General features: G+C 47.1%; 6 protein-coding genes, 1 non-coding gene and 1 pseudogene across 12 annotated transcripts; 6 read left to right on the top strand and 2 right to left on the bottom strand.

Moving 5' to 3' along the window:
* The first annotated feature begins 3,048 nt into the window (after positions 1-3,048).
* On the top strand, positions 3,049-3,970 carry LOC142433386 (small ribosomal subunit protein uS13-like; annotated as a pseudogene).
* Positions 3,971-21,131: 17,161 nt separating this feature from the next.
* Positions 21,132-35,379, top strand: UXT (ubiquitously expressed prefoldin like chaperone). Of its 2 annotated transcripts, XM_075539113.1 has the most exons (7): positions 21,132-21,259; positions 21,421-21,527; positions 22,454-22,535; positions 22,654-22,730; positions 22,995-23,102; positions 35,012-35,075; positions 35,280-35,379. In XM_075539113.1, the coding sequence occupies exons 1-7, from the start codon at positions 21,257-21,259 to the stop codon at positions 35,331-35,333; spliced, it is 495 nt and encodes a 164-aa protein (XP_075395228.1). In that variant the 5' UTR covers positions 21,132-21,256; the 3' UTR covers positions 35,334-35,379. The 2 variants fall into 2 exon arrangements, with proteins under 2 accessions (XP_075395228.1, XP_075395227.1); XM_075539112.1 differs by lacking the exon at positions 21,132-21,259 and having other exon boundaries at positions 21,267-21,527.
* A 1,252-nt stretch (positions 35,380-36,631) lies between these two features.
* On the top strand, positions 36,632-52,348 carry ELK1 (ETS transcription factor ELK1). The gene is made up of 6 exons (XM_075539181.1): positions 36,632-36,827; positions 45,540-45,811; positions 48,495-48,932; positions 49,706-50,119; positions 50,645-50,746; positions 50,836-52,348. Exons 2-6 carry the CDS (start codon positions 45,602-45,604, stop codon positions 50,932-50,934), a joined length of 1,263 nt encoding a protein of 420 aa, XP_075395296.1. The 5' UTR covers positions 36,632-36,827; positions 45,540-45,601; the 3' UTR covers positions 50,935-52,348.
* Positions 52,349-59,271: 6,923 nt separating this feature from the next.
* On the top strand, positions 59,272-67,685 carry CFP (complement factor properdin). Its single transcript, XM_075539182.1, has 9 exons — positions 59,272-59,350; positions 59,435-59,585; positions 63,556-63,731; positions 64,280-64,450; positions 64,579-64,770; positions 64,983-65,156; positions 65,415-65,606; positions 65,799-65,910; positions 67,468-67,685. Exons 1-9 carry the CDS (start codon positions 59,272-59,274, stop codon positions 67,631-67,633), a joined length of 1,413 nt encoding a protein of 470 aa, XP_075395297.1. The 3' UTR covers positions 67,634-67,685.
* Positions 67,686-71,013: 3,328 nt separating this feature from the next.
* SYN1 (synapsin I) lies at positions 71,014-125,129 on the top strand. 2 transcript variants are annotated; one of them, XM_075538270.1, is made up of 13 exons: positions 71,014-71,390; positions 81,215-81,272; positions 81,375-81,466; positions 82,573-82,729; positions 82,903-82,992; positions 119,072-119,134; positions 119,849-119,991; positions 120,076-120,150; positions 120,248-120,350; positions 121,868-122,008; positions 122,282-122,369; positions 122,461-123,046; positions 124,117-125,129. In XM_075538270.1, exons 1-13 carry the CDS (start codon positions 71,014-71,016, stop codon positions 124,142-124,144), a joined length of 2,001 nt encoding a protein of 666 aa, XP_075394385.1. In that variant the 3' UTR covers positions 124,145-125,129. The 2 variants fall into 2 exon arrangements, with proteins under 2 accessions (XP_075394385.1, XP_075394384.1); XM_075538269.1 differs by having other exon boundaries at positions 124,079-125,129.
* Positions 94,979-95,122, top strand: LOC142435473 (small nucleolar RNA SNORA48). The gene has a single exon (XR_012781523.1). It is a non-coding gene; the product is annotated as a small nucleolar RNA SNORA48 (small nucleolar RNA).
* TIMP1 (TIMP metallopeptidase inhibitor 1) lies at positions 109,534-113,545 on the bottom strand. The gene is made up of 6 exons (XM_075538974.1): positions 113,386-113,545; positions 112,468-112,596; positions 111,261-111,340; positions 110,960-111,086; positions 110,585-110,709; positions 109,534-109,803 (listed from the first exon to the last, which is right to left on the bottom strand). Exons 1-6 carry the CDS (start codon positions 113,522-113,524, stop codon positions 109,633-109,635), a joined length of 771 nt encoding a protein of 256 aa, XP_075395089.1. The 5' UTR covers positions 113,525-113,545; the 3' UTR covers positions 109,534-109,632.
* Position 125,130: 1 nt separating the features above from the next.
* Positions 125,131-138,238, bottom strand: ARAF (A-Raf proto-oncogene, serine/threonine kinase). Of its 4 annotated transcripts, none has more exons than XM_075538271.1 (16): positions 138,171-138,238; positions 136,404-136,558; positions 136,130-136,233; positions 135,189-135,291; positions 134,947-135,101; positions 134,743-134,841; positions 130,981-131,137; positions 130,869-130,896; positions 130,627-130,778; positions 130,338-130,540; positions 128,107-128,283; positions 127,950-127,996; positions 127,276-127,394; positions 126,919-127,050; positions 125,882-126,016; positions 125,131-125,679 (listed from the first exon to the last, which is right to left on the bottom strand). In XM_075538271.1, the coding sequence occupies exons 2-16, from the start codon at positions 136,497-136,499 to the stop codon at positions 125,545-125,547; spliced, it is 1,842 nt and encodes a 613-aa protein (XP_075394386.1). In that variant the 5' UTR covers positions 136,500-136,558; positions 138,171-138,238; the 3' UTR covers positions 125,131-125,544. The 4 variants fall into 4 exon arrangements, with proteins under 4 accessions (XP_075394386.1, XP_075394388.1, XP_075394387.1 ...); XM_075538273.1 differs by having other exon boundaries at positions 130,981-131,122; XM_075538272.1 differs by lacking the exon at positions 138,171-138,238 and adding an exon at positions 137,589-137,887.
* Positions 138,239-141,561: the final 3,323 nt, after the last annotated feature.

Raw genomic sequence — 141,561 nt, 5'->3', positions numbered from 1 at the left:
CTAACCCACCAGCTGATATGTGGGAGAAAAAGAGTAGGCTTTCTACTCCCATAAAGAGTCACAGTCTCAGAAACCCACAGGAACAGTTCTACTCGGTCCTACAGAGTGACTAGGAGTTGGGATTGACTTGATGACAGTGCGTTTGGGTTTGGTTTGTTCAACACTTAAGAAGCCGTGGTGTTGTAGTGGTTAGGTACTTGGCTGTTAATCAAAAGGTCAGTGGTTTGAAGTCCCAGCTGCTCCATGGGAAAAAGATGCGGTGGTTACCTTCCATGAAGATTTACAATCATAGAAAACCTATGGGGTAGATCTACTCTGCCACATGGGGTCGCAGTGAGGCAGAATTGACGCAATGGCAATGGGTGTTCATGGGTATTTAATGCTTACCTTACAGGTATCATCTCATGCACTTTTCATCACTCTTTAAGGGAGAAATATTCACACATATTTGGAAACCTATACCCAAAAGTAACTTCATTTCTCCCTGGCAAAATCTTAAAGATCTGGGGCTCCTATCTGCACTAATTTTAGTCCAAACATTGTCATCACTTCCCCACCCCTCTGTAACTATTAACTAGAGTTAGTTGTTTGTTTTTTCTGTTTGGTTTGAAGTTGTTTGATCCAGCGTAGCGAGCTGCCCTTTGTGCCTCCAGGAAGTGATTTGTGGGGTGAATGTGGCATGATCAATCACGTGGACACTGTCTTTTCAGGGTTTCCTAGGTGCCTCTGCACCTAGAATCCCTGGGCCAGACTCCTGAGCAGCCACTGCAGGATCTTCTGTCCCACCCCAGCCTGCCTCATCCCAGCAGTTCCAATTGAGTCCACAGGGCCAGCCTGGTTCAGTCTCCTGAGAAGAGGAAGCTGTCAGCAAGAGAGCCCTAGGGCCGAGGCCCTGCATGCCCATGTCAGCTAATAGGAACGCTCCCCAGTGCCTCTGGCCCTGGCCGAGGAGGGCCACTGTAACTTGTGTGAGGTGAGGCAGAGAGAACTTCAGGGACATTCAACTCTTCAGTATGGGGTTGCTGTGAGTCAGAATTAGCTAGACAGGGGGAAAAACTCACTGCCATTGAGTTGATTCCAACTTATATGGACCCTTTAAGACAGAGTAGAACTGCCCCTGTGGGTTTCCTGGACTGTAACTCTTTCTTTCTCCTGCAGAGTGGCTGGTGATTTTGAACTGCTGACCTTGCAGTTATCAGCCAACATGTAACTTGCTATGCCACCAGAGCACCTCTCTTCTAGGATCAGGGAAATATGGACAGACTGGACGGAGTCAACAACAGACCATAATTCATACCATGATGAATGAATTTTAGTAACATACTTATAAAAATTGAGTAGCAAATTTATATATTTCCTGGTCGATACAAAAAGGAAGAAATATAAGCAGTTACATTGTCTACCAGAACAGGGCAACAATTCCTCTGTGATAAAGGTTCCTTGGAATGGAATTTTAAAAGATTTTTGATGGATCTTCACGATATGCTGGACAACTGGTATCTTTAAAAAAAGACACCTTGTCACTTGATCTCCCTTTTGATGCAGAGTAATTTATTCCAGCTTTTATATTTGTTTGATTCTGTCATGGTTGTTGGGTTGGTTTTGTGTTTTTATTTGGTACGCTTTCCTGTGTATGAAGTCCTGGATAAGTGAATCTGTAGAGACGGCAAGTGGATAAATAGTTTCTAAGGGACATGCAGGGGAGGGTAGTGGGGGTGGAGGGAGGAGATGGAGAACTAACAATAATGAGTACAAGGAGAAAGAAATAGCCTAAAATTATTCATTAATGATTGTACAACTATTTTGCATATAACAGAATTACTGAAATGTATGCTGTGAATTATATCAATAAAACCTTTTAAATGCTTCATAAGTGATGGTTTGTACCTCCTCTTGAATCTCGTATGTGCATGATTGCTAAATATTTTTATTAATGTTTTACTAAGATTTATCAGATTTAGGTGGAGTGAACTTGATCCAGAGATTATAAAATTCACTGCAATCTTTTCACTTAATTTTTTAAATGTTTAGTGTTTATTGATTACTGTCTAAATCACTTATTTCACTGTTGTTCTTGTTGTTAGGTGCTGTCGAGTCAGTTCCACTTCATTGTGACCCTATGAACAACAGAATGTAACACTGGCCAGTCCCACACTAGCCTCACAATGGTTCTGCTGTTTGAGTCCATCGATGCAGCCACTGTGTCCGTCCATCTCACTGAGAGCCTTCCTTTTTTACAGCCCTGCTACTTTACCAAACAGTATGTCCTTTTTCAGGGACTAGTCTCTTCTGACAACATGTCTAAGGTACATGAGATGAAGTCTCACCATCTTTGCCTCGAAGGCTGTACATTATTTCATTATGGTTGGCAAAATAGATTTATTTGTGATATGATTTTTCTTTTCTTTACAAAATTATGAATAAAAATAAGAAGAGTCAACCTGGAAGCGTCTAAAGAACATTCTGGTAGGTACCAACAAGGGTGCTCCTTCTCTTAAAGGATGTCCACGTTACTCATCAGGATGCTAAAAAATGAGATCCAGTTAAAATCACGGAACAATTAAAACAAAGAGTGAAGCTGTTATGGATCTGTATGTTTTAGATGCACTGATACACTTTCTGTAAAATAATAATGTACAGAGAGTAAATATTTATTTTCATATAAAGCTCAAAGTGAGTTGACAGAAGACTAGTGCTGGCTGCTTTTTAAAAATATAGTAATAGTCTATTTTGTACAAGGAAGAACATTCAGACAAGTAAGGCTGTGAGCAATTAATCACTGGAAGTGTTAAAGCAAATGTTTAATCTCCATTCTGTTCAGGATATTTTAGAAAGTATTTCTGTATAGGTTGGGTTGCTGGAGTCAGTGGTTTCCAATGCCACAATGTCAATAAGTTACCGTGTGTCTGTGGTACAAGCTAGACTTTATTCTGCATCTCTGTGAAAAGAAGTAGGCAGTAGGAACTGGACAGAACATCTTCCTCATTGTGTTATTCCCCACTGATGTCACACACACACACACACACACACAACCATAGGGAAGAATATATGCCCATTCCTTCTGAATATTACACCCACAAGAGAGGTAATGAATGAATTGGAATGGATAAGAAATCATTTAGCAACACTAGCCCATTCTCATAAGGTCTTGAAAAAAGGAGATACTGAACATAATAGAGGGTTGGTCTGGAGAATGAGCAATACATTTGGTAATAAAGGAGGTAAAGAACAAACTTTGCTTGGATTAAGTTGTGGGTGACTAGGACATTCACTTTTCTTTGAGTGCTAAATTAAAGTGAGAAGCGGGTGCTATTAAGATTATTTTTTAGGACTTAGGATATATATATACATATCTATATACATATACATATATATGGTGGTGTAACAAAGAATTATGAAGGAGTTCATGAACAAAGAAATAAAAAAGAAACCCAAAAACCAAATAGTTGCGCTTTTCCACCGGAGGCCTACACGCTGCCACCACTGCTGCCACCACGTCTCTAGTGATCCCGGAGAAGTTCCAGCACATCTTGCGAGTCCTCAACACCAACATTGATGCGCGGCAGAAAATAACCTTTGCCATCATGGCCATTAAGGGTGTGGGGCGAAGATACGCTCACGTGGTGTTGAGAAAAGCAGACATGGACCTCACCAAGAGAGCAGGAGCGCTCACGGAAGATGAGGTGGAGCGCGTGATCACCATCATGCAGAACCCACGGTAGTACCAGATTCCAGACTGGTTCCTGAGCCAACAGAAAGGCATGACCAACGGTCTGGACAACAAGTTCCGCGAAGACCTGGAGCGGCTGAAAAAGATCCGTGCCCACAGAGGCTGCGCCACTTCTGGGGCCTTCGAGTTCGAGGCCAGCACACCAAGACCACTGGCCGCCGTGGCCGAACTGTTGGTGTGTCCAAGAAGAAATAAAGACTATCAACATTGTCTGTTAATAAATAGTTTATACACAAAAAATAGTTGCCATTGAGTTAACTATGACTCATGGAAACCCTATGTATATCAGAATAAAACTGTGTTCCATAGGGTTTTTAAAATTTAGTTCGTTTATCTGTAAGAGTTTCACCGATGTACAACTCACACGTCGTCTAGTCCAGTAGTTCAGTCACAGTCATGAGGTTGTGCAACCATCGCCACCGTCAAGTCCAGGACGTTTCTTCTTCCTTGTACTTGCTGTTGTTAGTTCCCCCTTGCCACCAGCCTCCCCGGCCATGCCCCTCAGAATCTACCAATCCAGCTGTTGTCGCTATAGATTTGCCTTATCTTTGTTTCATATGCAGAAAACCAACAAAACCAAGACAAAATACAACATACTAAAACTCTTGGGACACAGTAAAGGCAGTACTCAGAGAGCAACTGATAATAACAAATGCGTGTATCAAAAAGTTTAAAATATTTTCTCCTTTGTTTTCAATTGAGCTTTTTCTTTGTCTCATTCTGTCATTGTTGCTGGGACCTTTGTTTTTATATTCTTTCTTGATTTTGTATGATTTTCTGTATATGAAACCCTGGTGGAGTCTTGGTGGCATATGGTTATGCACTGGGCTGCAATCTGAAAAGTCAGCAGTTCAAAACCACCAGCCTCTCTTGGGAAAAAGATTAGATCAGCAATCAATGTTTAATACAAGAACAGCCATCAAACATTACATAAATAAAACAAAAAGAAGCACATGATCACATAAATTGACATGGAAAGACTTGACAAAATCCAACAACATGCCTGATAAAAACATACTCAACAAAATAGTAAGAGAAGTGAAAATCCTCAATATAATAAAAGGTATATATTCAAAACCAACAGATAACATTCTCCACAGAAAGAAACTGAAAGCATTCCCTTTATTGAATGGAACCCAGACAAAGATGCCCTCCTATTCAATAGTGTGCTGGAAATCTTCATCAAGCTATCAGGCAAGAAGGAAAATGAAACACATCCCTGGGCAAGGAAGAAGTAAAAGCCTCCATCGACAGATGATAGAATCCTATACATAGAAAATTTCAAAGGCGTAGAAGAAAATAAAACTAAAAAGCTCACTGCCATCGAGTCCACGCTGACTCATAGCACCCTCCAGTGGGGGTCTGAGGCTGGAACTGTTTATAGGAGTAGGAAGTCCAGTCTTGCTCCTGTAGAGCTGCTGCTGGTTTCAAACTGCTGACCATTTGGATCACAGCCCAACGTGTAACCACTACACCACCAGCAGTGTGGCATGGTACAAGATCAACACACAAAAATCAATTGGATTCCTTTATACTAACAAAGATACCTCTGAAAAGGAAACCAGGACAGCAATATCATTTATAATCATCATCCAAAGGCTTTGTTAGGAATAAATCCAACCATAGTGTAGTGGGGTGAAATTTCCTAATATGTTTCTTCTACCTAAGTCTATGTAACTCCTACCAAATGATTGGGTGGGGCTATGCAAACAGGGTGTGTATAACACTAATAGAAGAGATTGGTCAGTTTTCATTACCAGCTCCTTGGTTGTAAGGATGAGACATCTTGGAAGGAGCAGTACAGAAGGGAGAAACCTCGAGGATCTTGGAAAAGCATGTTCAATATCTCTGTCTGAAGTGGCAGGGCCGCTGAGACCAGATACATCAGAGACGTTGGCACGAAGACACAGAAACGAAACATGGAGACTATGGGGCACCTTCTCCTCATCTGGCCTGAGTCTATGGAACTGTGGGACAGAGCCCATCTGTTGGGCTGCCTTCTTGGCCTATGGAATCAAAGGGAAAGGACTACATGGCTGAGAGATTGAACACTGGAGAGATACGTGGCTACCTGTATTAGTCTGGGTTAACTAGAGAAACAAATCCAGAGACTCTCATCTATGTGAAAGAGAGAACTTCATATCAAACAGTAATTGTATATTGAGAAAACATCCCAGCCCAGTCCAGATCAAGTCCATAAGTCTGATATGTCTGATACTAATCTATAAATTCCTCTTTAGACTCACACAGCACATGCAGTGATGTCGAATACAAGATCATAGGCCAGTGGGCAGAAAGTCTTGTGGATCCAGTGGCAGCAGAAGCATCTCAACGCTGGCACGGGTTTCCATGTGTCTCCTTCAGCTCTCAGAGTGTCTCAACAGCAGGAAAGGGAAGGCCGAGAGAGTGGGTCTGGCCTTTAGTGAGCTATTTATCTCTGCTGTACCTCCAAATGAGGTCATCAAACTGTGACCTGATTGACAGGCTTGACTCTACCCTTTTGCTCAAGTTGACAGGAACTTATGTAACTGACACACTACCACAAGGCAGAGAGGCTGAGAACTGGAGAGAGAGGGAGTTCGCTGCTGGTTAAGGAGACCGATGACTGTATCCTATCCTTAGTTTTTACTGATCCTGACTTATTCACTTCCCTAATAAACTATCCTACTTGTGATTGTTGTCTATGAGTTCTGTGTAGCCATTGCAACTCCCAAACCCAGCATAGATGTAGTGTGGTGTGGGAGGAAGAGTTGGTGTCAAAATAAGTAAAGAAAGATGGATCATGGAGACTTTTCTGACTCTTGCCTGGTGTCAATAAGGAAGTTAAAGGAGGTCAGACATGTCCACTTCTATTGCCTGTAATACATATAGATAAAAAGAGACTTTTACAAAGGAACAACAAAATACTAATATAAGAAACTCAAAGAGACCCACATAAATGGAAGAATATATAATATTTGTGGACAAGAAGATTTAATAATGTGAAAATGTCAATACCACTCAATGTGTTCTACAGGTAAAATACAATTCAGATCTAGATTCCAACACCCTTCTTGAAAGGGGTGGAAAAAATAATCACCAACTTTACATGAAAAGAAAAGAGACGTCTGGTGAGCAAAGTACTACTAAAGAACAAAGTAAAAAAAAAAAAAAGAAGAAGAAAGTAGGAGGCCTCTCACTTCCTGATCTCAAAACACAGCTGCAGTAGTCAAAACAACCTGGTACTAGGACAATGATAGCTACATAGACCAAAGGAAGAGAATTAAGAACCCAGCGATAAATTCATCCACCTACAGAAGCTCGTCTTTGACAAAGGACCAAAATACATGACATTGGCAAGAATTGGGTATCCAAGTATAGAAGAATGAAAAAGGGCCTACCGTATATACACATGTATAAGCCGAGTTTTTCAGTACAAAAAAAAGTGCTGAAAACCGGGTTCGGCTTATACATGGGTCAGTGGCACCCAAGTGAGGTGTAACATCTCACTGGGCCCCCCCCCCCGCGAGGTAAAGGGATGAGTGCCCGTTATCCTGCGGGTGATTGCCGTTTCTCTGCTGTTCATTCAAAGCCCCGCTGACACTGCAGGGCTTTGAATGTTTGTTTACTCACATCTAACCAATCAGAGCTGTCCTATGACGTGTAGCTTTGAATAAGCCTTTTAAAGACTGTGTGTGAAGGATGTGGCATGAATGGATGTCATCTGGTCAAGCCCAACTAACAAAAGGAGGGAATCTCATGAAGCCTGACATAGAGTTAATAGCAAAGTGGGTTCGAGATGCATGGGAAGACATTCCAGAAGACATGGTGCTATGCGCCTTCCAGAAATGTAGTATTAGTAATGCTATGGATGGCAGTGAAGACTGCGCTTTGTATGAAAAGGACAGCAGTGATGGTGATGACAGCGATCTCAGTGAGGACAGGGTCTATGATGACCTCACACCAGCTGAAGCTCTGCATTGGGATACGGATGATGATGATGAAGAATCCAGTTTTGAAGGATTTTAGCTCTTTACATTTTAGCTTGGTTGCTGATTGAGCTCAGGGAATAGTACTCTTAAGGTATCATTGTTGATACCTTATTGTTTTTGTTGAACCTATTTTCCACCTACTGTGCTGGTTTACTAATGTTAAATGACTTGTCCTTTTATTTATGGTTTGTATTTAAAATAAATATTTAAATACATTACCCCACTGATGTCTCAATTTTTAGTAATTTTATTTTCATTTGTTTTGATTATTGAAACTCACCAATAGCTTCTGCATTTCCCACCTTAGGCTTATACTCGAGTCAATCCATTTTTCTGGTTTCCCAGGTAATAATTAGATACCTCTGTTTATACTCGGGTCGGCTTATATTCAAGTATGTACGGTATCGCCAACACCATATACAAAAGTGAACTCAAGATGGATCAAATAACTCACTACAAAACCTAAAACTATAAAGATTATTTTAAAAATAGGCTCAAACTAAAGGTCCCTAATCTGAAGCAAAATACACTAGCAAACATAACTGAAAACACACAAATAGCAGAAGACAATCTGAATAGCAGTTATTAAGTGCCATCAAGTCTAGGGCCTCTGAAAAAGTAGACACATCTGTGTATCACAAGATTTCACCAAGAGTGAAAAGAGAACTCATAGGCTGGGGTAACTGATTGGCAATGACGTATAAAACAAGGGCCTAATTTATAAACTTTATTAAAAACTTCACCAATAAAAAACAAACAAACAATCCAATGAAGGAACAATCCCTCTTCAACAAAGGCATGAGAAGACAGATAAAAGAAAAACCGAAACCCTGAATATCTCAAGAAAAAAACATAGTGAACTGAACACCAACAACAGGGGAGGCTGTCTTAGGGGAGACTGAATCACCCCCAATGTACTGCCCCTCGCTGGTTCAAGGAGGGGTCTCATGCCCAAATTCAAATACTAGGTAGGGGCTGCAAAACCATATGTGGCTTGGGTGGGGGTGGAAGAGCAGCTTGCAGAACAGCTGTGAACGCACCCTCAAAGGTTCTGCAGCCATAGAAGAGATCCTGCTGCCTTCGGGGCTGTTTTTGGACAGGCAGAGATGGGAGGGACACACATGCAAGGGCTCAGAGGCCCCGGACTTGGCCATCCTGGTTTTGACTATTTCGGGAACTGGCTAAGCAGTGCCGGAAGGGGCATGACACACACTGACCACCCAGTGGCAGCAGCCACAGCAAACCGCCAACTCAGTGCCCAGGGAGGCTGTCAGGGCTCTGGTTACCACCGTTGGCGCGGAGTTTGTTTTTTGGGTTTCTCTTCTTTTTTTAAATCCCTTTTTCCTTTTTACTCTTCTCTTTGTTTTGCTTGATAAATTGCCAGAGAGTCACAGAATGCAAGAGGGACAGAGTCATTCCTAACCCGCGGTATCCAGAAAAGTCACTGCACTCCCCACCCCCACTCTCACACACTTCTATGGTGCACACCAGAGCAGGACCCGAATAAGTGCATACTAGTGACTGAAAACCAGCAAACTGAGGAGTCCAGCTTGGGTCTTCTTTAAAAATTTAATCTGTTATTTTTCATTTTTACTTGTTATTATTTAATTGGGGATATTTTTGCTTTTGGATTTTTGCTTGGTTTCCCCCCCCCCTTGCTGTGTTTGTTTGTTGGCTGTTCTGTTTGCCTGTTCTTGCCGTTGTAGTTCTTTGTGATAATCAGTCCTCCTGATGGAGACACCACCAACAGCTACATCAGTCAACACAAAGATACAAGAAAGAAACACAAACAAGTGATCAATACACAGGGCCAAAAGGCTTTCTGCGGCTGTAAAGGCACTGAAACCACTGGGAAAGGAATTCAGAAGAACAATTCTCAGGTACTTTCAATGGATGGAGAAAACAATCAAGAGAGCTACAGAAATGGAAGGGGGGAGGAACTATTGAGAGACTCAAGAAAACACTCTAAGAGCAATCTAAAAAAATTAAAATTACAAGCCATACAAAAAACTCCAAATAGAACATGCAATCAACTATAATGATCAACGTATAACACCCCCCCCCCAAACCCGAACAACAGAAACATGGGTGAAGGAAGACAAGAGATACTGTAAGATATGAAAATAATAATTTATAACTTATCAATGGTCTATGAGGATGGGAGTGGGGGGGAGGGAGGGAAAAAAGAGGAGATGATACCATGGGCTCAAGCAAAAAGAAAATGTTTTGAAAATGATTAAGGCAACATATATACAAATGTGTTTGAGACAATTGATGTATGGATTGTTACAAGAGCTGTAAGAACCCCCAATAAAGTGATCTATTAATAATAAAAAGAGTAAGATAGGACAGAATAATAATAATTTATTAACTATCAAGGTTTCATGAGGGAGTGGGGAGGGAGGGGAAAATGAGGAGCTGATATCAAGGGCTCAAGTGGAAAGCAAATATTTTGAGATTGATGATGGCAACAAATATACAAATATGCTTGACACAATGAATGTATGTGTGGATTGTGATAAGAGTTGTATGAGTAGCCAATAAAATGATTTTTTAAAATAATAAAAAGAAATAACATTAAAATTTCAAAACTCCAAATAGAAGTACAAAGGATTAATACTAAAATATTAGAAATAGACAACACTTAGAAAGAGCAAACAGTAAACTGAAAAAAAAGAAAGAGCAAACAATAAACTGAAGCAAAAGAAGGCTAAATTAGTGAGTTTTAGACAAATATCTCAATAGCAATATATGAGAAGAACAATCAATTTTTACAAAAAAACTTGAGCCGTCAGGATGGCCGAGCGGTCTAAGGCGCTGCGTTCAGGTCGCAGTCTCCTCTGGAAGCGTGGATTCGAAACCCATAACAAAAAAACTTGAAGAAGTCAAAGAATTATGTGGGACCCTGTCAAGTGGAATAACTTATTCCTCATTGGCATTCCAGAAAGGAAGAAACAAAAGATCCAAAGAGAATATAGTACAATAAAATGGTGCGAGGATTACAGCCACCAGTCTGGATAACAACTCAATGCAAAGAAAACCAAAATCCTTACAACTGGACCAGTAGGTAACACCATGATAAACAGAGAAAAGATGGAAGTTGTCAAGGATTTCATCTTGCTTGGATCCCTTATCAATGTTCATGGAAGCAGCAGTCAAGAGATCAAACAATACACCGTATTGTGTAAATCTGCTGCACCAGACCTCTTTAAAGTGTTAGAAAGCAAGGATATTACTTGGAGGACTAAGGTGCACCTGACCCAAGTCATGGTGTGGTAGTTACATAATTTCATGTCAACTTTTTAAATAGGTTATAGGGGTGGAGTCTAGCCTGTCAATCAGGACACAGCCAATAAGGCCTTATGTGGACACAGCCTTCTCCTGGGAATTCTGGGAACTCCTCTCTTCCTCCCTGGAGGCAGGACACAGACTCTCTCTGCTTCGTCTTCCTGCTGGCAAGCCACATGGAAGTATGCTGATAGAGCCAGAACCCTGGAGTTGGAGGAGCAAGGTGGAGACCTACAACAGTGCCGAGACACTTCCCCTGCCACTGAATCTACAAGACTTGCCATTCACTGACCTGTGATCTTCCTGCATTTGGCGTTATTGAATGTACTGCATGAGTCTGAAGAGGAATTTATAGATAGGTATCAGACATATGGGCTACTATTGGACTTATGGATTTGATCTGGACTGGGACAGGATGTTTTCTTAATATACAATTGCTCTGGGATATAACGCTCTCCCCTATGCACATGAGTGTCTATGAATTTGTTTCTTTAGTCAACACAGACTAACACACATGGCATTATTTTCAATCACCTCACCTGCTTGTGAAAGTTGTATACTGCATAAGGAAGACTGAAGAAGGATGGATGCATTTGAATTACGGGGCACTCAAAGAAAACTGATAGTACTATGGACGGCTCAAAGGACAAACAAATCTGTCTTCGAAGCAAGGTTTCACCTGACAGTTTTTCTCAGGAGAGACCTGTCCCTGGAAAAGGACATCAAAAGTAGGGGGGGGGGGAATCATGCTAAGTGAAGTAAGTCAGGCACAAAAGGACAAGTACAACATGAGTCCGCTGAGGTAAGAATTTAAAAAAATTTTTTAAAAAGCAAAAGTGGCATAGGGAAAAAAGCTGCTGTATACAAACATTTTAGGGGTGAAGACGGTGTAGTATGGAAGAGACCAGACCAAAACCAGGGATGTACATGGTAGACAATGGTGGAGGAGGTGGGGAAAGGAAAACAAAAGGATGAATATAAGGAAGAAAAGGGTAGTGGGGTCATGGGGCATTAATCCACCCAAGGGGAGGGTATTGTTTATATCTCCACAGGGAAAGTGGGACCAGACTTCAACCCAGTGTCGCAAGGTGTGAATGCAATATCCCGGCGTGGAGGATGGAACCAGTGGAGAGGTCTGGGAGGCTGGCCCCAGCACCATAAATTAAGCGGATTCCTGCCCCTCCCCCGAAAAGAATTTGTTCCAAAGGATGACATTGACTCTGTAGCTCCAGGAGATGGACATATCTGATCAGAGCACACGGGAGCAGACGAAGGGGCAGGAGAAGAGTGGAGCACAGCCTGGCCCACCAGGCCGTGATGATGATGTTCCTGAGTAGAGCAGCCAGTCCACAGAGAGAACAACATGGCTGGCCCTACTATGAGAAATGATGCCCCTCAGTGACTAAGGGCGATACAGGGGACAGCACCGGAGACACAGTGTGGGAATTGCACCTGACCTGATCCCACCACACCGAGGCAAAGCACTGGGGGAGTGCAGCGGAACAGCAAGGGAATGGAGTGGCAAGGTCCCCAGGGAATGCTGAAAGTGGACTTTGGGGCCAGGGCATGGTGCCCCAACAGACTGGACTGGAAAATGCTCTTAAGGGCCAGCAAACGATCCCTGAACTAACTACAAGCTTTTCTCTTGTGAACTGTTTTGTTCTGTTCTTTGTCAGTGGTTTGTTTTTGTTGTTTTGTTGTCTGGTTGTATACTATTGCTTTGTTTTCCTCTGTCTTGTTTTCGTGCATGTTAGTGACTCCACAGGTCTGTCTGAATAGGACAGGCTGGATGAACTATCTGGAGGAAAAACAACGGGACCGACAGTTCCGGGGGGACTTGGGGTGGGGGGGTAGGGGTGTAAGGAAGTGGTGTTAACAAACCCAGGGACAAGGGAAAAACATGGGACCCCAAAGGGTAGAGAAGGCGGAGTGGCAGGCATAGTGGGAAATGATCAAGGGTAAGGTTGCGTAGAGAAGAGGTATACTCTAGCCCAGGTGGCGTTGAAGCATGGTAGTAGGGCAGGAGGAAAGTCAAGGGAGATGGAGGAAAGAGCTAGGAGTCAAAGGGCATTCATGGAGGTCTAGACAAAGACATGTACATGCAAATATATATAGGAGGATGGGGAAATAGATCTATGTGTCTATATTTATAGGTCAAGTATTAAGGTGGCGGAAGGACCTTGGGCCTCTACTCAAACACTCCCTCAATGCATGAATACCTTCTTTTATTAAATTGGAACTCTATGATGCTCACTCTCCCGACACAACGGCTGGAGCCAAAGTGGATGAACAAGTAAATGTGGTGAAGAAAGCTGATGGTGCCCGGCTATCAAAAGAGATAGTGACTGGGGTCTTAAAGGCTTGAAGATGAACAAGCGGCCATCTAGCTCAGAAGCAACAAAGTCCACATGGAAGAACACACCAGCCTGTGTGATCGAGTGGTCCCAAAGGGATCAGTTACTAGGCATCAAAGAACAAAAAATCATATCATTGACTGCACACCTCCATGATAGGATGGCTGAAGACAAATGGGTGCATAAGCAAATGTGGTGAAGAAAGCTGATGGTGCCCGGCTATCAAAAGAGATAGTGTCTGGGGTCTTAAAGGCTTGAAGGTGAACAAGCGGCCATCAAGCTCAGAAGCAAAAAAGCCCACATGGAAGAAGCACACCAGCCAGTGTGATCACGAGGTGCCAAGGGACCAGGTATAAGGCATCATGCAAAAAACAAAAAACAACGATATAAGTGTGTGTATGTATGTGTATATATGTGTATATGTATATATATACCATATTAAATGAAGGGGGAAGTGGAGTGGAGACCCAAGGCCCAAGTGTCGGCCAATGGAGATCCCCTCATAGAGGCGTTTAGGAGAGGAGATGGGTTAATTAGGGTGCGAGGTAGTACCGATGAAGAACACAGCTTTCCCCCAGATCCTGGATGCTTCCTCCCCCCAACTACCATGATCCGAATTCTACCTTGCAGGCCTGGATAGGACAGAGTCTGTACACTGGTACATATGAGGACTGGAGGTACAGGGAATCCAGGGTGGATGATACCTTCAGGACCAAGGGTGTGAGGGGCGATGCTGGGAGAGTGGAGGGTGAGTGGGTTGGAAAGGGGGAACTGATTACAAGGATCCACATGTGACCTCTTCCCTGGGAGAGGAACAGCAGAGAAGGGGGGAAGGGAGACTCCGGATAGGGCAAGATATGACAAAATAACGAGGTATAAATTACCAAGGGCACATGAGGGAGGGGGGAATGGGGAGGGAGGGGAAAAAAAAAAGAGGACCTGATGCAAGGGGCTTAAGTGGAGAGCAAATGCCTTGAGAATGATTGGGGCAGGGAATGTATGGATGTGCTTTATACAATTGATGTATGTATATGTATGGATGGTGATAAGAGTTGTATGAGTCCCTAATAAAATGTAAAAAAAGAAAAGAGGAGAAAAAAATGATTAGGGCAAAGACCGTACAGATGTGCTTTATACAATTGATGTATGTATATGTATGAACTGTGATAAGAATTGTATGAGCCCCAATAAATTGTTAAAATTAAAAAATAAATAAATAAAATAAAATGTAAAAAAAAACGAAAGAAAGAAAAATAAAGAGCAGATTTCATCACGATTCTGAAAAAAAAAAAGAAAAAGAGGAAGATCCTGAACAATATGGATTGACCCACAGGTTGCAACACTGGGCTCCAATATAACCATTGTGAGGATGGAGGAGGAGTGGACAGTGTTTCGTTCTGTTGTTCATGGGGTTGATTTCTGAGTCAGACACACCTAACAACAACATCTTAATTTTTATGTATGCAAGTGGATCTATTTTCTGGGGACTTTAGAATTTTTTTCACGATTAGAAAGTACTTCAGCCTAACAGAACAAAATTTAAAATATCTTCTAATGTTTTTCTTATAGCTGCATTTTGGCATTTTAGGCTGGAATATATTTTAATATAACAAGTGAGGGAGAGATCTAATTTCTCAGGTAAGTGGTATCAAATATTTCCATCTGCTTATGAACTTGTATGATTTTTCATTATAAAAAGGAAACTCACTCCTATGATTCTGACTCATAGCAAAACTATGGAACAGGGTAGAACTGCCCCCTGTGTGTTTCTGAGCCTGTAATTGGTTATGGGGGTAGAAAGCCTCATCTTTCCCCGTAAAGCAGCTGATGGCTTCAAACGGCTAAGCGTATGGTTAGGAGTCCAGCTTATAACCCATATGACACCCGAGCAACACAAAACTCAAACTGTCATCAAGTTCATTCGGACTCATAATGACACTGTAGGACATGGTAGAACTGCCTCTCTGGATTTCCAAGACTGTAATCTTTATGGGGGTAGAAAGCCTCATATTTCTCCCTTGGAGCAGCTAGAGACTTTGAACTGCTGACTTTGTGGTTAACAGCCTACAGTGTAACAATACTACACCACCAAGGGTCCTTCATAAACAATATAAATAATCAATTTTCTATTTCTGGTTTTGCTATTGCTCTAGGAAGATCATAGACAAATTCATAGAACGCACCGAAATAAATTTTACAAGGGGTTACCCCCCCGCCAAATGTATTTTTTTCAAAGCTATGTATCTAAATCTTTTTACCAAAAACCTGATCATCTTCAAAGTACTCTCCATTACACTTAATACATGAGTCAAATCTGTGATTCCATTATTGCAAACATTTTTCAAACTCATCTGTTTGGATGGCTGGCAGCATCTCCCTTGTTTTCTTCACCTCTTCTACAGTGTCAAATCGCTGTCCTTTAATGTCCCTCTTCACTCACGGAAACAAACAAAAAAAAGTCACACAGAGTGAGGCCAGGTGAGTCAGGTGCATGGGACAAGAGAGACATGCTATGTTTTGCCAGAAGCTGGCACACTGAGATTGCTGCGTGAGCAGGTGCATTGTCGTGGTAGCAAAGCCAGTTCTCCACCTGCCACATATCAGGCCTTTTTTGTCATACACAGTTACACTATCATATCATAACCTCTAAGCAGAAAGCTTGATTAACAGTCTGACCTGGTGCAACGAACTCCAAATACACTACCGAGTTCAACATTTTCATCCATTCAGGAAGTTAATGGACATCCAGAATGAGGTTTGTCATCAACTGACATTTCACCTTTTTTGAAATGAGAAAAAACACTCATACACTTGAATTTTTCCCATAGTACTGTCCTTGTAAGCTGTGTACATCACAACAGTTTCTGCAACATTTTTCCCAAGCAGGAAACAAAATTCACAGCTGTACACTGTTCTCTTAAATCAGCCATCACAAAAAATCTAGGTTTGAGCAAAACTGCTTTTATGAAAAAATTTACTGTGACCAGAGAGAACCTTTCCAGGTGACGCCACTAGGTGTACTAACTCAGAGTGAGTTGTTCCATGCTCTCCTAAAAGGGAAAATGTGTACTACAAAAGTTCCGCTCAGTTGAGCTTTATCAGTTTTTTTCCCCCTTGGTTCCCTTTGTATATCTATACGTCAGTTTTACAATGATTTTACTTAATCTACAATTTCTTTATAGTTTTGGCAATTCATCCATTTTATGGATTATATTCTTATCAGGCTTCAAATATCCAGAAGAAATTTAAGTAGCAGTGAATGCACAAATAAGCTATAACTCACTTGGGTCTCAGGAATTCTTTTTTTTTTTTTAAGGCAAAGTCAAGATCTGTATGTCAGTGCTGTGGGAGGATTAGAGGTGAAGAGATTAGATGAGAGAATTTATAAATGGAGGGACATGTTCTACCTAATATCTCACGGAAGCACTAGCTTAATAATGCCTACCCATTATCCAGGTAAGTGGTCTCTAGTGGAAGCTAGGAAAGTCCTGTGGTTAAAGCCCCAAATTGTATATTGATGACTGCCATAGTTGTATAGTGCAAGGGTTGGCTTCTTTCTGTACAGTATTGGATAGTAAATATTTTAGTATTTTCAGATTGTATGATCACTTTAGTAACTACTTACCTCTGTCATTGTAATGGGCAAACAGCTACAGACCATATATAAATATGAACACTGACCTTTCAATTTCATGTCCCAAAATATTATTTCTCCTTTTTTCCACCATTTAAAAATATGTCTTCTTGGTCTGAGGGGCCAGCGCCAATCCCAACAACGTGGACCCCTGCCCCTCCCCCCCCCGAAGAATTTATTACAGAGGACAGCACTGAATCTGCAGCTCCGGGAGAGGGACACATCCTGGTCCACCAGGCCTTGAGGACGATGTTCTCACTCAGAGCAGCCAGTCGACAGAGAGGATCACATGGCCGGCCCCACTATGAAACACGACATCCCACACTGACCCCATAGCCCTACAGGAGACAACACTGGAGACACAGAGTGGGAATTTCGCCGATTCTGTTCCCACCACACTGAGGCAAAACACTAAGGGAATGCAACAGAACAGCAAGATAAGGGAGCGGCGAGGTCCCCAGGGAATGCCGAAGGTGGACCTTGGGGCCAGGGCTTGGTACCCCAACAGACTGGGCTGGAAACACTCCTAAAGGCCAGCAAACAGTCCTTGAACTAACTACAAGCTTTTCTTTGTTGTGTGTTTTTGGTTTTCGTCATTGGTTTGTTGTTATTTTGTTTTATATTGTTGCTTGGTTTTGCTCTGTCTTGTTTTTGTGCATGTTATTATCCTTGCAGGTCTGTCTAAATAAGATAGTCTTGACGAACAATCTGGAGGAGAAAACAACGGGACCGACAGTTCCAGGAGGACATGGGAGAGGGGAAGGTGGGGGGAAAGGTAGTGGTGTTAAAAAATCCAGGGACAAGGGAACAAAAAGTGATCCAAATCAGTGGTGAGGAGGGCGTATGAGGCCTGGCAGGGCATAATCAAGGGTAATGTATCCAAGAGAAATTGCTGTAACCCAAATGAAGACTGAGCATAATAGTGGGACAAGAGGAAAGTAAAGGAAATAGAGGAAAGAGCTAGGAGGCAATGGGCATTTATAGAGGTCTAAATAAAGGCATGTACATATGTAAATATATTTATATATGAGGATGGGGAAATCGATCTATGTGCATATATTTATAGGTTTAGTATTAAGGTAGCAGATGGACATTGGGCCTCTACTCAAGTACTTCCTCAATGCAAGAATATTTTGTTCTATTAAACAGGCATTCTAAGATGCTCACCTTCCTGACACAATTGCTGAAGACAAAGTGGGTACATAAGCAAATGTGGTGAAGAAAGCTGATGGTGCCTGGCTATATCAAAAGATATAGCGTCTGGGGTCGTAAAGGCTTGAAGGTAAACAGCGGCTATCTAGCTCAGAAGCAACAAAGGTCACATGGAAGAAGCACACCAGCCTGTGCGATCATGAGTTGTCGAAGGGATCAGGTATCAGGCATCAAAAAATAAAAAAATCATGTCATTGTGAATGAGCGGGGGCATGCGGAGTAGAGACCCAAAGCCCATTTGTAGGCCACTGGACATCCCCTTACAGAAGAGTCTCGGGGAGGAGATGAACCAGTCAGGGTGCAGTGTAGCAACGATGAAACATACAACTTTCCTCTAGTTCCTAAATGCTTCCTCCTCCCCCACTATCATGATCCCAAGTCTACCTTACAAATATGGCTAGACCAGAGGATATACATTGGTACAGATAGGAAGTGGAAATACAGGGAATTCAAGGTGGATGATCCCTTCAGGACCAGTGGTGTGAGTGGCGATACTGGGAGGGTAGAGGGATGGTGGGTTGGAAAGGAGGAACCGATTACAAGGATCTACATATAACCTCCTCCCTGGGTGAAGTGAAACGTCCGACAGTGCAAGATATGACAAAATAATTGATAAATTATTAAGGGTTCATGAGGGAAGGTTTAGTGGGGAGGGGAAAAATGAGGAGCTGATGCCAGGGGCTTAGGTGGAAAGCAAATGTTTTGAGGATGATGAGGGCAATGAATGTACAAATGTGCTTTACACTAATGATGTATGCATGGATTGTGATAAGAGTTGTATGAGCCCCTAATAAAATTATTTATATATGTGTCTATATGTATGTGTATATATAAATAATGTTTTCTTAACTTGCAGACCATAGGGGAGATAAGGGGGAGGGCAGGGGAAGACAGGGATCAGCAAACCACAAGCCATAATTTGCTGTCTCCTGGTGTGGAGGTCATATGAGGAGGTTTGTTACTATGGGTATGTGTATAATTGTCACCTAAACTTTGACTATTAATTCAACTTCTAGACTGTATCATAAGGAAATAATCATGATTGTGCACAAAATTGGAAAGCAAAGACTGTTCTCTCATCCTGAATTATAATGAAAGAGTGGACACATTAATACGTCCACTATCACGAGACGTAGCTAAAATATGCGAGGCCATCTAAATGTCCTAGGCAAAAAGAAATCAAGTGTGGTCAAATATTAACAAATTGGTCAATCTAAGTTCAAAGCTAATGGTTGTTCACTATCAACGTTTTTACAAGCTTGTAATATAATAATGGGAAACATTCTAAACTTAATTTTTATTGTGGTAAATGCATACATAGCAAAACGATAGCCATTTCTACAATCTTAACATTAGTCAACCACTGTCATCATGCTGCCCAAACCACACAACTCCTCCCAAATTTAAATAGTCGGTTTTGTATGTGTACAATGTACTGTACTGAACTGTAAAATGAGACTTGCACAGGCCCATTACCACCAGAAGTCTTTCATTGCTCTATTGGATAAAAGCCCGAACTCACTGCCATAGAAGCAATACCGAGCCACAGCGACCCTATAGGACAGAGTAGAACTGCCCCTGTGTGTTTTTGAGATTGTAACTGTTGACGGCAGTAGACAGCCTCATCTTTCTTCCCTGAAGCGGCTGGTGGTTTTGAACTGTTGAACTTAAGGATCACAGCCCAATTGGATACAGATAATAAATACCTTCTATTCATAAGACAAGGGGTCCTGGTGAAACAGTTGTTAAAGAGCTTACCTGCTAAGTGAAAGGGCGTATGTTGAAACATACTAGCAGCTCCCCTAGAGAAAGATGTGACAGTCTTTTTCCAATAAGATTTGTAACTCTGGGAATCCTACGGGACAGCTGTACTCTGTCTTTAGGGTCATTATGAGTCAGAATCAACTCCATGGTTGTGGACTTGAGTTTCATGAAACAGTGGTATAGAGTAACTAGGTAATATTCGTCTGTCTAATGTGTTTCAACCACACACATGTAATTTTAATTATTTTTAACAGATTTTATTTTTTTAAACATTTTTTACTCTCATCATTTCCTTTCTTCTTAAGTGGGCAAAGAGAAACTAGATTTACTTAGGTTTTGAGCACTAGAAAAATGAACCTCGCTTTTATAAACACTCACAGGTTTTTCCGGAAAGCCTTCTCTAGTAGGAGTGAGAGCTTAAGCTCCTATAGATTAGAATGGTACTTGAGGGATTTCACTTTCTGGGTTCTTCCAGAAGCAGATTAGGCCTGGATTTGGTTGGTTTAGATGGCTGTTTACAAATCTGACAAGGGAAGTAATTTTAGCCTGTCATTTGAAAATACAAAGAGCTTACACATCTCCACAAACCAAACTGGAAATTAATTCTAACCACAGGACAGCTGATCTTGAACATAGGGCTTCAGCGATCCTCCATTTGACCCCCCTATGAAATGAGATCATGAAGCCTGCTTCATCAGTCTGTTTTAACCAAGTGCCCCACCCCGCCCCGCCCATTATGAACTGCAGACCTTGGAAGTGGAGTCCTAACAGATGAATTTTAGAAGAGCTATCTGTTTAAAAACCATTCCCTTTACCAGGAGTCACCGTAGATCTACCAGGTGGAAAGTCAGAATCGAGATATTGATCAAATATGGATCTTCTTTTCGGCAAGTAGCCTGAACCAAAACTCTTGGCCATGTGCTTCAGCGGCGCTGGGATTTAAAGACTAAAACCCTTCACTCCCAGGCGCTTCCGGCATCCCCTAGAACCCGCCAAATCCCATTAGACTCCACCTCCCCCGCCCCCAGCCACGCGCGCACGGGCCCCACGCGGCTTCTGCAGCGCCACTGGCTTGGTGACAGCCCAGTGCCTACTCCCCGGCTCGGCCTCTGCACTGACCCGGGCTCGCCGGAGGCCGGGCGGCCGTCGCCCAAGTCTTTCCTTCGGCCGGCCTTTCCCCGTTCAGGACCGCCCCTTCCTCCACGGATTGGATGGGCCAGACTGCTTTCCTGTGCGTCATGTAGCCGCGCCACCCGGAAGCCGCGGTTCATACCAACTAGCTGTTCTCATTCCAGGTGGCGCTATGGTAAGGGCTGTATTTGCATGTCTGTGTGGCAGGGTCCCGGCGTCGGGAGGGGCGAAAGGGGACACTCCCAGCGCAGCTCAGACGAGCCTGTTCTTAACTTTGGGACGGCGGACCGACAAAGTGGCGTGGTCAGCATGGCCTTCCCCCTCCCTACTCCTCAGGAGCTCACCATGACGACGCCCCCTAAACGGAGGGCGGTAGAGACCACGAGCGAGAAAGTGCTGCGCTATGAGGCCTTCATCAGTGACGTGCTTCAGCGGGACCTGCGGTGAGCGAGCGCGCACGGGGAGGGGGTTTGTTACCCGCCACGTGGTGGGCGGGAGGGTTGCAGTCAGGGCCCAGCCTTCTGATTGGTGGGTGGAGCGTTCCCGCGTCCTTTTCGATCCGGAAGGCGGAGCAACACCGGGGTGCGTTTTCACTGGGAAGCGGCTGGCGGGAAGACGTGTGTGCGCATGCGCACTCTGCAGGGCCCCTAACCGGCGCTAGGTTGGTTCCCTGAGCCAGACTTTTTTTTTTTTTTTCTGGTTCAAATTCGTGTTTCACTACTGGTCACCTATGTAAACAAACACCTTGCCTCTTCTCTCTGTTTCATTTCCCCCATCCTATGATAAGGGGACGTCATACGGTGTTTTTGAGTTTCAGTGTATTCAATACGTGTAAAACATGTAGCTGTCAGGAACAGTAGAGGCTCAATACATATGCAGAATAATCACTGTCATTCCTAATAGGAGTGAGAAGTAGGGCGTGCAGAACTAGGACTATGAACTATAAAAGGTCTGGAGGGGTTTTCTTGGTTGCGAATAGGACATTCTGATTGGAAAGGAGTATTGAGAGTAGAGTGCAATATTAATCATACAAAATAGCTAACATTTAAGAGTAAGCTCATATGGTTTACTATTTGGTAGAGACTAATCTAGGCACTTTACTCAATCCTAATGACTCCGGGGTCATGTTGTCATATCCCTATTTTACCGATGGGAAACTGAGTCCCAGAGAGGTTACTTATTTGCCAAGGCCATATGGCTAATAAAGGAGAGAGCCTAGATTCAGAAGCAGGTAGTCTGATTATGGAGTCTAAAAATCTTAACTTCGCTATGAAAAAGCTTCTTCAGGGCATGGTGACATATGAGGGCCTCACTGGGTCACAAGGGACAGGCTTACCTATTGGTCACCATTGGACTTTCACTCCATCAGAAAGGTGCTGGACCATCGTGACAAGGTATATGAGCAGCTGGCCAAATACCTTCAACTGAGAAACATCATTGAGCGGCTCCAGGTAAAAACACCAGGTTGGGTGTTGGTTTGGTGGGCAAGGGAGGAAGATGAGAAGAAACCCCGACTAAAACCTGTTACCAGACTTAAATTCTGAGCACTGATCCACCTCTTTCTCCCAGGCCCCACAGGAAGCTAAGCACTCGGAGTTATATATGCAGGTGGATTTGGGCTGTAACTTCTTCGTTGACACAGTGGTGTGAGTGCCCCCTGAACCCACACGATTCAGCTTCCCCCTTCTGTTCTTCACCACGTATCTTGAGCATCTACTGTATACCAGACACCGCTGGGTGCTGGGGATGTGACAGTAAATAAAAGAGGACAAGGCCCCTGCCTTTCCTAGGGTCTCAATTTGAAGAAAATGGGCAGGGGGAGGAGCTAAAAAACACTGGAAATAAGACTTATGGTATGCTACTTGGTGATGAGATTTATCCCTGACTTCCTTGAACTGTTCTTTCTGCAGCCCAGACACTTCCAGGATCTACGTGGCCCTTGGGTATGGTTTTTTCCTGGAGCTGACACTGACAGAAGCTCTCAAGTTTATTGATCGGAAGAGCTGTCTCCTCACAGAGTAAGTGATTCCATGAGGATCATGTTTAAATCACCACCTTTATCATTTCCCTTCTTCCTCTCCCCATGGCTGCCTGCGATGAGACTCGGGGGCCCATCGGCCTTCCTCCTCAGCCCCAGCCGCAGCACAATGAGTAGTCTTTTTATCATGCATCAGAAAGCCTTTAGTGGTCATGTACTGTATCCCAGACACTTCAGCAGTGATCAAGAGAGAAGCGTTCTATGGGATGTCACAGCTACAAATTAGATTGTTACGTGGATATTACGTGGTATTATGTACACCGTGCGGTCTCATTAGCTTGTGAGTGAGTTACAGTAAAACAAGTTACCTCTGACTTTGCCTCCTGCTCATTCACTATGTTCTCATCACAGTGATGAGATCGCACTTTGAGATTGCCTGACTGTTCTCTGCGTGCATTGTTCTTTGCCCACGTACCTGTGTCTTGTTTATGTGTCACTTCCTCAACGAGGCCTTCCTTAACCTCACTTTAGAATCAAAACTGCTGGCACTCATGATTCCTCTCCTTGTTCCCCCCTCCTGCCAGCATTGACCACTTGTATGTAATTTACTCTTTTCAGTGTTCATTGGCTCTTCCTGTGAAGATATAAGCTCTACAAAGGCTACCCCAGGTTCTTAGAATACCTTCCTTCTTCCATCAATAAGATTCCAGCTCCTAGGGACCCTATGGGACAGCATAGAACTGCCCCTCTGGGTTTCCGAGACTGGCGGTCTTTACAGGAGCAGACAGCCTCGCCATTATCCCATGGAGTGACTGGTGGACTTGAACCTCTAACTTCAGTTAGCAGTTCAGTGAGTAAGCCACTCTGCTACCATGGGTTCAGTGCATAGCATATAATAGGCACTGAGTGTTTGTTGAGTAAATTACAAATGGTATGCTGGAAGCAGATTGAAGCGAGATTCTAGGTCGGTGGTGATGGGAAGAAAATGTCGACTCCAGTGAGTTTGTTTGGTGTGGGGTCAAAGAGGAAACGGCATGGGGCAATTAGATAAAGTGTTGGTGGGGAGAAAACAACTACCAAGGAGTTCTTAGAAATGGATTCAAATGGATACAAAGGCTAGAAATGGAATGCTGTCCTTGAACTCTTGTCCAATCCTTCCGTCGCCAAGGTTCTTTCACCCTATTTTATAGATGAGAGAACTGAGGCACGAGATGCTATGCTAAAAAGTTCGTGAAGTGATATAACCAGGATTTGAACCTAGACAATTTAATTCCAACATCTATGCCCGTCTCCACTGCATTGTCTTGGTGTTGTATTTATATCTAACTGCTTAGACATGGTGACTTCCTTCTGGACTTTGGCTACTTCTGAGCATCACCATTACTTTGGAATTTACGCTATAAATAGCAATCTTAGAATGTGATATTTTTTTTCTTAAAAACATCCCCCCCCTACCACCAATATACCATGAAGCAAGTATTCAAGAGTTCAGACAAAAAAAAAGTGTTGGTGGGGACATGCATATTTGGGAGTGCAGGTGAGGTTTAAATCTGCAGCAATAGATGAACTTGCCTCTGAAGAGAACGTAGTGAGGGGCAAGGAATAAGACCTGGGATTTTCTCCAATGTGAAAGTGAGCCAAAAATACTGAAAAGTTCCGGCAGCATGGAAAGAGGAGTCAACAGCCTTTAATTCTCTTGAGAAGCCAATAAAGAAGGGCACCAGCTGTGCGATCTGGGTAAGTGACTGAGCTTCTGTAGGTCTGTTTTCTGGCTTGGAAAGCAGGGATAACAGCCCACTTCGCAGGGATATTACGAGGATTAAGTGAGTTAATACAAGTAAAGTGCTTAAGACCGTGCCTGACACATGGTAAAAGTTAAATATGAACACATGCTAGGGTGGTTTTTTTGGGGGGGGGTGTTGTTTTTAAGTGACAGGGAGGTAGGCCATTATTGAATCTAGAAGCTAGAGTTTTTTTTAACGTATGGGAAAATTTTCAAGAGTACAAAAGAAAATACTAAACTAAACCCCAAGCACCCATCACCCAAGAAGACCCTGGAGACACAATGGTTAAAGTGCTCAGCTGCCAACTGAAAAGTAGGTGATAGGGACCCCCCAGCTGGTCTGCAGGAAAAAGATGGACAGCCAGTGTCTGAAGCTTGACAATGTCCGAGACCCTGTGTGGGCAGTTCTACTCTGTCCTGGGGGGTTGCTCTGAGTCAGTCAACTCAATGGCAGTGGGTACTGATCAGGCACGTTAAACAGTAGTCCACATTCTCTCATTCTTTTAGCCAAAAAGAAAGTGTTTTCTCTTTGTTGCAATATTTCCAGACCTTACCATTTTACCTGTAAATATTTCAGCAGACAGATACAGATGGGTTTTTTTGTTTGTTTTTAACAAGCACAGTATTATTATCACAACCAATAAAATGCCTTAATGCCATCTACTACCCAGGCTCAGGTCATATTTCACTGTCTTGTTTTACAGTGCAAAGTATGAACTTGTTTGGGTCCTGAGCGTAGGGAAGTGGTGGAAAAGGTATGCAAGATATTTAAGGACATTTTAAGATGGTCTGTATGTCATTTGATAGTGAATTATCTTGGGTGTACTAGTGGCATTTTGCCCATGTAGGAGAATGAACTTATATTTAGCAAGTGTACACAGGAGTAAAGCCATGCGTGTATGCATGCATGGTAAAGTGTCATAATACCTGCACCTTTCAAATGGTCCAGCACCAAATGTGTATTTGGAGAAAAGAGAAAAAGCAAAATGCTAACAATCTGTGAATCCGGGCAAAGGGTTTACAGGTGTTCGTTGTACCGTGATTTCATCTTTGCCATAAGATTGAAATTTTTCAAATTAAGCCAAGATTTAAGACTTCTTTTTAGAGTTGCGTTGTTCAAATCAAGATCCAGGCAAGGTTCCTACAAGGTTGATATGTCTCTCAAGTCTCTCGATCTATTTCCATCTCCAGAGGTAAGAACTGTTGTGATGGCTTTATAAACCAGATGGAGCAGAGATAGGCTTTTATTGCCCCAGAAGTTTAACTGTGAATTGAAAGACACAAAGATATATAGTAGGGGGAGAATTGAGCAAGGGAAGTGTTCATTTTTCAAATAGGAGACATTTCTGTATTTTTTTGATGTTGAAAATGATTTGATAATGATAAAAATAAAGATAGCAAATGCGTACAGAGCTTTTACCCTGTACCCGGCACTGTTCTAATCATGTATTTAAATGCGTGTATTTTCACTCATTTAATCCTCACAAAAACCCTCTGAAGAAGATACTTTCGTTGCCCCATTTTACAGATGAGGAAACTGAGGCCCAGAAAGGTTAGTGGTGGAGGTAGGATTTGAACCTAGGCAGTCTAGCTTTAGAATTTGTTCGTGAGTGAATTGATGACTTTTTTCTTTAATGTCTGAGATTCCTTGTGCTTGGAATGAAATACTTAGCATTGTTTGTGTTTTGTGCTGTTACTTTTGAAGCTTGGGGATTTATTAATCATTCAATCTGCTACTGTATGGTATCATTTGTAACAAAAATATTTTTAAAACAAAGGAAATAGAGGAAAGAACTAGGAGGCAAAGGGCATTTATAGAGGTCTAAATACAGGCATGTACATATGTAAATATATATATATATGACAATGGGGAAATAGATCTATGTGCATATATTTATAGGTTTAGTAGTATTAAGGTAGCAGAAGGACATTGGGCCTCCACTCAAGTACTCCCTCAATGCAAGAACACTTTGTTCTATTAAACTGGCATTCCATGATACTCACCTTCCCGACATGATCGCCGAAGACAAATGGGTGCATAAGCAAATATGGTGAAGAAAACTGATGGTGCCCAGTTATCAAAAGATAATAGCGTCTGGGGTCTTAAAGGCTTGAAGATAAACAAGTGGCCATTTAGCTCAGAAGCAACAAAGCCCATATAGAAGAAGCACACCAGCCTGTGTGATAACGAGGTGTCAAAGGGATCAGGTATTAGGCATCAAAGGACAAAAAATCATATTGTGAAGGGGGGTACAGATTGGGGACCCCAGACCCATTTGTAGGCAACTGGACATCCCCTTACAGAAGGGTCACGGGGAGGAGACGAGCTAGTCAGGATGCAGTGTAGCAACGATGAAACATACAACTTTCCTCTAGTTCTTAAATGCTTCCAACTCACCCCCACTATCATGATCCCAATTCTACCTTACAAATCCAGTTAGACCAGAGCATGTACATGGGTACAGGTAAGAGCTGGAAACACAGGGAATCTAGGATAGATAAACCCCTTAGGACCAATATTGAGAGCAGTGATACTGGGAAGGTGGGGGAAAAAAGGGGGAACCAATCACAATGATCTACATATAACCTCCTGGGAGTGGACGGACAACAGAAAAGTGGGTGAAGGGAAACATTGGTCAGTGTAAGACATGAAAAATAATGATTTATAAATTATCAAGGGAGGTGAGGGAGGGAGGGGGGGAATAGGAGCTGATACCAAGGGCTCAAGTAGAAAGAAAATGTTTTGAAAATGATGCTGGCAAAAAATGTACAAATGTGCTCGATACAATGGATATATGTATGGATTGTGGTAAGAGTTGTACAAACCCCCAATAAAATTATTAAAAAAACAATAAAAGGGGAAAAAAGGCTACAATGTTCCCATTTAACATTTAGTGGTTTAATTAACTCAAATACTGTTAAGTATTTACTGGGAATCCTGTGTAGCATCCAGTTCAACCTTTGAAAAGCAAACAGTGTTCCATTACTTGAAGATTAATTCATTTATTATTTAAATATATGAATATTCAAGGGCTCAGAACTACCTTAAAGCAAAACAAAAAACCCTTTCCTTGTGGAACCTATATTCTAGTAGCGGAAAAAGACTATAGACAAGATACTCCAGTAGACTTAAAGCCTGTCAGGTGGTGCAAGTGCTAAGGAGAAAGTCAAGCAGGGGTGGGGGAAATTCAAAGTGTGGATGTGGGTTTGAAATGTAGCTTGGAAGACACCTCCTGGAGACAGTGATCTTCAAGTCACTTGACTGGACAAGCCATGGGGCTCTCTAGAGAAGAGAATTCCTGCCAGGAGGAACAATATACCTGGCATGTTAGAGAAACTACCAAAGAGGCTGGCAAGCCTGGGATGGCGTGACTAAGAGGACACTGACCAGTGACAGTTGGGTAAGCATTGGACTGATAACGACAAGGTTGGCAGTTCAAACCTACCTGTAGCTCTGTGGGGCAAACCTGAGGCTATCTGCTCCCATATGATCTACAGACTTGGAAGCCCTATCCGAGTCACTACCCTTCAAGTTTAAGGCTTAAAGGATTTGCCAGGGGTTGTAATCAATTTGATAGCAATGTGTTTGCTTATTTGTTTGGTTTTTTTTTTAATGGTGCACTAGTTCGAGTACTTGGCTGCTAATTTGAGCCCACCAGCTGCTCTGAGGGAGAAAGATGTGAGAGGCTGCTCCTATAGAGATGACAGCTTATGAAACCATATGGGATGAGTTCCACTCCATCCTGTAGAATTGCTGTGAGTCAACAGACTTGTGTGGCTTTGGACCAGAACACGCAGATGAGCACATTTTCACAAATGATCTAAAATCCCTCCCTGGTTATGTTTATTCCTACGTTCATGTCTTCTAGAGTTGTCATGCTCAGGATTTAAATGATTTTTCTTTCTTCAAACCTTTCTAGGTTTTCGTTTTCAGTCTAAAAGAACCTGAGGCCCACTCAGGTTTTTCACCCTCAGTGATAGACCAGTTACGGACTCGTTTGGGCAAGGAGCCTGCTTGTGTGGACCAACACAGTTATAAATTCGCGGTCCAGCCTTTTGTATAACAAAATTGTCCTTGTTCTACCAAAAGATTCTCAAGCCTTTCCAATGTTTTTGGATCTAATGTTCCCTCCCATCCCCCTCCAAAATGATGTATTTAAGTTGTCAGTACCTGGCTTCTTTTCCTGGTCTTTTTTGTATACTGACTGGGTGGGTCACTTTTAACTTTCTTTTGATTGGTAGGACTACCTAGAATCTTAATCTTTCTAGTTGTCTCAAATAGAAACGAGGAGATAATTATGTAGATAAGCTCAATCATTGTCTCACATAGATATCTCAAATAGGACTTATCACAAATAGTTATCTCCCCGTTTCTAGGATTTATTAAAGCATTGTAGTTGTCTCCTTGCTTCTAGGAGTAATCTTCTAGTTTCTAAGAGATAGCTATTTGAATCTATGTAGCTGGATCTCCCTTTTAAAATACTTGGTTAATTTGTTATATTGGTGTACCTGCTGTAAACTATAAATTAACGGTTATTTCATGTAACCCTCGCTGCTTATCAGTCCTTCTTGTCTCAGTATATTTATTTGTTTGGTGGGTGGAGGGGGATCAGAGTTCCTTGTATATTGTTTTCTAATTACACAGAAAGAAGTGAGTCCATGTTCCCATCTAGACAGACACAATAATTACCAGAAGAAAGAGAACAGCCTGGCTTTGTTGTCTTTTGATGGTCAAATTGTTCCCGGGAAATGATCAAGTCCCTCCTTTGCATGCTACCCCGTATTCTTCAAAGCAGGTTTGCCCTCTGGCAACGTCATCGTGCTCCATTTATTTTCTGGCTCTAAACATAGGTTCAACCATCTTTTGAGGACTTTAGATTCTTTTGATGTATTAATCATTCACTTGTTATTAATTCAACAAATCTTGGTGCCTGTGATTGTACTATATACCATGCAGTATTCCAGTTCCTAGTCGGGGAAGACAGACAATAAGCAAATACATGCACAGGGGCTTCAAAAAGTTCATTGAAAAGATGAAAAGAAAAAAAAAGAAAAGATGAAAAGATAATGGGATTTTTTCCCCCATGAACTTCTTGAAGCCCCCTCATAGTAAGCCAGATATTGGCAATGCAATAGAGAATGAGCATGGGCTGCATGTAGGAAGTGTTACATGGGGTGGTAGAGATGATGGATGTGGAGTGGGAGAGAGAGGAAGAAGTCAAAGTTTGGGTCTTAGCAACTGGAAGGATGGAGCTGCTGGTATCTGAGATAGAGGAGGAGCAGATTTGCAGCAGAAGATCAGGAGTTCAATTTGGGAGGAGTTAAGGATGAAATAATTATGAAATACTGCTGTGGATATTTTGAAGATGAGCTATAACTCCCAGGTCTAGAGTTCAGAAAAGAGGTAAGGGCTAGAAATAGAAATTTAGGAGATGTTGGCATATAGATGCATTCATATTATTTTCTCTGATTTAATTGTTGCTATATTGTTGCTCTCTACTTATTTTGTTTGCTTTGATTTACCTAGATCTCTGACTCCTCCCTTGACAGATCTCAAAAGAAGGACTCATTGCCATCAAATAGTGCCCCTATAGGACAGGGTAGAACTGCCCCTGTGGGTACTGAGACTGCAACTATCTTCTTTTTTTTTAAACATTTTATTAGAAGTTTTTACATATATAACTACAATCCATAGTTCTATTAGATCAAGCATAGTTGTACAATTGCTGCCATCATCATTTTCAATAAATTTTCTTCCTTCTTGAACTCCTTGGGATCAGCTCCCCTTATCCCCACTCTCCCCCACCTACCCCCCCAACCCTTAATATATTATTATTACAGTGTTTTTGCCCTAACTTACACCTTCCAATGTATCCATTCACCTAAAATCCTGATGTTTGTTCCCCTTGAGTAGGAGGGGTCCTTAAACTTTTCAAAAAGGGGGCCAGTTCACTGTCCCTCAGACCCGTTGGAGGGCCAGCTATAGTTTAAAAAAAAGACTATGAACAAATTCCTGTGCATACTGCACATATCTTATTTTGAAGTAAAAAACAAAATGGGGCAAAAATACCCGGTGGGCCGGATAAATGGCCTCTGCGGGCCACATGTGGCCCGTGGGCCGTAGTTTGAGGACCCCTGGTTTATACAGTCATTGTTGCTATCAGTTCCCCCTTCCTGTGCCCTCAGGGAATCATCACTATTGTTCAGACTGCCACTCTTTAGGGTACTAGGCTTCATCTTGTTCCCTCCTAGCTGCTGTTGGCTTCAAACTGTTGACCTTGCCACCAGAACTTCTGGACAAATAGGGCAATGAAATCTAATTTCCCTATGATATCAATACCCTGGGAGATAATAGTGCCTCCCTAGCACTTGGATCTTTTTCTTTTCATCTTTCCCTTAATTCCCTTAAATCCTTAATTCCTGCAAAGTGCACCTCAAACAGATCTTTCCTGACCGTTGGCCTTTTTGTAGAAAAGACTACCAACTGCTTAACTCTTACTTAACGTATTCTTCATTTTTCAGAAAGACCTTCACTGACGTATTATATACATGAGAATTCTTTTAGGTGAGCCCTGATCCAACCTGGTGAAATGTCCTGGCTTATGTAACTCACCTGTGTAGGGCCAGAGTAATTTCAGGTACTCCGTGATCCAGGCCTCAAACGGTTTGACCAGAACTGTTTTTATGCTTTTTCCAACTGCAGTCTGTGTGAGGTCCCTGCTGTTTTCTCTCGCTCAAGGGACCAGGCAATCTTTTAGTCCTAGCACTTAATGATACTCATTCAGTTGTTTATTCTCTCTCTCTCCCAGGAGACTGCCAAGTCTTAACAGACACTTTCTCTGTTGCAGTCACTCTTGTATGTCCACGTGCACTTTTCTTTCCTGGTTCTAACTAGGTTCCTAGTGTGTTTTTGGTGATTTTTTAAAAAGGCTCTGAAATAGTGCCAATCAACTCAGCCAGAGAGGGGAAGAAATTATATGGAGCAGCAGGGGGCCCATGTAAATTGGTGAATTTAGAATGCATTGCTTCTCAAATTTGGGGGCCTCTGGGAGTGGAAGTGTACTGGCACAAGCTCCCAGGTGATTTTAATATAAATATTTCTTCAACCACAATCTTTGCTCTCCCTGCATTCGAGTCAATGCCAACTCATAGTGACCCTCTGAGGGGTTCTGAGACTGTTCCAGTCTTTCTTCTTGGAGCTGCTAGTGGTTTTGAACTGCTGACCATGTGGATCGCAGTCCAATGCCTAACCACTACACCACCAGGGCTCCAGAGACAGTACTAAAGTGATAGCCATCTATAGTTCTGTAGTTTGGGTTTGCGTTTCTAATGGCACTCTGCTGACCGTGCTACTTGTCAGGGGAAGCCGGCCCCTAACACATCATTACGGTCTGGTAGGTGCAATTGTACAGCGATAATAAGTAAAGATCATAGCAAAGTTATAGAGAGAGCATGAGAGATAGAAGAGAAGTATTGAAATAAATGGAGTCAGACACAATTCATGGTAACATGCTCACCTCAGCCCTGCTTGGTGGTCCACGTGGAGGGAGAGAGAGTCTTTAATGCTAGCCCAGGCTTTTATATTCTCCGGGGACATGCAAGCCCCCTAATTACAGGTGAGGACATACGTCACAGGGAGGGCTTGTGCCATAGGTAATACAGTAATGAGGGGCTGGTCTAGGGACATACATGCAATACATGTCAGAGAGTCAGTTTGGCCTGTTCCCTGACTCAGCTGATAGAGATCATTATTGGTAGGGTGAGAACGCTTGGTCACAGGCCTCAGGCAGGAATCGTTTATTGTCCCCAGTAGCAGGGAGTGAGGCCTGCCATATAGTCTGGTGACTAACTGCGCTCGGGGAAGATGTCTGTAAGCGCCTGACCTCCCCCCACAGCTACTAGCGCATAGGTGGTCAATAATTGGATTCATTCGGTACTGGACAGAGAGGGATGTTAACTGGAAGTGTTGCCAAGGTGTTGATAATGTAATAATCATGGACTCAGCTGAACACAGAAATGCCAGCAAGGGAGTGTGGAAGGCTAATGAAGTGGAAGGGCGGAGGTATAAGAGTTGCCAGAACAAGTTGGCTATGTAGCTTCTTTGACCTGACTGCCAGGATAAGTAACGTTAGAAATTAGACTGTTGAGTGCATTCTTTGGAAGTAGGACAGTTTTGTTCAGGATAATGCTTTTATTAATCATCAATTTGAAGTCGTTAATAAATACTCAACACCCACTGCCATGGGGTTAGTTCTGACTCAGCAACCGTGTAGGACAGAGGACCAACTGCCTCCTAGGGTTCCCGAAGCTGTAATCCGTGCAGAAGCAGACTGCCGCATCTTTGTCCCGTGGGATGGCTGTTGGCTTCAAAACACGGGCCTTTCGGTCAGCCGCGGAGCACTTAACTGCCACCGGGGTTCCTTCAAGGCCTTTAATGTTGCTCCGTGCTGTTGAGGCCGTTCCAACTCATACAGGCCTTATACAGAACCAAACAAGGCCAAGTCCCATGCTGTCCTTAGAATGCACAGCCTGTTGTTGCAGTCACCCTCTACTCCACCAAGAATGCTGCCCTTTGCCAGGGGACTGGGCTCTCTCAATAGCTTGTCTAAAGTATGTGAGACAAAGTCCTGCCATCCTCAATGCTAAGGAGCATTCTGGCTGTACTTCTTCCAAGACTGATTTGTTCTCTGTACTTACAATATTCTTTACCAAGACCACAGTTCAAAAAAGTTCTGTAGTAGACATCTCAAATTGCCTAGGTCCAAATGAATTCCTGATCTCCCCCACCCACTGCCTACACCCCCCCAAACCTATGTACTCGCAGTCTTCCACTTCTCATAGTTGGCAATTCCAACGCACCAGTTACATAAGCCTGGGTGTCATCCTTGACTCTTCTCTGTCATCCTCAACATCTGAGCCTTTGGTAAATCCCATTGGTTTGACTTCAAAATCGCCAATCCAGTCACTGTTCATCCCCTCCATCATCGCTCGCCTGGACTATTCCAGGAGCCATTACAATAGCTAGAACACTAGCCATTACATTGGACTTCCTGCTTCCACACTCTCAGAAACTCAAACTCACTGCCATCGAGTCAAGTCTGACCCAGAGAACTACCCCTGTGAGATTCTGAGAACATACCTGTTTATGGGAGTAGAAAGCCCTTTCTCCTTTGGAGTGGCTGGTGGTTTTGAACTTCTGACCTTGCAGTTATCATCCCAACCCGTAACCACTATGTCACCAGAGCTCCCTATTCCCACTTAAATTCTTCACTTAATCAGATAGGTCCTCTTAAAACCTAAGTCAGCTGCCTCTGCTCCAAACCTTAGAAGCTGAACCCAGCTGATGGCCCCCTCCCTTTACCTCTCAGACCATACCTTTTCCTGCATCCCCCCTTCTCTTCTCAGCCACACTGGCCTGTGTGCCTCTGACATGTCAGGTCCACTCCACCCTCAGCACTCATGTCCACATGCTTCACTTCCTCACGTGTCTAAGTCTTTGCTCAAACGCTTCTTAATGAAGCCATCCCGAGCACTCTAAATGTATAGTCCCCGCTTATTCTCTTCCCCTGCACTCATCTTCCCTGGTTATCTAATTGTTTTCACTGCCCCCAGAACTGCACACGGTATAGTTTGCTCCCATCATTTATTTGCCCATCTCATAACATGACTGTCAACTCCACAAGGCTGGGAATTGTATTTTGTTCACTGCTCTGTCCTGCGCCTATACCTGCCTGGCATACAGTAGGCATTCAATCAGTGGTTTTTAGATCCATGAGATCCAGGTGGTGGCCAGGCATCTTTCAGAGGAGCAGACCAGGTAGTAGGACTTAGATGGCAATAGGTCACATAGGTCCCACCACTTGGCCTGTGAGACTCATCTATTGTGTCAAACAAAACCTCAGACTCACTACCATGGAGTCAATTCTGACACATGGCAAACCCTATAAGGCAGGGTAGAACTGCCTCTGTGGGTTTCCTAGACTGTCTTTCTCCCACCCATCACCTGGTGATTAACTGCAAACCTTGTGGATCACAGCCCAACGCATATCCACTACACTACAAGGGCTTCGCATCCAAGATGTAGATACTTCGTAGGGTGTTGAGAGAGGATTGTTGTCATCATTTATGTGGGGTCCACCTTGCCCTTTCTTGTTTCTCTTCTCCAGGCTCAGTGACAGCCTTACCAAGGACTCCATGAATATCAAGGCCCACATTCACATGTTACTAGAGGTGAGAACAGCTTATCCCGCTCTCAGGTTCAATCTTCTCACTGTGTGGGGGGACAAATTAAGGGAAAGCAGAGAAGGGAAGAACCCCCCTTTCCCACTAAACTGCAGCCAAATGAGCTGGGCCAACTCTGAGGGGAGGTCGGAGTAAGCCTAGGGTGGGGGCTTGGGACTGCCTCTGTTCCAACTCTCCTGTCCTCTTTTTTAGGGCCTTAGAGAACTACAAGGCCTGCAAAATCCCCCAGAGACGCCTCTTCACTGACTGCCTGCTGCCCACCCCCCACATTAAAGAACCTGAATGCCTTTGAGTCCGATAGCCCTTCCTTTACACCTTAAGCCGTCTAGTTGCCAAGGGGGCCCTGTTCCTAGAGCACACAATTAATTATCCAGAGGCCCAGAGCTCCAAACTCCTCTACAGGGCCCGGAAATCCCGCCTCCAGCCTGTTGCCTGGCAGCATTTACCACTTGCCTTTAAGCTCTGCCCGCTCTTCTGTCTCCTTGGCAACCCAGCCCTCCACTTCACCCTTCTTTCCATCCCCCTTCCTGTACATCACCCTTCCCATTTCTATAGAGAATGGGCCAGTTCCGGGTGGAGATTTGTTCTCAGGGCAAGCGACGTTCCTCTCACAGGCTTACCGGTTCCCCACAGCCCAAGCCTTTCTCGGGTGCCTTAATTATTCCCATGCCCCATCCCACCCAGCCGGGGCCACCTAACAGGCTTCCACCAGTGCCAGGTTCTGCCCCATCACCACTGACTGCACCTCCAGTTGCCCTTTTCGTAGGCCTTTGTTTACTGCCGTTTGCTACGTGTTGGGCTGTCCACCCCACAGCAAGCAGTTCAAAGGCAGCAGTTCCTGGGCTGGAACAAGGGAGGTGGTCTGTTTTGGGGAGCCATAAGGCGCCGTTCTGCTCTGCCCCCATCGGGTCATTCTGGGTCTGAAGCAACGGCACTGGGTTGGGTTCTGGTTGGGTTTTGAGTTTCTGCCCCTCAGCGATCCTTCAAGTGTCCACCAGCCGTCCTACCCTCCTACTTCCGTCCTGTCCTAAATTACTCTTCTCCGCCAATCATCATAGAGCTAGCCTGCCCGCCCACGCAGAGCCAGGGCCCCACCCTCTAGCGGGCTGCTCCTCCCACTTCCATACAAGTCCTGTTTCCGCTCAGCAGCGTGGAGTGCGGCACCACCCCCTTGGTGTTTTGGCAGCTGTCTAGGAGTCCCTCATGCGCCAATCAGCACAAAGCAGGGCCCACCCACCGCATCCTAGGAGGCCGGCTGTGTGCCATCAATCCCATTCAGGCCAATCAGTGCCTGGCGCCTCCAGAATTTTGTCAACTGCCCACGGTCTAGCAGGCCTTGCACGAATCAGAGCGGAGCCCCAGCGAGCCAAGCACACCCCTGGGGACCCAGGCAGTCTGCGGGCCATCAGTTCTCTTTGGGCCAATCACAGTAGGCCTTTGCGGGGCAAGGCTCGCCTCCTCATTCCCGATGCCTCGCGTCCTGCGCTGCTTGTGCCAATCAGGGAGCGGTGGGGCACAGCTCCGCCTTTATGGGCCCACGTGAGCCGTGGAGACACACAGGGGCGGCTTCTAGGTGCTGCCGCCCGCCGCCGCCGCTGCTGCCGCTGCCGCTGCCGCCACCGCCGCACCACCGCCACTGCCGCCTCGAAGCTGGGGCCTGGGGGGCGGTGGGGCCACGCATGGAGCCCCCGCCCCCCGGAGCTGCCAACCGCGCCAGCGCCGCTATCACACTGCGCACAGGTGAGCCCCGGGCCTGAAGGTTGGGGAGGGCTCTTCATGACCCCACGTATTCTTCCCACCCCCGCGCGGGGCAGGGTGGTGGGGGGAATATGGCTTGGCCCGTGGCCCGATGGTGTTCGGCCCCTCACTGCCACCACTACCACCACCACCATAGCTGGTGGATGTACCCCCTCCCTTCGCCCCATGTAGTGGATCTGACTGTGGCCTAACACCACCACCCCCCTCACCAGTCTTATAATGGATCAGTCTGCGTGCTTATATTTCTCCCCACCCGAACTTACAGTGGACCCATCTATGGTCTTGCACCCACCCCAACTTATAGAGGACCAGTCTGTGGTATTGTCCAATCCCCATTTATAATAAGTGAGTTTGAGTGCTTGTATTTTACCGGTGCAACTTTCGGGGGACCTGTCTGTGGCCATGTTTATTCCACCCCGCCAGTTCCTTGTACTGAATTAGTCCCTAGTGTTGTGGACACCACCGGCCCTCTAGAGTGAGTCAGTCGGTGGGTTTATGTCCCTGCTTCTCCAGTCCTCCAGTGCATCAGCCATGACTTCATCCTCGCTCTTCATTTTGTGGTCTGTATGCTGGTATCCGTCCGTTACCCTCTCTCCTCTCTCGTTTGCAGACCGAGCTGTTGCGGGGCTTCTCCCTTCCTTTTAACAGTAGGTCAGTCTAGTATTTTGTATCTGCAAGGGGATCTCCCATAGGTTTGGTGCTTTGTAACCACTCTCCCAGAGGATCCCTGTTCCTTGTGGTGGATCAATCTGTGCCCTTGCCTGCCCATTCCTCCCCCCATCCTCCAGTAGTACATGATTCTCTTTGCTTCTTGGACTCAGGTCATTTTTACTGCCAACGAATTCCGTATTAGTGATAATAATACCAATACCACCACCACCACCACCACCCCCGCAAATAAGCCCCTACTGCTGTCCAGTCAATTCCAATTCATCGCAACCCTGTAGGTTCCAAGACTACATCCTTATGAGAGCACATAGCTTCATCTTTCTCCCACAGATCAGCTGATGGCTTTGAACCGCTAACCTGGCAATAGCAGTCCAACTCATAATCCACTATAGCACCAGAGCACCTCGAAAATACCAGTGTGAGCCAATATTTATTGAGCACATATTATATGTCAGGTGATGTGATGCGTTTTAAGTGCTTTTTTAATGAACTCGGGCATAAATACCTTATTTAAAAGTTGCCCAATATGTACCAGGCTAGGCTGCCCCTCAGGGGACAAATGCACGTCTGACACCCCCCACTGTCACTTCATCCCACTCTATGGAGCCCACTTCACAAAAGCCAAATGAGCTTGCAGCTCCAAGTTTTTGTTCTTGCTGGTCCCTCTGCCAGCAGAGCTGTCTCTGTCCTCCACCCTCCCACCCCCAGCAGCTCTGAGTGATTGAATCCCTCTTCCACTGTGTCTTCCTCGTTCCCATCTGTAAGATGAGGGGCTCCTCTGGAATAAAGGATCCCTGTGAGTTAATGACAATAAAACAAGTTGCCTCTCTGGGATCACCTCATGTACCTCTTCCATCTCTCTAGCTTGCCCTCACTGGTCTTCACAGACTCCAGACCTCTGCATTAGCTGTTTTCTTAGCTGGGGCCCCACTTCCCTGAGATATATGCATGGTTTCCTTCAGGCCTCTATTCATATGTCAACCTTTCAGGTCAACCTCCCTGACTACCTTGTTTAAAACGGATACCCTGGACCCACACATACACAGCTTGACTCAGACTACTTTTCTGCTTTATTTGTTCCTTTTCCCTTTATAAGGGCCCCTGGTTAAGAGTCGAGCTGCAAATTGAAAGGTTGGCAGTTCAAACCTACCATCTGTTCCTTGGGAGAACGATGAGACAATCTACTCTCATAAAGATTTCCAGTCTCAGAAACCTTCGCTTTGAGTCAGAATCAACTCAATGACAGGGGGTTGGGTTTGGGATTTGGGGCCCCTTATCCCTAATGCACTGGAGGATGTTCCCGTTTGTTAGGCTTATTGTCTATGTTTCCCCATCAGAATGGGAGCACCCGTGGCCTTAAATTGTCCGTATATGGACTCACAGCAGCATCCCTAGCACCCAAAAACCTGCCTCCTGTGGAAGTTTGTTTTACCACTTACGTTGTAGGTATTTAATGCAAATTCGTTACATGAATGAACGGAAAAACAGAAAGTTCAGGGTAGGGGGTAGAAATGAAGAGATACGAGAGGTGATATTTAAGTGATTCTGCGGGGGGGGGGGCAGAGCAGGCCTCATTTGAAAGGTGCTGGGAGATGGGGAAAGATCACTGTTGGAAAGGAAAAGAATGAAAGACGCTATAATTCCCCCATTTGTTTGAGTGCCTGCCATGTGCCAGAGAAGCATTTCGAAGTCCTTCATCTCTAGCAACCCCTTCAGTCCTCACGAAAGCCCTGGAGAGTAAAATTGTTCCATTTAACAGAAACAGAGAGGTTAAGCAAGCTGCCCAAGGACACACAGCTAGCACAGGTGAGAGGACTATGGGGCTGAAGACTCAAGAGAAGCAGCTCTACAAAGGCCAATTAGTGAATTGACATACTGGACCATGCAGAGGAAGCGTTCATTCTGCAGCCGGGGTGGGGGGTGGGGGGAGCCACACCTTGATGGTGTAATAAAGGGTCCGTCCGGTACAGAAATGGGAGAGGGCACTTCTGGCAAGAACAGCACATGTGTATCCTCAGAGATGGGGACTCTTCTGGTGCATTAAGGGAACTGTGGGCATTTCAGGGTGGCCACAATGTAGCTTGCCAAGCAGGGACCCACCTCAGAGCCTTTACACATACTGTTCCCTCTACCGGGAGCTCTTTTCCTACAGCCATTGGCCCCGCGTGGTACCTCCTTCAGTCTCCTCAGGAAAGCCCTCAGTGAGCCCCCTAGTCTCCCTGTCACCCTCTAGCTCTTGCCTCTCTGTGTGTCTCGCAATTTTGAGCTGGTGTTATAAGGGGTTAAGATTGCTGACAGGAGCCAAACTGCTTGACTTTGATTATGGCCTCTTCCAGCTCCAGCTCTGTGACCTTGAGCAAGCTATTTTTCTGTGCCTCCATTCCTACCTGGAAGACGAGAATAATGACAATAATATCTACCCTGTATTGGGGGCTTGAGAATTAAAGGAGTTAAATGAGTAAAACATTGTACAGTCTGTCTTAAGGACTGTGTGTCTGATGACTTTTTTAATTAAATTTTTCATAGCATGCACATAGGTGTCTAAGAAGCATCTGAAACTGGCTGGCTCCAAAACTGACCTCCTCATCTCCCCACAATACCTGCTCTCCATAGTGCTCCCCATCTCAGTTGTCACAACTCTGCCTTTCCAGATGATCAGACCCAAAGCCTGGAGTCATCCCGGACTCCCCTCTTGTCAACCATTCACTCTGCTACCTGTCAGCAGAGCCTCTCGGCCCTACAGCGTTTAATCAGGATGCAGCCCCTGCTCGCTCACCAAGTTCACTGGCTCTCACTTGCCCTGGTGCAGTAGAGCCCCTACCATCTGTTCTCATGTGAAGGGGGCACCTATTAAATGCCAAGTCACAGCATATCACTGTATGTCACCTGTCCCTTTGTTCCCAGTCCTCTCAAGGCTCACTCAGTTAAAGCCAAATTCCATGTAATATGTGAAAAAAGTCATAGTCTGACCTCTTGCTCCCTCTGTCTTCATCACCTTACTTCTTTCCGCCTTACTCATTCCTCTCCCGCCTAGAGGAGCTTCTTGTAGTGGCTCCGGCACTTCCAGCTGTGAGCCCTTTTACACTGGCTCTTCCCCACGCCTGAAGTGCTGCTCCCCCAGATGTTCCCAAGCTGGAGTCCAAGATACTCTTTCCCGACTTTGCACAAATGTCACTTCCTCAGTGACGACCCAGCCCGAATTACCCTTTTAAAAATGACTCCTTTCCGGCTTTCTTTGGCTCTGTGGCTCCTACTGCCGTCTATAGTGCTTTGACGTGTTCATCTTGGTTTGCGTCAGGCTTCTCGAACTGATGGAGGCCACCAGAGCAGGGGTTTTTGTCTGTTCTCTTCGCTTGATGAATTCCCCTGGCCCCCCGGGAACCCATTGCAGTTGAATCATTTATGACTCACGTAGACCCTGTAGGACAAAGTAGAACTGCCTCACGGGGTTTCTGAGGCCGTATTCTTACAGAAAGCAATAGACACTCGGTAAATATTTACTAAATGAACGAGGTAAGAGAACTAAACACATTGGAATTAGTCAAATCACTAGATCTCTTATTAGGGGTCAGATGAGAAAGGTACAAATAAATGGGATCCAAAATCCTGTTTGTGAATGCGGCCTGAAGTAAATCATAGGTTCTGTTGCAGCCAAAAGGAACTGGTACAGTTGCCTGTTGTGGCCACCAGGGGTCACATTGAACTCTGCACCTCTGAAACAAGTGGGCTTTGAAATAGAGTGAGATCTTGGGCTCCTTCTAGGCATAGTGCATGGATGTAGAACTTGCATAGCGGGCTAAAACTGTATCCTGAATGCTCTTTGAAAGAACTTGGACATAAGAGGAATACACGGATGAACAATTGGAGAAGAAAACAACCGGACCAGTAGTTCCGTGGGGACATGGGAGACGGGGAGGTGGGGGAAAGGAAGTGGTGTTAATAAACCCAGGGACAAGGGGAAAACAAGCGATCCAAATCGGTGCTGAGGAAGGTGTGGGAGGCCTGGTTGGGCATGATCAAGGGTAATGTAACCAAGAAGAATTGCTGAAACCCTGGTGGGGACTGAGCATGATAGTGGGACAGGAGGGAAGTCAAAGGAAATAGAGGAAAGAGCTGGGAGGCAGAGGGCATTTATAGAGGTCTAGATAAAGACATGTACATATGCAAATATGCTTATACTTGAGGATGGGGAAGTAGATCTATGTGCATATATTTATAAGGTTAGTATTAAGGTAGCAGAGGGACATTGGACCTCCAATCAAGTACTCCCTCAATGCAAGAATATTTTCTTCTGTTAAATTGGCATTCTATGATGCTCACCATCCCGACACAACCGCTGAAGACAAAGTGGGTGAACATCTAAATGTGGTGAAGAAAGATGATGGTGCCTGGCTATCAAAAGCTATAGTGCCTGGGGTCTTAAAGGCTTGAAGGGAAACAAGCAGCCATCTGGCTCAGAAGCAACAAAGCCCACATGGAAGAAGCACACCAGCCTGTGTGATCACAAGGGATCAGGTATCAGGCATCATCAGAACAAAAAAATCTTACCATAGTGAATGAGCGGGGAGATGTGGAGTGAAGACCCAAAGCCCTTTTGTAGGCCACTGGACATCCCCTTACAGAAGGGTCTTGGGGAGGACATGAGACAGTCAGGGTGCGATGTAGCAACGATGAAAAATACGACTTTCCTCTAGTTCCTAAATGATTCCTCCCCCCACCCCCCCCACTCCCACTGTCATGATCTGAATCCTACCTTGCAAGTCTGACTAGACCAGAGGATGTACACTGGTACAGGTGGGAACTGGAAACACAGAGAAGCCAGGGCAGATGATCTCCTCAGGCAATACTGGGATGGCATAGGGAGGGTGGGTTGGAAAGGGGGAACCTATTTCAAGGATCTACCTGTGACCTCCTCCCTGGGGGACATACAACAGAAAAGTGGGTGAAGGGAGACGTGGGACAGAGCAAGATATGACAAAATAATAATTTATAAATTATCAAGGGTTCATGGGAGAGGGGTAAAATGGAGGACCTGATGCCAGGGGCTTGGGTGGAGAGCAAAAGTTTTGAGAATGATGAGGGCAACAAATGTACAAATGTGCTTTACACAATTGATGTATGTATGGATTGTGATAGGAGTTGTATGAGCCCCTAATAAAATTATTCTTTTAAAAAGAGGAATACATACAGACATTTATAGATTGAAGATTCCATCGGTAAATAATACAGGGAGATTCTCCCAAACTGTCTGATGTGGAAAGCTTTATTCCTTACCCAGTGATTCTAGCCATCTGAAAAATGGATTGATTAAAGCTCATTTCCCTAAGGAATAGGAAGCCTATTTGTGTTTTTTACCCATTTGCTCTCAGGAAAGAGAGCAGGTAGAGCGGGTACGGGGAAGTTCCTGTTCTCTGTGGACAGGATCACAGGGAGCAGTCAGTGTGAGAAGCAGAGTAGCCTCATGGTGAAGACCTTAGACAACTAGAACCTGGCAACCTGGCTTGAAATCCTGCCACTGCCACTTAAAGCTGTGTGATCTTGTGCAGGTCACTGAGACTGACAGTGCCAATTCTCTAAATTCCCATTCAAAACTCACTGGCCCCGAGTCAGTTCTGACCCATAGTAACCCTTGAAGACAGAGTAGAATTGCCCCTGTGAGTCCCCTATAAATCTTTTGTGTGTGTGTGTGTGTTTATATTATTTTTTATCATTTTATTGGGGGCTCATACAATTCTCATCACAATCCATACATACATCCATTGTGTCAAGAACATATGTATATTTGTTGCCATCATCATTCTCAAAACATTTGCCTTCTACTTGAGTCCTTAATATCTGCTGCTCATTTTCCCCCTACCTCCCCACTCCCCCTACCTCATGAACCCTTCATCATTCATAAATTATTATTTTGTCACATATTACACTGTCCAATGTCTCCTCCCGCCTTCTTCTTTGCTGTCCCTCCACCAGGGAGGAGACTATGTGTAGATTCCTGTAATCAGTTCCCCCTTTCTACCCCACATTCCCTCCACCCTCCAGGCATCGCCACTCTTACCACTGGTCCTGAAGGAGTCATCTGTACTGGGTTCCCTGTGTTTCCTGTTGCTCTCTGTACCTATGTACATCCTCTGGTCCAGTCAGATTTGTACGGTAGAATTGGGATCATGATAGTGGGGGGGGGGGAGGAAGCACTTAAGAACTAGAGGAAAGTTATATGTTTCATTGTTGCTACCCTGCACCCTGCCTGGTTCATCTCCTCCCCACAACCCTTCAGTAAGGGGTGTCTGGTTGGCTACCATTGGGCTTTGAGTCTTCACTCTGCACTCACCCACATTTTCAATGATACGATTTTTTGCCCTATAAATCTTTATAGGAGGAGAAAGCCTTATCGGTATCCCTCAGAGCAGCTGGTGGTTCCGAACTGCTGACCTTGCAGTTAACTGCCCAACATGTAACCCACTGGGGAGAAAGATGAGGCTTTCTAGTCCTATAAAGATTTCGTCTCAGCAACCCCCGGGGCCAGTTCTGTGCTGTCCTGTAGGATGGCTATGGTGTGGAATGGACTTGATGGCAGTGAGGATCTGTCAGGGAGGAGGAGCCGCTGGTAGATTTGAACCACCGACCTAGCTGTTAGCAGCCCGACACTTCCCTGACAGCACCACCAAGGCGTCTGTTCCTAAAGGGATGAGCCTTGAAAAGAACTTGAAAGATGGAGAAGACTTTGAGCTGAGCAAGGAAACCCGAACCTGACCAAATGAGCTTTCTGAGACACTTGAAATGGTGTGCTGGGATCGAAAAGAAAATGGTAAAGTTCATTTAGAGCGCTGATTCATTTTCTATTCCTGCTATAACCAATTGTCATGCACTTAGCTTCTCAAGACCAAGGCTTTGTTTGAACCAGTTCAAACAGTTCGGGGATTGCTGTAGTAAGGGCCGTGGCTACGCTGCACAGCAAACATCTGCCCATTCGGGCTAGGCGCTGGACCGCCAACCACGAGGGCGGTCGGGGCTCAAACCCCCCAGGCCATCTGCTCCTGTGAAGAACTCAGCTCAATTCCCAGGGAGCTTTCTGTTGTTTTGAAGAAGCAAACAGCTGTGCCCTAATCAACGATGGTGGCCGACAGCCCAGCTTTGAATGTACGTTGTTCTCCTCCTTGCTTAGGTTGTTAGCAAAATTCCGTTCTTGCACTTGTAGGCCTTTCAAGGGACCTGTTTTCTCGTGGGCTGTCAGCTAAAAGTCTTTACCAGCTTTCAGTGGTTCCCGGTTTGACTGCTGCCTGTAATCCTGGACTCATAGCCTCCTTTTTCCACCTTCCAAGCCAGCATCAGCAGGTCAGGTCCTCTTCATGCTTTGAATCTCTTCTGTGTCTTCAGCCTGAGCTACCTTTCCACCACTCTCTTCCACTTGTAAGAGATCATGCCATTAGATTGGGCCCATGCAGATAATCCAAGAGAATCTCGTTATTTAAAAATCCATCTCCCTTCCCCGCTGCTCATCTTAATTCCATCTGCCAAATTCCTTTTGCCATACAAGGTAGCATCCAAGTTCCAAGGACTAAGACATGGATATCTTTGAGAAGCCATTATTCTGCCCACCCTGGTCTACCCTCTAGCCCTGCCCCACCCCAGAGATTCACATTTATCCCATATGCAAAACACATTCTTACCATCCCGGAGTCTCCAGAAATCTAGTCCTATGACAGGAATCATCCCAACCCAGCTCGATCCAATTCCAGCTCACTGCCAGCGAGTGGACGCCGACTCCGAGCGACCCCGTTAGGACAGGCTAGAACAGAACTGACCCGTGGGTCATGGAGACTGGAGCTCTTTATGGGAGGAGAAATCCTCCTCTTTCTCCCACAGAGAGGCTGGTGGTTTTGAACTGCCAACCTTCACCAGTTATGCCACCAGGACTCCCAGGCTAAGGGTGTAGGAAATGGTAGTGAGGTTTGGGCCAGAGGTGGAGGTAAGATGCAAGAAAGAAACCCTTTTCCTACTGACCTCTACCCCCTCCTGTGTCCACAGCCTCTCGGCTTTGAGCTGTCTCTCCTCCAGACCCCTAGGATGGCGTAAGCGCTCCCCCAGCGATGGACCCATCTGTGACGCTGTGGCAGTTTCTGCTGCAGCTGCTGAGAGAGCAAGGCAATGGCCACATCATCGCCTGGACCTCACGGGATGGGGGGGAGTTCAAGCTGGTCGATGCAGAGGAGGTGGCCCGGCTCTGGGGATTGCGTAAGAACAAGACCAACATGAATTACGACAAGCTCAGCCGGGCCTTGCGGTACTACTATGACAAGGTAAGGCCAGGGCTCGGAACCCTCGGTGTATCTAGCCGTCATTTCAGTTTCTTGGCACACATTTCTGGAGCTAGAACTTGGGAACTAGTCTTAACGTTTGCCATTTCATACCCCACCCTTTGCTACCCTCAGACTGATGTTGGGCCCCCAGACCTTTGTGTTAGTTTGCTCCTTGTCTTGCAGCATTAATAATGACCTCTTCACCCCATCCTCTGAGATCTCCACAGCAGGGCTGGCCTGCCACACCCTGTACAGCATCTCCTGCTCCGTTACCGCAGCCAAAATGATCTGTGTTCATCTGGGTGGACTAGAGAAACACATCCCAAGACACTCATCTGTGTGTAAGGGTTTTATATCCAAGAGTAATTGCATTTGAAGAGAACATCTCAGCCCAGTCCCAATCAAGTCCATAAGTTCAATATAAATTCCTCTTCAGACTTACACAATACATGCAATGATGCCGAATGTAGGAAGCTCACAGGCCAGTGGATGGGAAGTCTTGTGGATCCAGTGGTGGAGGAAGCATCTCAGGGCTGGCAGGGGTCTCCGTGTGGCTGCTCCAGCTCCAGGGCTCTGGCTGCCATCATCAGCATAGCTCCATGTGACTTTTCTTTCTTCTTTTTTTAAAATTAAATTTATTTATTTATTTTGATCCATGTGACTCTTCAATAGGAATGTCAAGCAGAGAGAGAGAGTGGGTCCAGCCTCCAGTGAACTATTTATTGGTTGCACCTCCAAATGAGGTTGGTCATCAAGCTGTGATCTGATTGACAGGCTAAACCCCACCCCTCCACTCAAGTTGGCAGATTACGTAACTGCCACACTATTTAATGCCAGCTCAATCCCCCAACACTCTTGAATCCCGAGTAGCACTGGTTTTCTCCAATATTTGTATCAGTAATTTTTATCAGTTATTTTATCATCTTTTTATAGCTAAATTTAAAAAAATATTTGTCACCCTATCTCTTAGATTCTCAAACCAGTGCTGTCAATATTTATGCCAATTATTGCATTTTTGTATTTCTCTAGCTGAAGCCTCTAAAATGAGTATCCCCTACTGTCCTTCTTCCATTCGAGAAATGCATGCACGCACACATCAGCCTTACGACCCCACCCCAGAGTGCTTCCAGGTCTCCCCGGTTCCTCTCGCCCCTCCCCAGCCAGCCCTAGACATCTGTGAACAGCCTTTCCTATTTATAGCGTGTATTCACTTTCATATTTCATTCCTCTAACTTAAACTTCCCATCCCATACACCAGCCCTCACTTGTTAGCGATCCCGTTATCTGACATTTCACATTTATGATCACACTAAAAAAAATCCAAGTATTCTGCACATTGACTATGTAGTCTGTCGCTAACAAAACACTAAGGCATGAGGTGACGGTCATGCTGGCTGTGATGGTTCAGGTGACGTCTCAACCTGGCTGGGCATTGGTTCTCAGTGGCTTGTCACGTATGTGATGCTTTCATTGGGCAGGTCTGTCATGATGCAGTCATCCTCCATTTTTGCATAATGTCGACTTTTACATCATGATCTGGTCTTTGGAACTTAACCATGTTGCTGAGTGGTGATAACATGTTGATAAACGATAACAGTGAGGCTTTGTGGGACCACTAGGACATCATGAGCACCTCCAGACCTGTCCTGAAGTACCCCAAACCTGCTCTGAATTCACCTCTAGGCCAGCTTTGAGATTCCCCCCCTCGAATATCTATACCAGGATTTACATCTTCTATTGCTGTCAGTTATTTAATATTCTCATTGCTCCAGGTAAACACTCCATGAGAGTAATAATAAGGCCTTCTCAGCATGTTCTCTGTACTGGCCTTTTCCTGTGCCACTTCTGTGTCCACATTGGTCAGAGTTCAAACCCACCAGCAACTCTGCACGAGCAAGATGAAGCTGTCTTTTCCCATAACAATTTGCAGACTGAGAAACCCCAGAGAGTGTCCTTTCGTGTCTCTATGAGTCAAAACCAACTCGGTGGCAGTTGGTTTAACTTTGTATTAATTATAAGTCATCACCCCATTCTTCTACCTTAATCTGCCCACTTCCAGCATTTATATACCAGTTATTGCCTTCTCCTGTCTTAGCTCATCTCCCAAACTGGGTCCTGACAGCTGCTCCCAAGGCCTGACCCTTCAGCCCACAAACACTCTCTGGTTTTTGGAGCCGAGAAGAAATCCTGCTAGTGTGTCTGCGACCTCAGATGGGCCCTGTGACGGGAGGAACCAGTGTGTGTGAGAGCGGTGGATGTAGTCAGACAGACGGAGGCGAGCAGCGACAGATGAGACTTGGAGAGAAGCAGGTGGGGAGGAAAAATGCAAGGGAGCCGTGGGAAGGAGAAAGGGGTAGTAGGCTTAACGGAATCATTGTAAAGGGAGACTAGAGAAGGGCGAGGCAGGAGGGACCCTGTACGGGAATCTGGGGAAGAAGTAAGAGACAGCAGAGGGCATAGGAGGAGCTGACGATTTGAGAGAGATGGGTGAGCTGGGGAACATACGGGCAGGCAGTCTCAGAGACGGTAGGGCGGGTACATGAAAAGCCGAGAGAGGGACCAGTGGGAAGGAAAATCCTAGGAGAAGAGATGCACCCCTATACCTCCTCCTCCTCCATCCACACTTTCTCTTCACCCTGCCCCTTTCCTCTAAGTCCCTCTGTCCCCTCTCCTCCCTTCCCAGAACATCATCCGCAAAGTGAGCGGCCAGAAGTTTGTCTACAAGTTTGTGTCCTACCCTGAGGTCGCAGGGTGCTCCAGTGAGGACTGCCCACCCCAGCCTGAGGTGTCTGTTGCCTCCTCCATGACAAATGTGACCTCTGCTGCTGTACACGTTGCCCCCGGGGACTCCGCCTTGGGCAAGCCAGGCACACCCAAAGGCGCAGGAATGGCAGGCCCAGGTGGATTGTCACGCAGCAGCCGGAACGAGTACATGCGCTCAGGCCTCTATTCTACCTTCACCATCCAGTCCCTGCAGCCACAGCCCCCGCCTCAGCCACCCTCTCACCCTCGGCCTGCCTCAGCACTCCCCAGCACCACCTCTGCAGGAGCAGCAGCACCCCCCTCAGGGAGCACTGGCGCCAGTCCAAGTCCCTTGGAGGCTTGCCTGGAGGCAGAGGAGGTGAGGACTGGGCCCTGAAAATTCTGCCAGAAGAGTTGGTACAAATCCTCAACAAGTCCCAGCGGGTCAGATGCCAGGAGAGGATGGCCCCCTGGAGAGAGTGGTGGGAGCAGAGCTGGGAACGGCCTGATGGGGAAGGAGGAGATAAAGTGTGGGAACACGTTGGGCTGAAAACCACCAAGTCAGCAGTTTGAAACCACCAGCAGCTTTATGGGAGAAAGACAAAGCTTTCTACTCCCGTAGAGAATTCCAGTCTTGGAAACCCCCTATAGGGTGACCATGCGTCAGAATCCACGTGATGGCAGTGGGTCTTTGACAGTAGCGACCCAGCATAGAGTAAGTCAGTAACCCTGAGCGTATTTGTGTAATGCATGGATTCTCAATGTTAGCGCTTTGCAGACTCACCTGGGGCCTTGTTAAACACCCCCAGAATTTATGATTAATTTGGAGTCTTGAAAGGGGCCTGAGAATTCCCATTTTTAACAAGTTTTCAAATGAGGTGAATGTTGTACTTCCCTCAAGCAAAGTTTTGAGAACCACTTTTAATGTAGGAGGAAGGTAGCCCCAGGAGTCCCCCCATCAATGTGATTGTCTTGCCCCAGGTGCCTCGAGTCCAGTGTGAGGCCTTACCCCAGTGCCCTCCCCGTGCCAGTCCCTTGTCCCTCAAACTAAGCCCCACCTTCCCAGGGGAATGGATGGCTGGCCGACTGGAGACAGCTTCATTAACCCTAAGAGCTCTGATTTCGTCCCTTGCGCACCCATGCCTCTTCCAGGTTCTGCTGACCCCTCCCGAGGCCCCGAAATCTGAAGAGATGGATGTGGAGCCGGGGCTGGGTCGGCCACTGCCCCCAGAAGTGAAAGTGGACGGACCCAAAGAAGAGGTGGAAGCTTCCAGCGGTGCGGTGGTGGGGTTTGTGCCCGAAGCTACCAAGGTTCGATCCGAAATCCTTCCTGCAGTCGTCATGGAGACAGCCAGCCCAGAAGTGAGCCGAGCATCTTCCACCGTTTCCAGCACGGAGATTGCCCAGCCGCAGAAGGGTCGGAAGCCCCGGGACTTGGAGCTTCCAGTCAGCCCAAGCCTGTTGGGTGGGCCGGGACCCGAACGGACTCCAGGATCGGGGCCTGGCTCCGGCCTGCAGGCTCCAGGGCCAGCACTGACGCCATCCTTGCTGCCAACACATACATTGGTGAGTGCCCGCGAAGGGGTGGACAGCTGAGGAATGGGGTGGATGGCTAAGGTAGTTGGGCTGGCCTGTGAGGGGCCAGGACCCAGGGAGCAGGCCAGGAGGGGGCTTGATGAATTGAAGGGCCCAGGAGACCCCAGTACAAGGGGATGGGCTTCTATGGGAACCTCTGGAGTGGGGGGGGGGGAGTTCCGGTCAGAGAGACTGCAGGTCGGACAAGCAAGTTCGCAGTTGAGCCCACGCTGTTGGGTGGGTGAATTGTGAGGTTTGAGATCAGTGATGTGGAGGGAGTTGGGTGGGTGAAGGCCTTGCCCAGCGAGGCCTCAGGATCTGAGAGGGGGCTCTTGGGAGTCGCAGGTGTGAGGCCATGGCTGGGTCAAGTTTGAGGGATGCCTGCAGGCCGGGCCATAGTGGTTATGGTCTAGGCCCGTGGAGTGGTGGGGCGCGCCCTCGGGAGTCTGAGGGGGGAAATCCATGGGAGGGGCTGGAACCCAGTGCCTCCCGTCTTCCCACGCCCCTTCCTTGCAGACCCCGGTGCTGCTGACGCCCAGCTCGCTGCCCCCCAGCATTCATTTCTGGAGCACCCTAAGCCCCATTGCACCCCGAAGCCCAGCCAAGCTCTCCTTCCAGGTAGGCTGCCCTCCCCTCACCCCCATCCTAGGGCGGTGAGTGACCCTAGCATGACCCTAATCTGGCCTCTCCCTATTTCTGCCCCTCAGTTTCCCTCCAGTGGCAGCGCCCAGGTGCACATTCCTTCCATCAGCGTGGATGGCCTCTCGACCCCCGTGGTGCTCTCCCCAGGGCCCCAGAAGCCATGACTTCCACCGCCAGCCCCTACCGGGGTCACTCAGTCTTCTCTGCAGCCAGCAATCCAATGGATAGACTCATGTTCTCGTCTGCTGGGGTGGGGACTCTTGGGAAGAAGAATCGCACAGTACCCCCACCCCTCTGCGTGCCTGCGCGCACGCATGTGCACACACACGCACACACACATACATGCACACAGAAAATACAACTTCTTTCTTTACCAGCCTCTCCAGTGGCCGCTCTTACTCGTCACCTGCCTCAGTGGTAGGGACGGTTTATTTATTTATTTTTTGAAGGCCGCTGGGAGGAGCCTGGCTCTCCCTTTTAGGGGGTTGGTGAGGATATCTCCCCCATCTATCTCTACATCCCTCCCCCCCGCCCCCAAGATGAGACAATCAGGGTCTGGCATGAGAAGAACATTTCTTTATTTATTTCTCAGCCGGCCCTCGGGGAGCTACAGGAGCCCGGTCTCCTTTTTAGATGGGCGGTCTCTTTTATTCCTGGATAGGCCCAGGAGTCTTGGAAGAACTGTGCACCGTTGAAAGGTTTGGGAGTCTTGGCCAAGGCAGAGCTACGCCCTTGGGATAGGAACTTGCACCTCGCCAACCTTTTTTTAGCCAGCTGTTTGGTGAGGGAGGAATGTCCCCTTTTCTCTTCTCCCCCCTGAGAAGCCATCCTTTGTCTGCCAAACTCCCTGGGGTCCTGCCTGTTACCTCCCAATGAAGGGGTTTTATGGGGGGTGGTCCCCGTCTGGGGGGCTCCTCTAGCCAGTACTCCAGGTCTCCCTGTGCCCCTTGCCCCATCCATTTTGATAGTATAATCTATTTTTAAACAGGGCTTTTCAATAAGGGAGAGGGGGCATCTCTTCCTGTATCTGAGATGGGGGTGAGTGGGAAGGAAGGGATTTGGGGGATCTTCCTGCCACCCCCAAGTGTTTATTTTTGATACCAAATGTGTATTTTCAGTTCCCTCCCTCCCAGCCCCCCAACTTCCTGCGGGCGGGTACAAAGGACCCTTTAAGCGTCCCTGGAGTTGGGAGGGAGGAACGGGGCACATAAAGCCTGTCCTGTATCAATTCACAGCTATAGTCGGTGGAGTCAAGACTTCTGCACTCACCTCTTATCAGCAAAGGCCCAGCCCAGGCCTGGGGACCTGGGAGATGGTGACTTGGGGACGGTGCTGTAACTGTCTCCACTGTTTATTTTACTTCCCCAAAATGGATCTTTTTTTTTTCTAAGAGTCCCAGAGAATGGGGAATTGTTCCTGTAAATATATATTTTTAAAGGTGATGCTAGAGGCTGTTGGTGTTTTTCCTCCCACTGAGCATGTGAGTGGAGAGGACTGTGTGGTGCGAGGGTGAGGCAGGCATCATTGTGAGACATGGACCGTGACGGCAAAATGGTAATAGATGTAGCAAATTGGCCGCTGTGTGTGTGTGTTTGTGGGTGCAAAGCTGTGATTGTGTATGTATGTATATGAAACTGTGCACGAGACAGTAGAATTTGGCACCACAACATTGTGATTTTGTGTCTGAGAAATGTTGGCTATGTGTCAGCTGTACTTTATAACTAAATGAATAAGATACGGCCCAAGACAGCATGATGGAGTCTATGAAACCTTATTTCTGAGAAGGTAATGCCGACTGCAGAACAGTTACTTTTGACAAGCTGGTCAGGAACAAGATAGAGCGACTGAACCCAAGTGTGGGAGACGGTGGGCGTGACTGTAGGGAGTTGTGTGAAAGTGAGAAACCTCACTGGAAGTACTAAGTCCACGTAATGTCTAGAGATGGAACGTGTATGAAAACCCGTCATGCAGCAACTGCATCAGCCAAAGCAACAGGAGTGTGTGGGAAGTCGATTCCATGCGAAAAAATAGCTGTAAGGCCGATGGGTGACCAAGACATAAGAGACTAACCATGTGCATGTAAAACTGGAGGACTGGAGCCAAGCAGTCTACACCCCGGGTCTCCCCGCGGCTTTAGTGCTTCTGCAGAGGGGAGAAGGGGGACAGCAGGTAGAGCAGCTGAGACGTGCAAGCGACCACATCATTTGTGTGCAAGCAGAAGTCGGCAGCTACACGGATGCGTGCACATGTGAGCAGCCAACTCCATGACTGAGACGGTGTCTTGAGATTGTGGTGTGGATGAAACATTTCAGAAGAGACTAAACCTTGGGCTGGATGTTTGCAGGAAACAAAGAAACAAAACGGAGTGGCTTCGACTCAGAGTGACAGCATGTGTCTGAGGAATTTCCTGAGAGGACAGTGGGGACAGCAATCGGTAATGGATTTTGTAGAAGGGAGAAGCAAAATGCCTCGGACTGAATGAACGGTTGAAGGGGCGGATGAGACTTAAGAGAGGACAGGAAGCAGACTGCATGCGAGAAACGCCTGTGTGCGTGAGACGGCCCGTGCGATACAATTTAAAATTGTGTACATTCGAAGCTAAGGTAGATGACTGAATGGGATTGTGTGAGTCTGTTGGGTAGACGGGAGTAGTAGTTGGTGGTGTTGGTTCCTGTTGCGTCAACCCGCAGCTCATGGCAGCACCCCCCCCCCCAGTAGTACAAAACGCTGCCCAGCGGGTAGCATCCCGTGATGGCAGACCAGGTGATTGGGGCCAATAGGCTTTTCGTTGGCGGGTTTTCAGGAGCTTGCCAGCTTCTAGTCCTTTTGAGTCCAGAAGCTCCACCAAATCCTGTACCGCATCGTAGCGACACATGTTTCCTCCGACCGGTGGGTGGTAGCTGAGCAGGAGGAGGGACTTCGGAATGAAGCCTGGAGGTAAGAATTAAGTCACTGCCCTCTAGAAACCACCCCACTCCCTGTGTGTCAGTAGACCTGAGCTCCGGGGAGTGTTCGATGGCTGAGTCTCCTGAAGTACATCACCAGGCCTGTCTGCCAAGGTCCTCAAGGTGGCCTCCGCCCGCCCCTTTACATTCACAGTGGGACACTTGAGTCATTGGTGTCATGCAGGCGGCCCAGGCTGTATGTAGTGGGAGCTAGAGAGCAACTAAGTAGGGGAGAAGATGAATTGCAGGGGACAATGACTGAAAGACTGGGTAATGAGACAGGGTCTGAGAGATAATTAACTGGGTGAGGATGTGAGGAAGTCATGAGACGTTAAATGTGGTTGTAGAAACGGGGAAACAGAAAGGCTGGAACTAAGTGGTTCAAACCACTTGCTCAGCTGTTTGCATGAATGTGATCAGCTGACTGGAGAAAATGGAGTGTGAGAGATTGTGTGTGTGTGTGAGAGAGAGAGAGAGAGAGAGAGAGAGAGAGAGAGAGAGAGAGAGAGAGAGTGACTAATTGAGAGAGAAGTTGTGATTGTGAATTAGTGAATCAGGAGCGGACTGAGTAAAGTGAGAGAATGAGAAATTGGTTGTGTGAGCCTGTATAAAACCTTGCTAGAGACTAGTGAAGGCTAGAAAGCAAGGGCTGGGAGTGTTGGGAACTGGTTGAGACGGCTGGGAGACTGGGGACTAGAGTTTGATACTATGATTGCGTGGGGGGGTGATCTGGGAGAGGTTGTGGGTAGGGTGGGGGTGGAACAGTGACTTGCGAGAGAAGGTGATTGGGTGCGTGAGAATCTTCATGAAAGGCAAGTGGTAACCATAAATCAAGACTGTGTGCCTACTCCTTCTCAACTTTAGCCAAGTCTGCATTTCTGACATAGTAAAAATCTGTCCAACGACTTTGTGCAGGAACGACCCATGTCTGGCAGTAAGAGGCGAGCACACTGATTGTGATGTCAACTTGACTGAGCCAAGTCTCCCAGGGGGTCGACAGTTGTATAATGGTGCGTGAGTCATCATCGGTTTTTTGATCCGCGGTGGTCACAGTCTCCTTAGATAATAGCAATTTTTGCTTAACAACCTGGTGTTTGGAAGCTGACCATGTGGATACATGAGGAGTAGGTACATTTGTGTGTGTGACCATGGTTGTGTATGTGTGAAAACTGGTGTGGTGAATTGAATGAGACAAGATAAGAACTGCCACAACTGTGTCTGTGAAACTGTGAGTGGCAGATTGTAACAAGACTTTGAGTCAGTGACAGAAAGATACTGACTGAAAGAGTGTCTGGGGAAATGTGGTTTTATGTTTGGAAAGCTGTTTTTGAGCGACAACGACAGATGAGGCTGTGAATTTGAAATTGGGTTTGTGTAGGTAAAATTGTGGGAGAAAAATGACTGAGACCATGGATGAGAGACCACCAATGGAATGTGCCCAGCCCAGGACAAAACCTCTCTCCTGTTTGTCCTCTTTCTTCCCTGACCCCTCCTCCCCAGGCCTCGGGCTGCTTTTACCCAGTTCTCCAAAACTTCAGTGCTGGGGTTCCCCGGGAGCTTTTTCTCAGGCCCTCTCCAAGTGACCTCTTCCAGTTCCTGAACTTAAGACAATACTTATCCCCCACTGATGCCTCTGGTTCTTACCGCCAAGCCCAGACTATTAGCACGTACCAGAATCGCTACAGGTCCATTTATTCATTCCGAAGGCATTTATTAGTCGGAATCAACTCCCTGGCAGCAAGATGGGTATTGTATACTGGTGCCAGTCTTGGCCCTGCAAAGCAGTCAATCATCTGTGTCCCAGGAGAGCTGATGTTTTCGGGAGAAAGACAAGGCACACATCATCTCAGCGGAGTAACACAATCGTTGCAGAATGCCTGGTGCGGCACAAAGGCTTGACTCTTGGTCCAAAGGTTGGCCATTCAAGTCCACCCACAGTTCCTCAAAAGAAAGGCCGGTGAGTCTAGTGACTAGTCATCCGTCTCTGAAAACCCCCCAGGAGCTCAGATCTTCTCGGACACATGGGCTCCCCATGAGTTGGAATGAACGCAGCGGAAAGCGGTTTGCTTTGGCTTGTTGCAGTCATTAAATAGGAGTCTGCAGCCATTTTATTGACCAAATAACAGAGAAAATGAAAATGCCAGCAGTCTTTTGCAAGGAAGCCTTTGAATATCTATACAGTTTGGGAATAGGAATTATCAATGATAATGTTATCGGGGCAACAGGCGATTCAACAAAGCAGCCAACCAGAATTACAGGTTTCTTTGGAAGGCTGTTTTCACAAGATTAGCACAGCACTGATATCTGAAGTCTTCGGGCCTGAACAAGACCCCTTTTGTTCTTTTGAGTGAACAGGGATATAAGAGATGGCGATTTTGTGTGTGAGAGAGAAACTTACCCTTTCAAAAACAAACTTAAATTACTGGAAAACCTAGTACATCTGTCACAAATAGGAATACCACCACCAACACATCTTATTGCCCATAAAAGAAGACTGGTATTCTTGAGAAAACTGTGCCCAAGTACAATGCTTCTTGCTGTCTGTTTTAATCTGCAGAATGCCATTTCTCCCTTGATGAAAATCAAGAGGAAATGAGACATTGCCTTCACATCTTTCTTAGCCTCCTTTATGTTAAGGAAAAAGAGTTCTGTTTTTAAAGTGGGCTCTAGAGTTTCACTAATTTAAGAAACCAAACCTGTTGGCATGGAGTAAGTTCGGACTCAGGGGTTCTATAGGACAGAATAGAACTGCAACCTTGACTGAAGCCCACTGCCACATCTCTCACCTGCACAGCCATTGGTGGGTTTTAACCACCCGCCTTTCAGTTCACAGTTAAGTGCTTTAACCACTGTGAAACCAGAGCTGCTTTTGCGCTCATTGCAGTTTGTTCTTGTTTTTAAAATGGCAAGTCTGGGGAGTTTTGCCTGCATGAAAAATGGGCCGAAGAGGAATTTATGATTAACAGTCAAACATGAAACCTATGGAGCCGTTTGCTCAAAAATGAGCCCCACAAGAAAGAAAAAGTCTGAGTCTAGAACAGTGGTTTTCAAAATGTAGTCCCCAGACCAGCAGCATCAGAAATGCAAATTCTCAAGCCCCACTTCAGAAACTCAAAGGTGAGTCCTGGAGACCTATGATTCAATAAACTGTCCGGTGAGTTGGAACGCTACTGAGCTAGAGCCTGGCAGCTTCCATATAGCATAGGTGGGTGCTTATTTGAAGACAAGCCTTTAAAAGACCCCAGATCCTATGCTTTCTTATGCCTGGGCACCATCTAGTTTCATCACCACACTTTGCTGTAGCACCCATATTTTCAGTGATCTCTTCATGAGGTCAAGCATCAAGCAGGACCGTGTAATAAGAATTAATTGTTCTCAGATTGGGACTAAAATTAAGTACAAGCCCCAAATCCATCCCTGTATCTATCGTTTAGGTATGTCTCTCTATAGAAACCTTAGAGATATCATTGACATTTTATTTTAGAGAACTTTATTAATCATCCCCCTCAGGCGATCACATCTGCCATCAAGTCAATGCTGACTTTCAGTGACCCTATAGGGCAGGGTAGAACTGCCTCTGCAAGTCTCTGAGCCTGCAAATCTTCACAGGCATACAAAGCCTCATTCTTCCCCTGCGGAGCTGGCTGATGGTTTCACACTGCTGACCTTTCGGTTTGTAGTCCAGTGCATAGCTCGTATGTATTGATGGTGTCATTAGTTTAGCCAATGGTGTAGAATTTAAAACACTGTTGAGAAAGGGAAATTATATAAGTATAGGCCAGCTATAAACCACAAGTACAAGTCAACGATTCATGATTCTGAGTTTTGTTACACATCCCCCACCCTTTCCAAGACCACCTAATGTGAGCCTTTTCGGAGCATTTAGTAGTGGTAGCCGGGCACGATCTAATTCTGGCCTTTGAGTCGTGGGGATATATTGATGTGATCCGGTGGACTAGTTATTTCCACGGGTCGCCGATTTTCAGCACTCCTCTTTCCTCCACAGTTACACCTTACGTGGCTGCTCATGACTTTTTAAGCCTCAGTTCCCAGAGTAGGCTATAGAGCATGCTCTTTGTGGATTATTTTATGTCAGTTGCCCTTAGTGTCCCTGAGACTGTGCTCCTGATCTCTCAGACCTAGTGACTCATTCCCTCGCCTAAGATGTTTTTATAACGTCCCCTGTGTGCTCCAGCACATTCATGGATATTCTTCCAACGAAGGTAAATACCCATGTACATATACCCTCTGTCAGACCTGTATGTATGTGTGGCATATTCCCACTCCCACACTTGCTTGCCCGGCATGCACATCCATGCATCATAGATCGTCATGATTACATGATTGTGTGTAAAACAGTATTTACCTCTTATTGCCTTTAACCCTTCCACCCCTGTCAATGTCTCCCTTGTCGCCATAATTTTTTGCCAACCTGAGAGATGACATTTATTATTTGTCCCCCTTTTTTGGAACGTTAAGTTCTTCTAGGACGAGGATTTTTGTCTCTCTTGTTCTCTGCACTGTCCAGTGTCCAGAATAGCATCCAACGCCTAACAGGTATACAGTCAGTGTTTTCAGGATTAATTTATTTGACAAAACTGTCAGGATGCCTGCATTATATGCCAGGCACTTCTGTAAGCACTTTTTAAAATCTAAACGCTCAATCTATCGAGGAGATGGACGGACACCGTGGCTGCACCCATGGGCTCAAGCACAGGAACCATTGTGAGGACGGCGCAGGGCCGGGCAGTGTTTCCTTCTGCTGTGCATAGGGTCGCTATGGGTCAGTACGGACTCGATAGCACCTAACAACCACCACCCTTGCAGCAAACCCTATGGTGTAGGTGGTAGTGGTGTGCACATTCTACTGAGGAGCAAACCGGCTCCGCTGGATAAGTCCATTTGCTGATGGAACACGGGAGAACTGCCCCTAACCGCCTAAGCCCACCTTCCCCAGGCCCTGAAGGGTGGGCCTCTAGAGCAGTAGCTATCCCCAATTCACTTTCTGTATCCCTTTCCCCATAGTCCTGTTACTTCCCTTTCTCAGTTCCCTTGCCATGACCTTCCTCACCACAACTGTTGCATCAGAAAATAGGAGGGCCAGAGGTTAAATCAGCATGGAGGATGAAGCAATGACCTCCATGCCCTCCCCCCACTGAGGAATATTCAGCCGTGTTCAGCCACCTATGAGGCCCAGCCTGTGATTGTAGTAGAGAATCAGCCTTTTACAAATAGGAAAAGAGAGATCTCTGAAGTTTAACTGATCTGCCCAAGGTAACACGCTTCGGAAGTTTGTCTTGCTCCAAATTCCAATGCTTCATGTCTACCCAGTAAGAAGGTGTGCAGGAAGCAATGACTGGGCATAGAAGGGTTGTTACGCAGGGGGAGGTGCTGGGGAAACAGTGACAAACAAAACAAGACTGAGCGGAAGAGAAGGAACGGGAAAAGAGGTCTGCACAACAGCCTACCCTTTGCCCTCCCAGTTCCTCCAACAGCCTGCTTCCCCTTTCCCTGCTGATAAAGGCAGGTCTCCTCTGGTGGGACACAGTGCTCGACATGACGGCGCAAGCGCAGGCTTCTGGGTGGCTACTGCCGCCGCCGCTGCTGCTGCTGTTGCTCACCTTGCCAGCCACAGGTAAGTGGGTGAGGACTCGGCTGGCCCCCAAGGTTTGCCTGGACCCACTGCCCCCTGACCATGCCCTACTCTCTGGCCTTGTAGGCGCTGACCCTGTCCTCTGCTTTACCCAGTACGAGGAGTCCTCCGGCAAGTGCAAGAATCTCCTGGGGGGAGGTGTCAGTGTTGAAGACTGCTGTCTCAATGCTGGGTATGCCTTCCAGGAGCCAGGCAGTACCCTGTGCCAGGCATGCAGGTTAGGAGGGACCCGGGGCAGGGGACATGGGGCAATGGAGCCGACGGTTGGAAGTGGGGACCCAGGCCCACGTTCTGTGCTTCTCTGGGCTTGCCAGGAGTCACTCAAGCTCAGAGGAGGATCAGAGCCTAGGGTTTCGCAATTTGGCACCGTGACGGTTTGCAGCAGGAAATTTCTTTGGGGGTGGGGTGCCAGCGTGTGTGGTAGGGCAGTGTAGGGTGTTTAATAGCATCCCTGAGGAGTGCACGCGTGAAAGGCAGCAGAGGTCAATGCTGTTGTGTATACAGGCCTGCAGTAACTGTGATCCCGGAGCGGGTGTGTGGCTATAGGAAGGAGAGTGGAAGTAGTCCCACAGATAGAGGGAGGGTTGGCCGATGATATTTGCACATAGGATTTGCCTTTGCTGCAAACAGATCCCTGAATGTGAGGGAGCACACTGGAGACAAAGATATGAAGACAACTGTGCCTGGAGGACACCACAATCAGTTAGGCTACATAGCAGCCCCCGCCCCCCGCAAGCCAGTATTCTATAGCTACTTTGTGAGTAACAGCTGGCCTCCTAAGGTAGCACCATCATTGGTCCCTGCCTGTCTGAACCAGTTAAAAAAAGTTGAAGAACCATAGAAACGACTAGTCCAGTGAACTAATAAACCAGGCAAACTTGACCCTCCATGATGCCGAGACCAGAACTACCACTGCCAACCGTTCTGAAATGGATCACCTTAGAAGGCTTGCCTAGAGCGCAAGAAAAATATGAAACAGAACTCAAAATTAGAAGAGACCAGGTTTCCTATCTGAACTGAGGCTGGTAGAATCCCTTGAGAATATAGCTCTTGAACTGGACTCAGCCTCACGGCTCAGTTTTCAGCCACACAATAGGCAGGTCTATAAGGGGAACAATAACAGGAGGGAGGTAGAAGAATCAACCATCTAAGATGAAAGGGCAGTATTAACCCAAGGACGAAGTTGAGAAGGGTTAGGAAAGAAGGCATGGAAACAGGAGACACGGGGAGGAAGTGGGAGAGTGATGTTACCTTGTGGGGCTTGCAATCCCATGAGTTGAAACAAGATGTCTATGAGCTATTGAATGGAAAATGAGCGACTCTGTACACCGTCATCTAATCTACAATCAAAAGTACAGCATGGATCTAGAGTAGCGGTTCTCAACCTGTGAGTCGTGACCCCTTTGAGAGTCAAACGACCCTTTTATAAGGGTCGCCCAATTCATCACAGTAGCAAAATGCCAGTTATGAAGTAGCAACGAAAATAATTTTATGGTGGAGGGGATCTCCACAACACGAGGAGCTGTATGAAAGGGTCGTGGCATTAGGGAGGTTGAGAACCACTGATCTAGATCAATAGATAGCTAAGTTACATGCATGGAAGCATGCGTACATACATAAGTATACAGCATTCCTGGCCTTGCCCACTAGATGTCAGTAACCACCCCTGCCCAGCAGGGCCGTGACAACCCAAACTGTCTCCAGCCAGCCAGGAAAGTCCCTTGGGAGCAGGGGAAGGAAGTGCCCTCAGGTTGAGAGCCACGGTCATAGCTCATGTCTGTTGAGCGCTTCCTATATACATCCGGGTAGCATTGCAGAGTGGCTCCAGTTCCCTTGTTGGGAGGATAGCCTTACTCTGTGTGGCTACTTCGTGGAGGCGGGAGAATTTGGAGAATTTTTGCTGTTTGTTTGGTTTTTAAATTTGGAGAACTCCTAGGACAACTTCAAAAACTCCAAACTCACGGCCATCGAATGAATTCTGACTCTCAGTGACCCTATTGGACAAGGTAGAGCTTCCCCTGTGGGTTTCCTAGACTGTTTACAGGAATAGACAGCGCCGTCTTTCTCCCTTGGAGCAGCTGGTTGCTTTGAACTGCTGACCTTGCAGTTAGCAGCCTAATGTGTAACCACTGTGCCACCGGGGCAACTTCAGGCCCCTAATTTTGCTGACACTTCGTGTTCTTTGAGTGCTTCCTGTGTACCAGATGCAGGGCTGGGGTGTGGGGCAGCTTGTTTTCTGAGGTAGGTCTAGTCACCTAATTATGATGGCAACTTACATTTATTGAGCCCTTACAGGTGTCCGAGGAGTTAATCTTGACATTTTTCTCAAAGGACAGGGCGTAATCACAGGGACTTAATTGGAAGAAGTTTTCAGAAAATGGAAAACTGCATTGGTGAGAGAAAAAAAAAGCCAACGAAGTTGCACCAAGGAACAGTTTTCGACGTCATGACTACACACACACACACACACCCCACACATACACACCCACCCACCCCCGTTTATTCTTTGAGGGTATGAAGGGCTGTCCTCAGAATTACACCGGAAAGCTTTGTCCCATCCCTCCTACAGTCCTGATCTTGTCCCTTGAGACTTCTTTTTCCCCAAACTCCACATTTCAAAGAAGCAGTATTTGAGTGCCCCAAACTGCCATTTTGATGGGGCGGCAGTGGACAGGCACAGCATTCTTTGGGGAAGGATTAGATGGAAATGCTACCTCCAGAAATGTCTGGACCTAGGTGGAGGGTACAACTTCACATGTTGATACTTTTGTGTAATAAAGGTTTCTATGATTTTGTCACAGGAATTCATAACTTTCCCATCTTCTTTAGTGTTAATAGCATAGACCTGCGGTTCTCAACCTGTGGGCCGTGACCCCTTTGGGGGTCAAACGACCCTTTCACAGGGGTCGCGGGATTCATAAAAGTAGGAAAATGACAGTGATGAAGTAACAATGAAAATAATGTTAGAGTAGGCGGGGGGGTGTCAGCACAACATGAGGACCTGTATGAAAGGGTCGCGGCGTGAGGAAGGTGGAGAAACCCAGCCATAGACAGTGCTGTACAGTGTGTAGTTGTGGGGAGGTCTGAGGCATTTCTGAAGGATTTTAAAAATCGTTTTATTAGGGGCTTGTACAACTCTTATCACAATCCATACATACATCAATTGTGTCAAGCACATTTGTACATTCATTGCCCTCATCATTCTCAAAACATTTGCTCTCCACTTAAGCCCCTGGCATCAGGTCCTCATTTTTCTCCTCCCTCCCCGCTCTCCCCTCCCTCATAAACCCTTGATAATTTATAAATTATTATTTTGTTATATCTTGTCCTGTCCGACGTCTCCCTTCACCCCCTTTTCTGTTGTCCGTCCCCCACGGAGGAGGTCACATGTAGATCCTTGTAATCGGTTCCCCCTTTCCAACTCACTCCCCCTTAACCCTCCCAGTATCGCCACTCACACCACTGGTCCTGAAGGGATCATCCACCCTGGATTACAGTGGAATTTTTCCATAAACATTTTGAAGCTCCCTCATACAGGTATCAATTTTTTTATTAATAAATCTTTTTATTGGGGCTCTCTGAAGGATTTTTTGAGTTTCTAATCAGAATGATAGCTCCTGTTTATTAAGTACTTACGGTTTACCTGCCACTATGCAGGGTGGTGGCTTGGAGGGTTTCTGACGGCAGTTCCAGACACCCAGGCCTTACAGTAGGATCCTAGTGGTGTCATGGTTACACGTTGGGCTGCTAACTGCAGGGTTGGCAGTTGGAAACCACCAGCCGCTCTTAGGGAGACAGATGGGCCTTTCAACTCCTATAACCAGTTACAGCTTCAGAAATTCACGGAGGCCATTCTGCCCTGTTCTATCAGGTCACTGAGTCGGCCTCAACTCAATGGCAGTGAGTGGCCTTACATCTGCTTACTGCATGCTTGGCACTGTCCTTAGGGATTTCCAAGAGTGCATTGATTCCTATATTTCCATGTAGGTCCCGGATGATAAATATAAATTACATTTATTAATTACATACTGTATGCCCACCTCTTCCTATACAGTGCCCCCATAGCCCTAAGAAGCGGCTGTTCTTCTCCACCTGTGCCTACCCACACTCTGCAATCCGACAGGCCGCCCTTGCCACCATCTGCACCGGCTCACACCAAGATGGGACATGTGTGCTCCTCTCCACAGGTCTGCACGATGGTCACCGTGGTCTGGGTGGAGCCCCTGCTCAATGAGCTGCTCGGAGGGCTCCCAGCTGCGGCACCGACGCTGTGTCGGTCAGGGCAGGCAGTGCTCGGAGCAGGTGGGACCTGGGATGCTTGAGTGGCAGCTTCAGGCCTGTGAGGACCATCAGTGCTGTCCTGGTGAGTAGGGTCAGCAAGGTGGGGGAGCGTGCAGCCCCTGTTCCCCACGTAGAATCGGGAGAATGGGATTGTGCTGGATGATTGTAAGGAGCGGTAAGGAGGAGAACATGGAGGAACAGAGGGGGTGGGTCCCGATCGGAGGTGAGGTCCGAGACATGCCAGGGGTCTGTTGATGTAGGACCTCAGGGCCACAGTGAGGACTTTGGCTTTTCCTCTGACAGGGCTTTCTACTCCCGTAAAGTTACAATCTCAGATTCTTGGGGGCAGTGAGAGTGGAAGAGTTGTGGACAGAGGGCTGCCGTCTGCTTTGAGCTGTGATGGACTCTATCTCACTTTTGTGAGGGGACCAGACTGCAAGTGATAAGCAGAAGCAGAGGGGCCAGTGCAAAATCTACTTCAGCCGTCAGTGAGGCTGGGCCACATGTGGGGCAGAGGATGTGGAGATGAGATTTGCTACAGACCATATGTGGGGCACTGGTGAAGTGAGATGCCCTGAATGACTCCCCTGCCCCATCCTGCCCTCCCTCTCTCTCTTTTGTCCCCTACAGAGATGGGTGGCTGGTCTAATTGGGGACCCTGGGGGCCCTGCTCTGTCACCTGCTCCAAAGGCATCCGGACACGCCAACGAGCTTGTAATTCTCCTGCCCCCAAGTGTGGGGGCCAGTGTCCAGGAGAAGCACATGAATCAGAAGCTTGTGACACCCAACAGGTCTGCCCGAGTAAGTAGGGACAGCTACAAGGCACTGAGGGGCCACCCAGGGTAGGCCGTTGGGGTTACAGTACCCAGGGTGGGTAGACTTTAACACATATGACCATTTTTGGCATTTCCCACCCCCACCCATCACAGCACATGGAGCGTGGGCCCCGTGGGGCTCCTGGGGTCCCTGTCCAGGCTCCTGCCAGGGTAAAGGTCATATGCCTATGGAGACACGAAGCCGCACTTGTACCTCACCCGAGCCTTCCACGAAGCCTCCAGGGAAGCCTTGCCCAGGCCTAGCCTATGAGCGACGCGCCTGTACCAGCCTGCCACCCTGTCCAGGTACGTAGGGATGCCGCCTTTGATACTCTGCCAATGGGTGCCTTGATTCAAGCCAGAGATATTCTGCCACTTCCAAGGCTGACTGTCTCAGATGCTGTGACTCTGGAGCTCCTCATTTGGGGCCATTCGGACCTTGAGAGGCCAGGGTTTGAGGGTGGGCTGGTGGTTTGAGGTACCTTTCCAACTCACTCTTTCCCCCCCTCCCCCGACAGTGGCTGGAGGCTGGGGGCCATGGAGTTCCATTAGCCCCTGCTCGGTGACCTGCGGCCTGGGCCAGACTCTAGAGAATCGGGTCTGTAACCAGCCCCTGCCCCAGCATGGAGGTGCTGTCTGTGCTGGCGACTCCACCCGGACCCACATCTGCAACATGGCCGTGCCCTGCCCTGGTCAGCACCTTAGGACGGACAGGTCCCGCGCTTAAGCCCCGCTGCTCCTCTCTGGGTCCTGCTGCTGCTCCCTTGTTCCTCTCCAGTTCCTCCACTCCTGGCCCTCTTCCCTCATTGGAACACACACACACACACACACACACACACACACACCTGTATCCGCCCCCCCAATTGCCCCCAGCCCTCATTCCTTGCTCCACATTTCCTGGCTGGCTCCCTGTTGTGGCTGAGCCCTCCCTGTTGCCCCTATCTCTTCAGTGGATGGAGAGTGGGAGCCCTGGGGGGAATGGACCACCTGCGGCCGTGGGAATGTGAAAATTCCCAGCTGCGAGGAAATCCCAGGACAGCAGACCCGCTCGAGAGATTGCAAGGGCCGCAAGTTTAATGGTCAGCGCTGTGCCGGGAAGCAGCAGGAGATCCGCCACTGCTACAACATCCATCGCTGCCGTTGTGAGTGCCTCCACAGACGGTGCTGTGCGGGCAGGGCAGTGTCCGCAGGGCCAGGGGCTCTCGGAATCGCTGACTGGAGTTCCGTGTCCCTGAGTCTCTCCTCTCACCGAACCCCCCAACTCTGACTGTGTGCCCATCTCCCTTCATTCCAAACCCCCAACTCTGACGCATGCCCATCTCCCTTCATTCCAGTGGAAGGCTCGTGGTCAGAGTGGAGTGCTTGGGGCCTGTGCACCCCTCCTTGTGGACCCAATCCTACCCGTGCCCGCCAGCGCCGCTGTACAGCTCCTTTCCCCAAGTTCTCGTGAGTGGGGTGCAGAGTGTGGCAAGGAGGGGGCTGGGAAATGTCAGCAGTCAGAGCAGGGTTATCAGCTGCCCCCTCCCCTGCCACACACACACACACACACACACACATTGTCTTGGCGGATGCCATCTTCCAGCTGCAGGGAGGGGGCAGAAAGCGAAGAAAATGAAGAGGAAAAGATACGGGGGAAGAGTAAGTCATCTCTGTCCCCCTCAGTCACTCAGCCAGACATGTGTTCCCGACGTCCTTCGTGTGTGCTTATCCTGTTCTCTCTCAGCTACCTGGCCTTTGATTTACTCAGTCCGTCACACCGGCCTCACTCTGAGGCCACTTAGGCCTCACGCATACTACCAGATCCTGTGGGGAACACCCCCCAAAGGGATCCCAGGCGGGTCCTGTCCTGACAAATAGCATGTGAAAAGCAGCTGATGTGTGGGAAAGGGACTGTCACCCCAACTTGGCTCCAGGGAGCTGATTGGGCCGTCTCCAGCAGGCAAGAGTCAACAGCGATATTCCCAGCATCGAAACTGGATGAGTATAGTTCTGGACACAGGTGGCCCGTCAACCGAAGTGCTTCCGGGTGACCAGAGTGGCCCAGGTGTTTGAGAGGATCAAAACACTCAATTCCTTCATGTGTCCCTTATTTCTACACACATCAAGTGTCTAGATTAAGTGCACTGTTCCCAACTTGTGGGTGCTCCACCTGGAAGGCAGGAACCTGGCTGTGGGATGTAGATGAGTTGAGAGACCTGATGGTGTAGTGGTTATGAATTGAGCTGTGATTCCACAAAGTCTGCGATTAGAAACCACCAGCCGCTGCAAGGGAGAAAGATGGGACTTTCTACTCCGTAAACAGGTACAGTCCCAGAAACCCACAGGAGTAGTTCTACCCTGTCCTATTGGACTGCCATGAGTCGGCATTGACTTGATGCCAGTGAATTTGGAGGGGGTGGATGAGTTGTGCGTGTTACACAGACAGAGGCATAGAGGATTTGATCAAGTGAAGGAATGAATGGGGGAAGGATTGATTAAGAGAATGAGGGTACAAATGAATGGAGGGCCTGCCATCTGGGAGAAAACCCAAGCAAGGACCCGTCTAGATATGAGAATGAGTTTGGATAAAGGGAAGGAGAGGTAGAGATCATGGTCAGGGCCCAGTCTTTGGATCCTAACAAGACCTCAAATGCCAGAACAAGGCATTTAGTTTGTTTAATTTTCCCCAGGGGGCAGTCGGAGAAATATCAAGGGTTTGGGAGGTACACGATGGTATTTCATTTCAACACGTACTAATGCCTGGCATTTATTGAACACTCACTGTGTGCCAGACACTGCCCCGAGCATTTTACCCAGCCTGATGATATAGGTGGTATTGCTGTTATGCCCATTTTGCTGATGAGAAATGGGAATAACACTGAGGCACAGACAGGATAAATTGCCTAAAATTTCACAGCTGAAAATGTAGTCGTAGACACACAACAAACTCAACAAGAGTCTGTTGAACGCATGTTTGCCTTGCCTTACCTTCTCCCATCTGTCTCTCCTCCCCCAATACCCCAGGCCCACTTTTTCCATCGTGGAAGGGCAAGGCATGAAGAATGTGACCTTCTGGGGGACAATGTGGCCACAGTGTATGGAGTTGCAGGGGCAGAAACTGGTGGTGGAGGAGAAGAAGCCATGTCTACACGCACCTGCCTGCCAAGACCCTAAGGACAGGAAACCCTAACATCTCTCCCTTCATCTCAGACCCCTTGCCCTCCCAGACCTCAATAAACTAGCTACTTTGGGCTCTTCCTTGAAGGAGGAAAATAATTCCCACCCCCTTCCTCAGGAGTGGGGCAGTAGCACCTTTCAGGGCAAAATCGTGGTGACTTGTTGTGAAAAACAGGATTTTCTGGTAGAGCTGCAGTTTGGCAGGAGCAAAAGCAAGTGGCCAGCCCTGCTTGACTATTGCTGCTGCCCAATGTCTGTGCCCCAGTGCCCCAGGCCACCCAGCACGTCCCTCTGCAGAGCACCGAGCTGGGAGCTTTCTGATTGGTTGCTCACCCAGGCAGGCACTTTCTGATTGTCTGATGTGTTCTTTAGTTGCTGTCTCCCCACCTCCTGGAGCAAACCCTTGGTTGCCACCCACTGGTGTCTGGGGTGGCTGATTCTGAGCCAATCCGGCCTGAAATATCAGTAGCTCGAGGATAGCTGAGGTTCATTCCCCATTGCTGGAGCACTTGCACCCATCCCCCTCACCCCCCCCCCCAACAACAGCCCAGCTTCAGTGCCACCATTAGCAGCAGCACTAGCTTTGTGCAACGGGAGTGGGGGTGAGGATAGGGAGGCGGACCCAGGAAGTGTTTATGATGTGCTCTGAGCTGGAGAGGAAGCAAAGGGAAGGTTGAGTCCGCATCGGCCTGGAGGAGCACCCCCCCCCCAAGCAAACCCAAAGACAATCGCTAGGCGTTTGTTTATTCATTCAACACTTAATAGCTCTAAGTCCCCTCTGTAGGGCATTCTTGCTGGAGAAGATGAAGGCAGTGCAGAGTTGTCTCACCTCTGCCTCAGGAAGTTGGGACACATCTGGGAAGCACCTTCCTTCGTCTGCAAAACAATCTATGAAACATTAACTTCTGGAAGCTAAACCACCTGGAAAGGCGGGATGGGCCTGGGGGCCATGAGTACTGGAAATGGATCCCCTGGGAAGTGGCCTAGTCAAGACAGATTCTTGAGGAGTTTGGACCCAGAGGAGCCAGGAAGGCCTGCAGGCCAACAGTTGCTGCTGTCCCCTGAGGCACTGTGGGGCCAAAACAGTTGGTTTACCTCAGTTACTGAGGGAAAAAAAACCACACAAAACAAACACCTTGGGAACACATATTTCAGAGTGTTGGAAAATGCCTAAATTGACGGGGAGTTCCCCATCTGGGGAATGCGAGCATGAGGAATGCTAGAGAGGACATCCTACCTCCGGGGAAGGAATGGCCAAGTGAAAGCCCTGGAGGTGGGGCTGGAGCCGCTTCAAATGGAGGAGGGATGTGGAGGACGGCTGGGCAGCGCTTGACATGGGGTCTGTGGCAGCCAAGGGGAAGAGACATGGAATCTGGTTGCGGTGGGCCCGGTATGGAATGTTTCCGGGACATGGTGAGCAAAGGTGGTCATCAAAAGGCAGGAAAGGGGCCTTCCTTCCCCCACACAGGCAAAGCGAATGCCCCCTCCTCTCCCTGGTGGAGAGTCAGGTGATCACCCATTTTTTAATAGATGAGGAAGCCAAATCTGAGAGCTGTCGCTTCCCCAAGGATATAGTAGAGGTCTGATTTGAACTCAGATACCCTTCCAGACCCCACACTATCATTGCCTTGTTTAAATTGAACAAGTGGATGATTTCTCTCAAAATCCTGCAGGTGAAAGAAATCTAAAATCTGACGCCATCTCACTGTCTTCTGCCACCTTCTCTGGTCCACCATCGTTGCTCATTATGGTCCAGGAGGTCACACTACATGTGGTCCTGGTTAATCTGACCTTGTGTCCTGCCATCAGTACTTTATTCCAATTAGACAGGCACCAGCTATTATTCCCTCTTCTTTGCGCATTCTTCGCAACTGTATGAATCACAAAGTGAATATGGCCTTTTGGAAACATTTGAACTCTCTGTTTCCCTCATCTGCAAAATGGAAATTAGATTACCTACTCCAGAGGATTGTGGTGAGGGTTGACTGAAACAATGCATTTAAATGGTGGGGTTCCGTGGTGGGAACAGATGTTAATAAATGATTTTTTGAAACCGAATCGTGCTTTCATTGTAATAGTTAACAGGATGGTTTCCACAGCTCACGGCAGCCCTGACTATAAAGGTCATTTGCTCATTTGGCAAATTTTACGTGGTACCGACTATGTGCATACTCTCGGCTTGGTGTGCCTCTCTGTGGACGTTCTGGAGTTCAGGGTGAGGTAACCATGGGGATTGGCCACATTGGATGGTTAGCATGGTCTTTGGCTAGGTCTAAGAAGGATGAAGGGGACAGATTGATCAGCATCAGGACTAGAGCTACAGAGCATCCGTCCGTGCTACAGATCTGTGGCTGTAACTGTTCTGTGAGTGGGTGTATATCTGGGTTTGCGTGATCATGTGAATTTCCCTGAGTTTCTGTGCTGTTTGTGTGCAGCGTGCGCCTGTATTTGTTACCCTGGGTTTGTGCATATGCATGAATCTGGGTGTGTTCTGTGTACATGCCCCCATGTAGTTCCTTAATCTGCATGTGGATATATCTCCACGTGTGTGTTATTCCCTGTGCACCTCCAGAACCGTCTCCATGCACAGCAAGAGTGCATACCCCGCCTAAGTGTCCACCTCCGCACGTCTGATGCTGTTTACGCCGCCCCTGCACCCATCTCTGCCTGGCTGAGCCCGAGGATGGAGGAGACTGATCTCCCCGCAAGGCACTGTGTATATGACCCCACATCTCACTGTGAGGGAGTTACTCACTTTTTGTGTCTCCGACGTACCTTCTATCCCCTCCCCCAAATGCCTTCTGCAGTGAATATCAACACTGGAAACCGAGTAACTGTCTGCACCTGAGGGTCCTACGTGACCAAGTTGGTGTGAGAACCAGGATGAGGCGAGGTGGGGGACCCGCCTGAGCACCGGTCACGACCCTCACGGAAAAAAACACCCACCCTACCCCCACTCAAATTGCGCATCCCCAATCGCAAGGGGGGGGAGGGGAAACAGGATGCGGCGCTACGCGTGCGCACTGCCGCCTTCAGCACCGCGGACAGCGCCTTCGCCCCCGCCTGTCAGCGCGCTCCACCGCGGCCCCAGCACCGAAGGCGCACTGACGTCACTCACCGTTCCTCAGCAAACTCCCCTTCAGGGCCACTTTGGTCGCGTCCGCACCGCCGTCGGTCCAGCCGGACTGCACCACTCGGCGCGCGAGATAGGGAGTCACGGGCGCGACCAAACGCGCTGCGGCGGCGGCGACTCAGCGCTGCCTCAGTCTGCGGCGGGCAGCGGAGGAGTCGCGTCGTGCCTGAGAGCGCAGCTGTGCTCCCGGGCCTCGCGCGGTCCGCCCCCGCGGCTCCTGGTCCGACTGCCCCCAGGACCCCCTGCCCATCGCCGCAGCCATGAACTACCTGCGGCGCCGCCTGTCGGACAGCAACTTCATGGCCAATCTGCCAAATGGGTACATGACAGACCTGCAGCGCCCGCAGCCGCCCCCGCCGCCGCCCGCTGCCTCCAGCCCCGGGGTCACGCCCGTTCCCGCAACTGCCACTGCCGAGAGGGCTTCCTCGGCCACCCCTGTGGCCTCTCCAGCTGCCCCTAGCCCGGGGTCCTCGGGGGGCGGTGGCTTCTTCTCCTCGCTGTCCAACGCAGTCAAGCAGACCACAGCAGCGGCCGCCGCCACCTTCAGCGAGCAGGTGGGCGGTGGCTCCGGGAGCGCAGGCCGCGGGGGCGCCGCCGCCAGGGTGCTGCTGGTCATCGATGAGCCGCACACCGACTGGTAAGCCACTGCTGCGGACTTCTCCCCGCGGACGTGGGTCCCAAGATCGTCCTGTCTCGAGCAATTATCCAGCACCGTTTGGGTGCGCAGCACCCGTCCCCCTCCCCCAGAGCCTTTGCCTTTAAATATTACGCTGGACGCCTCCTGTGTGCCCCACCCTAGCCCCTCCCAATTGCCTTCTGGACGGATCCAGGGAGCAGTTATCCAGTGCCTGCTGTGTACCTGTTCCTTAATCCTTCTCCCCAATCCCCCTCCCTAAAAGCTTTTGGCTTCCATCCCTCCTGTGAGCATTTGAGAGCTTAATATGTGCGGTGCCCTGCCCCTGCCCCCGCTCCTGCCCTCGCCCTCAAAGGTCTTGTCATCAAGTGGATCTTATGAACATTTATTAAGTTCCTGACGCGTGCCTCGTCGAGAAGCCTTTCCCCAAGACCTTTGGCTTCAATTGATTTTTAAAATATATTTATTGAGAGCTTGCTATGTGGCCTGTCTCCCACAATCATTGCCCTAAGGCCTTCTCGCTAATGGATCTTGTGAACACTGTTTGCGTGATGTGTCTTTCTTACCCTGTAGCCCCTTTTCAAAGGCCTTTTAAACTATTCATTGCCCACTGATTGAGTGCCTGCTGTGTATTACACGTCAGATTCTCGCTTAAAGCTTTGCTTTTAATGACCTCTGTAAGCCTTTATTGAATGCTTTCTGTGTGCCTCCAATGGATTTGGGAAGCATTTATTAAGTGCCTTCTGTATACTCTATCTCCAAGCCCCAGCTAATTCTTTTCCTCCAATTAGTTCCCTGAGAATTTGGAACCTTCGGAGTATGACTCATCTGCAGACTCTCCTCCCCCCCACCCCTAAAGACCTTTTCCTATAGTGGATGTAGAAGGCATTTGTTGAGTATCCCCTTCATTCCTTGCTCACAAGCTACTTCTTAAAAGACCTTCCCTCTAGCATTTATCAACTGCTTGCTGTGTGAACCTTCCCTAAAGGCTCTTTCCTCCAATATCTTTAGCAAGCATGTATTGAGTGCCTGCTGTCTACCCCATCCCTAAGCTCTTTCCCCAATGCCTTGTCTTCCAATGAATGCTACCTGCATGTACTGAGCACTTTCGGCATGACCCAACCTTTCAACTCTTTCCACAAAGGCTGTTGCCTCTCTCATTAACCCCCTGATCAGATAGCTAACACTTGCTGTGTATCCCGTTTCAATCCTTCTTTCTAAAGACTTTATCATGTAATTGCTCCATAAGCATTTATGGGGTACCTGCTGTTCACCTTCTCCATAAAAACCCTCCCTCCCAGTCAAGCTGACATAGATCAAGTTTCTGCATCCCCATTCCCCTTTCCCAGGGGACATTTCCTCCAATGGATCCAGTGAGCGCTTATTAAATGATTGTATGATCAATCCCTACCCCTCCCCCATTCCCCAAAGGCCTTTTCTTTTAATGGATCCAGTGGACATTTATTCATCGTCTGCTAGGTGCTCCATTCAAATACGTTTCCCCAAAGGCATTTTCTCCTGTGGCTCTTAGGAGCTTTTATAGAGTGTGGTTTCTGTGTGCCCTCTGTTCGCACCCCCTTCACACAATCCTTTTCTGCCAGGCAATCCAGTGGGCACCGTTGCAGTGTCTGTTGTAGATTGGGAATGCATTCCCTTTTATTGCCCCTGGGAGAACCTGCCCCAATCATAAAATCTCTTCCCAGAGCCCCTCCCTGCCTTTGATAAATTCACTGCCCAGTACCTCTCTCTCTCAATCTGGAATCATCCATGAAAACACCTTCGAAATGAGTCATCCTTATCTTCCTCTTTCCATATCTGTAGAAGTTCCTGCCCTGCCTCAAGTGATCCTCTCCAAGGATTAACTGCAACCTAAATTTACTGAATACCAGCTGTTTATTGGTTAGTTCACCTCTACTCCCATGAGCCCTTACCCAGCATTTTTCCTTCCATTCAAAGCTGCTTATTCATTCTACAGATTATGTATTTCATATTTTCTATGCATAAGGGTATGGAAAGCATTTGGTAAGCATGTGGGCACATTCACACATATTAGGAAAAACCCTCCTGTAGCTATTCTTCCTTTTAATCTCAACCACCATCTGACCATCTGACTTCCCTCCACCTTTTCCTCTATTCAACCTCAAAATAATTTATTGAGCTCTTAGTGTATACGAAAAACCTCATCTTCAATGCTTCTCTTCTGCCTCTTACACTCATCGTGTCTATAATATACCCATAAATACCACAATGTCCCCCTTCAACAGCCTCCATACTGCTTTCCCATCTGCAAAGCTCATAATGTGCACCTAGTCATCTTCCCAACTTCCCTTTCCCCCAATTAATACAGAAAGCATTTTATTAGTCTCCTATTTACACTGCTCAGGAGCCCCTGGGTGGCACATGCTCTTCTATTAACTGAAAAGAAATCGGTAATTTAAGTCAACCCCGAGGCTTCTCAGAAGAAAGGTCTAGAGGCGGCTTGGGGAAAGTCAACCTTGTGGTGCACAGTTCTACTCTGACACACACGGGTCGTCAGGAGTCAGCATCCCCTGCACGGTAAACGGGATGCTATCCAAAGAACCACATTCCAACACCGTCATTAGACTCCTCCACTTTTTTTCCCATCAACCTATACAGTATTGGCACACTGACTATAATTTCTTCACCAACACCCACTCACACAGGTGCCATCTTTCTGGTTACATTTGCTCCATTGAAGCCTGCAAACCTTAATGAGATTCCTGCTGTTGAGTGATAACCCCCTACCTTAGACGTCTCTTTTCCACTCTCCCCTTCCAGGCAGATATGATGGATTGCTTCTGCTGCCTTCATCCCAGCAGGGACTTGTGAATCCTCTACTAAATACTGATTAGTCTCTGTTCATTTCCCATCATTGCACCTTCCGTGTTTTCTCTTTTTTTTCTTTTCTTACTTGTTCAACAAACATTTATTTATTGGATGCCTGTTGGCTTCAGCAAAAGATCTTTTCCTTCCCCATAAGCCTCCCTTTCTCCTAGCAGTGCCTTCAGTTTTGTCTTGTAGCCAGTCTAATGTTTACCTAATGCCTCCTGGGCATGAATTGGGCAAAGGGAGAGAGTCGATGCACTCTAGACCACTAGCGTGGACAACAGAGACCACTGCATCACCGCTGTGCAGACACTGAGAACCATGAAAGCTCGAAGAATCTCAGCCTGGAGGAAAGGAAGGGTGTGCAAACTCTGTAATGGCGTGAGGTCCAGTTTGAGGCCTTTCCCATCAAGCATCACGATTCTGATTCCTCCCAAGGGAGGTGGATTGGCCAGGCTGTTGTGGCCCTCCATCAGTCAAGCATTGGCTATAAGCTCTCGCTGGGGAGAAGGCATCATTTTGGGTGAGGAATGTTCCAAATTCCTGCAGAAGGCAATCCTCAGTATGAACAGAACAGTGAACCTTCAGCACAAATATTCCCAGAAACTGGGGGATGGATATGAAGGCAAGAAGAAGATAAGAAAATTAGGATTTGAGGGCAGCACACAGTTCAATGCTTACATTGCTCAAATCCACTAGCTCCTTACGGTAAGTTCACAGCATCTGGGAACAGCTTCCCCACTATTCTTCTTGCTCTTGTTTTCTGGGGGAAACATCAAAGAGCAAGTCTCGTGGGATAAATTAAAGCCTCTGCTGCTGCTGTTGATTTCAAGGCCACAAATATTGTCTGTTTAGTTCCTCTCCTGCACATTCTAGATTCCCTTCACTCTCAGGTAGCATCCTTGTTGGTCTCAGTGGCTTATCTGTATGGTAATCTATACCCTCATCCTTGAGAGGTGTGGCGCGCTGACCACTGTGCCATTCTCGGGCTGTGACAGCTACACTAGCCCATTTATCATTCCATTTTGAACAAGTAGCACACAGAGATGGAACATCTGGGTGCCTGCCAAACATGTTCCTCTTTGCTCCCACTGTGTAACAGTAGCCCTACCTTCTCTTGATGATCAAGGTCAAGTGGTCCTGTCAAGACAGTGATTCTTCTTCATCTTCATGTAGTTTGGCATGAGAAACCTGAACTGCCCAGGTATCAGCCATAGTGGGTGGTGTAATGGGTTACTTGCAATGTTCCCCCTTGGAGAACCAGAACCTCGAACCCTGAAAAACCCTAGGGAACTCCTGACTTTTGACTCATAGCGACCTTATAAGACAAGCAAAACTGCTCCTGCGGGTTTCCAAATCTTTATGGGAGGAGAAACTCTCATCTTTCTCTCTCAGAGCAGCTGGTGGGTTTAAACTGCTGGCCTTGTGGTTACTAGCCCAACTCATAACCTGCTACGCCACCAGGGCTCCTCAACAAGAAACAAATTCTAAAAGGGGATCCCTGAGGATGATGGTAAGCTTGGAGAGATCTCTGCTGACTGCTGAGGCCCCAGGCCGATGGCTTCTACACATTAGGAACGAAGCATGTAAAATGGCCACTGATTCAGGGTCTGCCCTGTTTTGGGAGGTGGTGCTTTATTCTTTCACGGAGTCAACAAGTTTTCCCATGACTCTGGCAGGCCAGAAGCTTCTGGTTGGTGTGGTATGTGCTATCATCAGTGGAGTCCATGGTCACGGACTCATTTATGCACCTCCTTTGCTGTAAAGTATTTCCTATGGTCTGATTCCGTGTATGCAGACCCTCTGCTCCTGGAGCAAGCACTCTGTAAGCCCTTGATTAAGGTCCCGAGTCAGGGAAAGCAAATCCGTATATAGAGTTGTCCAGTCAAAATGAATCACTGCTCTTCCCGAGGGTTCAAGTGGCCCAATGTAGTCAGCTTGTCACCAAGTTGGTCTTTCTGAGAGATGGTGCCATATCAGGGATTCCGTTTTGGTTTCTGTTGCTGATAGGTGGGACATATTGGCAGCACACATAACCTCTATCTCTGCTGCTATTGCCACTTCATTCATCTGCCCATCTGCTATCACTGGGGTGGCTGATTATAGAGGCTGGCTCACGTAATTGGACTGATTCATTCTGTCTACTTGGTTGCTTAGTGCCACTTCCATGGTAGATACTCTCTGATGGTTGTTAAGATGCAATACAAAGAGCCCCACTCCCCACCTTTTGCCTCCTCCTGCATGACCATCGCCCTTCTCTTTCCTGGACCTCCTTGTCCTACTCTTCCAGTATGGTTTCCTTCCAGGCCTATGACCAACCAGCCAAGCCATTCACCACTGTTCATAAGTGAACCTATATTCTAATCTTGGCCTGCTTTTCTTTTCACACAAAGTGGATGACCAGGTACAACTCAAAGCTCTGCCTATTAGGAGCTCCGCCACTGTCTTTCAAGTTCACTCCACGTGAGGCAACAGTGCATCAACATCCATTTTAGGCTTCCACCCACACACCAAGCCAACACATTTGTGAACAAAGCCTGGGTTTTCTCTCCTTCGTCAGCTGGCTGCAAGAAATCCCCTTAGCTGGGGAAGAAGCACTAACACAGCAGTTGTGGAATACATGGGGGCTGGGTTGTCTGCTCATGTAGCTTGCTTGGTCCTACGTAAGCTTGACCCTGGTAGCTGTACCTGTGTGGCAGGTGGCTGGACCCAGCCCATACTGGACAGTTTTAGATGCACAGTGCATGGTGTCTCATGATCAAACATTCTGTTTCTACTAGGAACCAGTACTGTACCAGAATTTGTTTATCAAAAGGCATATAATTCTCTGCTGCCAGATGGCATGGCCTTGCTCCAGAACTTCAAAACCTTCCACCCGAGCTTCTCATAAGCACCACCTACATCTTTTCCCATTACTGACACCGTCAATATCATAGGCTCTGCCAGATCCTGTGACCAAAGTGGCAGGGATGCTTGAAACCAAGCCTGGAGCCCTTTTCTGCTCTGTGCCCCGCCCCACCCCTCAAGCTGGAAGCCTTACATGTGACCTGATACATGGGTCAAAACAGTATTTTCATGTCTGGAATATGCTGCCTCCGGCTTAGGTCTATCGGGTGTTGTGCTTGTGTCTTTATGGTGGGAGGTGTGAGATGCAACAATTTACCTTATTCTTGGGAAGAGCTATCTTGGAATGCCCTAGACCATTGGCTCCCTACAAATTTTACTAATGTGGCAGCTCCCTGAGTCTTATAAAACTCATCGCCCACCCTCATGTATTTTACCAAGGCAATGTGTTCATCTCTTGATCGTCTTGCCCAATTAGTATGATGTGACCAATATAATGGTCCAGTGTGACATTCTGTGTGATCTCTTGATGTTCCAGGTCCCTTTGGAGCATATCATGACACAGGACTAGAGAGTTAAGATAGCCCTGTGGCAAAACCATGAAGGAATGTTGTTGTCAGTCCGTGTAAGTGTGAACTGGTTGTGATCCTCTTTTCTAATCAGGTGGTAAAGAATGCTTTCATCAATTAAATTGCTGTATGCCCTGTATCTGAGAGCTTATTAATCTGCCCTAGCAATAATAGCATGTCCAGTACTGCAGCTACCATTAAGGGTACTACTTGGTTGAACTATCACTAGTCTACTGTCACTCTTCAGGATCCATCCAGTCTCCTCAGAGGTTAGACTGGTTCATTCAAAGGTGGTATGATGGGACCAACACCTCTGCACTCTCCACATCTTTAACTGTACCACTGACTTCTACCATCATCTCTAGGATATAATATTGCTGTTTTGATTGGGAGAGGAGGGGAGGCTTCCATTTGGAAGCCCACTACAATAGGTCTTACCACAGGCCAAGGGATTCTGGCAGCTACAAATTATGCCATTCCAATTATGCATTTGTGAGTCGAGAGAAGTAATTACTGGGTAGATCTATGGATCCAGTGGACCCACTGTGAGCAAGGCCTGGGCTGGGAAATTATTTATTACATTACCCCTACTGTGTTTTTCAGCACTGCTCATGCTGCTCTCACCAGCATTTTCCTTATCCCCTGGTTACATTGGGTATGTCTTCTGAGCCCTCCTACAGGGCATGGTCAGCTGGTGGGTTCTCTCGACATCCGTAGTGCACCGACTCACCTCTGATTCTCTGAGTCCTTTTAGTCTCTCCTTCACAGTCTGCCATGGGCATTTTGGCATTCCTGCTCGTTGGCCATTGTTCCCCCCCACACACACACACACAAGCTTTCCAGAATCATCGTAGCAGTGTCACAGCATCAGCTCATGAGATCCTTGTCAGGGTTCTTAATTCTGTATCCTGGGAGAGTGCTCTAACTTTAGGTGCTAACCACTGGATCCACTGTCCTCAGGATCCAGTCCCATGCATTCTTGTCCAGATCCTGCTAACACATGTTAGCTGTGTTCTTTCTCGCCTTCCTTTGCAAGCCTAAAAGCTCTCCAGTCAAGGGTGGTAGAATTTTAACCTGGTTGCCAAGATTTTTTCATGGAATCCGCTAGACATTCCCATTCTGAGTCGAGTCTCGGGGTACTATTCTTTCTTGTCAGGCCCTGAGCACGACAGAGGATCTGCTCACTGAACTCTCTCTGAGACACTCTGCTATATTTACAACTACATATTGAGCCTAGTCCTCAAGCTGCAGGAGCCTAGAAGTTTCTTAAACACCGTCCAAGGACGCTTTCTGGTTTCTACATTGTGTCTCTTGAATTGAGGATTATTCACCAAGAGCAGGTCATACTATTCTTGAGTTAGTCAATGGCACCTAGCCAATAGTCACCCGGGTCTGGTTACTATTTCCCTGACACCAGAGCTATTTCACCAGCCAGGGCCTTTCTTTCCACTGGTATTCCATTACAGCCCTACTATTACTACTACTACTACTACTACTACTACTACTACTACTACTACTACTACTACTGCACTCCAGGGACCTAGGTTGTGATTCTCCTACTTGGGATTCTCTTAAATTCCACACCGAGGCTTTTCCTACTACCGACACCTCCAGTATCACAAGATAGGCCAGGCCATATTGCCCAAGTGGCAGGGCTGCCGTGTCACAACCTGGAACTGCCGAAGAGCCCTTCGCTTTGCTACAGCATGCCAGAGCTGCAGTGCTCCACCTCCCACCAGTGATGGGACCTCATCGCCAGCCAACTGCTGGGTGATCCAACTCCAGAATTGTATTAGAGCATGCTCTGTAGTGTACCTCGCTAGCCTACTGTTTGGGTTCGGGTTCCCTGGAAATCTTTGGAGGCAGAGATTTACATGCAGGCGAGCTTGTGCGGAGTGCCTGTGGGTAGAGGAAGGAGCTGACCCACCATGAGGTTGCAGTTGAGGGTGAGCTCTTAGGGCCTTTCTGAGTCAGCCCACCCTGAGGCAGGAAGACTGGCCTTTTACCACTCCATGTAGTTGGTTGGGATTAGGTGCTTCTGAGTCAGTTCTGACTCATGGCGACAGCAAAACCAAACACTGCCAGATCGTGCGCCATCCTTGCAATTGGTGGTGGCTTTGAGCCCTACGTTGCAGCCATTGTGTGAATCCATCTCAGTGAGGGTCTTCCTCTTTTTTCACTGACCTTGTACGTTACCAAGCATGCTGTCCTTCACAGACCCGCATGGACCACCCTCCGAAAGGAAGTGCAATCTTGACCAAGGCGATTCCTTGTAACAGGGGCCAAGTCCCAGTGGGCACACAGCAATGAGATGACTAGCAGTGGTGGGATGGATTCATTGGCCCTGAATAGGCGACCTCAAGTATTCATTGACCAAAAAATTGTTGGAAAACCAGGGATATACTCTGAACTCATCATTATTTTACAGATGAAAAACGTGTGAGTCTGAAACAAATGCCTTTTTACACTTGTGAGGCAACAGTGCCCGTGATGATGTGTGTGTGAAAGAGAGGGAGAGGGAGAAAGCGATAGAGGGAGAGAGAGTATATTTGGAATTGTGTTTGTGTCCCAGTGATGTCGCTAGGGCCCGTATATGCTTTGTGTATATGTCAGAGACCCTGTGTTCATGTCAGACTCTGGCAATGTTTCCCGCATCGGCCTTCCATGTGAAACCTGATTGGGCATGAAGTTCTGTGTGTGACGAGGCCTGTCAAGAAGAAATCCTGGGCCTTGGGGAGGATGCCACCAAACCCAGTCTAACTGAAGACTGAGCCAAGGGCCGGTGGCATAGCAGTCTGTGCTGTGCCTACTACTGCTGCTACTCCCCCTTTCTCCTCTGGCATCCCCTCTTATTCAGCTGCATTCTCTCTCTTATCCGCACTCCCCAACCTGTGTCCTTCAGTCGGTGTCTCCTTTTCTGATAACACTGTTCACCCATAGCTGTTGTGTCCCTTCCAGCATGCAACCAAGCACACAAGGAGAATGCAGTCCCCCTGGGAAAAAAACGGGCCGCAGAGAGATGCTTCAAGCCACACAAGCAGGCACAGGCATGGAGACATTCACAGGTGCTGAAGCACACACAAACACAGGCACAATCCATTCGTGTGTGTGTGCGCGCGCGCATAGAGAGGGAGAGAGTTCTCTGTGTGTGTGTGTGTTTGTGTAGAGAGAGAGAGAGTGAGAGTTATTTGGCATTAAAAACCTTGCAATTCCAAAGAATGTGACAGTTTGCAAAGCACTATTCCCTTTGTGATGCCTTTCAACATTTACAGCAGCAAGTGACTAACAGACCTCACTTTGAAAAGGACCTGCTCTCTGTGGTTTAGGGGAGTGATGTACAGTTTCCAATAGCCCTTGACCTTGATGCACCTTCATGTGAATTACAGCAGGCATTCCTATTTATAGAGCACTACTTATTTTCCCAAGCATTGCAATGGTTTTAAAGTTCTTTGCCGTTTCTGTGGTAGCACTGCAGCAGGAATATTGGGCAGCCAGGGATCAACCTGGGCTGTGTCTTTCCTCCCGGGATGTCAGTATTCATAGATCTGCTCTGCTTTTCCTCTCCAGGGCAAAATACTTCAAAGGAAAAAAGATCCATGGAGAAATTGACATTAAAGTAGAACAGGTTAGTTGGGACAGGTGGATCTAAGGGGTCAACTGCCCAGGTGGCAAACATGGTATCCTTTGGTGTGATGTGGGCAAATCTTCATTGGCTTCCCCTTTACAGGCTGAATTCTCTGATCTCAATCTTGTGGCTCATGCCAATGGTGGATTCTCTGTAGACATGGAAGTTCTTCGGAATGGGGTAAAGATCGTGCGGTGAGTATTACGAGGGTACCCTGGTGTTATGGGAGAGGCATCAGGACTCATTTCTAGCTGAAGGAGCCTCCCTACCCATCCATCTGTGAGCAAGTACTTAGGCACAAAAGGTTAGGGGGTGGCGCTTTTTTTTCTGAAGAAACCCCATGCAGATCACAAGTCAAAGTGTTCATTTATTAATTCATCAAATAATGGTTGAGTATTTACTGCATGGCAGGTGCTGCTGCCAGCATTCTGCCTTCATCAAACACTTTTTAAGCACCTATACTACACGCAAGGAACTGTTCTATGTGTTTAAGACCTAGCGATGAACCAAACAGCAAACAATCCCATAATGCAAAGGTGCGAAGAGAAAAGTACCCACAGGAGGAGTGGATGCACAGTGCTAATAATGATACAGGGGTTGATAGGGGGTGCAGGGCTGGGAGTGGGTGGTAAGGAGGGCAGGGGGGGTTCAGGAATGGGAAATGAAGGCGGCAGGGGAAAGGGAGCACTAGAACTGACTATGATTGCACAATTCATTTTAAAGATGATTTAACCATGGGAAGGGGTTTTCTCCGAGGGGGGTTTTCTCAGAAAATTGATATGGTAATGATCATACAGTTCTCCTTGATATAATTGAACAATTGAACTATGGACTTGTATGCGATGTAAAGTATGTTCCAATCAAACTATTTACAAAAAAAAGAGAAAAACACAGAGAAGGGGTGTATGGCTTGTTGCGTGGTTACAGGGTCTTCAATTTGGACAAAATGGTCTAATCTCATGAGAGACATTGAATGTCTGATGGAGGTGAAGATTCCCAGGAGGAAGATGCTCTGGGAATAGGAAACAAATAGCCAGTGTAGCAGCCCCAAGACAGCCACACCCTGAGGATGGGGGGCGAGGGGGGAGCAATAGCGATTGTGACCCCACTGACCCTGGTGAGGAGAAGAGCAAAGAGGGAGGATTTGAGGGAATCACCAGATGGCGATGGCTAGACAGGATACTGGAAGCAGAGGGACCAGCTTGTGAGTATGTGCACTTGGAAACTTGGTCTTTGTTCCAAGGGTGGTGGGAAATTTTTTGGGGGGGAACCCTCAACACTTCTGCCCCTGCCACTCCAGGTCTCTGAAGCCGGACTTTGTACTGATCCGCCAGCATGCCTTCAGCATGGCCAGGAATGGAGACTACCGCAGTTTGGTCATTGGGCTACAGTATGCCGGCATCCCCAGTGTTAACTCTTTACACTCCGTCTACAACTTCTGTGACAAACCCTGGGTGGTAAGTGATGGGGGGGATCCTGCTGGCAGAGCAGAGTAGCTCGTGTGTGCAATGTGGGAACATAAAAACACTGTGGGTTTGGGAGAGCAGAAGCGGTTTAGAAGCTGGAAGCTCCAACTTGGAGACTTCCTCCAAGTGACGGACTTGCTGACCCATTTCTCCTGGCCTCACAGTTTGCCCAGATGGTTCGACTGCACAAGAAACTAGGGACAGAGGAATTCCCCCTAATCGACCAGACCTTTTATCCCAATCATAAAGAAATGGTGAGTCTGGGGAAAGTCGAGTGGGCAGGGGGGAAAAATAGGATTACTGCAGTGATATTATTAATGGTTTTGTTATCCATGGTATGATGTCAGAGAATGCAGCCAGTACACATCTGTAAGTAAGACACTGTGATAGGGTTTATCCATACTATGATTTTACTAATGGGTGTAAGCATGAATTTAAACATTGATAATAGAATGTGTCTGTTCCTGCTATTTCTATTACCTTTTCTTTCCAGTATAAATGAAAACATGATTTAAAATGTAAATTAACAAAACTAATGTAATGAATCCAGACAGAACTGATATACTGAATAAAGGGGCTCCAATGGTGCTGAGAGCTAAACGGTGAACTGCCAACCACATGGTCGGCAATTTAAACCCACCAGCTGCTCCAGAGGAGAGAGATGAGGTTCTTTGTTCACATAAAGATTTATAGCCTCAGAAACCCTATACATTTGTTATGCATTGGAATCAGCTCAATAGTAGTTGGCTTGGCTTAAGACAATGAATCAAATTATATAGTTATATAGACAACTTGAATATTTTTCCTAACGTTATAAAATATTTCTCCTGATAGAAATTTTATCAGTATTTCAAATTGTTGCTGTTAAGTGCCACCAACCCAGTTCCAACCATTGCGACCCTAGGTACACCAGAATGAGTCATTGCCCGATCCGGTGCCATTCTCACAATTGCCCCCTGCTTGATTGAGCCCATCGTTGCAACCACTGAGCCAATCCATCTCTTTTATCACCATTGCTAAAAAAGCTATCCGTCACAATGTTATAAATTAAATGATGTTTACAAATAGAAATTGAATTACTGGTTAATAGTATCATAAAAAAGAAGCCCTCGTGGTATACTGGGTTACAAGTTGGGCTACTAACTGCATGGTCATCGGCTTAAACCCACTAGCTGCGCCATGAAAGAAAGACAAGGTTTTCTGCTGCCATAAAGATTTAAAGCCTCGAGAAGCAACAAAGTCCACATGGAAGAAGCACACTAGCCTGTGTGATCATGAGGTGTCAATGGGATCAGGTGTCAGGCATCAACGACCCAGAACAAAAAAATCTTATCAATGTGATTGAGGAGGAGTGCAGAGTGGAGACCCAAAGCCCGTCTGTAGACAATTGAACATCCCCTCACAGAAGGGTCACAGGAAGAGACAAGCCAGTCAGGGTGCAGTATAGCACCGATGAAGCATATAACTTTCCTCTAGTTCTTTAATGCCCCCCCCCACTATCATGACCCCAATTCCACCTTACAAATCTGGCTAGACCAGAGCATATACACTGGTACAGATAAGAGCTCACAATACAGGGAATCCAGGACAGATAAACCCCTCAGAACCAATAATGAGAGTAGCGATACTACAGGGAAAGGGGAAGGTGGAGGGGGAAAGGGGGATCCGGTCACAATGATCTACGTGTAATCCGCTCCCAGGGGGATAGACAACAAAAAAAATGAGTGAAGGGAGACATTGGTCAGTGTAAGATATGCAAAAATAAGAATAATTTCTAAATTATCAAGGGTTCACGAGGGAGGGAGGGACGGAGGGAGGGAGGGAGAAAGAAAATGAGGGGCTGATACCAAGGGCTCAAGTAGAAAGAAAATGTTTTGAAAATGATGGCAACAAATGTGCTTGACACAATGGATGGAATGGATGGATGTATGGATTGTGATCAGAGTTGTATGAGCCCCCAGTAAAATGATTTTTAAAAAAAAGATTTAAAGCCTTGGAAACTCACAGCGGCAATTCTACTCTGTCCTATAGAGTTGCTATGGGTCAGAATCATCTCAATGTAAGTGAAGGGTTTTTTTTTTGGTATCATCATAAAATATTATCACCTGTACTACAGATTATGGTTACTGATGTTGTTATAAGTATCAATGTTAGGAATTAAATTATAGCTCCTAATAGAAATTGAATAATCAATTATTAGTGTTCTAGAGATTATATTTCTTATTAGAAAGTATTATCACTATTGCAAATTTTGCTGTATTAAAAAATTATAAGCACCTATGCTTTGAATTATATTTAAGTATAGAAAGAATATTATCATTAATATCATTAACTATGAAAACTAACATTTCAACTTTTTACCAATGTACAAATGAAGATGGTTGATATAAAAAATGAGTACCTATGTCGTGAATTAAATTGTAATTACCACAGAATTAAACTATTCATACAAACGTTGCAAAATATTATTAGAGATACAACAAATTATTTCTAGGGTAGCAAATTAAGAATACTAATAGCCCTGGTGGTGCAGCGGTTAAGTGCTTGTTTACTAACCAAAACGTGGTGGTTTGAACCAAACCTTTCAGCTGCTCTGCAGGAAAAACTTGAAGCAATCTGCTTCTCTAAAGATTATAGGCTTGGACACCTTATGAGGCAGCTCTACTCTGTTCTATAGAGTCACTATGAGTTGAAATTAGCTTGATGACAATGAGTTTGGGGTATGCTTTGAATTATATCTGTTAGTGAGAATCATTATTATTATTCCAACTGATGTTACAAATAATTAAAAATATTAAGTTAATTATTACTAATCTAAATCATAAGTACTACAATTATGAATTTGATTTTAGTTACAAATGCAAATTATATAACTAGTAAATGCCATAAACTTTTACAGATAATTTTGTAAGTGTTCACCAATGGTAAAATTACACTTACTTCTTATGTTAGACAGGGTTCTCTAGAGAAAGACCAGAACAGTTGTGATTAGATAGATAGAGATATATACAGCATAAATGGATATAACAGCTAATTAATCCACGCAGTAGTACAGAGGGCTCAGTTCAACTCATTTCCGAGAAACAGTTAATATACTGGAAGTCCCTCAACTCATGAGGGCTGCTGAGTCCAAGGTCAAGGAAGCAAACAGCTCAGTCTTCCATAGAGCAATGCAGGTAGTCCAGCCAGAGGTAGCAAACAGCAGGGTGGGTCATGTCAGTAGCCAGCTAGATGACAGGATACAACAGTCCCAAGCTCAAGCAATGCATACACCAGCAGTGTGGTGAAGCAGGTCTGAAAGGAACCTCAAGCTCTAGTGACACGATCCCTAGGTTGGGTGTCCCACCATAGTGTAGTTCACAAGTTGAGGCAGAGAACTAGCTAAAGCAGCAGCACGCTGGTCTGATCACCAGAAAGCAAGGGACAGAGGGGTGGGGGTTGTCGAGCCATTTATCTCTTTGCCCTCCAAACAAACTGTGACCTTATCAATCCCTCGTGCTCCTATTGGCTAGGTTGGCACAATAAACCTATCTATCACAGTCCACCTCTTGCCAACTTGGCACCTGTATACAATTCTTTAGCCATATATAATTTCTAGACATTAATGAAATTGCACTTACACCTAACATCATACACGAACAAAGGAAAGATAATCAATAAACACATATGGAGAAGATAACCTGATAATCACAAACCTTGCCTTTGCAATGGATCATGTGGTCTTAACTGATAGGCAGAACTACCTTCGTCTATTACCCATTCTGTATTACCTTTGCCCTTGGTCAGCATCTCAGCTGGTTGTGGTTGTTTGCCTGGTGGGGTGACCCAGACCTTAATTCAGAAGGGTCTGGGTCATTAGATGTCCTATCAGGATTGGGTTGCTGTAGTTTACCATTTACTTTAATCACGGGGTATGGGAGAACTAAGAGACAGCCTATGGAATCTCCTGGATTCCAGACATGTTCTTCTTTACCTCCATTATGTAGCTCCAGTCCAACTTCTCCTTGGTAATCAGGATCAATCACACAACTCAGTGCAGTGACACCCTTCCTGACCTGTTGATCCAAAGGCATGAGAAGCCCAAAGTGGCCAGGGGGCATTCTCAGCTGCCAGTTCAGTGGAATCCATGCTGTGTTTTCAGGTGGGAGAGTTCCTTCTTTCAGGACCAGGACCTCCAGGTCTGAAGCACACACATTGGGTTGCTGGGACAGGAAGCAAAAATGCTGCAAGAGGATCACTAGGAGTAATAGTGAGTGGCACACTCCAGCTTTCACCCCTTGGTTCCTGGACCCATGAATCCTGGCTATTGGAGACACAGCATCATATATTGGCCGCTGGTTTAGAACATATACAGCCTCCTGGAGAACATTACCCCGGCCCCACAAGTTGTTGCCACCTAGCTGGTGGTGTAATTGTATCTTTAGGTGGCCATTCCATTGTTCTATCAAGCCAGCTGCTTCAGGGTGATGAGGAACATGATACGACCAGTGGATTCTATGGGCATGGACCCATTGCCACACTGCATTTGCTGTGAAGTGAGTTCCTTGATCTGAAGCAATGCTGTGTGGGATGCCATGCTGGTGGTTGAGGTACTCTGTGAGTCCATAAATGGTAGTTTTGGCAGAAGCATTGCATGCAGGGAAGGCAAATCCATATCCAGAGTAGATGTCTGTTCCTGTAAGAACAAAACACTGCCCTATCCATGATGGAAGTGGTCTTATGTAATTAATCTGCCACCAAGTTGCCAGTTGATCTCCCCGAGGAATGGTCCCATATTTTGGACTCAATGTTGGCTTCTGCTGATGGCAGAAGGGGCACTCAGCAGTGGCAGTGGCCAAGTCAGCCTTGGTGAGTGGAAGTCCATGTTGCTGTGCCCATGCATAACCTCCATCCCTGCCACCATGTCCACTTTGTTCATGTGCCCATTGGGCAATGACAGGAGTGGTGGAGGAAAGAGGAGGACCAGTCTCCACAGTATGTGTCATCTTATCCACTTGAGTGTTAAAGTCCTTCTCTTCAGAGATAACCTTTTAGTGAATGTCACATGAGACATGATTAGCTTTACTGTCTTGGCCCATCCAGAGAGGTTTATCCACAAACCTCTTCCCCACACCTCCTTATCACCAATTTTCCAATCATGTTTGTTCCAATTCCCTGACCTATCAGCCAAGCCATTAGCCACAGCCCATGAATCAGTATGCAGCCTCACATCTGGCCATTTTTCCTTATATGCAAACTGAACGGCCAGGTGCACTGCTCGAAGTTCTGCCCATTGGGAGGGCTTCCCTTCACCACTGTCCTTCCGAGAGATCCCAGACAGGGGCTGTAGTACTGTTGCTAATAATAAGTATGCTAATTTATACATTGAATTACAATTAAATGTCAAGATTGACCCAATATTACCAACTTCATTATTAAATAAACGTTGTTACCAACATTACAAATATTTATCAGTGTTACAAGTTGTGGTTACCGATACAAGTTAACAGTGTGTTATGAAGTAAGTTTACTGTTGCTGCAACCCAAGTGTTAAAAGTTCTCATCTATCACTTTTTCTTTAAATAGTATCTTATTGTATCTTTGTTGCAAGCTTACACAGTAAATTAGGCTCCCTGCATTTAATAATTTCTATAGGAATTGTTCAGCGACACTGGTTACATTTTTTTCACCAAGTGTCAGCATTCTTATTATTTCCATTCTGGTTGTTCTATTCCCGCTATTCTAGTTCTCCTTCACAAACACCCATTCCTTCTCAACATGCTTTAGCATAAATATTGACTATTTATTCTCATTATTTATTCTCCTCTTTGCTTTAGAGTAAATGTTGACTCGTATTGATCCAATATACAGCAGAACAAAACACTGCTGGGTCCTGTGTCATCCTCACAATCGCTTGAACCCATTGTTTGAATCTGTTTGAACTCATTGTTGCAGCCACTGTGAAAATCCATCTCATTGAAGGTCTTCCTATTTTGTTGCTAACACTCTGCTTTATCAACAATGATGTCCTTCTCTAGGGACTGGACCCTCTTGATAACATCAAAAATATATGAGACAACGTCTTGTGATTCTCAGTTCCAAGAAGCATTATGACTACTTTGACCAAGACAATTTGTTCATTCTTCTGGCAGGCCATGGTATTTTCAATATTCTTCACCAACACCATACTGCAATTCTTCTCTAATCTTCCTGATTTACTGTCCAGTGTTTGCATACATACGAAGCCCTTGAAAACACCTTGGCTTGGGTCGGGTGGACCTTGGTCCTCAAAGTGACATATTTGCTTTTTAACACTTTAAAGGGATTTTCTGCCGCATATTTGCCCAATGCAATATGCTGTTCGATTTCTTGTCTGCTGCTTCTGTGGATGTTGATTGTGGATCCAAATAAAATTAATTCTTGTACCACTTCAACCTTTTCTCCATTATCATTATATTGCTTATTGGCACAATTGAGAAGACTTTTATTTTCTTAATGTTGAGTTGTAATCAATACTGAAGGCTGCATTTTGTAATCTTCATCAATAAGCACATCAAGTCGTCTTCACTTTCAGCAATCAAAATTGCATCTTCTACATATCACAGCTTGTTAATGGGTCTTCCTCCAATCCTGATGATCCACTCTTTATAGAGGCCAGCTTCTTGGATTATTGGCTGAGCATAAATTGCATAAGTATGATCAAAGGATATAACCATGATACACAACTATCGGAGTGACTGCCTCTTGTTCTATGTATAAGTTCTACATGAGCACACTCAAAGGTTCTGGATTTCCTATTCTTTGCAATGTTATACATAATTTATTATGATCTGCACAGTTGAACGCCTTTGAATAGTCACTAAAACATAAACATCTTGCTGGGATTCTTTGCTTTCAGTTCCATCTGACATGGGCAATTCCATGCCCTCTCTGAATCCAGCTTGAATTTTGGCAGTTCCCTGTGCAAACATTTTTAAATTATCTTCAGTAACACTTCAGTTACATACAATATTAATTATATTGTTAGATAATTTCTATATTTTGTTGGATTGCCTTTCTTTGGAATAAGCACAAATATGGAGATTTTCCAGTTGGTTAGCCAAGTAATTGTCTTCCAAATTTCTTGACATAGACTAATGAGTCCTCTCAGTGCTTCATCCATTTGTTGTTGAAACATCTCAATTAGTATCTCATTTCTTGAAGCCTTGTTTTTCATGAGTACCTTCAGTGTCGCTTGGACTTCTTCCTTCAATATCATTAGTTCTTGTCTTACGTTATCTCCTGGTGTGATTGAATGTGGACCAATTCTTTTTTGGTACAGTGACTCTGTGTATTCCTTCCATCGTCTTTTGATACTTCCTAAACTATTCAATATTTTGCCCATAGGACACAGTGTAACTGGAGGCTTGCATGGTTTTCTTTAGTTCTTTCTGCTAAAAAATTCTAATCATGTCTTTTGCTCTTGGTTTTCTAATTTTAGATCTTTGGACACCTCATCAGATGCTTTTCTTCATCTTCTCAAGCGTCCCTTTGAAACTTTCTGTTTCATCATTTCTCCATTTGCTTTAGCTACTCTACGTTCAAGAGCAAGTTTCAATCTCTCTCTCTCTCTCTCTCTCTCTCTCTCTCTCTCTCTCTCTCTGTCTGTCTCTCTGTCTCTTTTGACGTCTATTTTAGTCTTTTATTCCTTCCCTGTTTTTTAAATGACCACTTGCTTTCTTCAGGTATGATGTCTTCAATGTTATCCCCAAACTTGTCTGGCTGTTAGTGTTCATTGCAATAAGTGGGTTTTTGAGGTGATCTGTACACAGGTCATATTTTGACTCTCCAATACACTTACTTTAATCGTCTTCAGTTTCAACTTGAATTTCTATATGAACCATTGATGGTTTTGCAGCCAACCCTTGGCCTTATTCTGATCAATGATATTAAACTTCTCCATCATGTCTTGACAAATCAAATGTAATCAATGTGATCCCTGGATATTCCATCTGACGAGGTCCATGAGTACAGTCTGTTTGTATGGTTGAAAAGATATTTGCAATGAATAAATTTTTGGTTTTGCAAAATTCTGTCATGTGATCTCCAGCTTCATTTCTATCACGAAGACCATATTTTCCAACTACTGATCTTTCTTTGCTTACAACTTTTGCATTCTAATAACCAGTAATTATCAATGCATCTTGATTGTATTTTTGATTAATTTCAGATGGGTAAAAATCTTAAATTTCTTCATCTTTTGCATTAGTGGTTAGTGTATAAATTTAAATAACAGTTATATTAAATTAATATTACCTTATAACTGTAATTCAGGATAGATCTTGAAATGTTATTTTTGGAATCCAGGGCGAATGATTCCTTCAGGACCAGTGGTGTGAGTGGCGATACTGGGAGCGAAGAGGGAGAGTGGGTTTGAAAGGGAAAACTGATTACAAGGATCTACATGTGAACTCCTCCCTGGGGGACGGACAACAGAAAAGTGGGTGAAGGGAGACATCGGACAGAGAAAGATATGACAAAATATAATTTATAAATTATCAAAGGTTCATGAGGGAGAAGGGAGCAGGGAGGGAGGGGGGAAATTGAGGAGCTGATGCCAGGGGCTTAAGTGGAGAGCAAATGTTTTGAGAATGATGAGGGCAATGAATGTACAAATGTGCTTGACACAATTGATGTATGTCTGGATTGTGATCAGAGTTGTATGAGCCCCTAATAAAACGATTAAAAAAATAAATACTTATGTAAAAAATGTTATTTTTGACACTGAATGTGATGCAATTTCTCTTCAATTTTTCATTCCTGGCATAGTAGATCATATGATTGTTTGTTTCAAAATGATCAGTACCAATCCATTTTAGCTCATTTATATGTTTATTTTACTTTCGATGACATCCAAATTTCCTAGGGTTCTACTTGATGAATCCAGTGTTCTGATTATTAATGGATGTTTGCAGCTGTTTCTTCTCGCTTGGAGTCATGGCGCCTCAGCGAATGCAGGTCCTGAAAGCTTCCCTCCATCAGTGTCATTAAAGCCGCTCTACTTTGAGGAGGCAGCTCGTCGGTAGTTTTAGTGTCTTTCAACCCGAGAAACCATTTTCTGGCATGCTATCAAACAATGTACTAATATGTTTCTGGCTTTCTATATTTTTTGGAAGTAGATTACCATCTCTTCCTTCCTAGTCTGTCTTAGTCTGGAAGTGCCACTGACGTCCCTTCACCATGGGTGATCCTGCTGGTATTTGGAATAGCAACAACAGTAGCACACAAGTCACTACAGTGTGGCAAACTGGTCATCACGTGCTGGTTCTCAGTCTGTAGGTTGTCGTTTTACTCTTTGGATGAGCATAAGTATTTAACTTTTCTGAGATCCCAGTTATGTAATTGGTTTCTCGTATCCCTTGCATTTATTACTTCTTTTACCTAGTAGTTTTTAAAGCAGGGTGTAATTCAATTTCCAGGTGTTTGATTTCCCCCCTTGATCTTCCTATTGTTGGCTTCTAATTTTATAGAATTCTAATCTAAAAAGATGCTTTCTAGTATTTTGGTGTTTTAAAATTTATTGAGCCTTGTTCTGTGGTTCAAAACATGGTCTATTCTGGAGACTGTTTCATGTGCACCGGAAAATAATGCATTTTGTACTGCTGTTGACTTGACATAGTTGGTTGATTGTGTTGTTTAGACCTTCAGTATCTTATTGAGTTTCTTTTTAGTGTGTGTGGTATTAATGGTTTCTTTGTTCCATATATTTTTCTGTACTGAGTTCATTTTGTTAACAGATTTTCTTATCATTTCCTTCAATGATGCTGTTTCAGTGTTTAATAAAACTTTGTGATTTTCTTCTTTTTATTTTAATAACATTTATTACTTTCCCTTGAGGATGCCATGCCATTTATTATCATCTTCCTAAGGTTAAAACAGCTCATTTTATCTTGATACCATTCCACTCCACTTGCAAGTTCTATAATATCATTCATTCTTTCTGTTTGTGTTGCAATGATAATTTACAAATGGACATTGGTGATTCTCTTCTTTTCAGTCATGTCGTTCTGAAGTTCCATTGAGTGTACTCTGACTCATTGTGACCCTATGTACAACATCACAAAACATTGCCTGGCCCCTCATCATCTCCACAATGGTTGTGTTTCAGCACATGGTAACAGCCACTGTGTTAATACAGCTTGTTGAGGGTCTTTCTCTTTTTGCTGACCCTCTGCTTTCCCAACCACCATGTATTATATCAGCGACAGATCTCTTCTGATGCTATGTCCAAAGTTTGTGTGAGGAAGTCTCGTCATCCTTGCTTCTAAGGAGCATTCTAGCTGTCTTTCTTCCAAGACAGATTTGTTTGTCCTTCTGGCAGTCTGTGGTACTTTCAATGTTCCTTACTAACACCATAATTCAAATACATCATCATTGTCTAATTTTTACATACATATGAGGTGAAGGAAAATACCATGACTTGAGTCAGATACACACCTTAGATCTCAACATGACAATATCCTTGCTCTTTTGTAGCTTAAAGAGGTCTTGGGCAGCAGGTATGCCCAGTGCAACACATCATTTGATTTCTTGACTGCTGCTTCCATGAGCATTGTTTGTGTATTCTAGCAAAATGAAATCCTTGACAGCTTGAGTATTTTCTCCATTTATCATGATGTTGTCCATTGGCCCAGTTGTGAAGATTTTTGTCTTCGTTACATTGAGTTGTAATCCATACTGAAAGTTGCAGTCCTTGATCTTCGTCAACAAGTGCTTCAAAGTCCTCCTCGCTTTCAGCAAATTTGTGTCATCTGTATATCACAGGTCATCAAAGAGCCTTCCTCTGCTCCTGCTACTATGTCCTTCTTCATCTAGTACAGCTTCTTGCATTATTCGCTCAGCATACATATTGAATAAGTATAGTGAAAGGATACATTCATAATACATACTTTTCCTCATTTTAAACCACACACCACTGTATTGCTTTGTTCAAACAACTACCTCTTGGTCCATGAACAGGTTCCACATGAACACAATGAAATGTTCTAGAATTCCCGTTCCTCTCAATTTTATCTGTAGTTTGTTATGCTCCACACAGTCTGCTGCTTTTGCATAGTCAATAAAACACAAAGAAACCTCTTTGATCTACTTTCAGCCAAGATCCATCTGACATCTGCAGTGACATTCCTCATGCCACCTCCTCTTCTGAGTCCAGCTTATACTTCTGGCGGCTCCCTGTTGTTGTACTCCTGCAGCCATTTAAAAAAATTATCTTCAGCAAAATTTTACTTGCATATGATATTGTTAGATAATTTCCATATTTGTCTCCTTCATATTTGTTGGATCACCTTTCTTTGGAGTGGGGCTCAAATATGGATTTATTCCACTTGGCTGGCCAGGTTGTCCATAGAATCCTTAAATGTTGCAATTTGGGGCTTGAAGTTTTTCTTCAATTCTTTCAGCTTGAGATATGCTGAGTGTTTTTATCTTTTGGTTTTCGAGGTCTAAGTCTTTAGATGCCTCCTCAAGATGTTTTACTTTGTCTCCTCAAGCTGCCCTTAGAAATTTATGTTCAGCTCTTTCACTTCATCATTCCTTCCATTTGCTTTAGCAACCCTAAATTCAAGAGCAAGTTTCAGTGTCTCTCCTCACATTCACATTGGTCTGTTCTTTTCTCTCTCTCTTTTTAGTGACCCTTTACGTCCTGTATGTGTGTCATCCCACAACTCATCTGGTCTTTAGTTGTTAGTGTTTAATGCTTCAAATCTGTTCCTGCAATGTTCTCTAAATTCAGGTGGAATGTACTCAAGGTCATATTTTGGCTCATATAGACTTCATGGTACTAAAAAAGATGGTGGCTGAAGAGAGAATAAAAACAAAAAAGAAGAGAGAAACAAAGTGGGGGGAAGGAAGACTAAGAAGAATGAAAAAAATTAAAGGAAAGATTAACATAATACTGCCAAAATGTTGGCCTTCAAGCATGACTGCATGGGAATGCAGCACTCATGCTAGGGGAGTGTACACCTCTGGTCAGGGAAGGATGTGGTGTGTGCTGCTAGCTCTGGAAAGAGCACCTTCCTGATAGGGCATGGGGTGGAGAAAGGAAAGGGGTAAGGGAAGAGGAAGGAGAGAAAAAGGAAAGTCAAAAATGAAAAATGAAGTAAAAGAAGAACTAGGAAGAAAGATAAAGAACAGAAAAGAGATAAGCTTGCTGAAGACAAATGTGTGCATTAGCAAATGTGGCAAAGAAAGCTGATGGTGTCCAACTATGAAAAGATATAGCTCCCCTGGCTGTGGGCAAAGAGACCCCTGATTGGTGGTGGTGCTCTTATCTCAGTCAGGGGCAGAGCAGACTGGCAACCCTTTGTTCATCCTAGCTTGATGCCCAGATCGTGGCCAGAGCTGTTTCATGCCTAGGGCACATTAAAAAAAAAAGTAGCAACGAAAAGATATAGCATCTGGGGTCTTAAAGGCTTGAAGGTGAAGAAGTGGCCATCTAGTTCAGAAGTTACAAAACCCACATGGAAGAAACACACCAGCCTGTGTGTTCACGAGGTATCGAAGGGATCAGGTATCAAGCATCAAAGAACAAAAAAACTTATCATAGTGACTGAGGAGTGCGGAGTGGGGACCCAAAGCCCATTTGTAGGCCACTGGACATCCCCTTACAGAAGGGTCTCAGGGAGGAGACGAGCCAGTCAGGGTGCGATGTAGCAACGATGAACCATACAACTTTCCTCTAGTTCCTAAATACTTCCTCCCCCTCCCCAACTATCATGATCCCAATTCTGCCTTACAAATCTGGCTAGACAAGAGGATGTATACTGGTACAGATAGGAACTGGAAAGGCAGGGAATCCAGGGTGAATGATCCCTTCAGGACCAGTGGTGTAAGTGGCGATACTGGGAGGGTAGAGGGAGGATGGGTTGGAAAGGGGGAACCAATTACAAGGATCTACATGTGACCTCCTCCCTGGGGGACGGACAACAGAAAAGTGGGTGAAAGAAGACGTCGGACAGGGCAAGATATGACAAAATAATAATTAATAAATTATCAAGGGTTCGTGGGCGGGGGAGCTGGGAGGGAAGGGAAAGATGAGGAGCTGATGCCAGGGCTTAGGTGGAGAGCAAATGTTTTGAGAATGATGAGGGCAATGAATGTACAAATGTGCTTTACACAATTGATGTATGTATTGATTGCCGTAAGAGTTGTATGAGCCCTTAATAAAACGATTAAAAATGTAAAAACAAAACAAAAAGAACAGAAAAAACGTGGCACAGCACTGGCAGGCTGGAGGAAGAAGTAACTGGCTGCCAGGTGGGTGTGGGTGGGAAGGCCTATTTCTGGCCCCTGGTCTCCTAAATGTTGTGCAGAATAAAGAGGGAGGTCACATCTCTCTGGTCATCAGTATGGGTGCTAGTGTAGTCCTGGACAAGTGGAGCCAGTTATCTGGTCCTTCCTCTAGTGGAACACTGCTTGCAATAATTCAAAATAGATGTACTATGCCAGCTATCTGTTGACCAATTCTGGTTCAGTTTCCACTCATCTCTTCCTCTTTGTGTCAGTTAGTTGATGTGCTTCTTTATCTTTGAGAGGCTCTGGGTTCCAAGAGTCTCACTGTATCCATTTTACTTGGTTTCTAAAGTCTTTGTTGTAGAAGGTCTAGATAATGTCATCTCCTAGCACGCTATCTTGGATCCTCTTTCTGTTTCAGCACTTTGAAAATGCTAACCCACTGACTCTGGCCTCCATGGCTTCTGGTGAGAAATAAGGTTTTAGTCTTACAAGGTTTTTAGTATCTAAAGAAAGGAAAGTGGTGGTTCTTGTCTTCTGTATTGAGACTACCGTAGGTTTGATTCTCAGACAAAGATTCTCAAGCACAGTCACCAGATGGCTGCCAGCAGAGTCTTGTGTGTTGCTCTATTGCCTAGCAGATTTCAGCAAGGCTTCCAGACTAAGATGGATGAGGAATAAAGGCCTACTGATCTACTTCCAAAAAATGACCTTGGGATCATAATCTGATTCCATTGACCATGGGATTGCCAGGAGATGGGGCCTAGTCAATGGCAGTTAACAACAGCACATGATGAGTCATTTCCTTTTTACTAGTTAAAAATCTTCTGGTTTTGCCTTTCAAAGGTTTTCTCGTGAGATATTTAGGTATGGATCTCTTTGAGCTTATCCCAGTTAATGTTCAGTGGGTTTATTTGATGTTCAGATTAATTCGATGTTTTTTTTGTCAAATTTGGTGAGTTTTCAGTCCCTTTTTCTTCAAATATACTTTCTGGACTCTCCATCTCCCTCTCTTTCTCCTCTAGTCTCCTCTTCTCCCCTTCCAGGAGTCCCATTATGTTCGATGGTGTTCCACAGGTCTTTGAGTCTCTGTTCATTTTTGTTCACTATTTTTTACCTCATAGTGAATAATCTCAATGAACTTATCTCCATTTTCATTGATTCTGTCCTCTGCTAAATTAAATCTGCTAGATTAACTAATTTTTTAAGCTATTGCATTTTTCAATTCTAAAATTTCTTTTTACTTTTTAGAGAATTTGCTTGTATTCTCTTTATTGATATTCTGTATTTGTTAAGATACCATTCTTGAAAAAGAGATATCATTCTTGTGCTGTGCTTTCATTCTTTAGGTGTGGTTTACTTTCCTCCTTTGAAAATACCTCAGACAGGTGATTGATAATCTGTGCTTAGTAAGCTAAGCCTCCTCAGGAACTTTCTATTTGATGGACTTTTTTTCTGTGTGTGATCCATACTTTATTTTTTCTGTGCATGTATCATAATTTTTTAGTGAAAGTTAGGCATTTTAATTACTTGAAGTGAAAATTTTGAAAACCAGAGCCTCTCTCTCTGCTTTTGGTTTAGGGCCTTTTCTGGACTCAGCATATAAAATCTGTATGCTTTGTTGTATCTGACCATCGAAGTCTCTGCTTCATTAGCTTAGTGGTTAGCTAATAATTCGAGTTTTTTTTAATACCTGGAGCCAATAAATTTTTTATTTTACTTTGCATGTTGCGGGTACTTTCAATGCTCGGACAACTTGCAGCTCTGCCTAAGCCTTCCCTTCCTGCTTGTACAGTTTGAAGGTCAGCAGAGCTGAGACATTAGGATCTTCTTTGGTCTCACCTGAGATTCACACAACCCTGGTGGTGCACATGGCTCTACACTTATTTGGGAGCCTCTAGTTTCCTAGAAAGGTGCCCTAGTGGCACAGAGAGCTACACATTGGGCTGCTATCCAGTAGGTCAGTAGTTCAAAAGCACCAGCTGCTATGAGGGAGACAGATGTGACTTCCTGTTCCTATGAAGAATTAGAGCCTCAGAGTTCTACAGGATTGCCGTGGTTTGGGTTTGGGTTTTACTTTTTGAGGGGACTTGTTTACTAGGAGAGCACTGTTGGCACTCTGGGTACATCTTGGCCTATTACTGGCTACAAAGTTGGCAGTTCAAACCTACCTTCTGCTGCTGGGAGAAAGATGTACAATCTTGGAAACCCTAAGGAGAAGTTCTACTCTGAGAAGTGCTAGCGTTGCTAAGAGTCAGAAGTGACTGAATGGCAGTGGGCTGAGTTGGGTTTCTGGGCTCTTAGGGGAATGTCTGTGTTTTAAAAGCCTTTTATGGACAGCTCATCACCCGGATTTTCCTTTTATGTTTTTTTCAGGCAGCTTCTCCCCCCAGCTCCACCCCAAACTGTTAATGCTACCTCGCTATTGTTTCAAACCAATATTTCTGATTATTTTTTAAAAAGTGTCCCCGAGATAAAGTTATTTACATCAAGTTAATTCTGAGTCTGATCAAATAAAGGCAAACCCTTTGAGTGAGGCTTTCCAGGAAGCTGGCAGCCGGTCAAATAATGATAGTTATCTGGGAAAAGGGCTTTGGAAGCGCTTCAATCCCATCCTGCACCCTCTGGTGGTTGTTTAAGTAGCTGCTTTTCACTATGATTGCAGGGCTATTGGGGTTTTTTGTTTGTTTTTTTTAAAATCATTTTATTGGGGGCTCGTACAACTCTTATCACAATCCATACATCCATCCATTGTGTCAAGCACATTTGTACATTTGTTGCCATCATCATTCTCAAATCATTTGCCTTCTACTTGAGCCCTTAATATCTGCTGCTCATTTCCCCCTCCCTCCCCACTCCCCTCTCCCTCACGAACCCTTCATCATTCATAAATTATTATTATTTTGTCACATGTTACACTCTCTGACGTCTCCCCTTGCCCACTTCTCTGTTGTCCATCCCGGCCCCCATCCCAGCTACGTGGATAAATATTCCTCTCCCCAGAAGAATTAACTTGAGAGGATGTCACTGAAGCTGCAGCTCGGGGAGGGGGCATGTCTGATCAGAGCACATGGAAGCAAATGAAGGGGGAGGGAGAGAGAGTGGAGCACATCTTGGCCCACCAGGCCTGGAAGACGATATCCCCGCTCTGAATAGCCAATGCATGGGCTATTGGTTTTACAGGTTATTGTGGAAGTCGAAAGAACACCACATATTCAAATGCTACTAAGCTTGCTGTTCTTACTGAGATTCAGCATTTTTTTACTTCTTGAATAAACACTGCTCAGATTTTTGTAAGCATATGGTAAATTTCCAAAGTTCAAAACATTCTGATTTTGCCCCCCCCCCTTTTTTTTGGCCATTACTTTAACAGAGGAGAGAAGTGGTCCATACTCTGATATTCCTGTTTACATCACCTTCAGGCATCTTATTCTTTCCCAGTCCTGGCCTTACAGTAATGACATTTTAAACCAAGATATGGGAAGAAGATGCACTCATTGCTTCTGATATGTCTTTGTTTCTAGGTTCTTTCGCTGTCCAGAGCTAGGAATCTTCCTGCATGTGTTCACATCTCCATTCTAATCGAATACATTGCAAAGCATGTTGTGGCCCTTTCCATTCTATATTTACATTTCCCTTCCCCAGCAGTGAGAACCCTGGTTTCTAATACATCAATATATTGTTACTTTTTTTCTTCAATTCTGCAGTACACCGAACATACTTTTAGAATGTTAACACGCACTGTTTGTTATTAGCTGTCACTGAATTGGCCTTTGTCTCATATTGCAAGGAAACAAAATACTTCCCAGTCTTGTACTATCCCCATGATTGGTTGCAGATCAGATCATTGTGATTCATAGTGTTTTCAGTGGCTACTTTGCAGAAGTAGATCACCAGGACTCTCTTTCTAGTCCGTGAGTTAGTCTGCAAACTCTACTGCACCCTCGTCTGCATTATAGTAACACACAAGCCTCCCCTGGCAGAGGATGCAGTACTTGTAGAGGATGGATACATTGGCCAGGAATTGAGCCTAGATCTCTCCCCTGGAAGGCACGAGGGCCCCCCGGTGAGCCCTGCCTACTCCCTCAAACAGCCTTTCCTCCATGAACAGCAAGCCTGTTCAGGCCGAGCTTGAGGCTCGTCTGCCTTTTTATGTCTTTAAACTAAGATTATTCAAAGTCCTGTACTCAATGCTATTTGGCTTATTTCTTTTTAGTCCTCGTTCAGTATGGCTATGTTTTTAGTTTGATTTCAAACCGTTTCTCTTTGCAGTCTATTTTAGCTTTCCCCTATTCATGCTGACCCTTTCATATTTTTAAATGTAAGACATTAGTTTGTTTGCACAAGTAAAAACATTAAAAAGGTATTTTCTGATAAAATTGGAAATTTAGATAAAATGGGTAATTTCCTAGGGAAATACAAATTACGGAATTTGACGCCATTAGGTTCAACAGGTCAACTTCCATGAAAGAAATACAGAAAGTTAGTAAGGAACTACCCCATTCAAAAAGCATGAGATTGTGGCAATGATTGCCCACAATGTAGTTGAGCCATTGATTTAGGTGATATGTGAATGATATGTCAATAAAACAGTTTAAAATAAAATAAATTAAAATTTGTTTTAAAATCATCAGCCCAGAGGGGCTGATTTCACAGGGGAATTTTACCAAATAGTTAAAGATCTGTTCATCGTGATGTTACATAAATTGTTCCAGAGCATAGACTATAAAGAAAAACATCCACAATATTTTTATAAAGCAAGTATTACATTGGTGGCATAAAAGAAATATAGGTTGATCGAATTGTTCAATGTATTCATTCCTAACTTTGGTGGTGACTGCATACATTTGAATTAATAGTTGTACTGACTTGTCCTCCTTGTACGTGTGTGAATAATTACAGGCAGCTTTGTACTTCAGTGCAGATCCTTCAATATTCTTTCTGATGATGAAGGTGCTGACAGTGCTCTTAGATTTCTCTTTCCTGGCAAAGTAAACCGTATGAATGTCAGACTCAACATGGCCAATACCAGTCCATCTCAACTCGGTAATGTCTAGGACATGACTTTCATGTGTTCCATTGCATTTTTTCCTAGATTCATGCTTCATACGTGTCTCATTCTCATTATTAATGCAACTACGTCTTCTCATTTTGAGCTGTGTCCCGTCAGCAAATGAAGGTGCCACAAGCTTTCCTCATCCATGTTAATAAAATCCACTCTACTTTCAAGAAAGAAAGAAAGAAATACAGGACAGTTTCACGTATAAATATCAATTCAAAAAAAACCCTCAATATAATACTGGCAAGTAGAATTCAGAATCGTATTAATAAAACAATAAGGCATAAAAATGAACTTCATTCTAGGAATGCAATGATAGTTTAATATGGATAGTGCATTAGCATATCTGTTATTAACGAATCTAAGGCGGAAAACACGACTATATTAATAGATATTTTAAAATCCTTTAACAAAATCCAACACCCATTCTGATAAAAACATTATAAAGTAGAAGTCAATTAATAACTCATGCACATGCTAAAAAATGCGAACACTTCAATGCTAATATTAACACATTAGCTTAACGGGGAAACTCTGGAAGCACATCTCCTCTGAGCAGCAGTAAGGCAAAGACGCATGGTCTCTACTCCTTTTCAACGTCGCACTGGAGGCGCTGAGTCGGTGCAATTAGACTAGGAAACGCGATGAGAAATGTAAAAACGGGGAAAGCTGAAATAAAACAATCTTGCTACATAGGTGATGTGATAGTGTCCTTGGAGAGCCCTAGAGAAGTCAAAGCAAAGCTAATTCAAACAATATGTTCAGTAGCATAGCACAATAGAAAATCAACATTCAGAAATGGGTCGTTTTCATGTATACAAATAACCAAATAGAAATGGAAGAGAAAATCTGTTTACAATAGCAACAGCAACAAAAAAAAGATAAAATATTTATAGATAACAAAGCATATTTCAACTTCGACGACAAAAAGTTTACAACACATCTGGGAGGCACAAAAAAAGACTTGAGCAAACAAAAGACCATTTGTTGTTCTTGAGTAGGATGAATTAATATCCCAAAAATGTCGATTCAGGTATCAGGCATCAAAGAACAAAAAATCAAATCATTGTGAATGAGGGGGAGTGTAGAGTGGAGATCCAAAGTCCATCTGTAGGCAACTGGACCTCCCCTTACAGAAGGGTCGCCAGGAGGAGAGGAGTCAGTCAGGGTGCAGTGTAGCAACAATGAAACATACAACTTTCCCCTAGTTCTTAAATGCTGCCTCCCCCCCTCCCCCACTATCATGATCCCAGTTCTACCTTATAAATCTGACTGTACCAGAGGATGTGCACTGGTACAGATAGGAACTGGAAACACAGGGAATCCAGGACAGATGATCCCTTCGGGACCAGTGGTGAGAGTGGCGATACCAGGAGGGTGGAGGGAGGTTGGGTGGAAAGGGAGAACCAATTACAAGGATCTACATATAACCTCCTCCCTGGGGGATAGACAACAGAAATGTGGGCGAAGGGAGACTTCAGACAGTGTAAGTAATGACAAAATAATAATAATTTATAAATTATCAAGGGTTTATGAGGGAGGGGGGATCGCAGACGGAGAGGTAAAATGATCTGATACCAAGGGCTCAAGCAGAAAGCAAGTATTTTGAGACTGATGAAGGCAACAAATGTACGAATGTGCTTGACACAGTGGATGCATATATGGATTATGATAAGAGTTATAGGAGCCCCCAAGAAAATGATTTTTAAAAATGAAACAAAACAAAATGTCAATTCACTTATGTATTAATGTATATATCTAGTGTGATCCCTAAAAACACACCCATAAGTTTTCAACGGAGTGTCTAACTACTGCTAGCCAGGTGCAAGGGCCATCTCTGATCTCCTAAAAGGACAAACCGATTTGTCTTGGAAGAAGTACCGGCCAGAGTACTCCTGAGAGGCAAGGACAGCAAGACTTTGTCTTGCATACTTTGGACATGTTGTTGGGAGAGACCCTGGAGTAGGGCATCGTGCTTGGTCAAGTGGAGGGGCAGCAACAAAGAGGAAAGCCCTCAACAAGATGGCTGGACAGTGGCTGCAACAATGGGCGCCGTCATAGGAACGGTTGTGTGATGGCGCAGGACCCGGCAATGTTTTGCTCCGTTGTGCACGGGGTCACTGTGGGTCGAATTCCACTCAATGGTACCGAACAACAACAAAATTAGGGAAGTTAATGAGTTACCACAAGTCAGGATCGGTATACAGTAAAGATCCAGTTAGTCATTGGTCCACAAAAACACCTCTCCTCAGCCATTAGCCAAGCCTCTCTCTAGTTCTCAGCCTCTCAGCCACAGGGATGGGGGGGTGGCCTTGGCCTCTACCTCTGTGAGCCAGGAAGCCCGCCTATTACTCTGCCTCTCAATCGCATCATCTCGGCACTGCTATTTGGTTCTGTCTCATGATCTGGCTCAGCCTCTGGTCTTGGCCTGGCTCCTTTGCTCTGTCCCCTGGGGGCTGTGCCACAGCCTCTGGTGGCTCTGGGCTCTGCCTCCACCACTTCAGAGAGCTCGAACATGCTCCCCTGGTGGCTCTTCAACCTTGATGACCCTGGGATGTCTCTCTCAGTCTGCTTCTGATGGAGGTGTGCTCATGGTCTTTTAGCAGCCCACCTCCCCAAAGGAACAAAGGGTGGTGACTTAGTGAACTTACATCCCACCTTAATACATCACAAAAGGCTTCCAGCTAGCTGGGCCATGGTAGCTGACAGCATCTCAAATACACCCATGGTAAAGGCTGGGGGACGGCAGCGGGGCGGGGGGGGGGACGGGAGTAAATATGCCAGAAGAATGAGGAAAGACCCCACAAGAAGAGCTATAAGGGAAGACTAGCTTACCAGACTTGAGACATTTTGAAGCTTTTGAAATTTAAACTGTTTAATACTGACACGTGAGTAGACAGGTAAAAAACAAACAAAAAAATCCAGCTACAAACCATGTACACATGGAAATGTAGTATATGATAAAAGTGGCAGCTCAAGTTACCAGGGCAAAGAGGAACTTGTTAGGCTTTTTGTTGGTTGGTTGGTTTTTTACATTTAAATTCTTCATACATCTGACATCCCTTTTCATATACTGAGTGAGGTAGAAAGGATCCAGTTTTACTTCCCTGCCCCATTGATATTGTATGCCAACTCTGTCATATACTAAAATGTCATGTATGGGGTATGTTTGGGTCAGAGCCTGGAGTCTTTAATCTGTGCCCATAACCACTATCTTAATTGCTATATGTTCTCATTAATTCTTGATCTCTGGTTGTTCCTCTTGGCTGTTTTCTTCTTTTTCAATGTGTACAGACTTTTTCAGGGACAGAAGAGCAGGGCTTCAGAGGCTAAGAAGAAGGAAGTTAATGGTGGGGTTGCCAGAAGCAGTAGACTCCCTGCCAGCTTGCCACCCTTAGATTTGTGCAAGCAGTCTTCCCTACCCTGTATTTTGAAGCTGTGGTGGGTGGAAGCCCAGCCTCCATCAGGCAGTAGCAGTCACATCTTGGGAGGATGGCTCCAGTCCCCTTGCTAGGCCCTTATCGATTGCAGACCACCAGTACTCCGAGGGTTGCTTCGTGCAGTTGAATGCACATAGTCACCAGCCCAGGGGACTGTTGTCTGTGGGATGACCCTGGTAAACAATTTGGCTTCTCTCCAGTAGCATTATTCGGGAGTACAAGTTGTACCGGCTGACACTGCCCAGGGGTTGGGTGGGGTAACACCAAAATAGCTGTCTATAAAAATGTTTGCGTAGTTTTTCCGCAGAGTTATTTTTTTTAAATAAATCATTTCATCGGGGGCTCTTACAGCTCTTATACAAATCCATACATCAATTTTATCAAGCACATTTGTACAGAGGTTGCAGTCATCATTTTCAAAATGCTTTCTCTCTATTTGAGCCCTTGGTATCAGCTCCTCCTCCCCCCCCTCCATCCTCTACCCTCCCACCCTCGTGAGCCCTTGATAATTTATTAATTATTTTTATTTTCATATTTTACACTGTCTGCTGTCTCCTTTCACCCACATTTCTGTTCTTTGTCCCCCTCCCCGGGGGGGGCGGGGGTTGTACATTAAACATTGCAATCGGTTCCCCATTTCTCCCCCTTCTCCCCACTACCCTCATGGTATCCCTACTCTCACTATTGATCCTGAGGGGTTTATTTGTCCTGCATTCTGTGTGTTCAGAGCTCTTATCTATAGCAATGTACATGCTCAGGTCTAGCCAGATTTGTAAGACAGAACTGGGGTCATGTTACTTGGAGGGAGGAAGCCTTAAAGAACAGTTCTCAACCTGTGGGTCGTGACTCCGTTGGGGGGTCAAATGACCCTTCCACAGGGTCGCCCAGTTCATAACAGGAGCAAAATGACAGTGCTGAGGTAGCAACGAGAGTAATTGTATGGTTGGTGGGGCCCCATTACATGGGGAACTGCATGAAAGGTTAGGAAGGTTGAGAACCTCTGCTCTAGTTAGTCGTAACAACAAAAACATTTTTTGTAAGCCCTGCTTACATGTGTCAATATACCTGGAAGGCTAAAAGTCTCTGCTAATGTATTTTTAAAATCTCTAATGCATTCTGGTCAGAACTGGCATTATCACTCAATTTTGATGATGCTGCAAACGGTGTGGTTTTATCTGCATACCTGTAAGAACACACTGATGTTTTAGTTGCTGCCAGTGTTTTTATAATCACTGATTTTTGTCCAATTTTCTGGTGTTTTTGCAACAAGGTTGTGATAGTTAGTATTTGTGAGCCAATACCAATAACTCTTTTGAGAATAATATTAATGGAAAAGAAGAAAACTTTTAAAGGGCTTCTGCTCAGTTACTAATAACTAATAACCCAAAGTATTACAATTTAATGTAGACAGATTTTACCAAACAATTGTATTGTTAGTATTCATAAACTCTGAAAAATATTACATTCAAATAGTTTACAACTATAGTTAGCCCATAATCTTTTACAGTTACAATTGATCATAAACACCCTAAGGATTCTGCAAGGTCAGCTCCCATGCTTCTCTGCAGCCAGCCCCCCGAGCGCATTATTTAACCTGGCCTTGCACACTTCAGGTTTGGGGAGCGTGGGGTGCTGCTGTGGCACTGGGGAGTTCTCCTCCTTTGCCACTCTCACCGAGGCGATTCATGTTTCAGCAAATATGGAATAGATGGAATAGGACCCCAAGGTCTTGCTGGATCTAGTCCTGTCTTTGAGCCCAGGATCAATGGTTCCCATGGAGTGAGTCAAAGAGGTGGTGCTTTGGGGTAAGAATCAAAATGTTTGGAGATGCAGGGATTGTATGAGAAGTAGGACAGGAGTGGGAAGGAATTGAAGGAAGGCGCAGGAGAGTGATGTCAGTTGGCTGGGAGATCTCTATTTGGTGATGTGGGGGGAGAGCAATTTTATCTTATAAGTTTAGACAAAGGACTTACTGTTACTGTACAGTTTCTTGCATTTTCACACAGTGAACACGCTCCTATTACCTACATCCATTTTCAGAAACAGAACATGCCCAGAACCCCAGCCCAGTTAGAAGTTGATGGGCTTTGAGAGGTTTGAGTGGGGCAATTCAAGGAGATCAATGAGCTGAGGGAGGTTTATACTTTCAAGGCAAGTGGCGTCCTCAGTTCCTCAAGTCAGGATAGAAGTCTGGGTCCAGTGCTAGAGGCAGGGCGTGAGAACAAAACTACAACCTTGAGTCTGCCCCACCCAAGTGTCCAGCACATCTCAAGAGCAGATTTGATGCATTAAACACGAATGGCGGAAGGCTTGATGGGCTGCGAGGACATTAAGAACATCAGACATAAAAAAAGCCAAGGTCACTAAAAAGACAGGAAAGAAAGAACAGGCCAAAGTGAATGTCAAAAGAGACTCTGAAACTTGCTTTTAATCACAGAGTAGCTAAGGCATAAGGAAGAAATGATGAAATAAAATAACTGGATAGAAATGTCAAAGGGCAGCTCGAGAAGACAATGTAACGTGTTCAACTGAAATGTTCAAGGACCTAGAGTTAGAAAACTAAAAAGACAGAACACACCGCACATATCTTAAACGGAAAGAATTCAAGAAAAAAAATTCAAGCCTCAAGTTGCACTATTGAAAGATACTGGATAATGCAAGAAGGGTCAAAAGAAAATGGAAAGAATATACAGTCACTGTACCAAAAAGAACTGGTTGACATTCCACCATTTCAGGAGGTCGCATATGAACAAGAACCAGTGATACTGAGGGAAGGAGTCAAGCTGCACTGAAAGCATTGGCCAAAAACAAGGCTCCAGGAATGTATGGACTACCAATCGAAATGTTTCAACAAGCTGATGAAACACTGGCTCATTTATACCAATAAATTTGGAAGACAGTTACTTGACCAACTGATTGAAAGAGATTTGTATTTATACTCATTCCATAGAAAGGTGACCCACTAGAATACACAAATTATAGAGCCGTGTCATTGCTATCGCATGCATATGAAACTTTGCTGACGATCATCCAGCAACCCATTGACATAGCAGCCCATTGACAGAGAGCTGCCAGAGGTTCAGGCCGCATTCGGCAGAGGACGTAGATGTCAGATGAATCTTGGCTGAAAGCAGAGAATAACCAGAAAAAAATGTTTCCTTGGGAACATATTCAGCTGTGTGGAACATAACAAACTCTGGGTAGTCTAGGGGGAAATGGAAATTCCAGAACACTTCACTATAGTCACTCGAAACTTTTAAATGGCAGTTGTGTGGACATAACAAGGAAATACTGACTGCCCGGTTTAAAATCTGGAAAAGTCTGCATCAGGGTTGTATCCTCTGTACTAACTCAATCTGTAGGCTGAGCAAATCATCAGAGAAGCTGGATTATATGAAGAAGAAAGTATCATTGGGATTGGAGGAAGACTTAGTAACAACCTGTGATACGCAGATGACATAACCTTGCTTATTGAAAGCGAGAAGGACTTGAAGCGCATTGTTGTGGATCTGGATAAGTGAATTTTGCCCTGGATCTGGATGAGTGGATTCGATTTTGATCACTCAGATAAACACTCGGTGATCAAAATTCACTCATCCAGATCCAGGCCTTATCAGGAGCTCTGGGAGTGCAAAAGGTTCTGGTACAGGTTAGGAGAGAATGAAGGGGCCACCCTGGATGACCCAGCATGCCCTGCGGGGGGGGAGCCCTGGGGTTCCTATCAGTAGGAACAATAGGAAGTCTAATGGGAGTGAGTTTGGGGTCCTTTTTTTCACCAAAAAACACATCTCTCTCTCTTTTTTTAACAAAGCAGATCCAGGTAAATAAGACTCCTGGGTATTCCATTAAATATTTGTCCCCATCGGCAATTCTGGTTCCCCTGTCTCCAGGGACCCCACACGAGTCCAAGGCCTTTAGGAGTTCAGGGAGCAAGATCTTACCAAGGAAGGCAGAGGGCCCCCATGCCTGGGTAGGAAAGCATGAGGGAGGGTTTGAGGGGTTTGTCATTCCTGTTTTATGGGGACAAATGAACCGGAGAGGTGTCACAGTTTTAGTGACGGGACAACAGTGTAGGGGGAGGTGTGGGGTGCGTGGGGTCTGGGCTGGCGTATGTAGTTGGCCCTGATTCTGAACCCATTGTGCATTTCAATTATGTAACTATTTCCTTCAAAGTTGGTCAGAGAAGAAGTAGGAGAGCAGGGAGACGGCAAAGCTTGGGAATTCTGAGATCCCACCCTCTCTCTATCTCACTTTTTCTCTTCCCCATGCCATCACTTCCAAGGAGTGCCCCACAAGTCACACCGGTGGGGAGCCAGGGCGATCCATTTTTCCAGAGTCCCTGGCTGCGTTATGGAGGGAGCTTTTGGGCCCCTGGAACTTTCCGAGTCTGTTCAAATCAGACTCGCAGTGTAAAACCCAAGGGTGGGAACAGTAACACGTAGAGCTTTAGGGGGAGCCTTCTCACTTGACAACATCCAGAAAAGGCCCAAGGCGGCTTCTGACCACGGGGAGTTTTGTGAATGGAAGAAGTTGCCAATGAGGTAGTGACACAGCATCACCGAGAAGAATTTAAACACAGAGAACCCTGTGCCAATAAGAGGGTCCCATGGTAGAGTGAATGGCTTTTGGCTAATAACCAAAAGCTTCAAGCCTTCCCAGCATTGCAACAGAAGACAGACATAACTATTTGCTCCCCACAGGGCACAACGGGTCTACTCGGCAGTACATGGGCCAGCCAGGAGTCATAACCGATTGGATGGCCTCAACTTTGGTGTTTTAGAGGAACATGTTGGGAAGCACTGACTAGAGAAATGAGATAACTACTAAGTTATGGTTGACAATGCAGGTTGTTACCAGCATCGCTGTCACCTATCACCAATGCTGATGCCAACGTTGAGAGTTAGGATCAATATGTCCAATTCTGTGTAAAAGATAAATGTGATCCATGAAACTTTCTGCATCTCTCGCCCATTGGTCCCAGGATGCTCCCACCAGCTCATCGACGAGAGAGGTTTGGTACAGAGACACTGCACAAGGACACCGCCTGCTGGGTGGTAGCTTTTATTTCATTGTCTGACCGAGAGATGGGAGTGGGAAAGAGGATGACCATTGGGCAGGTTCAGGCTTCGGGTGGGGGGTGAGGTTCATTCTGTCTGGGACCTCAGGGACTGCCAGGTGCATAGCCCTGGCTGTTGTTGCAGGCAGGCAAGGTGGCGGCTCTGGAAGCCCTTCTCGGAGCCCAAGAGGAGCTGGTCCGTCCACAGGCAGTGTTTGTCACTCTGCAGCTTGCAGGGGATGGACGTACAGGGAAACACCTGGAGAGGGAAAGGAATCGCTCAGAGAGATTCCCTCTGCCCTGTACCTCCCCATCTGGAGCAGAACTTTCCGCTCCTTAACTTTCGAGATCAATTTGCTAGGGACACTTGGTATTGCCCCACCTAGCTACACACTCAAGACCAGCCTCTCTCATTGAAGGGACAGTTTGGGGCTCTGCAGGGCAACCGTAAATCAGTGAAAGGACTCATTTCTCTAGAATGATGGTTGGGAACCAGTTGCTGGGCGTCGGTTAGGCAGGTTTCCTGGGAAAGCAGCGGGCAGTAGTAGAGAAGAATTGGTGGGTGGGATGTTTACGCATAGGCATAGCCAATGAGGGCTCGGGACTAGTGTTGGGGTCAGAGGGCAATAGGGGCTGTCAGGGAATAGTCAGAGCTCCAGACCAACTTTCAGGTGTGCTGGAGAAGTCAGTGGGGTTAGGAAAGAGCACTGTGGGTTCTTGGAGGATATTCCATGGAACTGAGAAACAACCCGAAGGAGCTGAGAATGCACAGAGGGCCTAGAGTAGAGTCACCAGGGAGAGTCAAATGGACAAAGAATGGTCAGAAAAAGAAAAAAAAAGAATGGTCAGAAGGCCCAGGGAGAGGTGAATGCCCAGGGAACAATCTGAGTTTCCAGGGAGAGAGTGCCCGGTTTTGGAGCAATAGGAAGAGAGGTCAGGGACAGCCCAACAAAGCAACCATAGGGACAAGGACTAGCCAGAGGAGTAGGAAAACCCCAGGGCACCAGTGTCCAGGAGAAGCATCGGGCCCAGCCACTTACTGTGCATTTCTCACAGCCACCAGCATAGACCTTGGTGAAGCCTTGGCGCTGAGCAGCACTCAGACTGTTCCAGGGAACTATAAAGCTGCACATGGTGATGTGCAGGCGCCCGTTTGTAAGTTTTCCTAGGAAGACAGGGGGAAGCCAACAGGCAGGATGTGATTGGCTGGGCCAGGGGCAAGGTGACGCATAATTGACAGTCCTGGAGCAAAGATCCCATTAGGGAAAGCTCCAGCCCTTTGATAGGCTGAAATTCAAGCAGTACCCATCTCATTTCAACTAGGACCATTCCCTTGGGATCCCCGAATGCCCCATGGTTACTAGATCCTTTGGGAGCCAAGTTGGATGTTACCGGGCGTAGGGGTGGGGTCTCACCAGTGATTAGAAACTCCTCACTCCGGTTCTGGGACTTGTGGATGTATCCACAGACGCTCTCTATGACAGGGGTGTAAAGGAAGCGGAACTCAGGAGCATCTTCCAAGATGTTGAACCCTTTGAACATCTGTTAATAGATGAGAGGAAGAATCTCTTGCTTTACTGATAAAACCATTTCCCTCGATATTCACGTAGTATCCTGAGACCACAACCAACTTCCTTGCCAACTTGCCACCAGCATCTTCTATTTTGATGGGGAGGAAAAGGTTCAGACTTTCTGAGGAAGGGGCAGATAGGATACCTTGGTCATCTTGATCTCGTAACGCTGGTATAACATGGTCTCGTTGACTTCTGGGCCCCCCATGAACTTGGCTCTGATGACTGCAGTGGGGCAGGGAAAGAAAAGAGTCAAATGGGCTGCAAGGGTGAATACAAATAAAACTAGCACAATGGTACTTTAAAAAAAAGCCCAGGTACTTCAAGAGGGGCTACTGCATACCAGACAGCACAGTGAGCGATTCACATAGTCTCTCACTGGCTTCATTGTACAATGCAGACAGCTCAGAGACGTTTACATTATCTTCATTTGTAATTTACTCGCCAAACATTTTGGAACACCAACTGTGCACCAGAAGATCCCTAGATGGCGCCAACGGTTTGGCTTGACTGCTGGCCTAAAGGTTGGTGGTCTGAAGCTCCCCTAGGGTTAGTATGGAGGACAAGTCCTGCCACTCTGCTTCAGTTAAGATGGTAACCAAGCAGTTCCCATCATGATTTGGAATCAACTTGAATGCAATTAACAACGGTGTGCCAGGCATTACTTGCTCTGTGCAGGCCTTCACTCATTCAATAGCTTTTTTTTTCCTTGCCTCAACATACACTACGTGAGTTCCCTTGTGGAACGCATATGCTAGCCAGGAGGACACAAGCTAGAAACAAGCAAAATGCTTGTAACTAAGCATATGGGAGGTGGGAAAGTATGAAGTCTGATTGAGAATGATCGTTAGGAGAGAGGGATTGAGAGTCCTAGGGCCCAAGGGTTCAATTTTAAACAAGGTTGTCAGGGAAGGCCACCCTGAGGGAGATTCCCTCACCCATGTGGACACCAGACAGAGGGAGGGCCAGATGAGATCTCATTCACTACCACTGAGTCAATACCAATTCATAGGGACCCTTATAGGACAGGGTAGAACCGCCCCTGTGAGTTTCCAAGACGGTAACTCTTTACAGGAGTAGAAAGCCTTGGTTTTTCTCCCAAGGAGCGGCTGGTGGTGGTTTAGAATAGCAGGTCTTGTAGATCACAGACCCCCCCGCCCCCCCAACACACACACACCCCGGCCAGGGCTCCTGAGATGGGATCAGGCCTGATGTAATGAAGAATGTGTGAGGCCAGTGCAGAGGCGTAAGTGCAAAATCAGGCAGAAATGCTCTAGAAGTAGGCACTATTGTGAACCTACTGGCTTGAGAGAGAGATCAAAGTATGTGGGTCGGGTGGGGTGCAGACTCACCGAAGTCCGAACTGCAGAAGGCCATCTGTGGGTGCGGTGGTACACAGGAACAGGCTCTGCTGGCAGCAATCAGGCACAGAAGCAACAGCATGCCAGAGACCAGGGGCGAGGAGAGGGCCATGGTGGGTTCTGCAGGAGTCAGGTATCAAAGCAGAGAGGGTCAGGTGGACCCAGCACAGCTGACCTGCTGCCGTGAGCCAGCCTCCCACTCTAGCCTCTTCCCGGGCAGCCTGAAAGGAGATTTGAGGTATTCCTTTGGGCTGGAGGAGTTGGTGGATTTTTTAGGAGGCTGGCAATTTGGGAGGTCAGTCATTTAAAGAGATGTGGTGTGGGGTGTCTTAGGGATTGGGTGAGTTGTGGGTTTGGGGAGTTTGGAAAGTAAAGGACGAGAGCTTAAGGATTTAGAGGGGTTGGGGCTGACAAGTTTGGAATGAAATTTTGGAGGTTTGAGAGAGCTGGAGATGTTTGAGGTGAGATTGAGAGATAAGGAGCTATAAACCTTGAGTGACTTAGGAAGCTTGAGAGAGTCTAAGTTTTAAGAAGGTTGAGGAGTTTGGAGGAGGTTGGGGGGTTGGGGGGCCAGGGGAGTTTAGGGATAAGGAGGGATGGGGTGGGGAATTTGGGGACTGTCAGGGAATTTAGGAGAGTTGGCAGGTTAGGAAGAGTTGGTAATAGTGAGTCCACGGTTTCCGGAGTTAGTATTGATGTCAGGGGTTTGGGAGTTTCAGGAGCCCAGTTTGGTGAAGTGGTTCCAGCCCCCCTCCCTCCCTTTCCAGGTTCCAGCTCGCAGCCCTGGTGCCCTCAATCCAGGCTAGGCAGCCCTCCAGGCGTCGGCACTGGAGCGGACAGGCCTGCTGGCTGGCAGGAAAGTTCCACCCCGGCTCCAGGCTCTGCTGGGCCACCCAGAGCCCTGCCTACCTCTGGTGTCTCTCGAGGCGCTGAGTCTGTGGCGATGGCTGCAGGGCTTGAGCCGGTGGAGATAAATGGCCAGTCGAGGGGCGGGGGGGCTGTGGTGCGGAAACCACAGGAGTCCAGGCTTCCTGGACGCATTACTCATCCGCCCACCATGAGCTCAGAGGCCAAGGGGCGGGCCGCTGCGGAAAAGGGGATGCACCCTCTGCCTCTCGGCCCCCCCTCCCACTTCAGGCCCCTGCCACCCCTCCCCCATGTCCACGTCATGCACCGATCCTTACTAGCAGCCTCAATGGAAAATTTATAGGCAGGATTCCCCCACATCCCTTCAAAATCGCCAAACTCCCTCCAACATTCCCCAAGCACCCCAAACGCGCGCGCGCGCGCACAAATAAATCCTTTTGCTTGTAGATCTGACTCTGGTGAGGTGCAGGGGGTGAAGGGAAGAAATTAATTCAGTAGAAGCAATATAAGAACCAGGGTCTTGGGTGGCGTAGTGGGTGGTTATGCATTGGGATGCTAACCCCAAGGTCAGCAGTTCGAAAGCACCAGGGGCTCCACTGGAGGAAGATGAGGCTTTCTATTCTGGGAAACAGTCTTGGAAACCCACTGGGGTCGTAGTTGTACCCTCATCTACAGGGTTCCTCTCAGTTGGAATGGACTCAATGGCAGTGAGTTGGATTGGTGTGTTATTTTTTTTTATATAAAAGAAGCAAAGTCATGTGAATGGAGGTCCACAGTTTAGTGACATCAAGTGACAGAACTGGAATTTAAGCTCAGGTTACCTGGAGCCAGAACCTGCTCCACAAAATGCAGCCAAATAGTCAACATTTCTATAACATCTAAAGTGTACCAGTGAAGGAGTCCTGTTGCGAAGCTAACCACAAGGTCAGCAGTTCAAAACTACTAACCGCTCCTTGGAAGAAATACAGCATCACTATGTGGTCTCTGTGAGTTGAGATGGACTTGATCGCAGTGAGGTATGATTTGTTGGTGTACCATTTAGGCACTGGTGGCTCAGTGGCACATCCTCATCTTCCATGGGGCAAACTCATGTTGAACTCCTGACCAAGGCACCTTGAGTACAGCCACCATCTGTCCAGGGAGGCTTGCGTGGTGTTCTGTTACAGTTTCCAGACTAAGGTAGATTAGAAAGAAAGACCTGCAATTGACTGAAAAGTAGCCAACAAAGCCCCTGCAAACCACAATGGTCGGAGCCTCAACCCGTCATGGGGGTGGCGCAGGACGGGGCAGTGTTTTGTTCTATTGGGTGTGGGGTCGTTATGAGTCAGGAACAGCTGATTCCTTTATACTGTCATGCCAGGCACTGGGCATCGTTTACCACTTAAAGTTCAGAAACCTGAAATGGGAACTGGCAGTTTTCCCATCTTACAGATAAGAAAATTTGAGACATTCAAGGAGTTAAGGTGTCCCAAGGTAATTCAAGGAAGAAAGACTCCCATAAGCAGTCACAGTCTCGGAAACGCAGAGGGGCAGTTCAACTCTGTCCTATAGGGTCACTATGAGTCAACACCAACTTGATGGCAATGAGTTTGGTTTGGTTGGCTTGGTTAGGTTTGAGTTGGGTTGGGATGGGATGGGTTGGTTTGGGTTGGGTTGGTTAGGTTTGGGTTGGGTTGGTTTGGGTTGGCTTGGTTTGGTTTGGGTTGGTTTGATTTGGGTTGGTTAGGTGGTTCAAACAATTAACACATGCTCACCAAGAGGTTGGAAGTTTGCCTTCATCCAGAGGTGCTGCTGCTTCCCCACCCTCAGCCATGGAAGACTCTTAAGAAGCATAGTTCTCTTCTAACACTCACGAAATCGCCATGATTCAGAATGGACTTGAAGGGTTTTATAGAGGGATTAAAGAATTTCCCCAGGGCCATAAAACTTGGCTGGGATTTGAACTTTGGCTATCACTAGGATCTTAACCCAGGCAAGGCATAGGCCTGGCCAGGAGGGAATGTACAAATGGAGTAGGGAGGTGAGGGGTGTTGATTGATGGTGAAAGAGGCCAGTGAGTCAGTAGAAAACCGATCTCCACCCCATCCTGCTCTGCCCATCCTCACCCCAGGTGGGGAGTGGGGTGAAGCAATCCCTGTCCACCAGCTTCCTGATGATGATTCCTCTCTGGGTCCTGGGGAAGGGACAATTGTAAGTTCTGAGGGCTGATTAACATCCTTGGTTAATTCAGGGCGGGTGGCCAGTGATGGTCATGGTACTTACTGTACACTGTTCACTAATGTCTGTGTGTAAAATTTCTCACTCAATTTCCATGATCCCTTTGCTAATTAAGGAAAAACAGGCTTTCTGCTCCTATAAAGATTTAGTCTCAGAAACCCACAAGGTTAGTTCTACCCTGTCCTATATGGTCACTATGAGTTGGTATTGACTTGACAGCAGTGAGGATTTTGTTGTTGTTTTAGTTTGCTAATTAAGCTTGATTAACTCAGGAAGGTTAGACTAATAATAATAATAGCCACCACCACCGCCACATATGGAGAGCTTACTCTGTGTGTGTGTGTGTGTGTGTGTGTGCATAGCAAGAACAGTTACATCTTTGTATGCACAGTCACTCATTCCATCACTCGATTACCTCCTTGTTAAGAAGCGATTATAAATTATTATTATTTTCATTTCTTACACCGACCGCTGTCTCTCTTCCCCCATGTTTTATGTTGTTCTTCCCCATGTAGAGGAGTGTATGATTATGTGTCGATCATTGAGATTGGTTCCCCTTTTCTCCCTTCCCTCTCCCCCCCTTCCCCCTACCCTTCTGGTATCACTATTCCCACACCTGTTCCTGGATTCCCTGTGTCATGAGCCCCCATCTCTTATCTATACCTGTGTACATGCTCCGATCGAGTCTGAATTGAGCAGCAGCACTGGACACATGATAGTTTTTTGGGGGGTGGGGCAGGGTAAAAAGAAGAGCTGATACCAAGGGCTCAATAGAAAGTAAATGTCTAGAAAAGAATGAAGGCAACATATGTGCAAACATGCTTGATGCAATCGATGTATGGATTGTGACAAGAGTTATAAGAGCCCCAAATAAAATGATCTTTTACTAAAAAACCAAAGAAACGATGAATGAAGGGATGTTAGAGCAACATGGATGAGACCTGGGATGTACTGGGAGTCAGATAACTGTGCTGCGTTTTTCCTGAAATAACTGATTTGTTTCTCACAACATCCCTGTGGCAGGGACTGCGGATTCTCATTGTGCAGATGAGGGAACTGAAAGGCAAAGGGGCTGGGTGAACTGCTCCGGAATGAGAGTGAAGAAATGACTTGCTAGGAGGGACAGGAAAGGAGATAAATAAACCCAAAAGATTGCAGCTAGTTACTGTGAAATGGGTGAGTGCGTGCATGTGGTGGTGACGGGTGAGAGTAAATGATAAAGGAATTGAGTAAGAGCACTGGGCAGGCTGAAAGAGAAGCCAAGAAAGGGAAAGTCCTGCCATAGCCTCTCGCTGACCCTTCATCTGACGCCAGCACTGTTATCCTAAGCCTGAGTCAGTGCAGGGCTTTCCACAAAGGCAGTGGACGTTTGGCTTCTTGCACAGTCTGTGACACGGGCAGAGTTGCGTGGGAGAGATGGCCAGTGTGTAACCATCTGAGGGGCTTGACCATCTGCAGCCCCTGGGGCTCAGCTAGGAGCTAGCCCCTGACCACCACCACCACCCCACACACACACCCGAGCTGCAGCCTGGTTGTACCCATTGTACAGATCAGGAAACAGAGGCCGCAAGAGAGTTAAGTGACTTAAGGAAGAAGAGGAGCCGAGGTGTAATCTTCGGGCTCACCAGGGGACCTCAGAGTCTGTAGTTTCATCTGCAACCACATGTGTACATATAGACACAGTGTGTGTGGTCTCAGCGGTAGAGGAAACACAGTTTGTTTATGAAAAGAGGCATCTAGAAATTGGAGGGGTGTGTGTGTGTGTGTGTGTGTGTGTGTGTGTGTACAGCTCCCGGATACGCTTCTGCCTCTAAAGGTGTGTGTGTACCTCTAAGTGGTGCATCCATCTCTGGCGGTGTGCATTCCGGAGAGCTGGGTGTGTAGTGAGTTTGTACATCTCTGTGTGTTCTGTGTGGAGTCTGGGAGCCGTGTATCTGCCTCTGTACATTGGTCCAGGTTGGGTAAGTAATTGTGAATGCCTAGCTGGCCCCTGTGTGCCTGCTCTGCCTGCCTCTGCGTCATGTGCATGTCTCTGCAGTGTTCCCCTGGCACGCTACCTAGGAGGGCCCGCAGAATCCCCCATCCCAACACTGTGCCTCTCAGCACACCACCCCCCTCCCACACATAATGACGTCAGTCATTTGGGAAATGAGGAAGGTGGGGGTGCAGCAGGAGGGCAAGGCTTGAAGGTCAGCCTGTCTCTCTGAGCCTGTGGGCTTCCTGTGCCTGTCGGGAACTGGGAACCGCTGGGAACCGCCCCAGCATCTCCTCCGGGAATGCACTCTCCACTTCACCAGGCCTCTGCCTCCACAGTGGGAAGGCAAAACGCCCTTGGCGTGCATCTGTGCTGAAGTGAGGTTGGACACATCCAACCCAGTCCGCTCCATCCCACTCGGGGGCGGGCTATGGGAGCTCCGGGGACTCAAGGTGTCTCCCATGCCAGGATGTGTGTGTGTGTGTGTGTTAGGAATATTGCGTGTGTGCATGTCTCAGAGGGGTCATCAGGGAGTACCCTAGAGGGCTCTGGGTGTTTCTGGCTGTGTGTATGCCTGTGTTGTGTTTTCTGTGTGCGGGTAGAGATTTTTAGGTGCCCAGGAGTGTGGTGTGGTTTCTGTGTGAGGACGCTCAGTGGTTAGATGAGTACCTAGAAGTGTGTGCGTCCATGTGTGTTTGATAGGTCCTTCTGTGTTGAGCATGTGCCTAGGAATGCGGCCCGGGCCTGCGAGTGCTGGATCTGTGTCCAGCTCTGTTATGTACCTGTAGAGTGGAAGGTGCTCCCACATTCTCATGGCTGTCTCTGTGTTGCTCGGGTAATCCTTGGTGTGTCTTAGTGTTCCTCTGTGTTGGGTGAAAAGAGGAAAGCAGTATGCTGCCTTGGCTCCCAAGTATGGAATGATCTCTCTTCCCTGCTGTGAACATATGACTGGGTGGGTGACTGGGTTGTACCCACAGGGCTCTGTGTGGCCCTGGAGAGCGGGGTGGGCTTTAGAGCTTGTGCTAGCTGGGGCTTTCCTGCTGTCTTTTGTATCACAATGCTCACTGGCAGCCCTGGGCTTGGTTGTCTCAGAATTTCGGAGTGTTTGTGTGGCTCTCTGGGTTAAGCATGCACTCGTGTGTGTGTGTGTGTACTAGGCTGGCACACAAGGCCTGGTATGTCCAATTGTTACATTCTCATCACCACCACCCCTCCACACCCACACTCACCTCTGTATCGGCCACACACTGTAACAACAGATGTTCTTGTTTCGGGGAAAGGTTCCCCTCCCCTTCTCCCTTGCCACCGACTGGGAGAGGCTCTACAGGAAGTCTGGGGCGCTGGGGTCATGGAAAGGGAGACAGGCAGGCAGGGTTCTAGGTTTGATTTTTGGTCAGGGCTGCTGTGTCTGTTTCTGGGAAGTGGCCCATACTGGGGCTCCCACAGAGGTGTTCTCTTCAGTGCCCACCGCACTCCCAGCCTGGGCACTCAGGCCTTCGACCCTGACCTTGCCACTTCTCTTTCCATCCCACCCAGCTCAGCAGCACCACCTACCCTGTGGTTGTGAAGATGGGGCACGCACACTCCGGGATGGGCAAGGTGAGTGCGTCACTGGGCGTTGTAGGTGTTTGTACCCAGTGCATGCCGTCTGGCATTGTCTGGCTGTGGATGTGTGCGTTCAACCCCCACCTCCATAATTCTGCTTGCTTTGCTTGTGCTCCTTGACCTATTTTCATTCTTGCCTTTTTCATGCAGCTGATTTTCCGTGAGCCTGTTTCTCTTATGCATTCAGCCAATATTGTATATTCTGTGAAGTGTATCCAGTGTTGTGTCTGTGTGGATGTGCATGCCTCTGTGTCAGACACACAGAGCCATCTTTTATGTTCAAGGCTCTTGGGGTCCTTGTATGCCTTCCATATTATTTTGTCTCCGTGTATACAGATGAAAGACTTATGTTTATGGGTGTTGGTACTCGCGTATGTCTGTAGAGTGTGGTACAATTGACTTTGTGCCTGAGTGCCCACTATGTATACTCTATGTATGCCCAATTGATTACCAGCTCTATTGAAATACAATTCATAAACCATACAATGCAGGTGATTTTAGTATATTCAAATTGTACGTACCCAACTTTGTGCACACGGGGACTGATGTGCACGTATGAATGCCTTGGTGCGTGTGCCTGTTAGTGTATATGTATTTCTGTGGGGCTACTTCATCTGTGTTTCATATGCGTACGTGGCCCTGCTCCCTGAGAATCCCCTACGACTGCCCCTCCTCCCCAGGCCCTGACTCCTGATTCCACCCCCACAGGTCAAGGTAGACAACCAGCATGACTTCCAAGACATCGCAAGTGTTGTGGCACTGACCAAGACGTATGCCACTGCCGAGCCCTTTATTGATGCCAAATATGATGTGCGCGTCCAGAAGATCGGGCAGAACTACAAGGCCTACATGTGAGTGGAGCAATCAAAGGCTGGGAAGAGGCCGCCAGCCCTGTCCTCCCCAGATGCTGAACCTCTCTCGCTTCCTTCTCCCAGGAGGACGTCCGTGTCCGGGAACTGGAAGACCAACACGGGCTCCGCAATGCTCGAGCAGATCGCCATGTCTGAGCGGTGAGCCCCTCCGACTCGGGGCGGCAGGGTAAGCAGGGCGGGGGCGCTGACTCGCAGGTAAGGCAGCAACAGGTTTCCTTCCCCTACATCTCGGCAGGTACAAGCTCTGGGTGGACACGTGCTCAGAGATCTTTGGGGGACTCGACATCTGCGCAGTGGAAGCACTGCACGGCAAGGATGGAAGGGACCACATCATTGAGGTGAGCGCGGCAGAAGGGGCTGGACCAGAGCATGGAGACAGCCATGCTCTCCACTGGGAGGTGATCGCTGCCGACAAATGGAGTCCGACCCTGTAAGGCAGGGTAGGCCTGCTCCCTGGGGTTTCCAAAGCTATATCTTCACCGCCTCATCTTTTCCTGAACACTGGCTGGTAGGTTCAAACCACCCAGCATGTAACCAAGTGCCCATAACCAAATACACCATCACAATGCCTCCGAAGGTCCTTGGCCAATGGCAAAGTACTTAGTAGGCTATGGAGTAGCGCCTTGTGACCTGAGACCCCGGCAAATGGCACAACCGGTCAGCTCGGAGCTGCTCTGTGACCTTGGGTGTCCTTGGTGGGGAAAAAACAAACAACGTTTGTGAAACTCTAAAGTACTCTGTGTACCGGAGCATCTTGGTGAATGGCAAAGCCCTTGGGGAAGTGTAAATGTGCGCTGGTAACTGGGCGGTCTTTGGCAAAGAGCAAAGCATCCTGTGAACTAAGAAGTGGGAAGGCGAGTTAGGAGCTGCCTGGCGAACAAAGCATTTTGTAATATAGATGTATATGTATATACACACACACACACACACATCCTTAGATAGGGAACTCTTTATATAGGGAAGTCGTTTTATTGAAGCAAAACGCTTTCGAAATTTTAAAGTTCTTCATAAATGGGGTGCCCTTGGTAAAGGGAAGTCATTTGTGAACTGTAAGCTACCTTGAAAAGCAGGAAGTGCACTTTATACATGGTCTCTTGTAAACAGAGATACCCTCGTCAATCACTTTTTCAACACATCACGCATCACACGGTTCTTTGTAAAGAGCAAGGTGTCCGAAACGCTGTCAACTCTCCTCTGAAGGACAAAACGAAATGCATGGTCACTGAGTTGATTCTATACGGCCGCGGAGAACCGCCTAATCGGGTCTCCACCAGGATACTCTCTATGGAAGGAGGCTGCCACATCTTCCTCTCACGGAATTGCTGATGGGCTTGAACTGCTGAACGTCCCGGCAGGCAGGCAGGCAGCCGGCACTTCCTCAATCACTCGCCAGGCCTTCTTTTGTAAAGGACAAAACACTTAGCACGTTTGTAGAGCTGACCTTGGCAAACTTTTCCCATAAAGGACCGGATGGTTTGAGGCTCTGCAGGTCATAGGGTTGCAGTTGTGAAGACTTAACCTTGCAGAAGCAGTCACAGACAATAGGGACACACGTGTCACTGTGTCCCAATAAAACTTTATGGGCACTGACATGTGAATGCCATATCCTTTTCACTCGCCACGACATTTTAAAAATGCTTTTCAACCCATACAAAACATTTAATTCATTCTTGGCTCATGGCCTAAACAACAAAAAGACAGCCTTCCTCACAGTGTAAACCCCAGGCCTGTGAACGGAAGGAAGCCCATATTTCCTCGACAGCTGTCATGCCTGTTGCCAACTGCAAGCGCCTGTCACAGCCCCCTTCACATGCACTCCTGCCGCTCTCCTCACTGGCCCTCCTTGCTCCCCCAGGTGGTGGGCTCCTCCATGCCGCTCATTGGAGACCACCAGGATGAAGACAAGCAGCTGATCGCAGAGCTCGTCGCCAACAAGATGACCCAGGCCCTGCCCAGGCAGCGGGATGCCTCCCCGGGCAGGGGCTCCCACAGCCAGGTCAGGCCCCTGGTGTTGCACAAGGGCCGGGCTGGCCTTCTGGGGTCATGCAGGGAGTCCCGCGGTGCCAGGGAGCGGCTGATCACTGGGTTCACGTCAGCTGAGCTCTGCCGTCATGGCGGCAGATACCAACTTAAAGTTGATAACTAGCTGCTCCTCTGACTTCCTGTCACGAATGGGACAATAGCCAGCCCCATGTCACCCGATTGGCTGATGCGCCACTGGCTGGCAACTATTTTTAACCTCTCTCCTGCTCCACTCCTCTGCCCGCAGACTCCATCCCCAGGGGCCCTGCCCTTGGGCCGGCAGACCTCCCAGCAGCCCCCAGGGCCCCCAGCTCAGCAACGCCCCGCACCACAGGGTAAGTGAGGGCTGCGGCTTTCCCCTCCTCTGACTGTCCCAGCAGCTCCGCCCTCCCTTCTCTGCTCTCACGTATGTGCTCTGTCCCTCAGGCGGGCCTCCACAGCCGGGCCCTCAGCGCCAGGGACCCCCATTGCAACAGCGCCCGCCGCCACAGGGCCAACAGCATCTTTCCGGCCTCGGACCCCCAGCTGGCAGCCCCCTGCCCCAGCGCCTGCCAAGTCCCACATCAGCATCCCAGCAGCCTGTGTCCCAGGGCCCACCAATGACCCAGGGTCAAGGCCGCCAGTCCCGGCCAGTGGCCGGAGGACCCGGAGCACCTCCAGCGGCCCGTCCACCTGCCTCCCCATCACCCCAGCGCCAAGCGGGACCCCCACAGGCTACCCGTCAGGCATCCATCTCTGGTCCAGCTCCACCAAAGGCCTCCGGGGGCCCACAGGGTGGACAGCAGCGCCAGGGTCCACCCCAGAAGCCCCCAGGCCCTGCTGGTCCCACACGCCAGGCCAGCCAGGCCGGCCCAATGCCTCGCACTGGGCCACCCACTACGCAGCAGCCACGGCCCAGTGGTCCAGGCCCTGCTGGACGTCCTACCAAGCCACAGCTGGCCCAGAAACCCAGCCAGGATGTGCCACCACCTGCCACCGCTGCTGCGGGGGGACTCCCACACCCCCAGCTCAAGTAAGGGGACCCCAAAGCAGCCCTCACCTTGCTGCTCACCAATGGACTCCTGTCCCAATAGGGTAACCCCAGCTCCCATGGCCCTCAAGATGGACATCCCACCCAGAGGGGGATGTCCCTCTGCAGCCTGAACCATACCTCCCCCAAATGACAGCTCCTCCAGCCACCGCCCCCTCGCCCCCAACCCCAGATCCTCCTCCCTCAAGACCAGGGATTTGGGCCCAAGCTCCCAGAGGAACTCCCCCTTTCAGTGCAGATCCTTTCCGAAAGGTCCCGGGGAATTCTCATCTTCTGGGCCAGCTCAGGCTGCGCCCTGCCACCAGTATCTCCGTGCTCATCTCAGAATCTTCCCCAATCAGACTCCGCCTCGTCCCATGTGCTTAGAGGCCTCCCAACCAATCGCCCAAACTTCTGGTCTAGGCCTTCCTGTCACTTCAGCTCTTCCCAGTTGACCCCCATACTTTACTGCCAGTGTATCTGGTCCATCCCCAAATCTTCCTGTTCCACGTCTCTTCCCAAGTCATATCATCCTCTCTCTACTTCTTTGAGCTCATTCCAGGCTCCTCTGCTGTAGTCCAGAAGTCTGCCCTGCCCTAGCCAACTGGTCCCCAAGATTGACCCCCAACCAGCCTGACCACAACTCTTATCTCCTTGGTCCAAGGCTCCTCCCAGGCTACCCTAGAGTCCTCGCCCATAGGTTGAAATTCTCTGTATCCAACTCCTTCATGCCTAACTCCCAATCGAGCCTACACTTCAAGAGAAGATCCAGCCTGGGATTCTTACTCCTTCACCTTGGTCCTAGCTGGTCTCAGATCATACCTTCTTGACCCAAGGCTCCTCCTTGTCTTGAGTCCTCCCAGACTTGAGCCTCCTTTGGGGTTCAAGCTCACAGGGGTGGGTGGGAAGGTCACAGGCACAGCCCAAGGATCAGAGGGACAGGGCTGGGGCCGGGCCTGGGGTAACATTGTGTTTCTCTCCCCTTCCTCTCCCTCTTCCCCCTTCCTCCCACACTTCCACCTTGTCTCTCTCTAGCAAATCCCAGTCTCTGACCAATGCCTTCAACCTTCCAGAGCCAGCCCCGCCCAGGCCCAGCCTTAGCCAAGACGAGGTGAAAGCCGAGACCATCCGCAGCCTGAGGAAGTCTTTCGCCAGCCTCTTCTCCGACTGACACCCCACCCCAAGAACCCCTAAATCCCTGGGCAACCCCTCTGGGCCCTGAATCCACTTCTCACTTTTGGAACCTCCAGATCCCGAGAACATCTCTCCCGGTTCTCCAAGATCCCACTTCCCATTCCTTGAGATCCTTTAGTCCTGGCCCTAAGTCCAGTTCTCAAGTTTGGAATCCCCAAGCCCTTTTAACCCCCCACTCCTGGTCACCTCAAGATCTACTTCTCAGTTTTAGAACCTCCAAGTTCCTGAAGATCTCCGCTCCTGATCCCTCCAGAGTGCAGTTGTCCTTCCTGGAAGCTCCCCGATACCAGGCAACCTCCTTCTGGTCCGACAACCACTGAATCCCCTCTTCCCTGGTCCCAGGTCTCTCAAGCACACCTTGTTCCCCACCCTGAATTTCCAAACCCTTAGGAAGCCCCCACTTTTGAACCCCTTTCCATGGATCTCCCCTCTCTTGAAATCCACTACTTCAAATACCACCCCCCCCTCACAAGCATTTCCCTTCACCCTCCAACACAGTGGGAACCCCTCCCATTTCTAGGTCCTCGGATCCCCCAGGAACTCTCGCCACCCCCCCTCACCCCCTAATTCTTGCCTCTGACAGCTGTCTTTAAATATGCAAACTCCACCCACCCACCCACCCCAGAATCCTTTGCACATGGAAGGCCAGTGGTCCCCTCCCCACCCTCTTTGCCGTGATGTCTGTGTCTGTGACTGATGTGGCCTCTTCTTGTGCCGTGCTTGGCAGATGTGGTCCTCGTTCATTGTGGCGCCTGTGGTGATGCGTGTGCAGTGATGCTGTTTGTGTGGTCTGCACCTTCCCCGGCCCTCCACTCCCTGCCTGGACTCACCCCACCCCTCTGCGGCTCTCAACCCCACAAGAAGAGTCGGGAAGCAAAATAAACAAACAAAGGCCCAGCAGAATTTTGTGCTTCTTGGTGAAGAAAAGGAGGAGTTGTTGAATAGGGGGGAGACATGAGAACCCCCAAATCCACACGGGGTGCCGGGGACCCCAAAATCCAGTGGAAAGTAGATCAGGCACAAATTCCAGAGAAGTTCTGAATCGCTGCCATAAATCCCAGCCATTGGAGATGGAGGAGATCCCAAACCCAAAGCCAAGAGCAATCCCCACTATGGAGGAAGGGGGTCTCAGTCTTTGGGTGTCCCCCAGTTCCAGAAGATCTGGTAAAACATATAGGGACCCCTTCATCCCCCAAGGTGGGGGAGAGAGGACCCTGAGGCAGTATCAGGGCAGAGACAGAACATTGGTGGGTGAGGCTCCTGGGCACTGTGTGCCGAGATGGGCTCCCCAGGAGTTGGGGCGGGGCCTAAGGCACAAGGCGGGCTGCACTGAGTAGGCAGGCAGGCAACTCATCGGCCTGGGTTCGGTGCAAGGAGGGCTCAGAGGCACTCCGCTCAATCTTGGGGAGTGATCGTTGCAGCAGCTCAATCGTGGCCAGGATCTGGAGGTAGATGGGGACAAAGGAGGAATGTCCAGACTCCCAGGACACCCCAACACTCTCAGACCCCAGCCTCATAGGGAAACACACACACACTGTACACCTTAGAGCTTTGGATACAGTTTACATTCACACTTTTGTGTCTTCCACCATCGCAGTGTCCCCTCCCCAAGGTGTCCAGCCCTAGCCCTCCTGCCCAGCCCACCTGGGGGAAGAGAGGTCGCTCCTCCCGCTGGAACTTGAGGCAGTCAGACAGCAGGCGACGCATAGCCTTGGGGCAGTTGCTGGAGATTTTGCTGAGGTCCGGGGACAGATAGCCACGACCAACCATAAAGATAATCTGGCGGGAAGGGGGACAGGAAGGGGTGACCCAGGGCTCTTGAATGTCTTAAGAATTTGGAGGGCTTCTTTGTGGGGGACCTGGGTATTCTGGTTACTGGGGCCCATGCATATCTTACAGCCCAAGGATTCTAGGTCTCAGACAAGTCAGAGAGTATCTTCGTTTACAAATCAGAAGGATTTAAGTTGGGGAAGTAGGGGGTGTTTAGAGAGTCCACAAGGTTGCAGACAGGTCTCTGGTGACTTGGAGCTCTGCAAAGCCCTAAATGGGGGAAATTCATAGGTTGGTGAGTGTCTGGGACCTGGCGGACTGTGCAGGTCTGTCTGTGTGACCTACAGGTTTGTGTGATCAGGGTTCAGAGACTGTTGCTATCTGGAATCCAGACCAACCTGGGTTTCTCAAGGAATTTTCCAAGGTTTTGACCCTGGAAAACAGCGAGAGCCTGTGGCCCCAGGGTCCTGAGACCTGTGGGATACCCAGGGCTTGGATGACTGTGGGTATCTGGATGCACAAAAGGATTCTGTTTCTAGGAGAAATGGGATTCTGAAATTTGGGGGCTTGGAAGATTTTGAGTACCCAAGCCAGAAGATTGTAGGCGTTCTAAGGGCCTGGAGGGCTTTTGAGTATTTGGAGTCTACAAGGATTTGAGGTGTAACAGGGACTTCAGGAGAATATGGACTTTGAGGATCCAGGAGATTGTGATATGGGGAAAGGGGGCCCTGAGTACAGGGAAGTAAGATTAAGAACATCTGCAGACGGAAGGATTCTGGGAGTTCGCAGTTCAGAAAACTCAGAGTCTCCAGGAAAAATGTGATGGTCTGTGCAAAAGAGGGGATCTGCAGTGTAGAGGCCTGAGTGGAATACCTTAGCCCAAAGGATCGTGGGTGAAATGCGTGGCTCACCTGGTCACGGCTGCCAATGTGGCTGTAAGGCAGTGAGCCAGTCATGAGCTCATAGAGCACAACTCCATAGGCGTAGACGTCTGACTGGAAGCTGTAGGGGTTGGGGTCCTGCATCCGGATCACCTCAGCTGCCTTCAACGGGCCAGATCAGGCAGGGGGACCATGGAGTCAGCAAATGGCTAGCCCAGAGTCCCACAGCCCACCAGCCACACTGGGGATACCTCTCAGACACTCGTACTAGCTGAACCACGTAGGGAAGAATACAGCCACCCAAACACCTGGGGCAGGCAACCAAGTGCCAACTCAGCCTGGCCCATCCTCCCCCCCCACACCTTCCCCCACCTTGGCTCAACTCACCATCCAAAGAACGGAGCCGGAAGGCTGCTCCAGTGGTTGGGCTCCACTCCACCGAGTCTTCACTGTGGCCAGGCCGAAGTCACCGATCTTTACTGTGAGCCCCTCATGTAGGAAGATGTCCGAGGGGGTCAAGGGCCGTTATAGGAACTCCCAATAGCCACACCTCCCACTCTGGGAGGCTCTTGTCCACACCCCCACCAGCCATGCTGCTGACCAGGACTGGAAGGCCTCCAACGTCACCTGAATTACCCACATCCTTGAAGTGGGGGGTAGGGGTGTGTGTTTGGGGGGGAGGGGGGGAAGAGTTCCAATGAATAGCTACCCTCTTGGCCCTGTTGTAAATCTTGACTAGGAAAGCTCTCCAATGACACCCAAGCCCACCAGGCCCATGGCTCTGTCTGACCTCCACAATGGCCACTCCCCAGATCCTGACCAAATTCTCCAAGGAAAGGATTGAAAAAACATCACATCTCTGACTCCTGACCAAGAGAACTTCCCCATTAAGAACTCTACACCATCCACAGCTCTGCTATCTGGAAAGAAGCTATACAACACCCACCCTCCCTATTTATCCCCTTCGCTACCCACAGCAAAAGTCGTCCCTCTACGCCTCCGCCTGCCTAATAGACCCCAGCCCCAGCTGAGTGCAGAGACAGGCCAGGCCAGGCAGATACTGTTAGACTTCAGATCGCGGTGGATGATGTTCTTGGCATGGAGATAGCTGTTGGGGGGGGGGGGAAGCAGGTGGTGAACTGGATGGGGACCACCTCATCTCCCCCCGCCTCCAGTTCCCTCATTGCCCTCCCAAGTCCCCAGGGGAAAGGGGCTCACTCCATGCCCTGGGCAGTCTGCCGGGCCACATCTATGAGCTGCACCATGTCGAAGCGTGTGTCAGCCACATGTAGATGGTGGTACAGGCTGGAGCCCTCACACCACTGTGTGATGATGGCAAACCCTGGCCGCGTCATGAAGCCCATGAACAGCAAGATGTTGACATGCCGTGTCTTCCTGTCAGGGTCGGGGAAGAAAACGGCAACTGTGAGTAGTGCCCTGCACATCAGGGATGGCTGCGCTCTCGGCCTTCTTCTTGTACCCTGCCTAGGAAGTTCAGGGCCTCATCACTGCCAAATGCAGCCCGCTTTCGAAACATGTGTGCCGGGTTACGATTCCACACCAGGCTCCCTCGTCTGAGTCTCAAAACAATGAGGTCTTATCGGCTCCCACGCTTCTGCCTAGTACCTGGGCTTGTGACCATTTGACAGATGAGCAAGTGGAGTGCCCACCTTCTCCAGAGACCTATCAGTGCAGTATGGACAGCTTCAGGGCAAAACACGGATGATGTGCAGCGACGAGGCCTACTCATCACTGTGGCAAAAGGTGGCAAGGTAGCGAGCGCGCTGTTTGAAGCTCTAGGAAGGCAGTAGCTGTCTGTAGGGCTGCGTAAGTGAGTGAGTAAGAGGGAGTACGTACGGAACCGTCATCAGGGAGCTGCTTAGAACAGCACACATGGTAAGCATTCTGTAAATATCACTGGTCTTGGAACCTGGGGACCTTACAGAAACTGTCACATAGAGTTGATTCCCCCTCGATGGCAACAAACAACAAAGGTAGGAGAAACTCTTCATCCAGGTTAGAGCCTGCCACTGCCATTCTGATGGTAACACAGGCGCGAATGACAGCAGGGAAGCGCCAGGTTTGCTCAGGGCAGAGACGATACCAGAGCACACAAGGGCTCTTAATTGTGTTAAGATTATGGTTTCAATATCATGCCACAGGCTCACACCGTCCCCATCTCATGGAGATGACCAGAGGATCTCTGCTTGGGCATCCATCCTGAGGATAAATATTAATACAGCACAGGCAGTCATGTCAACATCAACTGGGGAACATAACGTGGGCCAACCGACAGAGAGGAAAGCCCACATCTGCACACCCCCCGGGTGGGAGTGACAACAGGAACAAAAAGGGACCGTCAGGGTCCCTCAGCAGGAAGGACTTAATCCTGTATTAATTATACATTAATGACAGGGATTATTTCACTAGTTAAATAAAGCTTAGGCTAGGCTTCTGAATAGAATTAGCTCTTGTTCTTTAAATTATGCTATGATTGTAATTACTATAACAAGGACACAACATAATAAACATGGATATTAATGGTACCCTATGCATGGTGGGGAGGACAGAGCACACGCCCTCTTGGTGAGCGGCTACCTAACGTGCTGCTGTTCATGGCAGTGAACATAACAGCTATCATCACACACACTTCACAGCAGGACCAGGGCAAGATCCATATTTAGGGGGCTGGGTAACCACCCCTCACTATTAAACCCAAACAGCAATACCAACAGGCAGCCACGGAGCCAGGCCTTTGAACTGGGGCGCAGTAAACACCACTGTCGGCCAGGGCTGCACACGTTGTTGCAGAGAAACCAAATCTGTTGCCTGGAGTATTTTGAACTGAGCTTCAAGCAGACAGCTGTGGGTGACTGTTGAGCATGTCTTGCCCCCCCAGAGTCCCACCAATAGTCCAATCTCCGGTGTCAGCTTCCTGAAAGCTTCAGGAGGAAACCCTGTGGCGCGGGTTTGAGAGAGTAACATTACTAGCAGACATCGGGAGAACGACACCCACTGAAAGCGTGACACGGTGGCCTGCCACCTTTGAGCGGGGTACGGCTGTTTGCTTCCTAACCCCAAACAAACAAACTCACCGCCATCGAGTTGATGCCAACTCACGGAGGCCTCCGACTGTACAGTCTCCGAAACTGTAACTCCTTATGGGAGTAGAAAGCCCAGCTTTCTCCAGAGTTAGTTTCCTACTGGGTCAAACACCCACGTGCAAGCCATCTGGCTGCTGCGCGTGCGTATGCAGCCCCTCTTGCCACAGGCAATTTCTAACCCGATCGCACGGCCTGCTTCCTCGAAGGAGAAGCCATGCGTGATCAGCAAGTATGAGGGAGGCCAAGGAAGCACCTCAAATGGGGTCTTTTCCCAGAGGCACCACCCAAGCTCGTCCCTGCCTCTCCTTCCCTCCCCGCTCCCGCCACGCCCCTGTACACGCTCACCTGAGCACCTGCATCTCGTTCTTGAAGGCCTGGGCCTGCTCGGCTGTGGGTTGGGCTACCTTGAGCACCTTCACAGCCACATCGCCGTGCCACCGTCCACGGAACACCGTGCCAAAGGAACCTGTCCCAATCCTCTTCAGCAGCTGCACCTCGCTGGGTGGCACCTCCCAGTAACAGCCGGAGTCCCGATAGCCCAGGTTCTTCTGTGGGTCAGATGAATAACACCTGAGGGGGTCTGGCCACATCGCTCATCGGGGGTGTACCCCCAAATAGCCCCCCTTTTGCTTACCACTTTCTTCTTGTCATCAGCCAAGGACTTCCGCTCCCGCTGCTCTGAAGGCGACTTGGAATGTGGGGACTTCCTCCCCGAGGACATGCTGGCTAGGCTGGGGTTCCCCCGGGGGGCTCCATCACCACCACCTCCACCTCTAGTACCAGCAGCTGAGGTTGTGGAGGAGATGTGAGTGGAGGTGGGTGGGGGGAGGGGTGCTCAGGGTGCAAGCGGGGCGGGGTGGTGGGGGGGCGGCTCACCATCAGTGCTGAAACTCTGGGCCGTGAGCTAGGAAGAGAAGAACGGGGGTCAAAGGGAGGACAGGAAGGCCAGCAGGAACGGCTCCCTCCCTCAGGCCCTCTCAGGACAAACCTGGATGAGGCTGGAGTCCGTGGGGGCTGCGGTGCTGACCATATGAACATTGGGAGTGGACGTGGAACGAATACGCTGGAGTGGGGCATTGGCCGGGATGGGGAAGGAGAAGTGCTCAGGGTCACGGTGCTTGGTGCAGGAGCTGCCAGGAGAAAGGCTAAGACATCAGTGTTGCATGACCAGCGGCCCCCGACAGCTGCTCCCCCGTGTCATACACACGCATGGAGCCCGCACCCCACAATATTACTGTGATTCATGTGCTCAACAAACATTTCGTGGGTGCCTGCTGTGTGTCAGGCACTGTCCCCAGGTGCTGGAGCTCACCCTGTGAACAAAACAAACGAAAGGTCCCCCCAGCCCCACTCATGAGGTTAACATTCCAGCAGGCAGAGGGAAGAGAGACATTGAAAACAAACAAACAAAAAAAAAACAAGAGACATATACCCATTAGTGAGAAATCTCACAAAGGAAAAAAAACAAGCAAAACTGGGGGCCAGATCGTTACGGGGAGTGTCAAGAGCTTCCCTGAGAAGGTGACGCCTACCCACAGACCTAAGGCCGGCCACCTGGACAGTGTGAAACTAGGGTAATACAGAAGGTTTTACGAGGTGTGCCATTCAAATATGTAGTAGAAACCATGCAATTTCCTATGTCCAGACAGTCCTCATTGTATTGTGCATATTAAGACTTTGTTTTGTTTAAAAAAAAAAGTTTAGTCTTGTAACATCGTTAATTATGTGTAGCATCATAAAACATGTCCCTTCTGGAAATGTGACCCTAACAGGAAGTTCCTGGACAGAACAGACTGCTAAAGGACTTGACTACGTGACTACAGGGCTGGCAGTCTGAATCACTTTATTGCAGTCCCAGAAAGTCCATGTCTACAAATTGAAGTTGGTGACAATCTTGGATCAAGCAAGTTCATCGGTGCCACTTTTCCAATAGCATGTGGTCACGTCCTGTCTCTGTGTCACATTTTGGTAATTCTCACAATTATCTCAACCCTCTTCAAAGAGCTGACAAACATACACACACACACACACACACACACACAAAACCAAACAAAAATGCACTGCCATCGAGTCTCTGCCAACTCACAGAGACCCTATCGGACAGGGTAGAACTTCCCTTTTGGGTTTCCGAAACTGTAATGGTTTACAGGAGAAAGCCCAGTCTTTCCCCCCAAGCAGCCTCTGGTGGTTTCAAACTGCCGACCTTGTGGTTAGCAGCCCAACGTGTAACCACTACGCAACCAGGGCTCCTGTTCATAAAGCTATTATGCAGTTAATAGACTACATATAGTACGAGGAGCTTCAAAATGCGTAAGGACAAAGTCTGCCATCTTTTAGTTCCATTTTTCCCCAGGGCCTCTTTGACTGCCCCGGGCATAGTGGCGACACCACTTTCATGCGCACTGGAGACAACAAGGATCCCATGCCTCGCTTGATGGCAGCAGTAGCTCTACGGCTGTGAGCTGGCGCCAATCTGCAGCATCTCGGAGAGCTGCCCGTGTACTGACAGGACGAAGCCCAAATGCAGTGTTGCCCAGCAGATCCCACCTCCTAGCAACCCCGTTTGCGTCAGTGGCGAACCATCCTCCATACGGGTTTCGAAGGCTGAGCTTCCTGCAGTAGATGGCGAGGCTTGTAATAGCTCTCCAGTTTTGTTCTTCTTCTGCAAGGATGCACTGGGTGGTCTCAAAGTGTTGACGGCGTAGCCAAATGCTTTAACTGTTACACTGAAGTACCACCATCAAAAGAAATCCAACTCACTGCCATGGAGTTAATTGTGACCCACGGCGAGCCTACAGGACAGCATAGAGCTGCTCCTGTGGGCTTCTGAGACGGAAACTCTTTCAGGAGTAGAAAGTCCCATCTTTCTCCTGTGGAGCAGCTGGGGGGTTAGCACTGCTGACCTTGTGGCTAGCAGCTTAACACATTACCTTCATATAAAGGCCCTAGGAACTTCATATTAAGGTAACATTTCAAAAAGATCCATATTATAAAAGTTACACATATTTCAATGCTACAAAACCTTACCTTAATGCTCACTTCACTATCCTGAAATACGGTCCATAGGTAATTAATCCACAAACAGGCAGCCCCTTGGTTATGAACAGATCTGTTACTAAGTGTATCTTTGACTAATAGTGCTACTTAAATCGGAACATGTGCAAACAGTCCTTATTTAGCCGAACTTTAAGACAAGAAAGGAACCCTGGTGGCCCAGTGGGCTGTGCAGTGGGCTGCGAACTGTGAGGTCAGCAGTTTAAAAGCACCAGCCACTCTGCAGGGGTAAAGGCGAGGCTTTCTACTCCCATCAAGACACTCACAAGAGCAGTTCTAGCCTGTCCTATATGGGCGCCGTGAATCAGCATGGACTCCCCGGCAGCAGTGAGTTTGATTTGGTGAGGGCAAGAAAAGGCTCAAAGCCTTTTCTTTTTTTAAACAGTTGGATTGGCACTTCGTCCACATGTCATACCATTCAACAATTCAGTCATATCCAGAAGAGTTGTCAGAGCCCTTTCAGTGACTTCCAAGCTGCATGTTCCGCAAGTGAAGGGATTGTGTTATCTTGTTGCCAGCAGAGGTTGATTCAATCATTTCGAACCCACTGCTATCGAGTCGCCTCTAATTCACAGGGACTTTCTTTGATGTTTCCTAGGCTGTGAGTCTAACAAGAGCAGACAGCCTCATCTTTCTCCTGCAGAGTGGCTGGGAGTATTGAACTGTCAATCCTATAGCGAGCAGTGCACGTTCACCCAGCAAAGCGAGGGCAAATTTACATAACATTAAAGCAGTATGAGTTTTCTGAAAGTTGCACATCTGTAACTCAAGGACTTGCTGCACATTCATCATTAAAATAATCAATATAACACTCTACATTTCCTATTCTCTAAATTATATGAAAATGTATGATATTCTATTTTATATGAAAATGAGTATGAAATATGTAACACAACCTCACAACATAAAGACATCATGTGATAAAATATAATAAAGTATGTTATATTGACTTATATTAGAGACATAACATTTAATAAATAAATACTACAGTCTACTGTTTAATAGAACCCCCCCCCAAAAAAAACAAAAAACAAAAACCAAACTCACAGCCATTGAGTTGATGCTGACTCAAAGTGACCCCCTGTAGGACAGGGTAGAACTGCCCTGTGAGTTTCTGAGACTGTAACTCTGTATGGGAATAGAAAGCCCCGTCTTTTTCCTGTGGAGCTGGCTGGTGATTTCAAACTGCTGACCTTGCAGTTCACAGCCCAACACATAATCACTAGGCTATCAGGGCTCCTGTTTAACATAAGGAGGAGTAGAATAAAAATAATTTATGACAAAATAATACGTATTTCGAACTAGAAGGGCTTGGTATGGTCCCACTGGTAGAATGAATGAAGTAACTATACACTTGAAATGATTAAGAAGAAATGATTACTTCCTTGATGTCAGTCCTGTTCTAAGCACTGGCCATGTCTCAACTCATTTAATCCTTATCACAACCCTATGTGGTTAATGTATGATATTGTTTGATATGAAAATGAGTATGCAATATGCAACAGAACAGCATCACTAGCCTCTCTCTACCGATGGGCAAACTGAGGCCCAGAGAGATCTGGTTAACTTTCCCAAGGGCCTTTCATCGCTTTGCTTACATCTGTAGGTATTCCAACAAATGTCAAGCAAAGGAATAAAATATGGGGCCCACAGAATGTTCCCTCCCACCATCAGCCTTTCAGGTAAGGTACCTTACCTGGGACCTGGAGGGGTTAGTGGCTCATTCTGGGCACGGTTTGCAGGCGCCTCTTGTTGTCTGGGGACTCCTGACAAATCCTGGACACTGTGGTAGATACTTGAAGGCGAGGGAGCACAAAAAGAAGGGACCCCGGTCAGCTGTCGGTCCGAGTGGGCCTGGTCGCCAGACCACGTCCTGCCCCTCCCCGGGAGCCAGGCTCACTGTTGGCGGCTGGTGCTCATGTCGACACAGACTGTGGGGACCTTGGAGGAGCAATGCTGGTGGAACTTGTAGCCACAGGTTTGGCAGCGGAAGCCGTGGAACAGAAACTTAAGGCAGAAGTCGCAGAATGCCAGGCTAAAGAATGTCTTCCGTACCTGCTGACAGAGCGTGAGAGAGGCTGGTGCAAGTGAAGGACTCGCCCCCCTCGCCCAGTCTGGCCCTACCATCCACCCTGCACTCACAAAATTGTGCATGGTCAGCGGAACATCTTCCAGGACCTCGACAATGAGCTCCTCGCCATCCAAAGGGGCGATGGCTGTGTCCCAGGCAGTGACCGTCTTTCGCCTGGAGAGGACATGGAAGGGAATGAGTGGGAAGGTAGGCTGGAGTTCGGGAGCCCCCCTAGAAGTTCTACCACACCACAGCAAGTTCCAGTCCCACCACCACGCCCCTAGGACCCAGTTACTATTCTCGCTCCTGTATTAGAGATGAGGAAACGGAGGCCCAGAGGTGTCAATTGACTTGTCCAAGGCCACCTTCACCCCCCGGTGAGTGGCTGGACAACGAAGACCATAACATGAGGAGCAAGCCAGGCGGTGGATAAATAACTCACTATTCGAGGGCTTGAACATGTCCCTGTCAGGTGGCTCGTGAGACCCCGAACTGAGCAAACAAACCAGCCATGTGTGTAGGTGAAAAAACAACAAAGGAATCCCCAACCCAAGTCAAAAATGGGCTGAGGCTCAGTTCCGCACACACCGAGTAGGGGAAACTGTGGAAAGAGCGCAATGGTTTCTGGCCTCATGAAAGAACAGAAGAGACGCGCTCCCCTGGGAGGAGGTGATAAGGACTCAAGGAGTTGCTGACTAGACAAGGCAGCGTCCTGATAAAGTCGCCAAAAAGGATGGACTCATGAATGCACTGAGCGAGTGGAAGCCTAAGGTGTGCTGGTGGCGCACACGGTTCCGGAACTGGCTAGACTTGGTGCCCTGCTTCTGTCAACACGACAGCCAAGAAAAGCCACACAGGGTCACTGTAACTAGGAATCAACTTGGGAGCATCTAGGAGCAGCAGTGGAAGACTGGAGCGAGAGTAATGGGTGATTCCATGCAGTCAGAGGGCTATGGGGAGGGCATGGGAGACCGGGCACCTAGTGGGTGGGTGAGGGGGATGCCACACTTACCCCTTGATGAGTCGGTAGACCACGCAGCAGTCCTGATTGAGACCCCGTACCTTAAGGGCCTTGTCTAGAGAGTCATAGACACTCATGCCATCCCGGACGGTCACCTGTGTGTGTGCGCATATGTGGGTGGGGGCCCTCAGTGCCCAACAGGGGCCCCAACAGATTTCTCTACCCCTCCCCAAAGAACCCCTCTCATCCCTAGTCACCCTCCCATCCAAGGCCTACAACTGGGACGATCCCCAATTCCTGCCAGATTTCCCCCTATGGAACTTACCACCGTGCGCTGCTTGTTGGGCAGGTAGACTTTGACCGTGCCCACTGCCCGGGATGGCTCAGCCCCGTTGGCAGGGGGCGCCCGTGGCAGCTCCATGGAGCTGAGGACTGTGTCAAGATGGGCTAAGGTGGGGCTGGGCAGTACCCATGGGGCTCCTAGGAGAAGAGAGACAGGAATGCGGAGGTCCAGTAATAGTGCTCTGACAGCAGAGTGGCGGGGAACAAAACAAAATACAATGTCCAGGCTCCACGAGGCCCTGGAAGCCTAATTTCCACACAACATTCCAAGGTGATAACCTGCAGCTGAGCAAGGATCCAGTCCTTCCTCAAGCTCCTCTGCCTCCAGAGTGGCGCGCTCTTAGAGTCACTGCAGGGGGTGGGTGTGGGAGGCGGGGAGACAGCACACAGCGTCCTAGAGGGCACACCACACTGTGATTCTGGGCTGGGGACTAATGGGGTCGGCAGCACACACTGCACTGGGGGCGTTAGGGACACAATGAACATGCAGACTTTGTTCTAGCTTTTTAATAGAGAAGGATTACCAGGAGACTGGTGGCCCAGCCTTTGGGCTGCGGGCCACAAGGTCAGCCATTTGAAACCACCAGTCAGCTCCACGGGAGAAAGATGAGGCTTTCGACTCCCGTCAAGAGTTCCAGTCTTGGAAGCTCACAGGGGCAGTTCTGCCCTGTCCTATAGGATCGCTCTGATTTGGCATGGACTCAATGGCAGTGAGTTTGGTTTGGGGTTTGATGGTGAGGGTACAGTCACAGACACTGATGAGGAATGGAGCAGCGGGAAAAGTGGGGGCTCCCCTTGAGCAGTGTTGTGAAGGGTACTGTGGGCGTCCCACCCCTGGGGTGCAACACTGATGGCAGGATCACAGACACTGTGTTCGGTGGGTAAGGGGCGACTAGCGATGGGGAGTTCATAGGGAGTCAGCAGACTCTGCTGGAGGCCTAACAGGGGTCACTGGGGACTGCAACAGTAGGAGGGTGGATACTGGAGGTCACCAGACATTGAGCCTAATGGAACTGGGGTAATGGTGGATCATGGGACTTTGTTGGGTTAAACAGGGAAGATAGAGGAAAGGGGAAGGGGGTCGGCCACAACTTGTCAGGGCATCACTTTACTGATGTTGGAGGATCACACAACCCAACCCACTGCCATCAAGCAGATTCCAACTCACAGCGATCCTATGGACGTTGGGAAAAACCCTTATTGCCATCGAGTCATTTCCGACTCCTTTTCTCCCACAAAGCAGCTGCTGGTTTTGAACTGCTGACCTTGCGGTTAGCAGCCCAACGCGTAAGGAGGGCTAAAGAGAGGTAACAGAGACATTCTCAGACATTCTCCTAATGAGACACTGATCCAGCATATGGCAAGTGGGTAACGTGCAGCATCTACACACACACACAGTGTAGTGCGTAAGGACGTGGCAGCGGGATCCTTAGCAGGGTTAAAAGAATAGCATCGGCACCCTACGCCACAACCGGGCTCCGCCTACCGGAAGCTTGTGGGCTCTGCGCAGGCGTGCTGCCACTCGCGGCGGGCGAAACCATCGCCGGCCACTTTGCCCGCCTATTCTGTCTACCCACCCCCCACCCGCTGATGACGATGGTTTGGTCCCGGGTCAAACCACTCCTCCGGTTCCGGACGGGGGGCGCCGGGACCCAGGTGAAGCCATCCTGGAGCTGAGCTGGCGGTTCGGACTCCCTGCCGGTGCCGGACAGCCGCTCCAGAAACCTAGCCTCACCGGGCCCGCTCTCACCTGTCACGCCGCTACTACCGCCACCGCCTCCATCTTGGGCCTGTCTTCTGGCCGCCTCACAGGGTCGGCCTCCACCGCCCCTTGGGCTTTCGCCATTGGCTCCGAGGGACTCAGCCCTCCATCTTTATTGGATGCCAGTCACGCCCATCAAGGCAGGACCGGCGGAAACTGGGTCGTGTTCCGGATTGGGAGGGACTGTCTGAAACGTCAGGGTTTGGAGGGGTGGGGGTGGGACTCGCAAGTTCTCGTTAGCGCATGCCCTGTCGGAGCGACATCTGGGTACCATAGACTTTAACCCCAATTGTACCGTGATGGAATCGAGTACGGCTTTCTATTTTTTTGTTCACTTGAGGCTGACCTGCAGGGTTTGGGAATCTGGGCGGGGAATCCTTAAAACGCCCTTTTGGGACATTTTCTGGACTTAAGAAATCCTTATACGCATATAGAATAACTGTTCCGAATAAACCTAACATTTAAAGATCGTTGAGTTTTAATGAGCCCTGGTGGTTTCCAGCGAGACTGCTAACCAGTATGTCAGGAGTTTGATCCCACAATGATCGCAGCCTTGCACACTCTGCCCCGTACAGTCACTGGGTCCAAATCGACTGGAAGGCAGTGGGTGTCCTCATTTTCCCCTGCTTTTGAAATAGGCTGAATCAGATCGAATGGACTACAGTGTTTTCCAGTTCTGGGAGTGTGTAGTCATAGCTTTCGGTAACAGCAAGTCTGGGGTGTGTCAGAAGGTTTCAGAGGGGCGGCCTGCTGTGTGGGAGACGCCCTTTATGAAGGAAGTGGATGAAGCTTTTGAAAGACTGCCTATAGATAGATGGTCAGGTGGAGTGTGGACCTGGAATGGAGCGCAGTGTGGCAAATACATAGAGGTGTTATAAGGGTGAGCGCCAAGGTTAAAGCCGCCAACCTTGGGTATTTGAGTCCGAAAATCAAAGGCTTCTTGGAAGAAAGGCCTGGCATTCTACTTCCGAAAGTCAGTCAGTGAGAATCCTATGAAGTAGTTCAGCTCAGCAACTCCACATTTCGAATCAACTCTACAACAACTCCCCCAGTCCCTTAAAGGGCTAAATCTTCGAAACTTAAAGTAAAATATCCTCTAGCATCAAAAGACAAAGAAACATTCCCTTATCTTTTTCTTGATAGAGGAGCCATGATGGCGAAGTGGTTATGCATTGGGCTGCAGTCCCATGTTTGGACACCACCAGCTGCTCCTTGGGAGAAAGACTGGGCTCTCTGCTTTCTACAGCGACGCTCTGGGAATCCACCGGAGCAGTGCTACCTTGTCCTATAAGGTCGCTATGAGTCGGCCTCGCCTCGATGGTAGTGAGTTTGGGTTATTATCTTAGAGCATTTCCTTTAGGAAACTTTGTTTGTTTTTTTCAATTGTGTCCCTCTGCCGTGTTTGTAAGTCTTTTTAAAAGCTATATAATCATCCTGCCAGTTTTACAACCCTGGAATGGGTTGCTTGGTTGGTTGGTTTTAACAGTTTTATTAGCATAGACTTCCCATCACTCACATCAAGAGTTGTGCAGTCATCCCCACCATCCGTTTAGACCATTGTCTTTGTTCTTGTACGCATTGTTCTTAGCTCCCCATGGAATGGTTTTCATACGAACTTGGAGTCATGTCTTTGAAATGTAATCATCAAGAAATGACTCTGTGGGATTTTGCTTGATTGCCTAACTTTAAGTTTTGACTATCTGTTTGTCATTGCAATATGTGAAGTTTTATTATTTTTCCCTTGGTGGGGGAGGGAATACAATTAACACAGGTGACCAGCCCAATTGCCAGGTGAATTTGGAATGAATTATGTGTAGCAAAGGAGCTCTAATGGAGTAGTGGGTTAGTTAGAGGTTGGACTGCTGATCACACGGTTGGTGGTTCAAGCCCACCAGCAGTTCCACAGGAGAAAGATGAAGCTTATAGTCTCAGAAACCCACAGAGACAATTCTACTCTGCCCTATAGGGTCCTTATGAGTTGGAATTAACTCTCTGACAGTGGATTGGGTTGGTTTTTGATAGATGTGTAGAACATGGTGCAGTCAATTCCTCTTTCTTGAGGAAACATTATTTATCTTGAGAATATCTATACAAGGAGATGACTCTACGTCAAAAGTTCTGAACCTGACCCCCTTGGGGGTCAAAACACCCTTTCACAGGGGTCGCCTAAGTTTAAGGCCATCAGAAAACACATATTACCGATGGTCTTAGGAACCAAGATATGCTCCCCGTCTCTCAGTGGGTCCGCTCACATGCAGATAAGCCCACACACTAGTAGAGTACCCGGCCTGAAGACTATCATCCATGCTACACTGTGCTTCAAGACAACATTTCATTGATTTGCAATTAGAAATCAATATTTCACAATATATAATTACATATTGTTTTGTGATTAATCACTATGCTTTAATGGTGTTCGATTTGTAACAAATACATCCTGTACATCAGATATTTACATGACGATTCATAAGAGTAGCAAAATTACAGTTATGAAGTAGCAACGACAATCATGTTATGGTGGGGGGGTCACCACCACATGAGGAACTGTATGAAAGGGTCGTGGCATTAGGAAGGTTGAGAACCACTGGTCTACATGGTTATATAAAGGATGAGACTTCTTTCTGTGTTTGTGATCACTTTAGTGACTTGCTTGTGATATACAATACAAAACCATCAAACTCAAGCCCACTACTGTGGGGTCCATTCCAACTCATAGCAGCCCAATATAGGGTGTCTGAGACCGAATCTTTATGAGTATATCCAGCCTCATCTTTTGATAGGTTTGAATCAGTAATCTTGCAGTTAGCAGCCCAACATCTGGTTTAATACCTATTTAGTAATAAACCTGTTTCATTATTTTCTACCTTTGTGGAGAGAACTGAGACTGAATCTTTATGAGTACAGCCAGCCTCATCTTTTCCCTGCAGCTGATAGGTTTGAATCAATAATCTTGCAGTTAGCAACCCAACATCTGGTTTAATACCTATTTAGTAATAAACCTGTTGCATTATTTTCTACCTTTGTGGAGAGAACGAATTGGATTAGCAGGGCATTTTATTTTTAAGCATTTCCTCAACAGTATGAACATCCTGATATGTTTGGAGTGGCTTAGTCTCCCATTTGGAGCCTCTGTGTTCCTCCAGGGTAAAGTGAGACTGATCATAGGGAGGCTTCAGGATGAGGGGATGTTTTGTTGAGTGCCTTTTCTGCCTGGGAAAAGAGACAGAAGTTCTGGCTGCTTGACTGTTGAGTAACCTCCATCTTCCATCACCCCTTTTCTATTTGTGGCATCCCCATCGAATAGCTAAACTGAAAGAAGATGGATGAGGATGTGGAGCCACCGAAAGTTTCATATATGGCTACTGGGAATATAAAGTAG

The sequence above is a fragment of the Tenrec ecaudatus genome, chromosome X (assembly GCF_050624435.1).
Source record: "Tenrec ecaudatus isolate mTenEca1 chromosome X, mTenEca1.hap1, whole genome shotgun sequence".
NCBI lineage: Eukaryota > Metazoa > Chordata > Mammalia > Afrosoricida > Tenrecidae > Tenrec > Tenrec ecaudatus.
The sequence above is the reverse complement of the archived record's forward strand: the minus strand, read 5'-3'. Positions and strand labels throughout refer to the sequence as shown.

Coding starts and splice junctions, on each gene's coding strand:
- UXT (XM_075539112.1), top strand. CDS start 21,277: ATGTCTGTGTGGCAGGGTCCCGGCGTCGGGAGGGGCGAAAGGGGACAC. Junction 22,731..22,994: donor TTCTTCGTTGACACAGTGGT/GTGAGTGCCCCC, acceptor TTCTTTCTGCAG/CCCAGACACTTCCAGGATCT. Junction 23,103..35,011: donor AAGAGCTGTCTCCTCACAGA/GTAAGTGATTCC, acceptor TCTCTTCTCCAG/GCTCAGTGACAGCCTTACCA.
- ELK1 (XM_075539181.1), top strand. CDS start 45,602: ATGGACCCATCTGTGACGCTGTGGCAGTTTCTGCTGCAGCTGCTGAGA. Junction 45,812..48,494: donor TGCGGTACTACTATGACAAG/GTAAGGCCAGGG, acceptor CTCCCTTCCCAG/AACATCATCCGCAAAGTGAG. Junction 48,933..49,705: donor CTTGCCTGGAGGCAGAGGAG/GTGAGGACTGGG, acceptor TGCCTCTTCCAG/GTTCTGCTGACCCCTCCCGA.
- CFP (XM_075539182.1), top strand. CDS start 59,272: ATGACGGCGCAAGCGCAGGCTTCTGGGTGGCTACTGCCGCCGCCGCTG. Junction 64,451..64,578: donor CACCCAACAGGTCTGCCCGA/GTAAGTAGGGAC, acceptor CACCCATCACAG/CACATGGAGCGTGGGCCCCG. Junction 65,911..67,467: donor GCTCCTTTCCCCAAGTTCTC/GTGAGTGGGGTG, acceptor CCAATACCCCAG/GCCCACTTTTTCCATCGTGG.
- SYN1 (XM_075538269.1), top strand. CDS start 71,014: ATGAACTACCTGCGGCGCCGCCTGTCGGACAGCAACTTCATGGCCAAT. Junction 81,273..81,374: donor TTGACATTAAAGTAGAACAG/GTTAGTTGGGAC, acceptor TCCCCTTTACAG/GCTGAATTCTCTGATCTCAA. Junction 119,992..120,075: donor CAGAACTACAAGGCCTACAT/GTGAGTGGAGCA, acceptor TCCTTCTCCCAG/GAGGACGTCCGTGTCCGGGA.
- TIMP1 (XM_075538974.1), bottom strand. CDS start 113,524: ATGAGTAATGCGTCCAGGAAGCCTGGACTCCTGTGGTTTCCGCACCAC. Junction 111,341..112,467: donor CTTCTGCAGTTCGGACTTCG/GTGAGTCTGCAC, acceptor GCCCCACTGCAG/TCATCAGAGCCAAGTTCATG. Junction 111,087..111,260: donor ACGAGATCAAGATGACCAAG/GTATCCTATCTG, acceptor ATCTATTAACAG/ATGTTCAAAGGGTTCAACAT.
- ARAF (XM_075538271.1), bottom strand. CDS start 136,499: ATGGAGCTGCCACGGGCGCCCCCTGCCAACGGGGCTGAGCCATCCCGG. Junction 135,292..136,129: donor GTCTACCGACTCATCAAGGG/GTAAGTGTGGCA, acceptor TGTCCTCTCCAG/GCGAAAGACGGTCACTGCCT. Junction 127,395..127,949: donor CCGCGATCTGAAGTCTAACA/GTATCTGCCTGG, acceptor TGACCCCCTCGG/ACATCTTCCTACATGAGGGG.